A 144,179-nucleotide genomic window follows, 5' to 3' on the forward strand; every position below is an offset into this window, starting at 1 on the left:
CTGTCAGTGGTGTTGGAGCAGTGTTCGAACAACGAGTCTGTGGGTAATTGGAACCACTGGCGTTTATTTTTCCAGCCAAGCGGTCACCGGCTTAGGCAAAGTATTGTACATTTGGGCAAGAACTCTTAGATATTCCTCTTGCAGTGAAACATTTCAGCTTTAAAAAAATTATTTATACTTTTGTACACAGAACAATATAATAATTGAATCGTATCCAAATGATACTTACAATTGTCAAAATAGAATAAAAAATAAATGGTTGTACTGTACATAAAAGTGAGAAGAGATAAAAAGTATAAAAGAAAAAAAATACAGATCTAGGTGCAAAGCTCCTGTGATAACTATTCCCTCCCAAAACAAAAGGCAGAATATTAATAAAATATTTGAATTAAACCAACGTGATAAGGTTCAACCATTAAGATTAAAGAAAAGTGGTGGTGGGGTGGAGAATTGAATACATTAGATATCCAAACCCATATCTAAATATTGAATTATGTATTATACCCAGTTCTAATATTATAAGTCACCTTTGCTAAGGGAATACAATTTTGCATTTCCCCACAATCAATTTTAAGATGGGATTCAGATTTCCATGGAATTGCTATACATCTCCTGGTAACTGCCAATACGACTTTTAAAAATAATTAATTGTTTTTTGGAGAACTTGAATTAGTCTTCCAAATCATATACATTTCCCAAAAGTAAAAGCTCAGGTGTTAATGGTAAACATTCTTATAATTTGTTCCAAAAACTTGTCCACATCTTTCCAAAATGATGTCACCTTGAGACATGACCAGAGATAATCTTTCAAGGTACCAATTTCTGTGCCACTCCAAAAACATACATTTGAAAAATTTGGAATAAATTAATTGATGTAGCATTAAATATAATTGATGAATAAATTTGTAATTAAATAATCTATCGAAAACATTAATTACTGTCCAACAAATGTCAAAACAGCAAAAAGGGTCAATTTCAGTTCCCAAATCCAATTCCCATGTTTCTTTTGATATATTCAAGTCTGAGTTTGGTGATTCCTCTTGAAATAGAAGATTCAATTTTGAAAAAAGTTTCTTTGTAATTCCCTCATGAATCCCAATCTCCAATCCAATATTTCAGATTTTTATTGGAAGTTCATCCTTTGACCATTTATACAGATTATGCATACTGCAAGTCCAAGCACACATCTCTACTTGCCCAGAGAAATTCAGCACTTGGACTTCATCCTTCAAGTTTCATCGGATACACATCACATCTGAGAGAAAGCGAATGCTGTGGTTGGTGCCCTATCCAGGCACGACATTACATACAACTACTGCCATCGATTTCAGTGCCATGGCTCCTGCACAGCACACTGATCCTGATTTCATCCGGTGTAACCAGATCAACTCTGGTCTCCATCTTCAAGATGTGACCCTGGATGAATCGGGTGAAAAGTTGGCCTGTGATTTTTTTTCCCCAACAGGAAGGACTAGGCCGTTTGTGTGGGCAGCTATGAGGCAGGAGATTTTCTCTTCACAATCTATCTCTTCCTGGTAGAAGAGCATCAATCAAACTGGTTAAGGAACATTTTACCTGGCTTTGTGTTAAACAGAATGTTGGATTATGGGCAAGGACTCTCTTGCTGGTTCAATGCCCTAAAGTCTCCAAGCAAATGTCATTAGATTTGGGGATAGTGCCGGAGGATTGGCGCATTGCGCATGTGGTTCCGTTATTTAAAAAGGGTTCAAGGAGGAAGCCTGGCAACTATCGGCCTGTAAGTTTGACGTCTGTGGGAGGTAAATTAATGGAGAAAATTCTTAGAGATAGTACTTATAAACATCTGGATAAACAGGGTCTGATCAGGAGCACTCAACATGGATTTGTGGGAGGAAGGTCATGTTTGACCAATCTGATTGAATTTTTTGAAGAGGTGACTAGGGTAGCGCAGTGGATGTTGTCTATATGGACTTCAGTAAGGCCTTCGATAAGGTACCACATGGAAGGTTAGTTAAGAAGGTGCAGTCTTTAGGTATAAATTTTGAGATAGTCAAATGGATTGAACATTGGCTGAAAGGGAGAGGCCAGAGAGTGGTAGTGGATAATTGTCTGTCAGGTTGGAGGCCGGTGACCAGTGGTGTGCCTCAAGGATCTGTATTGGGCCCATTGTTGTTTGTTATATACATTAATGATCTAGATGATGGGGTGGTAAATTGGATTAGTAAATATGCAGACGATACTATGATAGGTGGAATAGTGGATAATGAAGAAGGTTTTCAAGGATTGTAGAGGGATTTGGGATGCTTAGAAAAGTGGGCTGAAAAATGGCAGATGGAATTTAATGCTGATAAGTGTGAGGTGCTTCATTTTGGTAAGAAGAATCAGAACAGGACATACGTGGTAAATGGGAGAGCATTGATGAATACAGAAGAGCAGAAAGATTTAGGAGTAACGGTACATCATTCCCTGAAGGTAGAAACTCACGTGAATAGAGTGGTGAAGAAGGCTTTTAGTATGCTGGCCTTTATCAATCATTGCATGGAATATAGGAGTTGGGAGGTGATGTTGAGATTGTATAAGACGTTGGTGCGGCCTAATTTGGAGTTCTGTGTGCAGTTCTGGTCGCCTAATTATAGGAAGGATATAAACAGAGTGGAGAGAGTGCAGAGAAGATTTACCAGAATGTTACCTGGGTTTAAACATCTAGAGTATAGGGAGAGATTGGACAAATTAGGTCTTTATTCTTTGGAGCGTAGAAGGTTGAGAGGGGATTTGATAGAAGTATTTAAGATTATGAAAGGGATAGACAGAGTGGATGTGGATAGACTATTTCCGTTAAGAGGAGGAAAGATTAAAACAAGAGGACATGAGTTAAGAATTAAGGAAAAAAAGGGATTAAAAGAATAGAAAATTGTTTTTCAGGAAGTAGATTCTTATCCTTTGAACAAATGAGAGATAAGTACAATATAACTGGAGATACAGCGCTGGCATATTACCAACTGAGATCCTACTTGAAAGATAAACTAGGAAGCAATTTGAGTTTACCAGAGGGAAGTAACCTTGAATATGTGATTACAGATACAATGTTAATCAAAAGATTTATAACAAATATGTATATTAAACTGCAAGAAAAGGAGAATGAGGAAACAAATGGTAAAACTAAACAAAAATGGGAACAAGATTTAAATATAAAGTTAAAAAAGGAAACATGGGAGAAATTATGTTCTGGAACGATGAGAAATACAATAAATACGAGGCTACGTATGATACAATATAATTGGTTACACAGACTATACATTACACCGCAAAAGTTAAATAAATGGGACCCAACAGTATCTGATAGATGTTTTCGATGTAAAAAAGAAATGGGAACAACAATTCATGCAATCTGGACATGTGAGAGAGTAGAAAAGTTTTGGGATGATCTCAATCAGATATTAAATAAAATAACAGAAAACAATATACCAAAGAATCCAGAGATCTTTCTCCTAAGTAACATAAAAAACAAAGAATTTGGAATTGATTTGGAGGATGCACAAAAAAGATTTGTTAAGATAGCTCTAGCCGTAGCAAAAAAATGTATTATGTCAACCTGGAAATTGGAAGATAATCTGAAAATACAACAATGGTATATAGAAATGAATAAATGTATTCCATTAGAAAAAATAACATATAGTTTAAGAAATAATATTGAAATATTCGAACAAGTACATTAAATACAATAGTGAAAACCTACCGGGGACAAACATTACCTAAGTTGATGGAAGGAGAAGGAAAGAAAAGAATGGACTCAGTAGAATTTCTGGTGTATTTTTGTTGAATGACAACATTGTCTGACGGGTTTAATGCAACCTAGATTGTATACCTAAAATGGATGAGAGGGGGGGGTGGGGGGGTGGCTTGGGAGGAGGGAGTGGGGGGGGGGAGAAAAAGTCACTGTATATGTGTGAAAAAGAAAAAGTGTACATCATGGCTAATGTGATTTATGGTGTGAAAAAAAAAAAAAAAGAATTAAGGGGCAGATGTTTAGAGGTAACATGAGGGGGAACTTCTTTACTCAGAGAGTGGTAGACGTGTGGAATGAGCTTCCGGGAGAAATAGTGCCGGCGGAGTCAATTGTATTATTTAAGAAAAGGTTGGACAGGTATATGGATGAGAAGAAGATGGAGGGTTATGGGCATTGTGCAGGGAGATGGGACTAGAGAGAGGTGTTTGGTTCGGTGCGGACTAGAAGGGCCTAATGGCCTGTTTCCGTGCTGTAAATTGTTATGTTATGTTATGAATTTTAAGATGGGGGATTTTGTTGTTTTGGATTCCCATTTCCAGCACTTGCATCTTGTGGCTTGGAAGGTCCTCTTCTGCCATCTGGACAATGTACTTATCTGCTCATGTGTGAGGACTGGATGACCAGATGTGCAGAGGATGTGGACGTTTCTTCCAGCTGCTCCCGACTTCCATGTTGAGGCTTCAGATCCATCTCTAACTGTTCCCGAGGTTCCTTGTGGAAGGTCGTCCTTGCTTCTTCTGCACTTTTCACAGGTTGAAAACCTAGGTTTTTTAAAAGTTGTTGGTAATAAAATGGTATTCTTTGTACTGACCAGTACAGGCATGGGCTGGCCCATCCTCCTGATGACATCCTCTCCTAGACTCCTCCCTGGACTCCTCCCCTGTGATCCAGGCCATAAAGGTCGAGCCAACTCTTCCTTCATTTATCTTCCCTAGCTTGCACCCGGGCCTGCCGTCTTGTGTGTAATAAAGCCTATTGTTCCCCTCAGTCTTTGTCTCTGTGATTATTGGGCCAACTGGTCGTGCCCAACACTGCTTTTATTCCTTTCTTCATTTCCAGATTCCTACAGTAGTAAATTACTGTTCAAAACATTGATAAAATCAAAAATGTCACTACAGTTTGAGTATTGAATAGTTCAGTCAGGGAGAGGTGTCTTCTCACATCTTTTTCCAACACCATCTTGCCACGACCTCCCCCCCCCCACCCTCACATGACTCTTTGAACACCATTCAATCCACAGACTCGAGGCAGTCCTGCAGCTGTCTTCACTCCCATGACCACCTTCTGGTTGTCCTGATCTCGTAAGTCTTGTGAGCAATGTTAGGCCCCATTTCTAAGAGAGGATGTGATGGCCCAGAGGTGGTTTACAAGAAGGATCCTGTGGATTAGAGGAATAATGTTTGAGGAGCATTTGAAGGCTCTGGGCCTGTACTCACTTGAGTTTAGAAAGATGAGGCAGGACCTCATTGAAATCTGATGAATAGTGGAAGGGCTGGATAGAGAGGATTTTGCCAGAACCTCAGAATAAAAGGATGTCTGTTTAAAACGGAGAAGGAGAAACATTTTCATCAAGAACAGTGATTTTCAAACTCTTCCTCCACCCCACCCCCTGGCTCATATTCCACATAATCCTTGTGCAAGAAGTGCTCTGTTAGTAAGTGATTATTTAATGTGGTATATGATTGGAAAGAAAAAGTTTAATCGTTCGTCATTGACTTGTTCTGTGCGTGGTTTCATAACTCCAGAGGAAATGGGCCAATGACTATTTTTTTCAAGTAAAATTTTTCCTTCACAATTGGGTCTACAGCAGACTTTCTCAGCCTTTTTTCCCATTCATATTCCACTTTAAGCAATCTCTTACTCATTTATCGACACGCCAAGGAATAACGTCCCAACCTGTTCAACCTTTCCCTGCAGCTCAACTCCTGAAGACCTGGCAGCGTCTTAGTAAATCTTCTCTGCACTCTTTCAATCTTACTAATACCCTTCCTGTAGCTAGGTGACCAGAAGTGCACACACTACTCCAAATGTGGCCTCACCAACATCTTATACAACCTCACCATAACTTCCCAACTCTTATTTTCAATATGTTAATTAATGAAGACCAAGATGACAAAAGCTGTCTTTAGAACCCTGTCTTCCTGTGACACCACTTTCATGGAATTATGTAAGATCTCTTGCTGCCGATTTCTATAACTTGGCTGTTCAATTTCATAATGTTGGCTTCTGGACTATTTTATTGTGCCCCTTGATCTAGAGAGTTCTGGCAGATCAAAGCAATTTTGTTTTCTTTTCTCAGGTCAAATTTTGTCACATTGATCCAAAAACAAGTATTTTTACCATTCCTTCATTTCAGATTCTCTGCAGCTGTCGTATTGAACCTCACAGTGACGGCATCATGTTCGTCTTGTTTATCCTTTCCCCCTCCATCCAGACAGATGTGTTGATCAGCGAGTCGACTCCACTCATCCAGCACCACTGCCATTTCTGCTGCTCGGGCTTTTCATCCCACGTATTCAATTTGTTATTTCCCCTCTTCTTTTTCTCAGCAAAGAGAATCAGGTTTGTTTGATCATCTTTCTGAATCCCAGTGAAAGGTTTTCAACCTGAAGGATATAACTCCGATTATTTTTCCAGTAAATGACCTGCTGAGTACTTCCAGCATTGAGTTTTTATTTTATTGCCTTGGTGTATTACTGAGTGCTTTGAATGGGAGAAGAAATATGGGTTGGGTTAAGTGGAGATGTCTAGATTATGGAGTGGGATAAGCAAAATAGACGTAAAAGGGAAGGGTGCATGGAAATAGTTAATTCATCTTTTCAAATTGTTTTTTGAGCTATGAGTGTTTTCTGATGTACGCGCAGTGTTCAGAATAAAAAAAATTATTGTGATGAACATGTCACAAAATTTGACATTTTGTGGCAGCAATACAGGTGCAAATATTGTTCTAAATTACATTTTAAAAAAGAAATCTATTTGTTCAAATTGAAGAGTAAGTGAGGAGTGACTGTGGTTCCTTGTCCATTCAGAAATCGGATGGCAGAGGGGGAGAAGCTAAGTTTGTATCATTGGGTGTTCGTCTTCACACTCCTGGACATGTTTCCCTGGTGATAGCAGTGTGAAGAAGGCCTGGCCTGGGTGGGAAGCGGGAGGATAGAGGTTGTTTTCTTGAAACTCCGCCTCTTGCAGAAGTCCTTAATACATGGGCTAAGGATGAAAGTGGAAAAGTTTAGGGGAAACATGAGGGGGAACTTCTCCACACAAGGTGGTGGGAGAGTGGAACAAGCTGCCAGCTGCATGAGGAAATGTGAGCTCAATGTTAGTATTGAAGAACTTGGACAAGTTCAGGGATACAAGGGGGATGGAGGGCTATGGACTGGATGCTGGTCAGTGAGGTGAGGCAGAATAATACTTATTCAGTGAGTGCGTGAAACCATAAGACACAGCTGGGTACTCACCCATTTAATGGACCGTGCGTGGTGCAGCGTGCCGAGGAACAGCACGTTAATTTGTGGAGTCTCCTGCCGGAAATCACAGGATATTCACGGGTCTTAATTTAATCCTGCCGGCAGGATACTCTTAATGATGTCCCACCTTGTCCTGTGGAGCCCGCCACATATAACAGATTACAGCATGGAAATAGGCCATTTTGGGCCTTAGAGTCCGTGCTAGTTCACATGAACCACTCCACTAGTTTCCCCCTCCCACACTCTGCCTATATCCCTCCAACCCCCTCATATCAATGTACACATCCAACCTTCTCTTAAATGATAGAATCAATTCTGCCATCACTCTCTGAGTGAAGAAGCATCCTCTAACATTTCTCCTTAAGCTTTGCCCCCTTACCCTTAACTAATGCCCTCTTGTTCCAACCTCCCCTGCCCTCAGGGAAAGAGTCTACTCATGACTAGGCTATCTATTCCATTCATAATTTTAAATACCTCTATCATAACCCCCTTCAACTGTCTATGTTCTAATGAATAAAGACACAGTCTCCATAATCTTTCTCTGTACTCTAGATTTTGTAAGTCAGGGAACATTTTTGTAAATCTCTGCACCTTCTCCACCTTATCTATATCCTTCCTATAAGTGGAGATCAGATCTGAACACAATTCTCCAAACCTGGCCACACCAATGTGTTAAACAGCTCTACTCGTCGATGCTATGATTTATGAAGGGCAGCATGCCATATGCCTTCTTAACTACCCTGACTACATGGGAATCCACCTTCAGTGAAATCTGTACCATAACTCCAAGATCCCTCTGTTCCTCTCCATTCCTTGACGCCCTCCCCTTAACTGTATAGGTCCTATTTTGAATATTTTTTTCTGGAATGCAGCTCCTCACACTTGTCAACATTAAATTCCATCTGTCAACTTTCAATCCACTTTTCCAAAGAAACCAAATCCTGTAATGCAAGAAAATCTTCATCACCATCCACCACTCCCCCTATTTTCATATCGTCTGCATATTTGTTTACCCAGTTAACCACCCCCTCAACCAAATCATGAATATAAATGATAAACAACAGGGGACCCAGCACCGATCCCTGATGCACACCACTTGTCAAAAGCTTCCATCATGACAGACACTAGTGCAACATGACTCTCTGCTGTCTGTTTTACAGCCAACTCTGAACCCAACTCACTATCTATTTATCCCTAGTGACTGAACCTTCCCAAATAACCTTATCAAAAGCCTTACTAAAATTCAAATAGATCTCGTCAACCACCCAACCTTCATCCACTTTTCATGTCACCTCTTCAAAAAACTCAACAAGATTTGTCAAGCATGATTTTCCCTTCACAAACCCATGCTGGGTGTCACTGATCAATCCCTACCTATCCAGATATTTGTACATGCTATCTCGAAGAATGCCCTCCATAACCTTCCCCACCACTGAAATCAAACTTACTGGCCAATAATTACTTGGCCTATACCTACTGCCTTATTTGAACAACAGAACTACATTGCAACCCTCCAATCCGGTGGCACCATATCCTCCTCCAGTGATCTTTGAAAAATTACTGTCAATGCCCCCACTATATGTTCCCTGACCTCCCTTAAAGTCCTGGGAAAAATCGCATCATGACCAGGAGACTTATCCACCTTAATTGACCCTAGATGCTCCAAAACTCTCAATTTACTTATCCTGATCCTTTCCATAACTAAGCCCTTTGCCTCTCTTATCTTGTATTGCCCAATGTCCCTTTCCCTCGTGAATACAGACGAGAAAAAATTGTTCAATATTTCTCCATCTCATACAGTTCCTGACATAGTTCACTGGTCCCATCATCCAGTGGACCTATTCTATGTTTAAATTTCCTTTGACTGTTAACATATCTGTAAAAACCCTTTGGATTCACCTTCGCCTTATTAGCTATGGACACCTCATACCTTCTTTTTGCCTTTCCAATTTCCTTCTTAAGGTTCTTCCTGCAAACTAAGTAATGACCATACATCTCCTCAATCCCTTGTTTTTTATATTTGTTATAGGCCTCCCTCTTGTCCCAAACCAACTTCTTAATTTCACCAGAAAAGCACGGCTCCCTCGAAACTTTAGTCTTCCCCTTTGTCTTGATTGGAACATAAAGATCCTGTTCTCTCAAAATCTCACCCCTAAATGACCCCACAAATTTTCTCCACATCCTTTCCGGGAAAAAGTTCAGCCCACACAACTCTCTGCAAATCTCTTCTCATTTCTCCAAATCTGCCCTTCCCTCACTCGAAGACCTTCAACCTCGGACCCGATCTATCCCTTTCCATCATAAGCTAAAGCTAATGGACCCATGATCACAGAATCTGAAGTTCTCCCTAATGCTCACCTCTGTCACCTGCCCCATTGCATTCCCAAACAACAGATCGAACACTGCTCCCCCTCAAGTTGGTGTCTCAACATATTGCTGCAAAAAGCAATCCTGAACACAATGCATAAATTCTAAGCCATCCTGCCCTTTCACTGACTGTGTTTCCCAATCGATGTTTGGAAAATTGAAATCCCCAACCAAAACCACCCTATTTCACCTGCACAGCTCACCTTTTTCGTTGCACATTTGCTCTCCTCGTTCCCTTTCCCCATTTGGAGGCCTATAATATACCCCCATAATAGTAACCTCACCCTTCTTATTTTTCAGCTCTACCCACACTGCCTCTCTTGATCAGCCCTCCAGTCTACCTTGTCTCAGCACTGCTGTAATATCCTCCCTGACATGTAATGCCACACCTCCCCCTCTTAATCCACCAACTCTGTCACATCTAAAGCAGCGAAATCCTGGAACATTCAACTACCAGTCACAACATTCTTTCAAGCACGTCTCGCTAAAGGCCACAACATCATAATGCCACATATCAATCCACACCTTTAGCTCATCCCGCTTCCTTACTACAGTCCTCACATTAAATAAGTACATCTCAGGGATCTCCTACATCCTACCTTCTGCATATCCTCCTCTCTACCATTCTCACAATTTTCACTGCAACATCTGTTTACTTCTTCTTGCTTTTCCTCCCTCAAATTATTTAAACTTGTCTCTTTCCCTCTCTGACTAACCCTCACCTTGCCAAACTTGAAACCCTGTCCCCAACCATATTAGTTTAAATCCCCCCTGACAGCCCTAGCAAATGCCCCCGCCAGGTGACTGGTCTCTCTGGGATTAAGATGTACCCCATCATTATGGTATAGATCCCAGCTTCCCCAAAAAAGGTCCCAGTTGTCCAAGAACTTGAAACCCAGTCTCTTACTCTACCCCTTGAGCCACATGTTTAACCTCCACCTCATGCTATTTCTGCCCACACTGTCACGTAGCACAGGAAGCAATCCAGAGATTACAACCTCAGTGGTCCTCCTTTCAAGCTCCCTACCCAACTCCCTATACTCATTCATTCCAACATTATTGGTACCAATATGTTCCATAACCTCACGCTCCTTACCCTCCCCTTTTAGGATGTTCCAAACATACATAGTCACATCCCGGACTCTGGCACCAGGGAGGCAACCACCATCTGGTTTTCCTTATCGCATCTGTCCTCCTAACCATTGAATCCCTTATGACTATCGCCGTTTTCCTTTTATCCCTACAGAGTTTGGCACCACACCTCTGCCCATCATAGTCTGACTATCCCCCTCCTCAGTATTCAAGGTGGAGTACTGATTTCTGAAGATTACAGACGGGTGCTTGCACATGAACCTGACCCCTCCCTTTCCTCCTCCTAACAGTAACTCACTGCCTCTCCTCCTGTGGGCCCCTGTGCGACCACCTGCCTGTAGCTCTTCTCTATGATAGCCTCATTCTCCCTAACCAGAGTAAGGTCATCGAGTTGCAGCTCAAGTTCCTTGACCCGGTCCTTCAGGCCACACTCCTTGTCCATGATGGCCTCACTCTCCCTAACCAGAGAGAGGTTATCGAGCTCCAGCTCAAGTTTCCTGACTCGATCCCTTAGATGCTGTGGCTCAGCACACTTTGTGCACACGTGGATATCCGGGAGACATGAAGACGCCATTACTTCCCACATATAATACTGAGAGCAGAAAACTGCCCTGATACTCATCCTGCCTCCTTCTCCTCACACCTTACAAAGTAAAAAAAATAACAGATATGTATTAAATTAACTGTGAATGTCTTACCTTTAGTGCAGCATGCTCGTCCTCAGCCTCTTGAGCCAAAGCCTCAAGAACCCACTCCTTCACTGTGCCACTCACTCACTGGGCTGCTCCACATTGGCCGCTCCCCTATACTTATCCTCCTTTTATTGGCCCCTTGACCAATTAACCCCCTCACTCTCTCCAAGCTCCTCCTCCTCCAGATCGTTGCCCAAACTCCAGTCCCCGTCTCCTCTGACTCACAGCCTGAAACAAGTAGGTCCAAGCCCTGGTAAGCCCTGAAATTAACAGCTTACCTGCCCGTCACTCTCTCCAAGCTCCTCCTTCTCCAGATCGTCGCCCGAGCTCCAGTCGCCACCTCCCCTAACTCACAGCCCGAACCAAGTAGCATGTTAGAAAAACATTGACTTCTGGTTGAGGAATCAGATCAGGAATGGTACATGGATATGGCGAATAAAAGTCCATTGACATCTTCCACATCACCCACTCCTCTTAGTTCATGGTTAATAATTATTAGCTAGAAAATCAAATAACTCTGGGAATAATACCAACTGTATAGATTGAGGTGTTTTTTCTCTTTCTCTTTCTTTGGGGAGAAGGAGGGAGGCGGTGTGCAGAAAATAGACCAAATATTTGGGATCATTTTGGATTCTGTTGTTGTAAGATATTCTCTTTATTGACTTAATGCTTGTATTGATGTAAATGATAAACAAAAAAAGATGTGGGACTGAGATAGGAACTTTTTGACGTGTCACATGGTCGTGGCTGAAGGTGAGGCCATTTTGGCAAGACATCACCGAAAAATTAACCGGGGATAACAGGAGTGGCTTTCACGGGCAGCCCAAAGTGCTATCTACTAGGTAATGTTATGGACGTCAGCAACAAATTGAACAAATATACAATCTCATTGATAAAAATAGCATTGACTGGAGCAAAAAAAGTGGCGCAATCACTTGGACGTCAGACTGATAGCAGAATAGACGGCAGAAATGCACAGCTGAAAACCCATGGAAAAAGTCACATCTAACTTAAAGAATAAATATGACACTTTTGTAAATATCTGGCAGCCGGTCCTGGACCACATTGGGGCCCAAATATAGTCATGAAAAAAGAAAAGGGACTATAAATGCAACTATTATATTTATTTAAGCATGGTTTCCCCAGTTGGATACTATATATTTAAAAGACATATAAACTCTAATGGTGAGTCGATTCATTTGTTAGGGAGGGACGGAGGGAGGGATTTGCTTTTGTTCATGGTAAGAAAAAGTTTCATCTTATGATATTGAAAAATTTATCAAGTATATTTTTGAAGAAAAAGTAAATAAAATATTCAAAAACCATTTCCATCCAAGCAAACCTTCCTTAAGATCTCCTAGTGAGGGTCACGTGATGTAGTGAAGTGAGACGGATGCTGACAACTAATTCACAGAGATGGCGTTTGAACCCCACCTATCTTCAAAAACCAGATTTTGGAAAGGATATTAGCAACCAGATAAAGTTATTCTGCGAGTCAAACTGTGCCTCTTCGCCCAATAGTTTTATATTATGGGGATAATATCACATACAAAAGGGATGAAGAAGAAATACATGGCAAAAATAGAAGAGCTGGAAACAAATTTGGAAATTGGAAAAGGAGTTCCAACAGTTTGGTTCCAAGGAATTTAAAAAAATTGCTTTTAAACAAAAAGCTCCAATACGTCACATCCTTCGAGAGCTGAAAATGACATGAAGGGAGAAAGCCAAATGGTCTTGAAAGTTGAAGGACAACTGATGCAATTCAAACTGGAGCAAGTTAACTCTCATATAATCCAATAGAAATTAATGACACAGATTTATACAAATTCATATCAATCAGAGGCACTCAAAAAGAAATTGAAAAGGACCAAGGCTAATTACAGTCGAATATGTCATCAAGGGAAGATGGTTGATCTCCTGAATTTTACAGAGAATTTAAGGATTTACTTAAATAATACAACCCTCTCATCATGGATATTATTAACTTCGCATCTAAATTTCAAACTCTGCATCGCGGTGGCTGAGTGGAATACCCTGAGTTTGCTAATGTCCAGATGAGCTGGCTTTTTTTTTTTATTTTTTATTTTTCACACCATAAATCACATTAACCATGGTACGCACTTTTTACTTTTCACACATATACAGTGCCATTTTCTCCCCCCCACCCCTCCCTCCTCCCAAGCCACCTCCCCCACCCCCCCCCCTCCTGTCCATTTAAGGTATACATTCTAGGATATATTAAACCAGTCAGATAATGTTGTCATTCAATAAAAATACACCAGAGATTCTACTGAGTCCATTCTTTTCATTTCCTTTTCCTTCCGTTAACTTAGGTAATGACTGTCCCCGGTAGGTTTTCGCTATTGTATTTAATGTAAGGCTCCCAAATTTGTTCGAATATTTCAATATTATTTCTTAAACTATATGTTATTTTTTCCAATGGAATAAATTTATTCATTTCTATATACCATTGTTGTATTTTCAAATTATCTTCCAATTTCCAGGTTGACATAATACATTTTTTGCTACAGCTAGAGCTATCTTAACAAATCTTTTTTGTGCATCCTCCAAATCAATTCCAAATTCTTTGTTTTTTATGTTACTTAGGAGGAAGATCTCTGGATTCTTTGGTATATTGTTTTCTGTTATTTTATTTAATATCTGATTTAGATCTTCCCAAAATTTTTTCATTTCTCACATGTCCAGATTGCATGAATTGTTGTTCCCATTTCTTTTTTACATCGAAAACATCCATCAAATTATATAAGAAATTGAAGGAATATGGAGAAGTGTCGGGTTACAAGATAAACGTAAATAAAAGTGAAGCAATGCCTATGAATAATGCGGATTTCTCAAAATTTAAGAAGGAATCTCCATTCAGATGGCAAATGCAGGCAATAAGATACCTAGGTGTACAAATAAACAAAAATCTAGGCCAATTATATAAACTCAATTATAATCCACTAATGAAAAAATTACAGGACGATTTAGAGCATTGGAAAGATCTACCACTAACACTGATAGGAAGAATAAACTGTATTAAAATGAACATTTTTCCAAGGATATTATACTTATTTCAGGCATTGCCAATACAACTGACAGAAAAATTCTTCAAAGAGTTAAAGAAAATAATAAGGAAATTTTTATGGAGAGGGGGGAAACCGAGGATAGCACTAAATAAATTAACAGAATGGTATAAACAAGGAGGCTTACAATTGCCAAACTTTAAAAATTATTATAGAGCCGCACAATTAAGATACCTATCAGATTTTTATCAAACAAGGGAAAAACCAGACTGGACGAGATTAGAATTAGATAAAATAGGGGAAAAGATACCTGAACACATATTATATAAATGGGATGAAAAATTGGTACAACATAGAACTTCTCCAGTATTACTTCATCTCCTCAATATTTGGAAGAAGATTCATGTAGAAAGAAATAAAACAAATTATCAATTACCAAAAATAATATTGACGCAAAATAAGCTACTCCCTTTTACAATAGATAACCTTTCCTTTAGAGAATGGGAAAAAAAGGGATTAAAAGAATAGAAAATTGTTTTTCAGGAAGTAGATTCTTATCCTTTGAACAAATGAGAGATAAGTACAATATAACTGGAGATACAGCGCTGGCATATTACCAACTGAGATCCTACTTGAAGGATAAATTAGGAAGCAATTTGAGTTTACCAGAGGGAAGTAACCTTGAATATGTGATTACAGATACAATGTTAATCAAAAGATTTATAACAAATATGTATATTAAACTGCAAGAAAAGGAGAATGAGGAAACAAATGGTAAAACTAAACAAAAATGGGAACAAGATTTAAATATAAAGATAAGAAAGGAAACTTGAGAGAAATTATGTTCTGGAACGATGAGAAATACAATAAATACGAGGCTACGTATGATACAATATAATTGGTTACACAGACTATACATTACACCGCAAAAGTTAAATAAATGGGACCCAACAGTATCTGATAGATGTTTTCGATGTAAAAAAGAAATGGGAACAACAATTCATGCAATCTGGACATGTGAGAGAGTAGAAAAGTTTTGGGATGATCTCAATCAGATATTAAATAAAATAACAGAAAACAATATACCAAAGAATCCAGAGATCTTTCTCCTAAGTAACATAAAAAACAAAGAATTTGGAATTGATTTGGAGGATGCACAAAAAAGATTTGATAAGATAGCCCTAGCCGTAGCAAAAAAATGTATTATGTCAACCTGGAAATTGGAAGATAATTTGAAAATACAACAATGGTATATAGAAATGAATAAATGTATTCCATTAGAAAAAATTACATATTGGTTAAGAAATAATATTGAAATATTCGAACAAATATGGGAGCCTTACATTAAATACAATAGCGAAAACCTACCGGGGACAAACATTACCTAAGTTGATGGAAGGAGAAGGAAAGAAAAGAATGGACTCAGTAGAATTTCTGGTATATTTTTGTTGAATGACAACATTGTCTGACTGGTTTAATTCAACCTAGATTGTATACCTAAAATGGATGAGGGGGGTGGTGGGGGGTGGCTTGGGAGGAGGGAGGGGGGGGAGAAAAAGTCACTGTATATGTGTGAAAAAGAAAAAGTGCATATCATGGCTAATGTGATTTATGGTGTGAAAAATAAAAATTAAAAAAAAAGAAAACATCCATCAGATTCTGTTGGGTCCCATTTATTTAACTTTTGAGGTGTAATGTATAGCCTGTGTATCCAGATGAGCTGGCTTGAGGTGGTCAATGGTGAAGATATCTTCCTTCGCTCCGATATACAGCACACATGTCGACGCGTTGTGTTCAACTACTTTCTATAGCCACACTCCGATCAAAAATGTACACACAGGTCCCTGAAATTTTGGATCCAAGGATTTGGCCTGGCTGTACAGAGGAGGCTTCAGAGGGGCTTGAGTTCCCATCTTTCCTTTTGTTTTGTCATTGAGGCCATCAGGTCCTGTGGATTCTTGGCAGTAGCCAAAACATTCCTGGTATCACCATTCCGGCTGCTGAGGTGTTGAATTCTTCTTTGAGGTTTACAAGAATGATCCTGTGGATTTGAGCATGATGGGGCGGGGTTTGCCACTGGAGATGTCGCAGAGCAGCGTCTACTTACCAGGGTCGATGGCGACATCCTCCAGACTGAGCCAGGAAACTGCTGTCCCATTTGCCGGGATCTCAGTATCTTGCGGCTGTGCCCTGCCTAGGACTGCAGAGTCTATTCCTTGGGACAGACTCGATCGTTGGGTGGGACAGTGCGTCAGCCACCATGTTGGTTTTATCTACGATGTTTTGAATGTCTGTAATGAACTCAGACTCATATGAGAGGTGTTGCTGCTGCCTGGCTGACCGTGGGTCCAACACTTTATGGAAGGCAAAGGTTAATGGCTTCTGGTTCATGGACCCTGAATTGTCTATCTTCCAAGAAAATATACGAAGTGTCTGACTTCCAGGTACAGCACCAATTGCTGTCGGTCAAAGGCACTGTAGTTGAGTTTGGGTGGCCAGAGGTGCGTGCTAAAGAAAGTCATGGACAGCCATTGCCCTTCGATGAATTGCTCCAGTGCGCCCCCTACTGCTGAACTGGAAGCTTCTACTGAGAGAGTGGTTGGCGCATCTGGCCTGGTGTGTACCAGAAGGGTGGTGTGGGCCAGTGCATCCTTGGGCCTCTGGAATACCTCCAAAGCCTCGTTGTCCCAGCTAATGTCTTTTCATTTCTCCGCCATAAGTGCAAAAAGTGGGTGCATGATGCGGGCCGCTGTCAGTGTGAATCAGTGATAAAAGTTAATCACCAGTGAATTCTTACAGACCCTTCACTGTGGTGGTGGTGGGGTGGTTTGGGGAAGCACCAAACTGCCTCTACCTTTTAAAGCAGGGGTTTAGCTCCGTGCCTATTGATTCAACCCTCCAGGAAATCGAACGTTTCCAGCTTAAACTGGCACTTAGCAAGGTTAATCCTAAATCCAATTTCTGCAGACTGGCGCACACTCGCTCTTAGATGGGCCGCATGCTCTGTGTGAATGCGACTGGTGACGAGAATATCATCCAAATAGATGAACGTGAAGCTGAACTACCAGCCCACTGCATCCAAGAGACTCTGAAAAGTCTGTGCTGCATTTTTAAGTCCAAAGGACATTTACATGAATACAAAAATTCTAAGAGGGGTAACGATGGCAGTTTAAAGGATGCAATTGTGCTGGACCAGGATCAGGAGATAGCCCCTGACGGGGTCAACTTTGGAAAATAACCCCGCCCCTTGTAAGTTTGTGCAAAGTCTTGGATATGAGGCACGAGATCACATTCCAGTGTGGTGGTCCCGTTGGGGCAGGGATAGTCACCACATGGCCTCCACCCTCCTGCCTGCTTCGGTACCATGTGCAGGGGGGAGGCGCAGGGGCAGCTGTTCCAGGAAAATCTGCTCAAAGAGCAGCAAGGCCTGTGTCCCTCAGCAAGGGCAAGCATTTGGCTCAGTAGGGTAGATGGGACTCTGTCCACGGGAACCCAAAGATAGGGGTTCATCGCTCCTTGAGGGTATCGTATTTGCCTTGCTCAGGAGGCTGCTACAGGGGGGGTCAAAGACCCTTGCTTCCGTGTCCTAGTCGAGCGAGCTCACCACATAGTAGTCACGCATGTCATTGGCGGTGATCTGGTAGAATTGGGCCTCGGTCTGTTTAAACCACATGTATGGTTGTGATGCCCAGAATGTTGACAGCTTAAACTAAAGTGCGTGAAGAACCACCTGATCTGTCATCTTCAGGCCCAACTGGCGGTTGGACCTGTCGGGGTCACCAATGAAGCATGCACGATACACCAAAGTGTGGAAAGAACGACACACACCCAAGAAGTCGAAGACCGGTTTGTTAAACTGGCAGCTCTGCTTGTATACTCTCTCACTGCTGACGACAGAACTTACGAGACAGTAGCACCGGCCTTGGATTGGTGGGTGTTCCCACCATTGCTCATTCCTTCCCGCCATGTGGGTTGTCACCTGGGACGAAGTTTGTCTGTCCCTGCGGAATCTGCGCAGTCACCACGTTCGTCAGCCATCTTGTGTACTGGGTTGCGTCCCTGTTAGCGGGCAGCAACAACCATATATTTTGTAAGAATATGGAGCCCATATTTACAAAGGGTGGGTATGAATATTTCAATGAAGCTTAGACATTCCCTTTCTCCTGAAGGCCTCAGTTTATGAAAAGGAACGTTAAAGTTTTCATCACTCCTGCTGGGGGTCCCTTGTCCTCATTTTTCTTTTTCTTTTATCAAGGGAATGGAGGGGGGATGGGGTGGTTTATGGTGGGGGGGGGAATTTCTTTATTCTTTCTTTTAACTCTGACTCGTGTATTTGTGTTATTATCAATTGTGTGAATTCTTTGTAGTGTTTAATTTATCAATAAAATATATTTGTAAATGATCGGAGTTCAATCCAAGGGACCATGAGTAGCCGAGAGAAACACTGGTGACTCCCTCTGCCCACCCTGATCACAAATATCAATGTGATCTACTAGGATCATTTACAAAATTATCAAAATGTGTGTTTCCATGTTTTCCCCAAGAACCTGTTTCATCAGGTTGTACTTGTGTTATCCAATGGTACTAAATTTAACCTTGTACTTTGGAGCAGGTGCAGAGGAGATTTCCTGGATCGGACAATGTCTGCCTGAAACCCAGATGTGAGTAGCAAACACATCTGTATAAAGCAAAGGGAGGAAGGTTGAGGGGAGACCTCAGGGGTATTTTCTTTTACCCAGAGTTGTGGGTGTCAGGAATGCCTCACCAGGGGTGGTGGTGAAGGCTGAAACCTTAGGGGCCTTTAAGAGGCTCTGAGTCACGTGGATGAATGGAGGGTTGTGAGGGAGGAAGGGGTTAGTTAGTTTTATTTTGGTAGGAATACATTGGTCGGCACAACATCGAGGGCCAAAGTGCTTGTACTGTGCATCTTATAGTCAATGTTAAACCTGTCAGTCTTTTAGCATGCAGACATGTCGGGGACATTCCAATTGGCACATTCCAGGCTGCAGGAGTACCCGCTGAGGGATGCACGGAGGCTTGGCGCAGCCAACACGAGATAGATCATAATCCTCCCATAATCGGGCACTGAGGAGCTAAGACCAAGGGGAACCCCTCCAACAGGAGAGGGGGGCAGTAACTACATGGTATCTCAGTGGTGGCAATGAAGCTAAACAGAGGTGTATCCAGCAATGTGCAGTGAAGGGAATATGTAGATGCAACACGAGGAGGTGAAAAGACGTGGAACGGTCTTCCTCTTTGGAAATAATTTGTGAATAAAGTCAATGTTGCTGGGTGTGGTGGGGGGGTGGGGTGGAAAGAGAAAAGCCCTAACTCAGTCAACTTTGCTTCATGAGGTACATTCACCGATCTTGGAAAACTCCTCTGCACCCGCTCCAAAGTACAAGGTCATATTTATTACCATTGGATAGCACAAGTACAAACCGATGAAACAGCGTTCTTGGGGTAAACACATGCAAACTCACAACCAAGTCCTCACAACAACAGACAAATGATACATGTGCAGCACGTCCAGAAAAATAACTCAATATTTTTTCATAAATACATGTGGTATAGTTAAAAGAAAGAATAAAGAAATCCCCCCCATAGACCACCCCCATCCACCCTCCATCCCCTTGCTAAAAGAAAAAGAAGAACAATGAGGACAAGGGACCCCCAGCAGGAGCACCGATTACTTTAACGTCCCTTTTCATAAACTGAGGCCTTAAAGAGAAAGGGAATGTCTGAGCTTCATTCAAATATGGGCTCCATATTCTTACAAAATATATGGCTGTAGCGGCCTGCTAACCGAGACGCGAACCAGTACACAAGATGGCTGACGAACGCGGTGACTGCGCAGGTTCTGCGGGAACCAACAAACATTGTCCCAGGCTGGTGCTACCGTCTCATAAGTCCTGTCGTCAACAGCAGGAGAGTAAATAAGCAGAGCTCCAGTTCAACAAACCAGTCTTCGACTTCGACTTCTTGGGTGTGTATCGTTCATTCCACATTTCACGGTAAGTGTGCTGGATATCAGTGTGGAAAAGACTTTCACTATCAACCACCTCAAGCCAGCACATCTGGACATTAGAAAACCAGTCACCACTCAGCCCCCACGATGCAGATACAGGTGATCAAAAGCAGCAACCAGCTCTCCAATCACTGATTCTGAGGAGGTGGGGACTCATGCTAACTGGGATGCCACCCTGTACACAAGATGGCTGACGAATGTGGCAACTGCGCAGAGTGAATGGGGACCAACAACTTTTGTCCCAGGGGTCAAAATGCACGGCACAAATCAAAAAGGACGGGAACACCGACCAATTGGAGGCCAGCACGGCTGTGACATCACTCCAGTTGACAGCAGCGGGGAGAGAATAGAAGCAGAGCTTCCAGTGTAATAAAGGAGTCTTTGACTTGGATTTCTTGAGTGTGTGTCATTCTTTCCACACTTCACAGTAGCGCGAAAACTCCAATTTCACATCGAATGGTCTTGCTCATATTATATCGGGAGTCATGTTTACAGTTTCATTACCTGAAGCGTGAGAAGTGCACAAAGATCATCAGACTTGTTTCTGGGGTGCTTTAAGCCGGAGAAAGGAGGAAAGTTTGAAAATGGATCTCTTTGTTGTTGGAAAAAAGGGAGATGACCTGACAACATTATGAGAGGACACGGCAGCACGGATCGAGAGAGGATAATGTAAAGGAGCCGAACACCAAGTGTCACAATTTCCCAATAATCGATTGGCTGGTTGGACTTTAAGAAATGTCTGCAATAAAAATGTAATATCCTTGGAATTCTCTACCCTGTTGAAGGTTCATTTGAAATTGGGATCCATGGACTTGTGATGAGTTTATTGTCCTACACATAAGTAGAGGGATCGGATGCATCTAACTTAGATGCAGATACTTTAAAAAAAGTAGCACACATTAAATTGGAAACGGTAATAAATATGTAGCAAAGATTGATAATAAATAGTCTCCCTTGCAGTTGGGGTACAATGTATTTCTTGAGATCAGAGGAATCCTGGAGCCAGGACAAAGTGATCCTATGTTTCCCAAGGGTTTGATTGAGTTGTTGGGGTAGTTGAAAGTTGAAGGGCCGAATGGTCTCCTGCTCCTTCCACTGCCTCTGTTTTCTGTATTGCGATGTTGATTGGGTGCGCTGTGTGTTCGCTCGCTCGCTAATTGGTTGATTCGGTGAGGCCGCTATTGGATTGGATGCTGAAGTAGGGGTGGATTGATGAGCGGGTTTGCAGGCTGATTGGTTCTTGCTGTGAGGAGGTGGGACGTTGGTGGTGGCATCCTCTGCTCGGGGTCCGTCGCGTCGCCTAAGACTTCAGGGCTCCTCGCACGGGGGAAAAACTCTGACTTGCAACCAATTTGGGATCTGATTGATCCTTCGGCTCCATTACGGTCACACGTCGGGGAGGACCTGTCAGGGTCATTGGGTCACTTAGGAAGGGATGGAAAACCAATCCATTGTTCATTGCTTCCCAATGCTCATAGAATGTGTCTGATTCCATCCGTTTTTCCTGTTGTAGTATCACATTCTTCATAAAGTTAGATGTTATTTTTTAAAGTTGTGTCACTTGAACAATAATGCTCCAATCCTTCTGATCCTGACGTACCATGTGTTTAAAATGTAATGTTTCTCAGTTACTTGATCGAATGCCTTGAAAAATATAGGGACTTTGGTGTTAACAATACAGAGTAAAGATTTCACCAATTCTTTTGAATTTATGATCTCTGAGATTTCTGGTCATGTTTTCTATTTAGGTTGGTGTATCTTGCAGACCTGTTTGGTTGCAGCAAGTAAGAAGTTATCACTTTGTAGCATCCGCTGCGGCAGCGCTACCAAATAAACAGACATCCACCTAAGGTGAGTGTAAAACAAAGACTGGCTTTTCTGGTTTAAATTCCCCACGTGTTCTCGCTGGTCAGCCAAATTCTGGTGACGTACCCCCCGACTTGCAGCAGTGATGTCATTATGTCATGGCGTCACTCTCCGGCCGGCTGGCTGCTACGCGGAAGCTAGGCACTAGCTCCTTCTCAGCAGTGAAGCGGAGACCATGCCAACTTGGACTGTCTGAGTGTTGCAGCGATTTGGCCTTTTTTGCTCACCCAGTCGCTTGACGCACTACAATCTCAGCATTTATAAGGGGAAAATTCTTTCAATATTTCATTCACTTTTATTACAAAATTCTTCCTAGATTATCTGTGTAACATTGAAGGTTAAGGGTTTTCATGAACAGGGATCATGATTTTATTCATAATTTGGTGAGCCAACGTATGGGGCATTTTTTGCTAATGCTCCGTGGGATTCGAAATAAAAATGAAGTGACAAAAGTAGGAAGGTTTGTTGACTCTTGTTTTTAAGCAGGATGTCAGGATGATTTTCATCTTGCTTGCTGAATTAAAATGAGATTTGTCAGTTCTTAATGGCAGCTGCCATATTGGCATTGCAAGGAGAGATGGGAAATGGGTCAGGTCCTTGGTGGTCCCAGTAATGCAATGCAGAAAGCTGTCACGGGGCTGAATGTGGTTTAGGGAGGGAGAGGGTATTAATTTTTAGGAAAGGTATGTGGCCAGCCACCTATCAATATTTCGCTCAAATAGAAACTGCTGCTGGTAGAAGCCATTTCCTACTTTGAACAGGCTCAATGTAATTATCCAAGCAGATATTGTTATGAGCCCAAAGGATTCCAAAACCCAGCAGCAATAGACATTCACCAAGACAAGTGGTTTTTAAAACCAAAGTTATTTTTAATCAAATTTAAACATGAAAATAGAATGAAACTTTAACTTAACTCTATACTTAACTAACCCAAATTAACCCCTTCTAATTCTAAGCAAACATGTTTGTAATGTGTATAAATTTAAGAAAAGTTATTTGGTTCACAGTTCGATCTCACTTCTTCTTCCAAGTTCTCTGGAGGCAGGCAATTCTTCTGCTGTGCACAGAATTGAACATGTATAAATTTCACAAGGTTTTGGTGCTTGAAAGTTAAATGTTTATTGCTCAGGACGGTTCTTGTAGGTTTTTTTTAGAAAGAGATTTGTTGGTCCAGGATTTCCACAACTGAGGTACCACCATCAGTTACCTCAATGTCTCACTGATGAAACTTGGCCCATCAGGGTTTTTCAGAGGGCAATTTCTTTCTGCAAGCTACTACAGATTTCCATTCCTCTTAATCCAAACAACAGGAGTTCTTGCTTCTGCTCAAGCTGTTGTTAGATAAATAAAACCCAGGAGTGACTTTTCTGTAAGCACCCTGCACAAAAGTACTTGTAGCCATCCTGGCTCCATTTCCAAACAATGGTCATTCATTTTATGACATCAATTCGATTAACACCTACTTGTGAATGTGAATAACATTCTCCAGAGATCTTCAATATTTCTTCAGTCTTTCAAATAAGATCTGTTTTAAAATGTGTGTGTGTTTATGTATGTAACCTACTCTAAATCTTACCAAATACCGAAATATAACCAAATTCTCCAAGTATATTTATCGATTACAATGTCACGTAAAGAGCATTTAAGAGACTCTTAGACAGGCATGCATGGGTGAAAGAAAAACAGGGTTGGAGCGGGCGCACAGTGCGGTATTACGAACCTCCACCGTCAGTTCACAGACTTACCTGACACATCGCGGGATAACAGTGCTGGGCGCCAAAGTACAGCGAGTGGATCAGATGAAGGACCCTGCCGAAAGGCGTAGGGCACTCATGGCTCGTAGCTTTAACCTGCTGGTCCTGTGAACCAGCATCTGTTCACTAACGAGCTCATTAACAGGCAGGGAACAAAAGGTCCGTGTAGTTCTGCAATAAACCAATCTTGAGTTGACTCCCTTTGTGTTTGTTTGCCTTTATTTAGTAGCATCTACTGTAGAAGCTGCTACAAATTGCTGATCCCAAAGTTAAGATTTAACGAATTTGAATCATTATGGAAAAGGAGGAAATTACAACAGCTGCAACAACTACCGCCGCCACGGCATTTAGTGCAGTTGGGGTTCCTTTCCCTGTTTTCTGGACACATCAGCCTCAAATTTGGTTTCTTCAAGCTGAAACCCAGTTTCGTCTTCGGGGTCTAATGGTGGAAGAGACAAAATGTTGGCATGTCGTGAGTAAATTGGGCACGACCACTGCATCGCAAGTAAGCAAATTTATTGCTCATCCTCCGGCAGAAGACCAGTACACCAGGTTCCAGCAGTTTCTTCTTGACACATTGGAACTTACTAGGCATGAGTGTGGCATGCGTCATTTGAACATAGAAGGCCTAACTGACAAGAATCCATCAGACCTGATGAATGAGATTCTGGCATTGTCAGATGGTCATTCCCTTTGTCTGCTTTTTGAAACCTTATTTCTGTCAAAAATTCCAGCACACTCGGCCATACCCACTGGTATCATGGATTTTCACCATCCCTATAACGTGGCTCAAGAGGCTGACAGGCTCTATCGTACTCCTACACAAGAGTCTGCCCCAATACATCCTGTTTTTGCTGCAGAAGCATCTCCCGCATCCTACCAGCCTCCAGTATCTGCAGTCCAATTCAAGAAAGAGGAACGTGCTGATGTGCATCGAGAGTGGTGATTTTACCATCGCTGCAGGGGAAAATATGCCCATAAGTGCGTCCACCCATGTTTCTACTACAAAAAGAAGTCGGGAAACGAGAGTTGACCAGGCCTATTGTATCTTCAGGGCGCTATGGGTAAGCGCAAATTTCTTGTAGACACAGGTGTTGAACTTAGTTTGCTCCCGCTGACCTATTTTGAAAGAACACATCCAAAATAACACTTGACCCTGAGAGCGGTGAATGGAACTGCCATTCCAAGTTTCGGCACTAGACGAGTCGCAATTGGAATAGATGGAACCATGTTCTATTAGAATTGTGTCTTCGCTTGTGTCGCTCGTCCCATTTGGATGTGGATTTTTTACGTTCTCACGACTTATTGATAGACATAAAATGCTGAAAATTAGTTCATGCCACCATCTTTCAGACATATCCACTGGCGAGCATCAAGGGGAGAGTTTCACAGCTCAGAGTACATACGTTACACAAGGACGCATATACTGCTCTACTCACTGAATTTTCCCATCTTCTCACCCCTTACTTCAATGCCTCAAGAATAGTCCATGGTGGGTCTCATTACATCGACACATCAGGCCCACTGGCCCATGCCAGGACTTGACATCTGGCACCTGATAAATTGTGGCAGAAATTAAAGCAATGGAAGAATTGGGTATTATCCGATGCTCAAACAGCCCTTGGGCTTCACCTTTGCATATGGTACCCAAGGAGACAGGCGGATTGAGACCCTGCGGTGACTAGTGTAGGCTTAATGATGTCACAACACCTGACAGTTACTCAATTCCACACATACAGCATTTCGCCGCCCATCTGCATCATTGCCGCATATTTTCAAAGATTGATTTGGTTAACGGATAGCATCAGACACCGATTCATGAGAATGATATTCCCAAGACAGCAATTATTATGTCGTTTGGTCTTTATGAATTCCTCAGAATGCCTTTTGGCTAAAAGAATGCCGCACAAACTTTTCAGCTGCTTATGGACGCTCCAGGAAGAGATTTAGTCTTTGCGTATATTTACTTGGATGGCATCATCCGAAAAACCCAAAATGAGCAAGGTCACCGCCTGCATTTGCGCCGCCTTTTCCAATGGATCCAAGACTTTGGTCTGACAGTTAAACTTGACAAGTGTCAATTTGGCAAGTGAACCATAGAATTCTTAGGGCATATAATTACAGCAGATGGCATATCTCCAATATCAGGCAAGGGAGACGTCATCAATACAATATCCAGACCTGTCACCGTCAAAGGGATACAGAAGTTTTTGGGAATGTTAATTTTTTTTTCGCACAGTTTTATTTCTGGGATTTCTGAAATCCCGCAACCCCTGTTTGACATCATCTCTGCTCCAAACTAAAACATTACCTGGACCGCAGAGACAGAGACCGCATTTATGTCGACCAAAGAGGCATTAGCCAAAGCAGCAATGATTGCGCATCCAAATCCTGAAACTGCTTTGACGCTTCACACAGATGCCTCAGGAATAGCTGTGGGTGCAGTTCTGGAACAATACGTCAATGGCCATGATCAGCCCCTTGCCTTCTTGAGTCGTCATTTAAGACCAGTGGAAATGATGTACAGCATCTTTGATCGTGAACTATTAGCACTTTATCTGGCAATAAGGCACTTTCGTTATATCTTATAACCTGCATCTGTTAACTAACGAGCTCATTAACAGGCAGGGAAGAAAAGGTCTGTGTAGTTCTGCAATAAACCAGTCTTGAGTTGACTCCCTTTGTGTGTATTTGCCTTTATTGAGTAGCATCTACCTTAGGAGCCACTACAGGGTATTATTTTAATTATTATTTTGGTTAGAAATATCTTGATCAGCACAGCGTCGTGGGCCAAAGGGCTTGTACCGTGCTGTAATATTCTGTTATTTCTGTTATTGCTTGACTTTGAATATCTCTTGTAAACACTGTGAGACTTCAGTAATGTAGCAAATGTGCACAGCAACATTGCAGTCAGGAGTTTGTATCTCCTGGTTGACTTGAGCTTTTCTCTTTTTTAAACTATGCTTTATAGTTCTGGTCAGTAAGAAAAGGAATATTGTGCATGTTAAATATGTCATTATGTCTGAAAGTAACACTGGAAAAGAGTCAGTAACACCAAGGTAAATAGCACCCTGTAGCGGCTGGTGCAGTTTCCTGATGGGCACAAGTTATCACTCAGTGGTTACAGTGATGTGAAAATGTGGGTAAATTATTTTGTATATGATTTATACATGGAAAAATTAGCTGTTGTTTGTTCTAATTTCAGGTCAGTGTGGTTGCAAAGTGGGTAAGGATAGAAAATACTTGGGGATCAACAACTGGGGCTTGCATTTGATGGTGTGAAAGTCAAAATGGAAACTCAGAATAAGGCTAATCTGATTAGGCAAGACACTGGCTCTTATACTTCCACCAGAAGTGAATCTAGAATTTCATTTTGAGTCATTTACGGTGGGTAATTTCAAAGTCTGTTGATTGTAAGACTAAATTAAGAGCCCTTTTGCCCCTGGCTGTGCTGAAAGATTGTTTTGTTTATTAACTAAATCTTTCTGAGAGGGAAAATAGACTGAATCTGTTTTCCTACTCGTTGGTGATGAATTTTGCAGTAAGATCTTACAACTAATTACAGACTCCTAATTCCTCCCCACCCTCGGGCATTTTCTCCTGCAATCTACATCAGTCACCACCATCCAGGGATTCTCATGCTGGGTAAAGTTTCACATGCACATGCTCCAATCATGTCCATGCCCTCTATGGCAGGAAACCCAATGCAGAGTAAATGACAGACTGGCTGAACACCTGTACTTTGATCACAATGGCCATCTTGGCTTATGGTCACAAGCCATTTTATGTTCCATTCCATTCCCACACTGACCTTTGTCTTCTGCCTCCTCCATTGTCAGGGTGACGTCAAATCCAGAGGAACCATCTCTTATTGCATTTGTCGCTCGATGGTATGAATATGCAATTTTCCAAGTTCATGTAACCTGCCCACACCCCCCCAAGTTTTTCTCTCTCTCCTATTGATTCACCCAGTTCCCCACGTATTTTCTCTTCCAAACCAGATGACTGATAAATGTGGGCAGAGAAATGGCAGATGGAGTTTAATCTGGACAAGTGTCTTGCACTTTGAGAGGACTTGTAGTAGTGTTGCAATGAGGGATCTTGGGGTCCAATCGTGAGCTCCTTGAAAGTGGCAACACAAATGTAGGGTGTAAAAGAAAGTATTCTTCATTGAGCAGGGCATGAAGTATAAATGTGGTTAGGCCACATTTTGAGTGTTTTCTGCAATTCTAGTTACTGCGTGATAAAAGGAGTTTATCAGGTGTTTGCTTGGGTTAGAGCATTGGCTCTGAGGAGAGTTTGGACAAATTTGAATAGTTTTCTCTGGAGCATTTGAGGCTGAGTGATGACCTGGTTGAAATTTATACAATTATTGTAGTCCTTGAGAGGGTAGATTAGTTCTTCCCCCGCCCCCGTGGGAAATGTAAAAAATATCGAACATGAGAGGGATAAAGGAGAGAAGTGAGTCAGGTATTTCCACAGTGCGGTGGGGGTCTGGCCCACGCTGCCAGGATAGTGGTGAAATCACTACGATTTAAGAGGCCTTTGGTTGGGCACATGAACAAGAGAGAATGGGTGATGTGTATGGACCATGTGCTGACAGATGGGATTAATTTAAATGAGCATCATGGTCACCACAGACATTGTTCACCAAATGGCCTATTCCTGGGCTGCTCTGTTGGGTGATGATTCATCTCTTTTCAAGGATTGTTGCCAATGGTCAGTCAACTTTTCACAGAGGTCTATCTCCAATGAATGTATTTAGAACATTTCCATGAGTTAATTCCCTGTAGAAACAGCAGTTTATCATTCAAGCTGTGTAGCCACAGCAGTAATGTAAAATTTGAAGGCCATCATTACTGAATCCATTTTAATCAGTCTTCATCCTGTACAATGTTCAGTTGAGACAAGAAAATCAAAATGCAACATTTAACCTCGAGGAAAGATGAGTAATCCTCTGTACCACAGAATTATTTCTGAAAAAAATATTTGGAAAATTTTGTGAATTCAACTTGCAAAGAGGTGATGAAGAGGAACCACAACAACATTTTTAAAAATTAAACCCAGAACATTTATTAAAATATGTTTATCACAATAAACATGTTCAGATTCAGTAATGATCGATTCTGGATTGGCATGTGGCCGTAATAAAAGGAATGCAGGATAGATATATTCCAAGGAAAAAAGGAATTAATGATTTGGATTGTGGTTTAAATGGTTTTGTGCCCAAATTTGCGGAGGTCACCAAGATAGGGGACAGAGTAGGAAGTGTAGAAACCGTAAAGTTGCAGAAGGATATAAACAGATTAGGAAACTGGGCAAAATGATGGCAGATGAGATTTAACACCAAGAAATGTACAGTTGTACATTTTGGCAGTGGAAATAAACAGGAAGCATACTATTTGGATGGGATGAAAATTCAGACCTTGGATGTGGAAAGGGACCTGGGTGTCCTTGTGCAAGGAAACCTAAATGTTATTGACCAGGTGAAATCGGTAATGAAGAAAGCGAATGCTATGTTGGCATTCATTTCAAGAGGAATGGTGTACAAAAGTAAGGAGGTGTTGATGATGCTCTATGGGGCACTGGTGAGACCTCATTTTGAGTACTGTGTGCAGTTTTGGGCGCCCTATCTGAGAAAGGATGTGATGTTGTTGGAGAGGGTGCAGAGGAGAATGACTAGGATGATTCCCAGAATGCAAAGGATAATGTACGAGGAGTGTGTGACAGCTCTTGTGTTGTATTCATTGGAGTACAGGAAATTAAAGAAGAAATCTCATGGAGGCATTTTGTATTTTGAAAGGTTTAGAGAGGGTGGATGCGGGTAAGATGTTTCCCTTGGTGGGTGAATCGAGGACAAGAAAATTGGAGGTTATCCATGTAAAACAGGGATTGGGAAGAACTTCTTTAGCCAGAGGGTTGTGGATCTGTGGAACTCTCTGCCTCATACAGCAGTGGAAGACAGATCACTGAGAGTATTTAAACAAGAAATAGACAAGTATCTTGTTAGTGAGGGCATGAAGGGATATGGGGAAATGTCCGGAAATTGGATGGAGTGTAGAGTAGCCTAGTGTCTATTTACGGAGCAGACTCGATGGGCCTGGTGGCCTGGTTCTGTCATTTGTCTTGTGATCTTGTTCTCATTTGAGAGAGATTATTGAAGACAACTGAGAAAAATGGAGGTAAAATTCTAGGCAGTTATTAGAGTAGGTTATTAGTTTGGCATCTCTATGTAAAACACCAAAACTGACTGTCACTTTGGATCGGTGCCAGTCCCTCCAACCCCTGAGGAACATAGACTTTCTAATATGTCATGTGTTCTTTCAGCTACAAATGATTCTCTTATTCAAACATGGCCAGAGATTTACACTTGCTGCATTTCAGATTTGCAATCTTTTTGGGTGGTTTTTCAGTTATATATGCAGCAAATTCCATTTTGGGAGTGGATTTCTTGTCACATTTTTCCGTGATGTATTTGAAAAAATGCTGTTGTGTGGACTGCAGCTCTTGAATGCAAGTGAGCTTCATTTGTTGTCCTTCCAATGCCATCTGCTGCCTGACAAGCCTTCAACCTGATTCCTGACCTTTCCAAGCCTTGCTCAAGTGTTTCCCTCGCCTCGTGACCCCATTGTAACGGTGTACAGACATGCAATAAGCCACCATATAAAGGCAGGGTCTGAGACGCAGGCTCGTAATACCCCTGGATTGGCAAGAGTTGGGCGTAGTCCACAGATCTGACAGCTGCTGGGCTTCACGGTTGCATATGGTTCTGAAAAGAAATTAGGGATTGGCGGCCTTGCAGAGATGATCGTCCCCTGAACAATTCCACCGTGCCTGACTGAAACAATATTCCAAATTTACAAGACTTCTCAGCAAACCTCCATGGCAAATATGCATTTGCTAAAATAGATCTAGAACGTGCTTACTATTAGAATCCATTTGAGTCTCTGGATGTCACGAAGACAGCAGTGATGCTCCCGTTCGGCATGTTTGAGTTTCTGAGAATACCATTCGGTCTATGCAACGCAGCTCAGACATTCCAGTGGTTCATGGACCACGAACTCACTTGTCTTGTGTTTGATTGGTGCTTGTGTTAATCGAGGACATTCTGGTTGTAAGTGTGGATGAAGAGGAGCACAAGAGCCACCTTATCTCATTGTTTCCGAGGCTTGAGGAATGTGGCTTCGTGATCAATCCCAGGAAAGTGTTTCTGGTGCTTTTGATCTTGTATTTATGGGACCTAGAGTTATGCAACATGGTATTTTTCCTGATGAATGGGAAGTGCGTGAATTTTGAGAATTTCCTCCTCCTATTAAGGTTGGCCAGTTGTGATGGTTTTTAGGTATGAGGAATTTTTATTGCTGTTCCCTGGTGAATGCCACAGCATCTCTATTAGGACCGAAATGAGGAGGAATTTCTTTACCCAGAGGGTGGTGAATCTGTGGAATTCATTGCCACAGAGGGCAGTAGAGGCAGGTTCATTAAATATATTTAAGCGGGAATTAGATCTATTTCTTCAGTATAAGGGTATTAAAGGTTACGGAGAGAAGGCGGGGATGGGGTACTGAACTTTAAGATCAGCCATGATCTCGTTGAATGCCGGAGCGGGCTCGAAGGGTCGAATGACCTACTCCTGCTCCTATCTTCTATTATTCTATGCCACTGTTTATTACCACACGTTGTGCCGTCCTGATCTCCGCAGTCGTGGGATTATCTTTACGTAACATTTTCCAATCATTTTGATCTATTTTTCTGCCTAAAACATTTTCCCACTTTCATCTTGATTTATGCAATTGTGTGTGAGAGTCTGTGAGACCATGTGTGAGTGCATGTGCATGTGTACGTGTGTTTGTGCACATGTTCATGAGGATGGAGGCGTAGGTGCATGTGTGTGTGTGTGTGTCTGCACGCCTGTGTGTGTATCTGTTCATTTGTGTGTGTACATGAATGTGTGTGTGCATGTTTGTATGCGGGTATATGTGTGCATGCACTTGTGTGTGTGTGTGTACATAAGTCTGCATGCCTGTGTGTGAGCGTGTGCAGGAGTGGGTTAGTGTGTATGCGTGTATGCATGTGTACATCTGTATGATTGTGTGTGTGTTTGTGTGTGCGCATTTATGCATTCACGTGTGTGTGTTATGGAGAGGCAGCATCCAACACCAGGTGGCGCTGCTGCACTCATGTTCAGAGGACACACTACCTGCCAATCAAGGTCACCCCAAGCCATCAAGGTGACCCTTGCAATTGGCCTACCTAAATCACCAGGAGCTGCATTCCAGCCATCCCAGCCAGACGCAGCCCTGACCTTCACCCAATTGGCCCACCTAAATCACCAGGAGCTGCAGTGCAGGCAGTCCAGCCAGATTTAACCCTGACCTTCACCCAATTGGCCCACCTAAATCACCAGGAGCTTCAGTGCAGGCAGCCCGGCCAGACTCACGCCTCACCTTCACCCAATTGGCCCAACTAAATCACGAGGAGTTGCAGTCCAGGCAGCCCGCCCAGACTCAGACTCAACCCTGACCTTCACCCAAATGGCCCAGGTGAATCACCTCGACTGGCCCCTGTTGAGCCCCTGGACTTGGCTTCGAGCAATTGACCACAGCAGCCAATGGGGCCCAGCCTGCCCTGAGTTACTGGCCCTCCCAGTACTGCCCCCAGAATTAATAAGGACCATGTGCCCCTTTAGTCTGCCTCTTTCGAGTCCTCGTGGCTCATAAGTAGCACCTTCCACACTGGGTTGGGGTGAGACTCGAGGTCAGGTAGCAAGAGCCGTATCTGTACCGGTCAAGGGGTGGGGGCCCGTAGTATAACCTTGATCCTGTCTGTTGAATGTGTACGTTCATGTAATTTCATCCAGTCTCTGTCAGTTTTTCCCTTGTTATTGGAAGTGTATATTTACCCCCTGCGTAATGTGTATGTTGAGGTTTGTCCCGTTTCCATCCCCGAAATAAACGTGTGCTTTGTACCTTTGCTTTGGTCTGGTTCTTAACCTGTGGGACCCACACGAACCTGACAACAATGGAGGAGGGAAGCAAAGTATTTTATCAATAAATGGAGAATCAAATCACAAGAAAAAAAAGACAGATATATCCAATCAGAACATGGCAAGAAATTAATGTAGGGAAAAAAGGTAGGGATCTCAAGAAAAGTACCAGTGTGTCAAAATATGAACAAAGGCAATAAAATATTAAATTTGGGTTATGACAGGGGTATAAGATATTTTGAAGATTGCTACACGGAAGAAATTCTTCAAACAATTAAACACAAATTTGGAGTGGCCAATGGGACCTTCTTCTGTTTTCTCCCGCTTAGATTGTTCTTAATATAAAGATGGGGACCAACATTGACCCCACTTAAAATTAGTGAAATGGAACAAAGAGTCTGGATAGGGAATACACCCAAATTTATCAGTGAAATGTAAGATGCTCTCCTGAGAGAAAATTCAAAACCAGGATTGCAGAGTTCACAGGAAAAAGATGGAAGTCGGACTTGGATTTGACGATTTCAGAAAGAAGCTGGTCAGATTGGTGTAAGGACAGCACAACATCAATTAGAAAAGCAGGATATGGACTGGTTCAGTCTAATATTTTACACCAATTTTATCTTACCCCAGAGAAATGACCTAAATATCAGAAATGTGTTTCAGATGTGGGAAGGATGTTTTCTAGACATCAAATATAATATGGGGAAAAGGATTTATATAAATTGAAACAAAGGTGGAAAGAAGATTGAAATATACAAATTCAAGAATAGGGTCAAGATTGTGTCAAGAGTGTTACAAATATGATTAATGCCAGATATAAAAATAAAAATCTCCACATCAATTCTGCTATACTCCATATAAATTAAATGGACTTATCTCCAATTATTCCGAGAAATGTTTTCAATGTAATCAGGTGATTGGGACTTTTTTTTCCATTCGGTTAGGACCTGTGTAAAAGTGGAAGAATTTTGGAAGGATTTCAGTAAATTATAAGGACAAATTATGAAGATTAAAATACAAAAGAATGCGAGAATATTTGTGCTTGGTCATATATATGAAGCAGATACAAAACTGAAGTTGGATAAATATCAAACAAACTTTCTGAGTCCAGCCATAGCAGCAGTGAAGAAATGTGCAGCACTAACGTGGAGAGCAGAGAGGTTTGTAACGAGGGATGGGACATTGAAATGCAAAACGGTGTCACATTAGAAAAAAAATAACTTCTGGTTGAACGAATCAGATCAGGATCAGTACATGGATATGGAGAATAAAAGTCCATCCACATCCTCCACATCACCCACTCTTCTTAGTTCATGGTTAATAATTATTAGCTAGAAAATCAAATAACTCTGGGAATAATACCTACTGTATAGATTGAGGTGTTTTCTCTTTCTCTTTCTTTGGGGAGGAGGAGGGAGGGGGTGGGGAGAAAATAGACCAAAGGTTTTGGATCATTTTGTATTCTGTTGTTATAAGATATTCTCTTTATTGAGTTAATGCTTGTATTGATGTAAATGATAAACAAAAATAGATGTGGGACTGAGACAGGAACCTTTTGATGGGCCAAAAGGGTGAAGGTGAGGCCATTTTGGCAAGACATCACCGAATAATTAACCATGATAACAGGAGTGGCTTTCACGGGCAGTCCAGAGTGCTATCATCTAGGTAATGTTATGGACGTCAGCAACAAATTGAACAAATATACAATCTCATTGATAAAAATAGCATTGGCTGGAGCAAAAAAAAGTGGCGCGATCTCTTGGACGTCGGACTCCCCTCTACTTATAGCAGAACGGACGGTAGAAATGGATAGCTGGAAACCCATGGAAAAAATCATATCTAACTTAAAGAACAAATATGACACTTTTGTAAAGATCTGACAGCCAGACCTGGACCACATTGTGGCCCAGATATAGACATAAAAAAGAAAAGGGACTGTAAATGCAACTATTATATTTATTTAAGTGTGGTTTCCCCAATTGGATACTATAACTTTGATGGTGAGCGGATTCATTTGTTTGGAAGGAGGGAGGGACGGAGGGACCTTTTGGCTTTTGTTTATTGTTTGTAAGAAAAAGTTTCATATATTATGATATTGAAACATTTATTAAGTATATTTTTGAAAATATTCATAAATAAATGTTCATCCCCCAGGGCTGAAGCGGCTTCTGGAGGTCAAGGAGGTCCTGCGCGCCCCATAGTTGCCTGGAGATGGGGATGTACGCCCAGATGGCGTCGTCCTGGGCTGAAGGATGCAGCGTGCGGCAGTCGATGGCGGACAGAGGCATGGAGAGCATCGGCAGAGCGGCCTGGTAATTACCTGTATTGACTACGTCATTCTCATCATTATCGGGAGTCCTCCGTGTCATCCACTGCCTGACCCAATCTGGCGTCAGCACGTGGGGACCCGCTGTGTGGCTGTCCTCCTTCGCCACTCATGTTCATTGTGCCGGGAGAAGTGACGTCATTGCAGATGGTGACATCGACATCATTACATCAGCCAGAAGTGACGTCACACCATGAGCTGGAAATGACGTCGCTGTAGTTGTCGCCAAGCGGCACTGTCAGGGGCGGGGGCTGGTCCAGGTGCTCAGGGCACACACGGCAATCGTCGCTGGCGGAGCCGGATGCTGCCCCTTTGTAGTCAGGGAAGGCAGAAGTTGTAGCAGGGAGGTCATAGAGGGCCGCTGAGCTGCCGGCTGGTTTTGAGAGACATCTGCTGCAGCGACATTCTCCTCCCCAGCTCAGTCTAGGGCTGCAGCTGCAGTGTGAGAAGGCCATGAGGGAGCCTGGGGGAACCTGGAATCGAAGGCTTCGATGTGCAGGGCTGAGGTTTGCTGGGTTCGGACCACTTCCACTGTTTTAGTTAGGGTGTAAATATTATCTTCCAGCAGCTTCTGCTGGATGGCCCTCGAGTGTAGCCCTCAGATGAAGGGGTCCCGGATCAGCCTTCCCCGGGTTCAGCCAGACACGGTCAGGCCAACTCTCGCATGTGTCCCAGGTAAGACTCAGCCATCTCCCCGGGTTGCTGGGCTTGGGAGCTGAGGAGGTATCTTGCACAGAGCACATTCATGGGGGGCTTGTACAAGTTCTTGAGAGTGTCGATTGTGCTCTTGTACGTGGAGCAGCCTTTCGTGCCTGGAAGTCATGGGGACCCAGCTTTGACCGGAGTAGGTCCAGCCTCTTCTGATCTGAGTCCAGGATGCCGCCTGCGTGTGCCTCAATGATTGCCTCGACCGTGTGCTGCCAGATCTCGAAGCATGTCTGGGCTTCCGGGACGACTTCAAGGCTCCCTGCACTCAGGAGTTTTTCCATGGCAGCCATGGGAAAATTTTGTGGATTAAATTGTGGTGCGCTGTTAGCCAGAATCAGACACACACAAGACTGTACAACAAGCTTTAAGTCACAAAGACTTCCACAGAGCCAGGCTGGCTGTAGCTGTAGTAACTTTGAGTGAGCTTTGGGAGGCTGGCGCAGGCTTATATCCCATAGGGTGATTGACACCCGATTGGGTGGGGCTTGATCCATTCAGGCCGACTGATTGACAGCCGGCCAGGTGTTGTCCAGTCCCCTTACCCTCCTGCAGGTACAGAGGTTTCCCCCTGCAGTAGGCCGGTGGTGTACCTCCACAAATTTCCATCCAAGCAAACCTTCATCAAAATCTCCTCGTCAGGGTCACATGATGTAGTGAAGTGAGACGGACGCTGGCCCAGGGGCTCTCCAAACACATACATTTTACATCTTTTAAACACCCTCAACCCCACTTTTGGTCAGACAGCTGCAGTATGGACCAGAGACCAAAGTCGAAGCAACTAGATTCAGCTATTGAGCAAATTCCAACATCTGTGGAGAAAACTATTCCCGGGGCTGGCTGCCAAGAAAAAGGAGTCCAAATACTTACAAATAATGAGGGAAAGAACTTCGATCAGCAGAATGACATAAAAAGTAAATCTGCAAGCAAACACTGTAAGGAATTGAAATGGAAACCTCCAGAACAGATCGAGGTGTCTCATGGTGATGAAAATGGCAGGGTCACTTCGAGGCCTGCTGGTGAAGTCAGTGGCCAGTCCACCCGATAGGAAAAAAAACCTGCAAATTGATATTGCCTTTCTATAAGAAATCCATCTTCCCACACAGGAGCATAAGAAACTGAGGAAAGAATCGGTAGGACAGGCATCATCGTCATTCTTTCACTCCAAGGCCAGGGCGATCAATAACTACACTTGGAGAGACGATGATTGATCCACAAGGCTGAGATGTATTAGTTGATGGTCAGATTTACTCAGAATCCTGGATACTTTTAAATTTCCCTCCACCTAACAGTGATGATTCTTTATTCAGGATATTTTTCTCAGGGTATCGGGGGAACGACAAAATATACTTGGAGGGGTGGCTTTAGTTTTTGCTGGATCCTGTTCTGGCAAGTCAACCTCGACAATATCCCGAATAAAAGTAGCCAAAACTACCTTGGCTTTTCTGAAAGATTGAAATTTGATAGATGTGTGGAGGCCAATCCCCCCATTATTCCTCGACTCGGATTGGCCTTTCTTTGTTATCAACACAGTAAATTCAGAGAACATTCGTCCGAATAGTAGTCAAGAGAACTTGGAATGGACCTTCCCACTGTGGCTGGAGTCTTTCGGTTTTCCAGGTCTTGATGAGGATCCAGTCTCCTGGTTCCACCTTGTGTAGAGAGAAGTCTAAGTGCGGTGTTTGTGTCAATAGTCCCCTCTTCCGTAAATCTGTAAGAGAGCGTGACAGTGCCTGTAAATAGTTCCTAACAAAAATATCCCCTTCCCCCAAGGTGGGACACCCCTCAACTTTACTCCAGAAGGGAAGCCCAAAAATCATTTCATAAGGGGACACCCCCACATCCCTGCGTGGGGCAGTACAAATTCTCAATAAGGCCAGGGGCAGACACTTTATCCAAGGCATTTTGGTCTCCACCATTAATTTTCAAATTGCTTTTTACAGGCTCGGTCCCAGTTGGCATAGTTATTACACTACTTCGTTCCGCTCTCGTGTCCACCATAAACACCACCTCTTCTCCCTGGGGACCAATTTTCAGTTTTACCAAGGGTTCCCTCTTATACTTGGTCCCCAACACCCGGAACCCCTGATTCATCACCTTCCCCCTCCAGATTCATCACCTTCCCCCCCTCCAGCAGCAAGTTTCCCTCGGGCGCCGTGGGCTCCTGGGGAACATAAGGAGGGGGGAGGTTGTCCAAAGTTTCCCACTTCTTTTCTCCCGCTACCCCCAATTTAAAACATTTTGTTAAGGATCCTGGCCAGGGAACCCAACAAAATGCATACGCTGACTCTTCTTGATTCACCTTTGGTCTCGAGTTTACATATATGTTTAATGCTTGTCTAACCCAATCCTCGTCGGATCCGAATTTCGGCCACCAGACCGAGGAACCTTTGATAGGCTGTTTCGACCAAAGGAGACAATATTGAACCATCTTTCTCTTGTCTTTGTCTCGATATCGTCTACTATCCCAATTTTCAAACATTCTCCCCAAAGGGCTGTCAGGAGAAACCCCCGGGAAAAGTCCCGATCCCTCAGACGAGCCCTTAGACTTTCTTCCTCCCATTTTTCCCGCCTTGATCTGTTTATCGTGGCTGAGGACCCCCTTCGTTTTCGGGACCCTACTCCCTTTCGTCTCGGTCGCCTCGTCAGAGGTACTATCCCTCCGTCGGTTCCCGCCGAGGTTTCCCTGGGGTCTATCCTAAGGTCCCACGACGGGGTCCTCATGCCACCCTCTTTACACCTTATTTATATTTTTACTCCATCATGACCGTTACCTGGGTGGTCTCGTCCGTCAATCCCCACACCACAATCGTAAGTCGTCACTTACCGGTGTCTTCCTGGGGATTGAACCATCACCCCTCTCCTTTTCGTCTTGTCGTGTCACCTTGTCCGGATACCACTAGCTCAAGCCGCCCGAGGTGACGAGCAAGGGACTAGGAGCCGCTGAACTGAGCGGGGTGCACCACCTCCGACGTCCCCCTTTCTCGCCTCCCCCCACGGCCGAAGTGTAGATCCCGGACGATCCCCCAAATTGTCAGAAACACAAATTCTCACAAATGAGTCTCTTTAAGATCGGTGACACGACAAGCTTTATTCACAAGTCTGCAGAGTTGGACTCAACCGGCTTCTCGCCAAGTCAAGCCCCGATACATACAGTGCATTGTTTTTTATACAATTTGCTTGTCCTTCGGCATCTCCACTACACTGCTTTAATTGGTTAGTTTTTGCAGAATCATCCTGATTACTGTTAGTCACACACACCACGATCATTCATGACCTCTGCTCACACCAAATTCTGTTTTTCACTCTTTATCAATCTTTGGCTCCTGCATGTCTCTCTGTAGTTAAATCTGTTGCAAGTCTGTTGTAACATTTTCCAGCTAAACTCTAGTGGTTAGCCCCCTTTTATGACTAATCATCACATTTTAACTTAAACCCTTTTTAACCCAAATTCTCTATCTATAACAGCTGTGACATCACTCCAGTTGACAGCAGCGGGGAGAGAATAGAAGTAGAGCTGCCAGTGTAATAAAGGAGTCTTTGACTTTGATTTCTTGAGTGTGTGTCCTGCTTTCCACACTTCACAGTAGCGCGCATGCTCCAATTACACATCAAATGGTCTTCCTCATTTACATCGTGAGTCACTTGTATGGTTTCCTTACCTAAAGCGTGAGAAGTGCAGCAAAGATCGTCAGACTTGTTTCTGGTTTGTTTTAAGCAGGTGATAGGAGGAAACTTTGAATATGGATCTCTTTGTCGTTGGGAACGAGGGAGATGACCTGACAACATTATGAGAGGACACGGCAGCACGGATCGAGAGAGGATAATGCAAAGAAGCCGAACACCAAGTGTCACAATTTACCAATAACCGATCAGCTGCTTAGACTTGAAGAAGTGTCTTCAATGAAAATGTAATATCCTTGGAATTCTCTCCCCAGTTGAAGGTTCATTTGAAATTGGGATCCATGGACTTGTGATGAGTTTATTGCCGTACCCATACGTAGCGGGATAAAATGCAACAAACTTAGATGCAGATACTTTGAAAAAAGTAACAGGCATTAAATTGTAAGTGGTAATAAATGTGAAGGAAAGATTGATAATAAATAGTCTCCCTTGCAGTTGGGGTACAATGTATTGGTTGAGATCAGAGGAATCTTGGAGCCAGGACAAAGTGATCCTGTGTTTTCCAAGGATTTGATTGAGTTGTTGGGGTAGTTGTAAGTTGACGGGCCAAATGGTCTGCTGCTCCTTCCACTGGCTCTGCTTTCTGTCTTGCGATGCTGATTGGGTGCGCCTGTGTGTTCGCTCGCTCGCTGATTGGTTGCATCAGTTGCACGAGCCAATGGGTTGATTCGGTGAGGCCGCTATTGGATTGGACGCTGTGTCGGGTTGGATTGATGGGCGGGTTCGCGGGCTGATTGGCTTTTGCTGTGAGGAGGCGGGACGTTGGCGGCGGCCTCGCCTGCTCGGAGTCCGTCGCGTCGCCGCGAGCGCAAATTGGAACAAGTTAGTGGCGGCGCCGGGACCTTCCTCAGCCGCGCGGTCCAGCAGCTCGCCGGGCCCCAGAGCCGAGGCGTCGGTGCAAGGCCTGATGGCGCCGACAGGAAAGAAGGAGATTGGCGCATGCGTGGTAGGTTCGCGACTTGGTGATCGGCTCGCGCATGTGCGGCTGATGCGCATGTGCCAACGGACCGCCAATGAGCGAACCTTTTGCGCAAGGGCCAACCGATGACCCGCGCAAGCGCACTGAAATTAAGATGGCTGCCCCCAGCCTATGGACCCCCCAGACGCTGAGTCACAAAGTCAATCCGCACATTTTGGGTCTGACGTGTCCTGTGTCTCTGTTCTCGTTTGTAAAATCATTTGATTTTAAAAATAGGCACCAAGACTTCAGGACTCCTCACACTTGCGACCATGGTGGGATGTGACTGATCCATCGGCGTCCATTACGGTCGCAAGTCGGGAAGGACGTGTCGGGGTCATTGAGTCGCTTCGGAAGGGATGGAAAACCAATCATTTTTTCTTTGCTTCCCAATGCTCATAGAATGTGTCTGATTCCATCCGTTTTTCCTGTTGTAGCATCACATTATTCATAAAGTCAGATGTTATTTTTTAAAGTTGTGTCTCTTGAACAATAATGCTCCAATCCTTCTGATCCTGACGTACCATGTGTTTAAAATGTAATGTTTCTCAGTTACTTGTCCGAATGCCTTGAAAAATATAGGAACTTTGATGTTAACAATACAGAGTCAAGATTTCACCAATCCTTTTGAATTTATGATCTCTGGGATTTCTGGTCATGTTTTCTATTTAGGTTGGTGTATCTTGCAGGCCTGTTTGGTTGCAGCAAGTAAGAAGTTATCGATTGGTAGCGTCCACTGCGGCAGCGCTACCAAATAAAGAGACGTCCACACAAGGTAAGTGTAAAACAAAGACTGGCTTTACTGTTTTAAATTCCCCACGTCTGCTCGCTGGCCCGGCCACTTCTGGTGACGTGCCCCTGACTTCCAGCAGTGACGTTGTTGCATCACTCGCTGGCCGGCTGGCAGCTACGCAGAAGTGTAGGGCTCCTAAGCCCATACATGGTGCTAGGCATGGGGTCCTTCTCGGTAGTGAAGGGGAGTCCGTGCCAGTCTTGGACTGTCCAAGTGTTGCAGTGATTTGGCTTTTTTTCCTCGCCCGGTCACTTGGTACGCTACAATCTCAATGTTTTTAAGGGGGAAATTCTTTCAATGTTTCATTCACCTTTATTACAGAATTCTTCCTAGATTATTAGTGTAACATTGAATGTTATGGATTTTCATGAACAGGGATCATGATTTTACTCATAATTTGGTGAGCAAATGGATGGGACATCTTTTACTAAAGCCCCATGGGAATCAAAATAAAAATGAAGTGATGTAATTAGGAAGGTTTGTTGACTCTTTTTTTAAGCAAGATGTCAGGATGATTTTCATCTTGCTTGCTTAATTAAAATGTGATTTGTCAGTTCTTAATGGCAGCTGCCATATTGGCATTGCAAGGAGAGATGGGAAATGGATCAGGTCCTTGGTGGTCCCAGTAATGCAATGCAGAAAGATGTCACGGGGCTGAATGTGGTTTAGGGAGGGAGAGGGTATTAATTTTTAGGAAAAGTATGTGGCCAGCCACCTATCAATATTTTCCTCAAATAGAAACTCCTGCTGGTAGAAGCCATTTCCTACTTTGAATTGGCCCAATGTCATTATCCAAGAAGATATTGTTATGGGCCCAAAGGATCCCAAAACCTAGAAGCAATAGACATTCACCAAGACAAGTGGTTTTTAAAACAGAAATTTTTAATCAAATTTAGACATGAAAATAGAATGAAATTTTAATTTAACTCTATACTTAACTAACCCAAATTAACCCCCTTCTAATTCTTAGTGCACATGTTTGTAATGTGTATAAATTTAAGAAAAGTTCTTTGGTTCACTGTTCAACCTCACTTCTCCTTCTTCCAAGTTCTCTGGATGCATGCAATTCTTCTGCTGTGCACAGAATTTAAGATGTACAAACTTCACCAGGTTTTGGTGCTTGAAAGGTAAATGTTTACCACTCAGGATGGTTCTTGTAGGGGTTTTAGAGAGAGATTTGTTGTTCCAGGATTTCCACAACTGAGGTACCACCATTAGTCACCTCAATGTCTCGCTGATGAAACTTGCCCCGTCAGGGTTTTCCAGATGGTAACTTCTTTCTTCTCGCTACCACAGAGTTCATTGCTCACAACAGGACTTCTTTCTTCTGCTCATGCTGTTATATAAACAAAACCCAGGTGTGACTTTCCTCGAAGCACCCCGCAGAAAGGTACTTGAAGTCATCCTGGCTCCATTTCCAAACAATGGTCATTCATTTTATGACATCAGTTCGATAAACACCTACTTGTGAATGTGAATAATATTCTCCAGAGATCTTCAATATTTCTTCAGTCTTTCAAATAAGATCTGTTTTAAAATGTGTGTGTGTATTTTTGTAACCTACACTCAATCTTACCAAAATCCCAAATATTACCAACTTCTCCAAATATATTTATCAATTACAATAACGTAAAGAGCATTTAAGAGACTCTTCGACAGGCATACATGGGTGAAAGAAAAACAGGGTTGAAGCGGGCGCATAGCACGGTATTACAAACTTCCACCGTCAGTGCACAGACTTATCTGACACATCGTGGGCTAACAGTGCTGGGAGGAAAAGAACAGTGAGTGGATCAGATGAAGGCCCCTGCCTAAAAGCGTGGGGCACTCATGGCTCGTAGCCTTAACCTGCTGATCCTGTGGACCGGAAGGTATTCACTAACGAGCTAATTTACAGGCAGGGAACAAAAGGTCTGTGTATGTCTGCAATAAAGCAGTATTGCGTTGACTACCTTTGTATGTGTTTGCCTTTATTTAGTAGCTTCTACCATAGTAGCTGCTACAGTGTATTATTCTTTTGTTAGAAATATCTAGATCAGTACAACATCGTGGGCCAAAGGGCTTGTACCGTGCTGTAATATTCTGTTATTTCTGTTATTGCTTGACTTTGAATATCTGTTGTAAGCTCTGTGAGATTTCAATAATGTAGCAAATTTGCACAGCATCATTGCAGTCAGGAGTTTGTATCTCCTGGTTGACTTGAGTTTTTTACCTTTTTACACAATGCTTTATAGTTCTGGTCAGTAAGAAAAGAAATATTGTGCATGTTAAATATGTCATTATGATTGAAAGTAACACTGGAAAAGAGTCAGTAACACCAAGGTAAATAGCACCCTGTTGTGGCTGGTGCAATTTCCTGATGGGCAGAAGTTATCACTCAGTGGCTACAGTGATGTGAAAATGTGGGTAAATTATTTTGTATATGATTTATACATGGAAAAATTAGCTGTTGTTTGTTCCAATTTCAGGTAGGTGTGGTCGCAAAGTGGGTAAGGATAGAAAATAGTTGGGGATCAACAATTGGGGCTTGCATTTGATGGCGTGAAAGTCGATATGGATATTCAGAATAAGGCTAATCTGATTAGGCAAGCCACTGGCTCTTATACTTCCACCAGTGAATCTCGAATTGAATTTTGAGTCATTTACGGTGGGTAACTTCAAAGTCTGTTGATTGTAAGACTAAATTAAGAGCCCTTTTGCCCCTGGCTGTGCTGAAAGATTGTTTTGTTTATTAACTAAATCTTACTGAGAGGGAGAATAGACAAGCTACTTTCCTACTCATTGTTGATATATTTTGCAGTAAGATCTTTCAACTAATTACAGACTCCTAATTACCACATGCAATCCCCAGTCACTTTATCATTTCTGCCACCTACGACACGATGGAGTCACATCTTCCCCTCCCCCCTTTCTGCTTTTACCAGGGACTGCTTTCATCCTGTCATTCTGGTTTGCTAATCTCTCTCCACACATTCCTCCCTATCCTAGGGCACTTTCTCCTGCAACCTGCATCAGTCACCAAAATCCATGGTCCTAAGCAACCATGCTCATGCAGGGTAAAGTTTCACATTCACCTCCTCCAACCATGTCCGTGCCCTTGATGTATCCTCTGTGGCAGGAAACCCAATGCAGAGTAAATGACAGATTGGCTGAGCACCTCCACTTTGATCACAATGGCCATCTTGGCTCATGGTCACAAGCCATTTTAAGTTCAATTCCATCCCCACACTGTCCTTTGTCTTCTGCCTCCTCCATTTTCAGGGTGAGGTCAAATCCAGAGGAACCATCTTTTATTGCATTTGTGACTCGAAGGTATGAATATGGAATTTTCCAACTTCATGTAACCTGCCCACCACCCCTCCCCTCCCCCTTAGGTTTCACTCTCTCTCCTGTTGATTCACCCAGTTCTCCTTGTATTCTCCCTTCCAAACCAGATGACTTATAAATGTGGGCAGAGAAATGGCAGATGGAGTTTAATCTGGACAAGTGTCTTGCACTTTGAGAGGATTTGTAGTGTTGTTGCAAAGAGGGATCTTGGGGTACAAGCATGAGCTCCTTGAAAGAGGCAATACGTGTAGGGTGTTAAATAAAGTATTCTTCATTGAGCAGGGCATGAAGTATAAATGTGGTTAGGCCACATTTCGAGTGTTTTCTGCAATTCTAGTTGCTGCATGACAAAAGGAGTTTATCAGGGGGTTGCTTGGTTTAGAGCATTGGGTCTGAGGAGAGGTTGGACAAATTTGGAGTATTTGAGGCTGAGAGATGATCTGGTTGGAATTTATCCAATTATTTTAGTCCTGGAGAAGGTAGATTTCTTCTTCCCCCACCCCCATGGGAGATGTAAAAATACTATGATGCCTATATTGAACATGAGAGGGGAAAAGAAGAGAAGTGAGGCAGGGTTTTGCACAGTGCGGTGGAGGTTTGGCACACGCTGCCAGGATAGTGGTGAAATCACCACGATTTAAGAGGCATTTGGTTGGGCACATGAACAAGAGGGAATGGGTGATGTGTATGGACCATGTGCTGACAGATGGGATTAATTTAAATGAGCATCATGGTCACCTCAGACATTGTTCGCCAAATGGCCTATTCCTGGGCTGCTCTGTTGGGTGATGATTCATCTCTTTTCAAGAATTGTTGCCGATGGGCAGTAAACTTTTCACAGAAGTCTATCTCCAATGAATGTATTTAGAACATTTCCATGAGTTAATTCCTGGTAAAAACACCAGTTTATCATTCAAGCTGTGTAGCCACAGCAATAATGCAAAATTTGAAGGCCATCATTACTGAATCCATTTTAATCAGCCTTCACCTTGTACAATGTTCAGTTGAGACAAGAAAATCAAAATGCAACTTTTAACCTCTAGGAAAGATGAGTAATCCTCTGTACCACAGAATTATTTCTGAAAAAATATTTGGAAAATTTTGTGAATTCAGCTTCCAAAGAGGTGATGAAGAGGAACCACAACAAGATTTTAAAAGATTAAACCCAGAACATTTATTAGAAGATGTTCATCACAATAAACATGTTCAGGTTCAGTAATGATCGATTCTGGAATGGCATGTGGCAGTAATAAAAGGAATGCAGGATAGATATATTCCAAGGATAAAGAAATTAATGATTTGGATTGTGGTTTAAATGGTTTTGTGCCCAAATTTGCAGAGGTCACCAAGATAGGGGACAGAGTAGGAAGTGTAGAAACCGTAAAGTTGCAGAAGGATTTAGACAGATTAGGAAACTGGGCAAAATGATGGCAGATGAGATTTAACACCAAGAAATGTTCAGTTGTACATTTTGGCAGTGGAAATAAACAGGAAGCATACTATTTGGATGGGATGAAAATTCAGACCTTGGATGTGCAAAGGGACCTGGGTGTCCTTGTGCAAGGAAACCTAAAAGTTAATGACCAGGTGAAATTGGTCATGAAGAAAGCGAATGTTATGTTGGCATTTATTTCAAGAGGAATGGCGTACAAGAGTAAAGAGGTGTTGATGAGGCTCTATGGGGCACTGGTGAGACCTCATTTTGAATACCGGGTGCAGTTTTGGGCCCCCAATCTGAGAAAGGACATGATATTGTTTGAGAGGGTGCAGAGGAAAGTGATGAGGATGATTCCCAGAATGCAAAGTATAAAGTACGAGGAATATTTGACAGCTCTTGTGTTGTATTGATTGGAGTACAGGAAATTAAAGAAGAAAGCTCATGAAGACATTTTGCATTTTGAAAGGTTTAGATACGGTGGATGCAGGTAAGATGTTTCCCTTGGTGGGTGTATCGAGGACAAGAAAATAAGAGGTTATCCGTATAAAATAGAGATTGGGAGTAACTTCTTAGCCAGAGGGTCATGGATCTGTGGAACTCGCTGCCTGTTAACAGCAGTGGAAGGCAGATCATTGGGAGTATTTAAACAAGAAATATACAAGTATCTCGTAGTGAGAGCATGAAGGGATATGGGGAAAAGGCTGGAAATTGGAAGGAGTGTCGAGTAGCTTAGGTTTACAGAGCAGACTCAATGGGCCTGGTGGCCTGGTTCTGTTCCTTTGTCTTGGGAGCTTGTTCTCATTTGAGAGAGATTATCGAAGGCAACTGAGAAAAATGGAAACATTCGAGGCAGTTGTTGGAGTAGGTTCTTAGTTTGGCATCTCTCTGTAAAATTCCAAACCTGTCTGTCACTTTGGATCAGTGCCGGTCCCACCAACCCCTGAAGAACATAGACTTTCTAATATGTCATGTGTTCTTTCAGCTACAAATGATTCTCTTAATCAAACGTGGCCAGAGGTCACTCACATTTCATATCAGTCTTGCAATCATTTTGGGTGCGTTTTCAGTTGTAAATGTGGCAAATTCCATTTTGGGAGTGGATTTCTTGTCACATCTTTCAGTGATGTATTTGAAAAAACATTGTGTGGACTGCAGCTCTTGAATGCAAGTGAGCTGCATTTGTTGTCCTTCCAATGCCATCTGCTGCCTGACAAGCCTTCAACCTGACTCCTGCCCTTTCCGAGCCTTGCTCAAGTGTTTCGTGACCCCATTGTAACAGTGTACAGACATGCAATAAGCCACCATATAAAGGCAGGGTCGACGAAACAGGCTTGTTATACTCCCAGATTATCTTAAAATTGAAAAATTGGATTGGCAAGAGTTGGGCGTAGTCCACAGATCTGACAGCTGCTGGGCTTCACGGTTGCATATGGTTCTGAAAAACTAGGGATTGGCGGCCTTGCAGAGATGATCGTCCCCTGAACAATTCCACCGTGCCTGACTGATACAATATTCCAAATTTACAAGACTTCTCAGCAAACCTCTATGGCAAATATGCATTTGCCAAAATAGATCTAATACGTGCTTACTATTAGATTCCATTTGAGTCTTCGGATGTCACGAAGACAGCAGTGATGGTCCCGTTCGGCATGTTTGAGTTTCTCAGAATACCATTCGGTCTATGGAATGCAGCTCAGACATTCCAGTGGTTCATGGACCACGAACTCACTGGCCTTGGGTTTGTTTGGTGCTTGTGTTGATCAAGGATATTCTGGTTATAAGTGTGGATGAAGAGAAGCACAAGAGCCACCTTATCTCATTGTTTCCGAGGCTTGAGGAATGTGGCATCGTGATCAATCCCAGGAAAGTGTTTCTGGTGCTTTTGATCTTGTATTTTTGGGACGTAGAGTTATGGAACATGGTATTTTGGCTGATGAATGAGAAGTGCGTGAATTTTGAGAATTTCATCCCCCCATTAAGGTTGGCCAGTTGTGATGGTTTTTAGGTATGAGGAATTTTATTGTTGTTCCCTGGTGAATGCCGCAGCACCTCTATTACCTCTTGCTGAACGACTCAAAGGATCTGATGTCTGCTTCAAAAAGACATTATCTTTGGGAGATGATTTTTTTCCAGCCAAGCGGTCACCGGCTCAGGCAAAGTATAGTACATTTGGGCAAGAACTCGTAGCTATCTATCTCGCAGTGAAACGTTTCTGTTTTAAAAAATATATATTTATAGTTTTATATACAGTTCAATATAATAATAGAATCGTATCCAAATGATACGTTCAATGATCAAAATAGAATAAAAATTAAATGTTGTACTGTACATAAAAGTGAGAAGAGAGAAATAGTATAAAGGAAAAAATACAGATCGAGGTGCAAAGCTCCTGTGATAACTATTCCCTCCCAAAAGGAAAGGCAGGATATTAATAAAATAGTAGAATTAAACCAACTTGATAAGGTTCAACCATTAAGATTAAAGAAAAGTGGTGGTGGGGTGGAGAAGTTAAAACATTAGATATCCGAACATATCTAAATATGGTTTGCATATTTTGATGTATGTATCATAACCATTTCTAAATGACATATTAGAAAATGTCAATTTTGCTAAGGGAATACAATTTTGCATTTCCTCACAATCAATTTTAAGATGGGATTCAGATTTCCATGGAATTGCTTTTCAACTCCTGGCCACTGCCAAAGTGACTTTAAAAAATACTTAATTGATTTTTTGAGAACTTGAATTAGGCTTCTAAATCTTTTACATTTCCTAAAAGTAAAAGCTCAGGTGTTGATGGGATACATGATTATAATTTGTTCCAAAAACTTGCACACATCTTCCCAAAATGATGTCACCTTGAGACATGACCAGAGAGAATCTATAAACGTACCAATTACTGTGCCACATCTAAAACATAAATTTGAAAAATTTGGAATAAATTAATTGATGTGGAATTAAGTATAATTGATGAATAAGTTTATAATTAACTTATCTATCAAAAACATTAATTACTGTCCCAACAAATGTCAGACCAGCAAAATGGGTCAATTTCAGTTGTCAAATCCAATTTCCATCTTTCTTTTGATTTATTCAAGTCTGGATTTGGAGATACCTCTTGAAGTAGAAGATATAATTTGGAAATAATTTTATTTGTAATTCCCTCATGAATCCCAATCTCCAATTCAATATTTCAACTTTTTATTGGAAGGTCATCCTTTGACCATTTGTACAGACCACCAGCCTCTTTTGTATACTGCAAGTACAAGCACACATCTCTACTTGCCCAGATAGATTTGGCACTTGGACTTCATCCTACAATTTTCATTGGACACACAACACATCTGAGGAAAGGCGAATGCTGTGGCTGGTGCCCTATCCAGGTGTGACATTACATACAACTACTGCCATTGATTTCACTGCCATGGTTCATGCATGGCACACTGATCCCGATTTCATCCGGTGAAACCAGATCAACTCTGGTCTCCATCTTCAAGATGTGACCCTGGATGAATTGGGTGAAGAGTTGGTCTGTGATTTTTTTCCCCAACAGGAAGGACTATGCCATTTGTGTGGGTGGCTATGAGGCAGGAGATTTCTCTTCACAATCTATCTCTTCCTGGTAGAAGAGCATCTATCAAACTGGTTAAGGAACATCTTACCTGGCTTTGTGTTAAACAGAATGTTGGATTATGGGCAAGGACTCACTTGCTGGGTCAACGACCGAAAGTCTCCAGGCACATGAAATTCAAGCTGGGCGAATTTGTTGTTTTGGATTCCAATTTCCAGCACGTGCACCTTGTGGCTTGGAAGGTCCACTTCTGCCATCTTTGCAATGTACTTATCTGCTAATGGGTGAGGACAGGACAACCAGGTGGAAGGATGAAATTTCTATCATTGGCATCTCTGCAGAGACAATTGCTTGGGCTTTTGTGGATCATTGGATTCCATCTTTTGGTGTTCAGGGGACAATGACAACAGATTGAGGGTTTCAGTTCGAGTCAGCATTGGTTTGAGTTCTCACAGAGCCTCTGGGCACTACATGAATTACGGCTAAGTATTTCAGGCTAACAGCCTCTTTAAGCACTTCCATCGTGGGGTGGGGGAGGGGGCTCCGGCTTTTTCCCACTGTTCAAAAAGTATGGGGGTGTTGAAGGTAAATTGGGAGGCACAGGTTTGTGGGCCTAAAGGGTCTGTTACTGTGCTGTAACTAATCTTAAAGTATCGCATTGACTCTGATATGTCACTAATGTAAATCTTGGTAGTAATGGTGTGTATGATTCAGCTTTGTCTTGATCTCTGTGGCTATTGGTCTCGTCTCTCATGTGGAACCCTATAACTTGGGTGTTTTGGAATTACCTTGTTGTGAGCAATATATCTGAATGAATAGCTTCACTAATTGCTCACCATGTTAATATTTAAAGTCCATCTATCCTTGTTTGCCAAGTCTGGACTGGAAAATTGTAAATGTTACTCCACTCTTTAAGAAGGAAGAGAGGCAAAAGACTGTAAATTTTAGACAACATAAAAAAAATTATTATGAAAATTATGTTATCTTTTCCAAACAAATACAAGCTTTCTTTATGCCAATGATTCATATTTAAATCCACATCATTTATCCACGTAATCGCAATACATTCCCCAACCAATGCTAATGTGAACCGAATAAATTCAATATGAGATTTATCCATTCTTAAACCCATTGTTAAAGTTGTAATATACACCATTTTAAAAAAGCAGTGGATCTAACATTAAAGTAGTCTCAAATAAATCCACCAGAAACTCATTAATTTTTTTCTCCTAAAAGACTTACTTTATCACACAACCAGACAGAATTGAAAAAGAAAAGTACCAATTTGAGTCCCACAATGAATACATAAATCCAAATGACTAAATCCATATCTTTTTAACTTTTCCGACGTTTAATACAACTGATGTTGAAAATTATAGTTCACCAAATGTAGTCACACTATCTTCACACATAGTAGTCCATTCTTCTTCGGATAATTTTAAGGATAAATCTTTGATTTATCTAAATCCAGTTTAGCCATTTTCTCTTGCAACAAAGAATACATTTCTGAAATAAATCCCTTTCTGCCCCATTTACAATTAATTTTTAAATTTAGTTAACTTAGGCATGTTCGATTCCCGCCCAAAATTCTTCACTACTGGAGCACGTACTTTAAAATATGCAAACAAAGAATTTAATGGTACCTCAAATTTTCCCCAAGCCTATCAAAAGAAAGAAATATCCCATCTTCAAAACAATCTGCAAACACTTGAATACCTTTCAAATGGCACATCTTTAAATACTGAGATTATTCATCAAGAAGGGTATGAATTTATCCTGATATAATGGAATTTATAATGAAACCTTATCTCCAGTTCCTATTTCCTGATTTATTTTATACCAAATATCACATAAATGTCATAATACTGGCACATTATAATAATGCAAAAGACGAGGAGTCCATCAAAATATACATTGATGTATAATAGAATGAGAAATCTGTGCAACTGCCTCTTTCGCCCAGCGAGGAGGTTGATTAACATCAAACATCATATTAATAAATTTTAACTGATAATTAACTAATAGTTTAATGAATAATTCTGAAAATGAGACCATTGTAGTCTCGAAAGCATATTTCCCTGTCAATGTTTGCAATAATACTCTAGTCAATATACTTTTCTATAAAAATATTCTGATTGCTGCATAACTCTTTAAAAAAATATGTTTGGAAGTGAACATGGAATTGATTGAAAAAGACATTGAATACAAAGAAAAATATTCATTTTAGCACAATGCACATGTGTCATTTATGTCAAAGGAAGACCTTTCCATTTAATTAAATCAGCTTTAATTTTTGTCTTTAGTAAAACATAGTTCAATGTACACAAATATTGATAAGCCGCATCAACCAATACCCATAAATATTTAATTTTCTTAGTCCATCTAAGCTGTGTAATCTGTTTACCAGCAGTATAATCTTCCTCTGTAATTGATAATATGTTCCTCTTATCCCAATTAACCTTATAAGCAGACATTTTTCCATATTGTACCAAACAGATTTGTAGATGTCATAATGATTGCTGAGGATTTGTTAAATATATTAGTACATCATTTGCAAACAAATGAATCTTATATCCTCTTCATTTATTTTAATCCCACTAATTTTATAATTTTGTCTTTTAGCCTGGGCTACCGGTTCTATCATCAATGGCGACAAAGGACAATATTGCCTTGTGGAGCGTGTTAAATTAAATGTATCTGAAATTTGTCCATTCGTCACCATACTCGCCAAAGGATTTTTATACAAGGCTTTAACCCAAAAAAGGTAAAAATTGTCCAAACTTATACCTTTCAAGTATTTTAAATAATAAAGTACCTTACAACTCGATCAAAGGCTTTTCCCACATCTAATGCCACTATTGATTCAAACAATGTCTTGACACATTAATCAACGTCAACAGTCAAACAATATTTTCAGAAGAAAATCTATTCTTAATGAAACCTGCTTGATCAACGTATTAAACATGTCAAATACTTTGCAAGTCTATTAGCTCATGCTACCACTTTTCAAACATACCCACTGGTCTGCAGCAAAGGGAGAGTTTGCCATCTCGGGGTACATACCCTGCACAAAGATGCTCTGCTCAATGAATTTCCCGGTATTATCTCTCCGAATTTCAGTATCTCCAAAACAGTACATCGAGGGCCATTGCCAACATTTCACATTCTTTAGCCGTCCTTTATGGCCATTGGAGATGAAATAGCATGCATTGTTTCGAGCCACACGGCACTTCCAATTTGTTTTGGAGGGTCGGCATTTCACTGTGTTCACAGACCACCAGCCACTCATTTTTGCCTTCAGCAAAATAACGGATCCACGGTCAGCAAGACAGCGGGTGTTTTAGTTTCTGGTGACGGTTCTGGAGGGGGGGGGGTTATGTAGCAGTTGTCTTGTGGGCCGAGTGGGCAAGGTTCTTTGGCAGGCGCGTGAAGTCATAAGACAGACAGCTGGGAGCTCATTCATTTAATTGACTGCCCACGTGTGGTGCTGTGTGATGAGGAATGGCACATTGATCTGTGGATTCTCCTGCCGAAAGGCATGGGACACTCTCAGGGCTTAATTTAAACCTGTGGTCCTGTGGATTGGCAGCAAACTCATAATGATGTTCCACCTTGACCCATGGAGCCTGGGACATGCAGTAAATTAAAGAAGCCTGTAAAGTCTGAATAAAGCAGTCTTGTGTCGACTAGCCTGGTGTGTGTGTGTGTGTGTGTGTGTGTGTGTGTGTGTGTGTGTGTGTGTGTGTGTGTGTGTGTGTGTGTGTGTGTGTGTGTGTGTGTGTGTGTGTGTGTGTGTGTGTGTGTGTGTGTGTGTGTGTGTGTGTGTGTGTGTGTGTGTGTTGCTTTAGTAGCCCTATCGAAGTAGCCGCTACATACATGAATATTTGGGGTGATTATCACACTTAGGATACTTTTCATCCATCTCACAGCCTGTGGGAAGAAGCTATTCTCCAGCCTGTAAGTCCTGATTTTGATGATGGACGTGGTTGAAGATGCTGTTCACAAGATCAAAATGGTCTTTTTACAGTTCCTGGTGCCCTATTTGAACAACACTCCCAGTAAATGTCATCTACAGAAGAAAGAGAGACCCCAGTGATCCTCACAACTCTGCATCATTGCTGTCTGATGCTTTACAGCAACTAGACCATCCAATGATGCAGCCAGACTCAACTGCGCTCCTGTAAAATCTCAGGATGAGAGGCATTGGCCTTGACCTCCTCAGCCTCCTTGGGAAGTGTAGACCCTTCCTGACCGATATGGAGGAGTGATTGTTTTGTGATTTAATATGTGTGCGGTATGGATAAGAATTTTACGTGATTGTATTGTCTATTCTTGCTCTTTCACTATCTTTAGTGGATAGAAGTAGTCATTGTACTTTAGGATGTACAATCATGTACAGATGGTCCTTAAATAGCCATTTGGCCCAGATGTCTATTCAGTCCAAGAATACTTTCGACCACAGGCAGATTTTGAACAATAACCCCATTCATTCTGCAACAACTGCCACTTAATTTTCCCAGTTGTTCAATGGTAAACTAGATGGAGAAAACACCACTGTCAACTCTTCTACCTTAAAGGAGTAAATATATTGAAATGGGCAGTAGATCAAGAGATGGAATCAGTGAAATCAGACAGAGGTGAGTGGCTGCTTAAAATTAGAAACATTCGTGTTCATGCTATAGAGTTTAAGGCTGCCCAGGAGGAATATAATGTGTTTTCTATAAGTTTGTTTGCCCTCACCCTGGCGAAGGATGGGGCTAACGGACATGTTGCAGGAAGGGTTCGAGAATTAACATAGTGGGTCACAGGAAGCTCAACTTTAGATCCACAGAGCCCAAGTGTTTAGCACAATGGCCACCCAGTCTGTATTTAGTCTTGCTGATATTGAGGTCAACTGAGTCATCCAAATGTAGGAGATTAGGATGGATGGGGTTCATGTGAAACTCTGCCTCAAATGGAAGGTCTGATTGTGGACTTGGATGGAGGTGAGAGGAGATGTAGGGACAAGTTTGGCAATTTCTGCAGTTCCAATGGGGAGTGCATCAGGTGGTGGTGGGTGGAGAGGGTAGTGCCGTCATGGGAGTCACAGAAAGATGTGCCCCTGTGAAAAGAGGATATGAGTGGAGCGGGTTAGATGTTGCAGGTTAGATGATGGTGCTGAAGTTGGAAGTTTCCAAGGATAACGTGTCAGATGTGGCAGCTGATGGGTGGTAAGTGAGAAACCTGTGGGATTCTGTCCTTGTTGTGCCGGAGAGGAGATGGGGTAAGGGCAGAAAGAGAATTGGAGATATGGGTGCAGGCTTTTTCAATGACAGTATGGGGGAATCTACATTTATTGAAGAAATAAGACATTTTGGGTGTCCTGGAGTAGAAGACCTCATCTTGGGACTGTTACAGGCCCAGAGGACCCCAAAACCTAGCAGCAATAGAAAATCACCAAGACAAATGCATACTTAAGCAAACGTAATTTTTAATTTTCTTTAAACAAAAAATAATCAACCTTTAACTTATCACTATTAATGTAACTCCTAATTCTAAACGCAGGTGTATTTAAAGTGTATAAAGTTCTTTGACACTCCTACAAGTTCACCGGTATCTATCAATTCTTATACTGTGTACAGAATTCAACATTTATGACTTTTCACCAAGATTTGGTGCTTAAAAGTAAATGGTTACCCTCCAGGAAGGCTCTTGTTGGTTTCAGAGATGGATTTCTTGCTCATTGCACACACAAAACTGATTCCCTCTGATCAGCCACTTTGGTGTCTTGCCAAAGAAACTTTCCCCATCAGGGTTTTCCAAATGATAACCTCTTCTGCAGGTCACCATTGAGTTCCTTTTGTTTCCCTTATTTCAAGTGAAACGCCATTTCTAGCCAGCCATTTCCTCTTGTATGGACAACAAGGTTTTTCAACAGGCTGAACTGAGAACTCACAATCCTTCTTCAAAATGGGGTTTCAACAACATGCCAGCTTGCCATCTCACTCTCTCTCTCTTTTAGAAAAAAACCTATTTGGTGTCTCCTCTCTGCTTGCAAAAGCACATGACCTTCTTAGAACAGAAAACTTCTGAGTCCATGTATTTGTTGCTTTAAAAACAATAATCCATTTACACCTGCTTTTTAAATTATTTAGCAAAACACACAGTCTCCTTGTTTTGTTTTTGCAAAGGCTCTCGGCGCCTGCATGACTCACTCTCAACAAAGCTCTTGCATTTTAAGTAAGAGATGTTTTGCGAATTGTTAGTGTTTGTTTGTGACCTACACGACTCCTACAATCTATCCATCAAAAACATATCTATATACAATATAAAATATATAATCTGTCACAGGACAGATGCAGTAGAAGAGTTGTGATAAAATCAATGGTGTCCTTGCAAAAACAAAAGTGGGAAGAGATATAATCCAGGTAGCTCTGGTGAGTGGAGTTTGTAATAGTTTGAAACTTGAACCTCTCTATTTCAGGAGACAATTTACTGTCATGTAATTAAAAAGTGTCATATCACACAAAATTGCTTTTTTTCTGCTGTAAGACAGACAGATTAGCCATTGGCAGAAGTTGCCTGAAATGCCTCTTGCACTCAGAGAAGGAAGCAAAACAGAGTCGTGCTCCCCGGCCCCCCCCACCACCACCCCAAACCCTGGGCCAAGTCACTGAGGGTCTGTGGATTCTATTTCAGTGCTCACAGACCAATCCAAGTCATTGGCAATGTGAGCTCCAGTTTTTAAACTCTGGCATGATTAGGAACCATTTAGCACTCACTCGTATCCCAAGTCTGATACCTGACACCCTTTTAGCCAGTTTTGAACCAGTCTCTAGAAGTCCACGACCTGGTGTTAGTTCCTTGACTGCTTTGTACAGAGGCCCACAGCCTGCATGGGTTCCTCTCCTCAAGACACCAACAGCCTGCCACCTATGTGGGTCCTTCAGCTGCAGAACCCCTCATCGGTCTGCTTCCTTGGTCACTGACCTGTGGATTGAATTCTCTGCTCCTCAGATGTTGGTGGGGTGTGGTCTTTCTGTTTTCTGGTGCCCCGCACTAGTCCTCCGATTTCCCAGCGTTCGCGGTGGCGAAGAAATCTAACAAATCTAAATAACAAATTTTCAATGTAGAGGAGAATCTCACATGTATGGAGGGATGGAAAGGGCATTATTACACTCTTATCCCAGGTCTGATACCTGACACCCTTTTAGCCAATTTCCAACCAGTATTTAGCAATGCACGGTGTAGTGTAAGTTCCTTGATTTCTTTGTCCAGAAGCCCACAGCCTGTGTAGATTCTTTTCCTCAAGTTACCAACAGCCTGTCACCTATGTTGGTCCTTCAGCTGCAGAACCCCTCATTGGTCTGCTTCCATGGTCACTGATCCGTGTATTGAATCCTGTGCTTCTCAGATGTTGATGGGGTGTGGTCTTCATGTTTTCTTGTGCCCTGTGCTGGTCCTTTACTTCCCCAGAGTTCGCGGTGGCGAGGAAATCTAACACACCTAATTAAAATTTTACATCTTAGAGGAGAATCTCACATGTGTGGAGGCATGGAAAGGACATTATTACAAATTGAAGCCTAATATTTGAATATTCATGCGCCAAATTTGCAAAAGCATAGAGTATATATTTCTCAAGCTATATGTAATTTTTTATAAAGAAAGACAATTTTGAAATTTTGCATGACATCTTGGCAACCCTAAAATTTTATCTGATTTCTGAGTACGTGCAATACAATTCCACATCTCTGCTAATGCTAATTTAACAAATTTCAATTGATATATTAATAGTTTTAATTTGGGCCTTATTCCCTCAATATTTACTAATAAAAATAAAGTTGGATTTTGTGGATAAACAACTGTAACTTGTTCCAAAAAATTTGTAATTCTCCCCAAAAAGACCTTGCATTAGGACAAAGCTATGTTGAGTGCAAGAAAGTTGCTACATGTTCACCACACCTCAAACATCGATCTGATAATTCTGATTTTATTCTGTTCAATTTCTCTGGTGTAAGAAGTAACTGAAGAAGAAAAACGAGTTGTGAATTCGTTCCTCACTGCTGCAGTGTGGAACTCTGGTCAATAGTTCAAGTCTGCTGAGTTGAAGTGAATTAATACAACTCCCCTGGATCACGTGATCTCTGTTGCCAAATCAGCTTCCTGTCGAACTTTTCAAATCCAACTGCCTGAGTCACCTGACTCCAGATGCAGCTTTCAGATAAAATCCTTGCTGACATCTGCTACATTACTAATGTAAAAACAATTATGCTGAACTAATTTGTATCATACGTTGAGAAACTTATATGGATCTGCCCATATTTGCCAATCAATTACAATATTCAGATCCATTTCCCACGTTTGTCTAGACTTATGAACTCCGCATTTAAAAGTTCCTACTTGTAATCAAGAGGACATCATGGAAGTAAACTTTTTAACAATTCCTCTTTATAAGGAATTTCTATTTCAGTACAACATGGTTGGTCCTAACTTATCCTTCAAATATGCTCTTAGTTGGAAATACCAAAAAAGATTGCAATGAGTTATACAATATTTATTTCCCAGTTGCTCAAATAACATTAATTGACTCCTTTCATAACAATCTTCAACATTTATAATCCCCTCACGAAACCCACTATCCAGAAATTGATGATCCTTTGAAAAAGAGACGAAGATTTTGAATCAAATACACTCTGGATGATGTACATCCACTTATACCAATTCTATCATTTATTTTATTCCATATATTAATCAAATGTTTAAACAATTGTGTATCTTTATTACCAACCATTAATTTAAATTCCCACTTGTATATAAATTCTTCTGCTTTTCTCTCTCCTATTTTATACATTTTAAAGGCAATTTTTCCCTTTCACAAAAAGAAGCAAGAAATCTCATTTGAGCTGCTCGATAACAATGTTTAAAATGAGGAAGCTGCAATCCTCTGAATGCAGAATTTGTTTTGGGTCACATGTAACATGGGATTCAATCAGAAATGGGTTCACGTGACGTAAACTCATGATGCAGACTGTTTTCTGAAAATGGAATACAAGAGGAGGGTTGTCTAGGTCTTTCGCAGGATATAGATTACAAGATATAGGGGAAAAGTAGGCATATTGAGTCTGCTCCACCATTCTTCCACTCACCCCCACTCCCCAGCTCTCTCCCCATTACCCTTGATTCCTTGACTAATCAACTACCTGTCAATCTCTGCCTTAAATGCACCCAATGACCTCAGTTCCACAGATTCATGACCCACTGACAAAATCAATTTTGCCACATCTGTTTTAAATTGACACCCTTTTATCCTGAAATTATGCTCTCCTGTCCTAGAATCCCCGACCATCGGAAACATCTTTGCCATATGTACACTGTCCAGGCCTTCCAGCATTTGAAATGCCTCTGAGGTCCCCCGTATCCTTCTGTACTCCAACTAGTACAGTCGAAGAGTCGACAATTGTTCCACGTACACTAACCCTTTCATTCCTGATATCATTCCAGTAAATCATCTCTGACCTTCTCCAACACCAGCACATCTTTTCTCAAATACAGCACCCAAAACTCTAATTCTGATTGAATGTTTACATCCGGTACCGCACGGATGGCAGTCTCTTCAATCTGAGGCGCCTGCAAGCTCACACCAAGACACAAGAGAAACTTGTCCGTGAACTACTCTTTGCAGACGATGCCGCTTTAGTTGCCCATTCAGAGCCAGCTCTTCAGCGCTTGACGTCCTGCTTTGCGGAAACTGCCAAAATGTTTGGCCTGGAAGTCAGCCTGAAGAAAACTGAGGTCCTCCATCAGCCAGCTCCCCACCATGACTACCAGCCCCCCCACATCTCCATCGGGCACACAAAACTCAAAACGGTCAACCAGTTTACCTATCTCGGCTGCACCATTTCATCAGATGCAAGGATCGACAATGAGATAGACAACAGACTCGCCAAGGCAAATAGCGCCTTTGGAAGACTACACAAAAGAGTCTGGAAAAACAACCAACTGAAAAACCTCACAAAGATAAGCGTATACAGAGCCGTTGTCATACCCACACTCCTGTTCGGCTCCGAATCATGGGTCCTCTACCGGCACCACCTACGGCTCCTAGAACGCTTCCACCAGCGTTGTCTCCGCTCCATCCTCAACATCCATTGGAGCGTTACATTCCTAACGTCGAAGTACTCGAGATGGCAGAGGTCGACAGCATCGAGTCCACGCTGCTGAAGATCCAGCTGCGCTGGATGGGTCACGTCTCCAGAATGGAGGACCATCGCCTTCCCAAGATCGTGTTATATGGCGAGCTCTCCACTGACCACTGTGACAGAGGTGCACCAAAGAAAAGGTACAAGGACTGCCTAAAGAAATCTCTTGGTGCCTGCCACATTGACCACCGCCAGTGAGCTGATAACGCCTCAAACCGTGCATCTTGGCGCCTCACAGTTTGGCGGGCAGCAACCTCCTTTGAAGAAGACCGCAGAGCCCACCTCACTGACAAAAGGCAAAGGAGGAAAAACCCAACACCCAACCCCAACCAACCAATTTTCCCCTGCAGCCGCTGCAATCGTGTCTGCCTGTCCCGCATCGGACTTGTCAGCCACAAACGAGCCTGCAGCTGACGTGGACTTTTTACCCCCTCCATAAATCTTCGTCCGCGAAGCCAAGCCAAAAAGAAACAATAAATTCTGGCCTATAATTCTAGCCCATTAATGGACTATTATCATAACCTAAAGAATGTGGGTTGTTCTGAAGCTTGGTGCTGTGTTACGAGACCAGAGGATCCCAAAACCCAGCAGCAATAGATATTCACCAAGACAAATGCTTACTTAAACAAAAGCTGATTTTAATTATCTTTAAACATAAAAACAGATAACACTTTAACTTATCACTATTTTACTGCTTTAACTTACTTTACCTAACTTACCCCCCTTCTAATTCTAAGTGCACGTGTGTGTAATGTGTGTGTAAGTTCAAAAAAGTTCTTTGGTTCACAGTCCAATCTCACTTCTCATTCCTCCAAGTCCACTGTTTGCAGGCCATTCTTATACTGTGCACAAAATTTAACATATATCAAGTTCACCAGATTTTGGTGCTCAAAAGGTGAATAATACCACTCGGGAAGGTTTTTGTTGGTTTTCAGAGAGAGGTGTGTTGTTCAGGGAAGCATTAGTGTTTTTGTGACACAACGTACCAGCATCTGAAGTCCGCTATCTCTTCAGAAAAGCTCTGATAGCTTTAGCATGGAGCAGAGCTGAACCAGGACTTTGCAGGTATTTAAGGGAGTGTGTGGGCAGGGTTTGTTCTAGACCAACAATCTCACCAAATGACTCTGCTTGAAATCAAGATTCAAACCATTTTGAGGAATACAACAGGAATTGTTCAACAAGAGCCTGGTGTTCCCTGAGGAGTTTTCTTTCAATAGTGGAAATGATTTTTTTTTTAAAAAAGCCCATTAATCTTCCTGATACAGGTCTTTGTATTTAACTTTCAGGTTGCTATCTGTTGTTAACTTGGAGGCCTTTAATGGGGTGACTGGGTGGAATCTTTGCTTTAACCAAGCAGTTCTCTTGCAATTTTCCAGCTGTAGGATGCGATGCAGTTGCTTGCAAGTTTAGCAAGTGGGATTATGACGTGAAACTGCAAGTCACAGCGTCATTTTTGTGTTTGAAAATGCCAATGTGAACATTTTAACTTATGTCTCTTTGGTTTGTTTAAGTTTATAGAGGAGACGTTGGGTCAAGCTGAGAAGACAGAGGTTGGATGCCCATTAGGCGAATCGGCTGGGCAAAGCAGAAAGCACAAAACGAGGGACTGAAAAAATAATGAAGGAGACTGAAGTGACATTGAACCAAACCCAGGTAAAGAATTTAATTTTGTGCAGCGTACTTAAGAGACCAAACGATTTGGGCTTTTAGTGGTGACCTATTTAAATGAACAAAATCTGACTAGAATAGAAATTTATGGAATGTTTGGAAGTTGCCACAAAAAAATGGAGCATATAAATTAGATGTTGTAATTAAGATAAATGAACAATACAATGAGTCTGGTCTCACAGTATCTGCCTCCCTCTACCGTATATCACCGTTAAACCTTCTCCCCAATATGAACCTGATGTCACAGTATAGGCCAGAATTTATTGTACATCACTGTTAAACCTTCTCACGACAGTGAATCCGGTGTCAGCAGTATCTGTCCCAGTCTACTGTACATCACCATTAAACGTTCTTCGCACTGTGAACTTGTTATCACAGAATCTGCCACAGTTTAATGTACATCTCGTTAAACATTCTCCCCACTGTGAACCTGGTGTCAAAGTATCTGCCACAGTTTATTGTACATCACGTTAAACATTCTCCCCACTGTGAACCTGGTGCCACAGTTTATCGTACATCACTTTTAAACCTTCTCAGTACTGTAAACCTGGGGTCACAGTACCTGCCACAGTTCATTGAACCTGACTGTTAAACCTTCTCACGAATCTGAATCTTGTCTCATAGTTTCTGTCTCTGTCTATCGGACATCAGCGTTAAACTTTCTCCCCCCTGTGAACCTGGTGTAATAGTATTTGCCTCAGTCTACCGTCCATCACCGTTTAACATTCTCCCCACTGTAAACCTGGTGTCACAGCATCTACCTCAGTCTCCCATACATCACCCTTAAATCTCCTCCCTACTGTGAACCTGGTGTAAATGTATCTGCAATAGTGTTATATGCATCACTTTTAAACATTCTTCCCACTGTGAACCTGGTTTCACAATATCTGCCACAGTTTATCGTACATCACTTTTAAACCTTCTCAGTACTGTAAACCGGGTGTTACAGTACCTGCCACAGTTCATTGAACCTGACTGTTAAACCTTCTCATAATGTAAAACGGTGTCACATTATCCTTGTCACACCTCCATACATCACCGTTAAAACTTCAACCCACTGTGAACCCGTTGTCCACAGTATCTACCACAGTTTATCGTACATCACTGACACAACTCCCCACTGTGAACATAGTGTCACAGTATATGCCTCTGTCTACCGAACATCACCATTAAACCTTCTCTCAACTGAGAAACTGGTGTCACCCGATCTGCCACAATTTATCCTCCATCAATGTTAAACATTCTCCCCACTTTGAACGCAGTGTCACAGTATCTGCCTCAGTCTCCCGTACAGGACACTTAAACCTTCTCCCCACTGTGAACCTGGAGTCACAATATCCGCCTCAATAGACCTTACATCACCCATAGACTTTCTCCCCAATGTGAACCTAATGTAACAGTATCTGCCTCAGTCTCCCATATATCACCATTAAACATACTCTCCACTGTGATCCTGTATATGCCAGAGTTTTTTTATACATCACTGTTAAACCTTCTCACTGCTCTGAACCCGGTGTCACAGTTTCTGTCCCAGTCTACTGTACATCAGCATTAAACGTTCTCCACACTGTGAACTCGGTGTCACATTATATGCCACAGTTTATTGTACATCTCGTTAAACATTCTCCTCACTGTTAACCTGGTGTCACAGTATCTGACACAGTTTATTGTACATTAATGTTAAACGTTTTCACTCCCATGAACCCATTGTCTCAGTATCTATCTCAGTCCACCGTACATCACCGATAAACATACTCCCCCCTGTGAAGCTGATGTCAGAGTATCTGCATATGTCTATCGCACATCACCATTAAACATTCTCCCAACAGTGAAACCAGTGTCACTTTCTCTGCCACAGTTTATCATACAGAACTGTTAAACGTTCTCCCCACCGTCAACCCGGTCCATGTCACAGCATCTGCCTCAGTTTCTCGTACATCACCAGTAAACCTGTGAGGCTGGTTTTACTGTACCTACCACAGTTTATTGTACATCACATTAAACCTTCTCCTCACTGTGCACTTAGAGTCATGGTATCTACCTCAATTCACCGTATATCATCATTAAATCTTCTCCCCACTGTGAACACAGTGTCACAGTATCTGTCTCAGTCTACCGTACATCATTGTTAAACCTTATTCCCCATTGTGCACCTGGTGTCACAGTATTTATCTCAATTTACCATACATCACCGTTAAACCTTATCCCCAATGTGAACCACTTGTCAAAGTTTCTGCCAGCGTTTATCGTACATCACAGTTAAACCTTCTCCCCACTGTGAACATGATATCATAGTATCTGCCTCAGTTTACCGTACATCACTTTTAAAACTTATCCCTACTGTGTACCTGGAGTCATGGTATCTACCTCAATTTACCATACATCACCGTTAAACCTTCTCCTCACTGTGAACACGGTGTCACAGTATCTGCCTCAGTCTACCGTATATCTCCTGTATATCTCAATTAACCCTTTTCCCATTGTGAACCTGGTTTCACAGTATCTGACACAATTTATCGTACACTGTTAAACATTCTCAAAACTGCTAACCTGGCATCAAAGAATCTGCCTTACTCTATCGAACATCACTGACAAAACTTCTGCCCACTACAAACCCAGTGTCACCGTATCTGCATCAGTCTACAGTATATCACCATTAAAACTTGTCTCCACTGTTAATCTAGTGCCACAGCATCTGCTATATTGTTCATCAATGTTAAACCTTCTCACGACTGCTGGAAACCAGGTGTCACAGTATCTGCCTCAGTCTGCTGTACCTCACCGTTAAACCATCTCACTACTGTGATCTCGGTATCTGATTACATGCCTCAATCTTCTGTACATCACCATTAAACATTCTCCTCACTGTGAACCTGGTGTCACATTATCCACCACAGTTTATTGTCCATCACTGATAAACTTTCTCATTGCTGTGAACCTGGTGTTACAGTATCTTCCACAGTCTACCGTACATCACTGTTGATCTATCTCTCAACTGTTAATCCAGTGTCACAGTATTTACCACATTATATTGTACATCACTGTTAAACCTTTTCCCCACTGATGACCTGATGCCACAGCATCTGCTGTAATTTATTGTACATCACTGTTAATCCTACTAACTACTGCTATGAAACCGGTCACACAGTATCTTCCTCATTCTTCCGTAGAGCACCGTTTATCGCACATCTGTTTTGAACCTTCTCTCTTCTGTGAACTAATTTTCATGGTATCTGTCAAAGTTTACCATACATCACTGTTAATCCATCTCACTACTGTGAACGCGGTGTCACTTTATCTGACCCAGTTTAATGTACGTCACTTTTAGACCTTCTCCCTACTGTGAACCCAGTGTCACAGTATCTGCCTCAGTCTCCCGTGTATCACCATTAAACCTTCTCACCTCTGGGAACCTGTGTCACAATTTTTGCCAAAGTTCGTTTTACATCACTGATAAACCTCCCCACTGTGAACCGGGTGTTATAACAACTGTCTCCATGCACTGTACATCACCATTAAAGCTTATCCCCACTGTGAACCTAGTGAAACATTTTCTGACACATTTTATCATACAACACTGTTAAACCTCTCATTGCTATATAACCATATAACCATATACAGCACAGAACAGGCCAGTTTGGCCCCATTAGTTCATGCTGGAACAAATCCCCACCCTCCAAGTTCCATGGAGCAGCATCTGGTCCATACCCCTCCAATCCTCTCTCCTCCATGTCATTATCCAGTCTTTCCTTAAATGTAAATAACGTCCCTGCTTCAACCACCTCCGCCGAAAGCTTATTCCACATCCCAACCACCCTTTGCGTGAAGAAGTTTCCCCCTCATATTCCCCATAAAATTTTCCCCATTCAACTCAAACTATGGCCTCTGGTTCGAAAACCCCCACTCTTAATTGAAAAAGCCTAACCACGTTGACTCTGTCCCTTTTAAAATCTTTAACACCTCCATCAAATCCCCCCTCAATCTTCTACGCTCCAGAGAAAAAATCCCCAGGCTGCTCAACCTTTCTCTGGAACTCAAACCCTGACATCCTGTCAACATTCTCGTGAACCTTCTCTGCACTCTCTCTATTTTGTTTATATCTTTCCTATAATTCGGTGACCAAAACTGCACAAAGTACTCCAAATTTGGCCTCACCGATGCCTTGTACAATTTCATCATAACATCCCAACTCTTGAATTCAATACTCCGATTTATGAAGGCCAACATTCCAAATGCCTTCTTCACCACTCTATCTACCCGAGTATCAACTTTGAGGCTACTATTTACCATAACTCCCAAATCCCTTTGTTGCTCTGCTCTCCTCAATTGTCTACCATTCAATGTATATGACCTATTTAGATTTGCCTTTCCAAAATGCAACACTTCACACTTATTCGTATTAAATGGCATCAGCCATTTCTCAGCTCACTCCTCTAGCTTTCCTATATCTCTTTTTAAGCTATGGTAATCTTCCTCACTGTCCACAATACCACCAATATTTGTATCATCTGCAAACTTACTTATCCAATTCACCACCCCTTCTTCCAGATCATTAATATATATAACAAACAACAGTGGACCCAGGACCGATCCCTGAGGAACTCCACTAGTCACCGGCCTCCAATTTGACAAACAATTTTCTACCACTACTCTCTGACACCTCCCATCCAACCATTGCTGAATCCATTTCACTACCTCCTTATTTATATCTAATGCCTCTACCTTTTTACCTAACCTCCTGTGGGCAACTTTGTCAAAAGCTTTACTCATCTAAATAGACAACATCCACAGTCTTCCCTCAATCAATCTTTTTTGTGAGCCCCTAGAAAAACTCCATAATGTTTGTTAAGCATGATCTACCCCTGACAAAACCATGCTGACTACTACCTATCAATCCCTGTTCTTCCAAATATTTGTAAATGCCATCCCTCAGAACACTTACCATTAACTTCCCCACCACAGACGTCAGACTCACAGGTCTATAATTTCCAGGCTTACATTTGGACTCTTTCTTAAACAGCGGAACAACATGAGCCACCCACCCTCCAATCCTCTGGCATTACCCCCATGACCAGTGACATCCTAAATATCTCTGTTAATGGCCCCACTATCTGTACACTAGCCTCCCTGAGTGTCCTTGGGAATACTTTGTCCAGACCCAGAGATTTGTCCACCTTTATCTTTTTTAACACTGCCATCACTGCCTCCTCGGTTATCCTTATATGATTCATGACCTCCCCACTATTTTTCTTTATTTCAACTGGTACAATATTTTTTTCCCTAGTGAATACCGAGGTAAATAAATCATTTAAAATTTCCCTCATCTCCTCTGAATTCTCACTCAGCCTACCCTCCCTATCTACAAGGGGTCCAATTCTATCCCTCACTAATCTTTTACTTTTAATGTACCTATAGAAACCCTTTGAATTTATTCTTACTCTGCCTGCCAAAGCCTCTTTGTGCCTCTTTTTTGCCTTTCTAATTTCTTTCTTAAGATTTTTTCTACACTCCTTGTCGTCCTCTTTCAATTTCTCATCACCCTGCTGTTTATACCTCTTGTACACCTTCCTCTTTCTCCTAACCAAATTTCTAATATTCCTCGAAAACCAAAGCTCCCTATGACTTCCAGCCTTTCCTTTGATCCTCACTGAGACACATCTACTCTGTACTCTCAAAATTTCTTCTTTGAATATTCTCCATTTTTCATTTACATCCTTTCCTGAAAGAATCATGTCCCACTCAATACTCCCCAAATCCATTCTTATTCCTTTGAAATTTGCTTTTCTCCTATCCAGAACCTCAACTTTAGGCCCTTCTTTGCTCTTCCCTAAAACTACCCTAAAACTAATAGAGTTGTGATCACTAGACCCAATTTGTTCTCCAACATTAACCTCAGACACCTGACCTATCTCGTTGCCTAACAGGAGAACCGTCCTGAGTCAGTTCCTCTACGTATTGATAAAGAAATCTATCTTGTACACATTTGACAAACTCAAGCCCATCTAGCCCTCTTACTGTATGGGTATCCCAATCAATGTGAGGGAAGTTAAAAGGTCCCATGATCACTTTCTTTCTTTGGCTTGGCTTCACGGATGAAGATTTATGGAGGGGTATGTCCACGTCTGCTGCAGGCTTGTTGGTGACTGACAAGTCTGATGAGGGACAGGCAGGGACAGTGTATTGGCAATGCCTGAAATAGGTATTGTATCCTTGGGAAAATGTTCATTTTAATACAGTTTATCCTTCCTATTAGTGTTAGTGGTAAGTCTTTCCAATGCTCTAAGTCGTCCTGTAATTTTTTCATTAGTGGATAATAATTGAGTTTATATAGATGGCCGAGGTTTTTATTTATTTGTATACCTAGGTATCATATTGTTTGCATTTGCCATCTGAATGGTGATTCTTTCTTAAATTTTGAGAAATCCGCATTATTCATTGGCATTGCTTCACTTTTATTTGCGTTAATCTTGTAACCTGACACTTCTCCATATTCCTTCAATTTCTTATGTAATTCTTTTATTGATATTTCTGGTTCTGTTAAGTATACTATAACGTCATCTGCAAATAAACTGATTTTATATTCCTTATCTTTTATTTTTATCCCTTTTATTTTATTTTCTGTTCTTATCAATTCTGCTAGTGGTTCTATAGCTAACGCGAACAATAAGGGTGATAATGGGCATCCCTGCCTCATTGATCTGCTTAAGTTAAATTGCTTTGATATATATCCATTTACTGTCACTTTCGCCAATGGCCCCTTATATAGTGCTTTAATCCAATTAATATACTTCTCTGGTAAACTGAATTTTTGTAGTACTTTGAATAAATAATTCCATTCTACTCTGTCAAAGGCCTTCTTTGCGTCTAAAGCAACTGCTACTTTTGGAGCTTTATTCCCTTCTACTGCATGAATTAAGTTAATAAATTTACAAATATTGTCTGTTGTTCGTCTTTTTTTAATAAATCCAGTTTGGTCTAGATTTACTATTTTTGGTACATAGTCGGCTAATCTGTTTGCTAATAGCTTAGCTATTATCTTATAATCTGTGTTAAGTAAAGATATTTGTCTATATGACGCTGGTGCGAGTGGATCTTTCCCTGTCTTTGGTATTACTGTAATTATTGCTGTTTTGCATGAATCTGGTAAGCTTTGTGTTTTATCAATCTGGTTGATTACTTTCAGGAGGGGAGGAATTAATAAATCTTTAAATGTTTTGTAGAATTCTATTGGGAATCCATCCTCTCCTGGTGTTTTATTATTCGGTAGTTTTTTTTATTATCTCTTGTATTTCTCCTATTTCAAATGGTTCTGTTAATTTTTTTTTTTTACTTGATGCCAATACCATTCTCTTAGTTTGTTCTGTCTTAAGCTGCCATGGTAGAATTTTGTGCGTTTTTTTCTCCTAGTTCATAATATTTCTGTTTTGTCTTCATTATGTTCTTCTCCACCTTATATGTTTGAGTGTTTCATATTTTATTTTTTTATATGCCAATTCTCTTCTTTTAGTTGTATCTTCCTTCATTGCTAATTCTTTTTCTATATTTACTATTTCCCTTTCCAACTGCTCTGTTTCCTGATTGTAGTCCTTCTTCAACTTGGTTACATAACTTATTATTTGCCCTCTAATGAACGCTTTCTTTGTGTCCCATAGTATAAACTATCTTTCACTGATTCTGTATTTATTTCAAAGTACATTTTAATTGGTCTTTCAATGAATTCTCTAAAATCCTGCCTTTTAAGTAGCATGGAGTTTAAACTCCATCTATTCATTCTTGGAGGGATGTCCTCTAACTCTATTGTCAATATCAAGGGTGAATGATCCGATAATATTCTAGCTTTATATTCTGTTTTTCTAACTCTGTCTTGCATGTGAACTGATAATAGGAATAGGTCTATTCTTGAGTATGTTTTACGTCTACCCGAATAATATGAATATTCCTTTTCCTTTGGGTGTTGTTTCCTCCATATATCCAAAAGTTGCATTTTTGCATCGATTTAATAATAAATTTGGTTACTTTGTTCTTTCTGGTAATTTTTTTTCCCAGTTTTATCCATGTTTGAATCCAAATTAAGGTTGAAATCCCCTCCTATTAATATGTTCCCTTGCGTGTCTGCTATCTTCAAAAAATATCTTGCATAAATTTTTGATCTTCTTCGTTAGGTGAATATTCATTGAGTAAATTCCAAAACTCCGAATATATCTGACATTTTATCATTACATATCTCCCTGCTGGATCTATTATTTCCTCTTCTATTTTAATTGGTACATTTTTACTGATTAATATAGCTACTCCTCTAGCTTTTGAATTATATGACGCTGCTGTTACATGTCCTACCCAATCTCTCTTTAATTTCTTGTGCTCCATTTCAGTTAAATGTGTTTCTTGCACAAATGCTATATCAATTTTTTCTTTTTTCAGTAAATTTAGCAGTTTCTTCCTTTTGATTTGGTTATGTATTCCGTTAATATTTAAAATCTTATAGTTTAACGTAGCCATTTCATACTTTGTTTATCTTTCCTTTCCATTTCCTCATCATCACCTTTCCTTCTTATCCATTTCTGCTTTCTTGTTTTGAACACTTTATAAGACAACATTTCTAAAACATCAAACATTTCCCTTATTCTCCTATCTAAAATTTCTTTAACCCCACTATCTCCTCTCCTTCCTGAGTTGCCCTTTATCCCTTGTCGGGCAACCACATCTCCCCTCTCCATTTGGATTTGCGAATTTACTCGCAAGCATCAACTGATTTTGCAGTGACCTTAACTCCTCCCCATCCAGCCCCCCCGAAAAGATTTTAATTTTCATATATAACAAAGGTCACTCTCTTAATTCCCTCCTTACTTCCTCTCTTCCCATTCTTTCTACATGTCTTCATCTCTCTGTCTTGTAGTTGTTCTGCAAATTTTTGTGCTTCCTCCGGATCCAAGAATACTCTGTTTTGCTGCCCTGGAATAACTATTTTAAGTACCGCTGGGTACTTTAGCATAAATTTATATCCTTTTTTCCATAGGATCGCTTTTGCTGTATTAAACTCTTTTCTCTACTTCAGGAGTTCAAAACTTATGTCTGGATAGAAAAAAAAAATTTTGACCTTTGTATTCCAGTGGCTTTTTGTCTTCTCTTATTTTCTTCATTGCTTTCTCCAATATATTTTCTCTTGTTGTATATCTTAGGAATTTTACTAAAATGGATCTTGGTTTTTGTTGTGGTTGTGGTTTAGGGGCTAGTGTTCTATGTGCCCTCTCTATTTCCATTTCTTCCTGTAATTCTGGTCTTCCTAGGACCCTGGGGATCCAATCTTTTATAAATTCTTTCATATTCTTGCCTTCTTCATCTTCCTTAAGGCCCACTATCTTTATATTATTTCTTCTATTATAATTTTCCATTATATCTATCTTCTGAGCTAACAGCTCTTGTGTCTCTTTAACTTTTTTATTAGATTCTTCTAATTTATTTTTTAAGTCCTCTACTTCCATTTCCACGGCTGTTTCTCGTTCTTCCACCTTGTCCACACTTTTTCCTATATCTGACATGACCATCTCTATTCTATTCATTTTTTCTTCTGCACTTTTAATTCTTATTTTTATTTCACTAAATTCTTGTAATTGCCATTTTTTTACTGATACCATATATTCTTTAAAAAAATATATATCCATTGTCTTGCCTTTCCCTTCTTCTTCCATTTCTCTGTGTTCTTCTTCTTCTTCTTCTTCCTCTGGGTTGGTCATCTGTTGTTTTCTTGTTTTCTTTTTACTCACTTTTTTCTTGTTCTCGTTGTTTTCTGTGTTCTCTTCCTGTTGCTGTGTTGCAGCTGTCATCCTCAGCTGTGGAGATCGACTCTTCAGCTGGTCCCCCCTCCCTTCAGTGTGTTTTTTTACATGCGCAGTTGCGCACTTTTACTTGGCTCCGCGAGGCATTTTTGTAGTCCCGAGCTCGGGACTTCCACCGACCTGATGGAGCGGGCTTCTCTCTCCGCGGCGGGCCTCCTCGGACAGGTAAGGCCTTCACCTTCTTCTTCTGAAGTCTTTTCTTCTTCTCTTCTTCCCGTTGCTTTCGACTTTTCTTTCTTCGCTGCCATTTTCTTCCCAACTTTGCTTTCACTTTGTTTTAATTTTTATGTTTGTGCCTTTGTGTTTTGTGTGTTTTTTTAAAACTTTTCCGGAGAGGGCTGGAGTTCCCTGACCAGCCACTACTCCATCACATGACTCCTCCCAAGTGATTTCTTTAAGCAGTCCTTATACCTCTTCTTTGGTGCACCTCTGTCTCGGTGGCCAGTGAAGAGCTCACCATAGAACACGATCTTGGGAAGGCGATGGTCTTCCATTCTGGATCACTACCTTATGTTTATTACACAATTATGCTATCTCCTTACAAATTTGTTCCTCCAATTTTCTTGACCCATTTGGTGGTCTATAATATGCTCCTATTAGTGCCCTCATGCCTCCTCCACCCCTCAATTCTACCCAAACAGCCTCACTGGACGATCCCTCCAAACCATCCTGCCTCATCACGGCAGTAATGTCCTCCCTCACAAGCAGAGCAACTCCTCCCCCTTTTTTTTACCCCCTGTTCTTCACATCTAAAACATTTGTATTCTGGAATATTGAGTTGCCAGGCCTGTCCCTCCCGTAACCAGGTCTCACTAATTGCCCCCACATCATAATTCCAAGTGCCAATCCAGGCTCTAAGCTCATCTACCTGTCACTCTGCTTTTTGCATTGAAGAACATGCATTTCAGTATCTGTCTCAGCCCACTGGACAACAACATTAAACCTTCTCCCCACTGTGAAACTGATGTCACAGTATCTGACACATTTATTGGACATCAGTATTAAACATTCTCACTACTGTGAAACAGGTATCACTGGATCTGCAACATTGAATCGTGTATCACTGTTTAACCTCCTTCCCACTGTGAACCTGGAGTCAAATTATCTGTCTCAGTCTACCATACATCACTGTTGATCTATCTCTCAACTCTGAATCCATTGTCACAGTATTTGCCACATTATAACATATATCACCATGAAACCTTTTCCCCATTGTTGACCTGATGCCACACCATCTGCTGTAGTTTATTGTACATCACTGTTAAACCTTATCTCCACTGGAAACCTGTTTTCAGTGTTCCTGCCCCAGTTTAACATACATCACTGATAAACCTTCTCCCCACTGAGAACCCGGTGTAACTGTGTCTGCTTTAGTCTGCCGTACATCACCATTAAACCTTCTCCCAAATGATAACCTGGTGTCACAGTATCAGCCAGAGTTAATCGTACATCAATATTAAACCTTCTCATTTCGGTGAACTCATTTTCATGGTATCTGCCAACATTTACCGGACATCACTGTTAAACCTTCTCACTACTGTGAACCATGTGTCATAGTATCAGTCTCAATCTACCGAAAATCACCGTTAAACCTTCTCCCTAATGTGAACCCACTGTCACAAAATCTGCCTAATTCTACTGTACATTAATGTTAAACCTTCTACCTACTGTGAAACCGGTATCACTGTATCTGCAACATTGAATCGTATATCACCATTAAACCTCTTTTCCACTGTGAACCTGGTGTCACAGTATCTTCCCCAGTTTATTTGACTTCACTGATAAACCTTCTCCCAACTATGAACCCGGTGTCACAATATCTACCTCCGTCTACCATATATCACCGCAAAATCCTCTCCCCACTGTTTACCCAGTTTCACAGTATCTATCTCAGTCAACCGTACATCAGCATTAAACCTTCTCCCCACTGTGAACCCAGTGAAATAGTATCTGTCTCAGTCTCCCGAAAATCACCATTAAAATTTCTCCCCACTGTTAAATCTGTGACTCTGTATCTGCAACAATGTATCACATGTCACCTTTACACCTCCTCCACACTGTGAACCCGGTGTCACAGTACCTGCCACAGTTCATTGAACCTCACTATTAAACTGTCTCACTAATGTGTACCCGGTTTCACAGTATCCATCACAGTCCACCGTACATCTCCGTTAAACCTCCTCACTACTGTGATCTCATTGTCACAATATCTGCCATATCTACCGTACATTACGTTAAACGTTCTCCCCAATGTGAACCATTTGTCACTGCTTCTACCATAGTTTATCGTACATCACTGTTAAACCTTTTCATTGATGTGAACCTATTGTCTCAGTATCTATCTCATTATCATTAAACCTTCTCCCGACTGTGAACCTGGTGTCACATTATCTGACACAGTTTATCGTACATTAGTGTTAAACCTTCTCACTGCTGTTAACCCAGTGTCACAGTGTTTGTGACAGTTTTTCGTACATCTCCGTGAAACATTCTCCCCACTGTGAAGCTGGGGTCAGATTACCTGCCTCAGTCTGCCAGATACAGCACCGATTGCTCTCAGCTAAAGGTGCTGTAGTTGAGTTCGGGTAAGCATAGGTGTCTGCTTAAGGAGGCTAGCGGTTGCCTTTGCCTTTCAATGAATTGCTCCAGTGCGCCCCCTACTGCTGTGCTGGAAGCATCTATTGTGAGAGTGGTGGGTGTCTCTGGCCTGATGTGTGTCAAAAGGGTGGTGTTGGTCAGTGCGTCCTTGGCCCTCTGGAACACCTCCAAATCCTCATTGTCCCAGGTAATGTCTTTACCTTTCTCCGCATGATGTGGGCCACTACCAGTATGAATTGGTTATAAAAATTAATTGTTCTGGTGAATTCTTGCAGCTCCTTCATTATGGGGGGTTTGGGGAAGCGCTGAACAGCCTCTACCTTTTCAAGCAGGGGCTTAGTTCTGTGCCTGTTGATTTGATGCCCAGGAAGTCAAACGTTTCCAGCCTGAACAGGCACTAAGTAAGGTTTATAGTAAGTCCAAATTCTTGCAGCCGGGCACACAGTCGCCTTAGGTGGCCTCTGTTTAGCTTCAATGCCACCACTTTGATATCTTGTGGTTACTGCCACCCTCTGCTGTTGGAGAATATATTCCTTGGTCTCAGCCCCTCAATGTGACTAAGAGCCCCTTAAATGCTCCTAATGTTTTGGCCTTCACCCCTGGCAAGGCATTCCTGACACCCACAACTCTGTGTAGAAACAAGTACCTCTCATATTGCCCAAATCCTTCCTCCCTTTGCTTTTGTCAGATGCCTTCTAGTGTTTGCAACTCCCATCTGGGTTTCAGGCAGACCGAAGGACATCTTTCACTGAGTTTCTGGTCTTCCAGCAGTTCTGGATGTCTGTCTCTGGATGCTCTGCTCCGTGGACCACCCCGCAGTATCCCATCAAGTCCTGGAGTCTCTGTGTCAGCAATTCTCTACTGACCACTGCCTGACAGACTTGTGGTCAAAAGTGTTTGTCTATGAAACCATTCCCAGGAAGGTGATCGGGTAAAGTCCTGCTGACTGGGTCATTGAGCGGCACCAGGGCCAGACCACTCTTTCGCAATACCTGAGCCAGGTAGAACCTCAGCACATAGCGCCATTTGGTGCCCTTGCACTTTGGTTCCACGCACAGCCACACACAATGATGGCCATGCTGGTTACACCCTTGTCCACATTGATTGAACATACATGGTCCTTCTCCAGACTCTATCCATTTTGGACCCCCACATGAATAGGAAATCTGCTTTGGGAATTGCTAGGGTGGAGGTGTGGGGATGGGCCACACCTGCCCCACGTGCAGCAGTACCGAGAGTTCCTTGCACCTTGCAACTGATGATCAGATTTTATCCGATTGACAGAGTTGGGGATCTCTGTGGTTCTCCCTGTCTCCTGGAGCTGGGGGTCTCTGTACTGCTCCCCATCTCCTTGAGTTGGTGCTTTGTTCTCCACCAGCCCCACAAGACAACCAAGATCTTTGGATGGAGGGCAGAGGTGCAGAGAGATCAGTGAGAACACGGGTAGTTTCAACAGTGTGGGGTCCATCCAGGTGCCTGATAACAGGAGGAAACCAAGGGGGAAGGGGAATGCAGGACATTCATTAGCAAGACATTGTGAGAGAGTGGATTCCTCGAACTTTTGAGGGGAGAAGGTGCTGATCGATCCATTGGTTTAGGTGGGGCAGGGTATAGACATGGCAGCTGACTGGAATTGTCAGCGGGATACTGAGACTTGGGAGAGGAGGGGAAGGAGGGTGCAGGAGTGTTCTGACGAGAGAGTGCTGAGGGAGAGGCAACATGGGTGGAACCGCAAGGCAAGGGACCCCTGATTGTTTGCAGGGATGGGGGTTTGTAAATAGATATCTAGCACAGAGCCTCTTTGTCCCCCTGCCATCAGGAAGAAGATATAGAGGAATAAAAGCAGGACAGCCAGGCAGCTTCTTCCCACAGGCCATGAGATTGACAAGGCAACATGAGCTGGTTGGGAGCAAAGAATGAAAAGGGGGAGAGCAGGAGCCTGTTTCAGTATTGTCTATCTGGACCAGCCTTTTGAGTTCAAGCTTAAAAAAACCCAACCATTTTTTAATTTAATCATAACGGTACAGAATGAATCAAGAGACAAGATGTCTGTCCAGCAGCGAGCATCGAAGGCTCTTCCTGAAACGGAGGTTCTGAAACCACAGGGAGGTTCTGGCCGGAATGAGGCCCGACTACTGCTAGAAGGAGGAGAGAAGAAACAGGGATAATGTAGGGGAAGGGGTGGGGAAGGGAGGGGGTAGAGATACCTTCCTCCATTCACCTCCCCTTTCCTCCACCCCTTTCCCTGTCCTGGGTAAACTTGTACCTCTCACTTTGTTCGTTTTAGATTGGTCACAGTGTTCGAGCTACCGAAAGAAAACAGACATCCACACCGAGAGCAGTTCAGTTTAAATAAATGTTTATTACAAATTCAAAAGCTGATTTCAAACTAAATTATGCAAGCCCTTCCCAATTATACTCATCAATGCCTGGACTGGTCCCAACTGCCGAAGCAAGGCAATGACTGCACACTTGTAATAGGTTGTCGGGGCGCTGGTTGCAGCTTCTCCACCTCCCTCGACCGGGACGTTAGCTGGACTCTAGAAGTTCTTCTTGCTGAAAGATGTTGTCACCTCTCGGAGAGTCTCAAACTTCAGCAGCGGGACCATGGCTTATATTACCCAAAAACTGCTTACCCAAGCATCAATTCCCAGCGCAGTAAGAAAGATAAGCAAGCAAGCTTGCAAGTTAGGCTTCTAACAAATAACATAATTTTCAGCTTATCACTTTGAATACAATGGTTTATTTTGCATCAAAGCTAGGCCTCTGACAGTCTGTGACCAAAACAAGCAGGAAGATTAAATGTTCTTGGTACACAGATGTCCTTTTGTCAGATAACTGCATCTCTGGCCCCTTGGTGGAATTTAGCTTAAGTCTGCTGATTCTAAAAAAACAAGCAGGTTCTCAGTCTTGCAGAAGCAATGGTTGCAAAAGTAAAAAAAAACACGGTTTTAATCTTCCATTACATTCCCCTCCCCATTCCCCTGCCCATTATCCTCCCCATTTCCTTCCCCCACTCGCCTCCCGCTTCCCCTCCCCCTTCCCATTCCTCTACTCCTATCTCTAACCCCTAACAAACCCTAATCCTAATCCCAGCACATGTCTCATAACCCTAACCATGATGTTAACTCAATCCCGGCCCTAACCCTTACTCTCACCCAACCCAAGCCTAAACCCTACCCCTATCCCCTACACCTATCTCTTTCCCCAAACCATACCCCTTACCACTATCCCATACCCACACCTCCAAGCCTACCCCTTACTCCTACCGTTACCCCCTTCCATTACCCCCTTTCTCCTACCCCCTTCCCCTACCACTCCTTCCCCTAGGTTAGGGTAGGAAGGGGAAAGGGGGAGGGGAAGGGGAGGTGAAGGGAGGAGGGCTGGGGTTAGGGCATAGGTGTGAGGGAAGGGGAAGATAAGCAGGAGGGGTTTGGGATGGATAAGGGGTAGGGGAGAAAGGGGGCGTGGGTGAAGGGACATGGAAGATGCAGGGAATGGGGTTGGCAGGGCCAGAGGGAGAAGAAGGGGAGAGATTCAGGCCATCATGATGTTGTCCGTCCTCTATTCAGCTGGGATGCGAGGTTCTTCTGGACTCGTGTCTTGTCTCTGAGATCGCTCCTTCTCCTGGGAAGAGAAATACGAGTGATAGAGATGCTGTCTCCGAGGCCTGATCATAATGATTTTGGAGGGTCCCAACTCTTCCCACATCACCCTCTCCCTACCCCTACATACTAGGGCCTTTCCACTTCCCCTGCTTTACCTGAGGAAGTGTGTTTTGGAGAAAACCACGATCTATCTCTGCAGAGCTCAGAGCACCGTGTCCCCATCAGGCAACACCCTGGTTCACACTACATGGCACCAAGATCCTGGACAAATCATGGATGGATCAGTCGAGTCCCTTCAGCTGACCCATCTGAACCTACCCCACAACAATATTACCCTTCCCTCCCTCACACCAGTACCCTCTGTTTTTCTTTTATTCCTGTCCCCATATTAAAATATTTTTTATGCCTTTTTAGACCAGCCTCCTTTAAATCAAATATTATAACAATTAATATCAAATCACAATGTTCCAGTGTTTACAAATATATGTTGATAACATATAAAAAAGAAAAGAAAGGAAAAGAAACTAAAATACAACTGTAGCGGCGGCTACTCTGTTACTGAATGACCTCACAACCAGACGGGTTGAGTTTAGTGAGCAAAAACTCCTTTATTCAGGTCTGCCTGGCTGGTCTTATGCTCCCAGCCCGGACCTGGCTGAGAAGCACACCGGGGGCCGCAGGTTGAGGGCTTCTGAGTCTGGTGCCGAGGTCGGGGAGAAACCCCCGACAGTGCCATTTTGGCTTGATGCTGCACTACGTGCGTAACATGAGGGGCTGGATCGTCTGCCTCAAGGCTTGCTGCCTCACATCCCCCACAGAACCAGCGCCAACAGCCTTTTTTGCCGGGAGGCCTCGCTTCTTGGGTTGAGCCGCGACCACTGGCTCGTTGGGGTCGAGGTGTGCTGTCTTTAATCTGTCCACAGTAAACAGTTCCCTCTTATCACTGATGTCTGGTGTGAAAGTGGATCCCGAATGCTGGATGACTCTGTACGGCCCTTCATATGGTCTTTGAAGGAGTCACTGGGGATGTAAGAGGCCTGTGTGTTATGTCTGGGCAGTGGTGGGGGTGTGAAGGAGTCCAATTGGGCCCATAGGCGGAGAAGTAAACTGTGTGGTAAGTGTTGCAGGTTGTGAGGTTCATTGAAAAAACTCACCAGGCAGGGCTAGTGGTTTACCGTAGACCAGATCAGCAGATGACAACTGCAGGTCTTCTTTGGGTGTCGAGCGTTCTGCCACCATATGAACCTTGGACCTGATGGAAGGATGGAAAAGGTCGTGGATATGGTGAAGACTTGCCTGCACCACTGCTGGGGAACCACTGGTCGCAGGGTGCTCATCACTGAGAGGATTCGGGAGGATCCCTGTACCTCCAAATATCGCAGGCCCATGATGGTAGTCCTGAAGGCCTGCATCTCCTCGTCAGACTTCTGATCCGGGAAAAGCTGGTTGTAGTCTAGTCTGGGTATCAGCGAGCAAATGGCCGGTTGGGAGAGCGCTTCAGTCACCACATTGTCTTTCCCTGCCTTGTGCTGAATGTGGGTGGTGAACTCCAATACAAAGGACAGGTGACGGTGTAAGTGGGCCGACCAGGGATCTCTAGCTATAGCGAGAGCCTGAGTGAGGGGTTTGTGGTCGGTATAAATTGTGAAAGGCCTCCCCTCCAAGAAATAGCGAAAATGAGGCACACCAAGGTACATGCCCAGCAACTCAAGGTTGAAAGCACTATACTTGCGGTCTAGCGGATGAAGAAGTTGGCTAAAGAATTCCAGTGGTTTCCACTGTCCATTAACCTGCTGCTCCAAGACAGCACCAATGGTAGTGGCAGAGGCATCGATGGAGAGCACCATTGGATGGTCGGTACGTGGGTGGAGGAGCAGGGTAGCCTTCATGAAGGCAACCTTCGTGGCTTTGAATGCCCTGGAGTCCAGGCGAGTATCTTGTCCTTGGCGAAGAGTGGCTGCATGATGTGTGCAGCTCCAGGAATGAATCGGTTATAGAAGCTGACCATACCTGCAAACTCTTGTAGCCCCTTGAGGTTGTCCGGGCATGGAAAATCTCTGATTGCAGTGACCTTCATAGCAGCTGGTGTAGCTCCTTCGGCCATGATGATGTGGGCCAGAAACTGCATGGACTCTTTCCGGAACTGGCATTTGGCCAGGTTGATTGTTTGGCCAAATTCAGCCAGTCGGGAGAAGAGGGTTTGCAGGTGAGACTTGATTTGTGCCCAGTCTCTGCTGGCGACAAGAATGTCATCCAGATAAATGAACATGAAATTCAAATCCCTGCGCACCGTATCCATGAAGTGCTGGAAGGTCTGGGTGATGTTTTTGAGCTCCAAAGGCATGCATAGAAATTCGAACAAGCCGAAGGGGGTGATGATAGCCATTTTGGGGATGTCCTCAGGCTACAATGGGATTTGATGATACACGCGCACAAGATCGACCTTGGAGAATAACCTCGCGCCATGCAGATTGGGCGTAAAATCCTGAATGAGAGGGATGGGGTAACGGTCAGGTACTGTCGTGTCATTAAGCCATCGCTAATCTCTGCAGGGGCGCAAGCCACCGGAGGCTCTGGACCAGGTGGAGCGGCGAGGCCCCAGTTCCTGCAGATGCGAGAACGCCTCTTTCGCTATCTGGAGCTTATCTGGCAGGTTTAACAGTAATGTACAATAAACTGTGTTAGTTACTGTTACACGAGGTTCACAATGGGGAGAATATTTAACAGTGATATATGGTAGCGTTTGGCAGATACTGTGACATCAAGTTCACAGTAGTGAGAAGGTTTAACAGTAATGCATGATAAGCTGTGGTAGATACCGTGATACCAGGTACACAGTTGGAACAAGGTTTTATGGTGATGTAATATTAACTGTGGCAGATAAAGTGACACCAAGTTCACATTGGGGAGAGGTTTATGGTGATGTACGGAAGACTGACGCAGATACGGTGACACCACATTCACAATGAGGAGAAGTTATATCAGTGATGTACAATAAACTGTGGAATATACTGTGACTCCAAGTTTACAGTGTGGAGAAGGTTGAACTGTGATGTATGATAAATGGTGGGAAAAACAGTGAAAAATGGGTCAACGTGGGGACAATGTTTAACGGTGATGTACAGTCGACTTTGGCAGAAACTGTGACACCGTCTTCACGGTATTGAGAAGGGTTAACAGAGATGTGCGTTAGAATAAGGCAGATTATATGACTCCTGGTTTACAGTCATGAGAAGATTTTAAAATGATGTACAATAAACTGTGGCAGCTACTGTGAAATTTGGTTCACAATGGGGAGGAGGTTAATGGTGATGTACAGGAGACTATGTAGATATGTTGATACTGGGCTCAGAGAAGGAAAGAAAAGCTTTATTGGTGATGTATGGGAAACTGAGGCAGTTACTGTGACACTGGGTTCATAGTGGGGAAAATGTTTAACAGAGCTGTCCGATAACCTTTGGCGAACACAGTGACACCAGGTTCACATGGAGGAGAATGTTTAACGGTGATGAACAATAAATTGTGGCAGATACAATAACACCAGGCTCACATTGGGGAGAAGGTTTACTGATGATGTACGGTAGACTTTGGCAGACTCTGTAACACCAAGTTCACAGTAGTGAGAAGGTATAATGGTGATTTACGATAAACTATGGCAGATACAGTAAAACCGGTCTCACACTGGGGAGAAGGTTTAATGGTGATGTGTGGTAAACTTAGGCTGATACTTTAACACCAAGTTAACAGGGGGAGAATATTTAATCTTGATTAAAGGTAGACTGAGGCAGAAACTAAGAGACAGGATTCAGAGGAATGTGAAGGTTTAACAGTGATTTACTATAAACTGTGTCAGATACTGTGACAAGATGGCGCAGAGGGTAGACGTGTGGTTCGACCCTTCCCCAGTTAGACTATTAAATGCTCAATTTTAAAAGTTGTAAAAGTGATTAAAAATACTGTTTTTAGACTTTGGAATAGTGGAGGAATGAAATAGCTGCAAATGTGAAAAAAAGTGAAAACTCAGTTACACAAAAAATAACCTTAGAAAAGTATTGAAGAATCGAGGCCTAGTTCAAGTTGAAGCAACGGAGTAGTTGACTGGAGTCCCCAAGCCTCAGAAGACTCCTGCCCGGCTTAGTATTACAGCGCCGCCATCTTGTGCAATCACAAGATGGTGCAGGCTCAGCGATGAGTTCAGTCGGTTTCAACTCACGTGCTCGTTAACTCAGGCACGAGGGCGGGCCAGCTGAGTGAGGACAGGCCTGCGTGCCTGCAGCATTGCCTGGTGGTCTGGGGGTGTACAGTGTAGCGTCGGAATACGCACCTGCGCGGTGGGTGGCCCTACCAGGCATGCGCCACGCATCGAGGGTCCACGAACCTTTGGAGAAGGTGTGGGCTATGGGGAAGCCCGAGCGATGGCCAGCTGACGAGGTAGGCATGCTGTTGTCGGGTGTCCAGACCCGCAGCCGCACTGGAAGAGGACCTACTGCTTTGGAGGAAGAAGAGAGCTCAACTTCATTTGAGTTTGAAGAACTGGGGACTGAGGCAAAAGACGGTCGGTCTCAAAGGGAGGTGATGGATCATGGACTGGATCCTGTGTTTCCAATTCTGGAAGGGATTGCTCAGCTCATGGAAGATATGGCAAATATATCAGTGCAGATGACTCATCAGATGACTCAAGGATTTTTGGAAATGAAAACTCAAATGAACACTGTGTGTGAAGAAATAACTTTTATGAAGCAAGATATTAATGTAGTTAAGAGTGATGTTACGAGATGGACACGATCAGTGGATACTGTGCAAGATCATTTTAAAAAGATTGAGGAGGCTTTCTTGAATGCAAGAGTCAAGTGGAGCATAATAGAGATAAAATGGAAATAGTGGAAGATCCTTTTGTAGATTGGTGGATTCAGAAGAATGAATTATTGAAGAAGTTTGGCTCATTAGAAAACCAAATTCGTAGAAATAATGTTAAGATAGTAGGTCTTCCGGAAGATATGCAAGGTTCGGATTCGCTGAAGGTTTTGAAGAAATGGATCCCAGAAGTGTAGGGCAGGTAATTCATTCCAGATGGACTGGAATTAGATCGAGCGAACAGAGCGTTAAGGAATAAACCGTTTCCAGGCCAACTACCACGAGCAGTTTTGATTCGCTGTTTTAAATATCAAGACAGAGAGGTGATACTCCGATTGGAGGTGCAGAAAACACGGCAAAATCAGGCTCCACTGATGGTTCAAAATAATAGGGTTTTTTTAATTGCAGATCTGAGTCAAGAAATTATCAGAAGAGACTGAGAATTTAATTCAGCCTAAGAAGTATTGTGGCGAAAGGGATATAAATTTGCTTTTCGTTATTCGGCAGTATTGAAAGATTTTTATGGGAATTTTCAATCTCAGTTTTTTGAGAATGACCATGATGCTTTAATATTTGCTAATTCATTGCCAGAAGTACGAGGAAATGGGCAATCGTCACCATTGTCACTGAAGGGAAGGGTCAATGGGAATGGAAATGGGAAGATTGGAAAATATGGAAAGAATGGGAAAAAAGTTGAATTGACGCAAAGTCTTCTCGATATTGAAGATCCGGAACAATCAGTGGGACTGGAATCACTGGGTTGAATGTTTTGTTTCAGGATTTTGTGAAAGTCCGACTGGGGGTGGGTGACACTGAGTCCTTTAGTCACCTGCCACTTGTGGACTTTACCACACCCAGATTTTTAGGGGGCTACTACTTTTGAGTAGTTTATTTTGGGATTGATTTTTCTCTTTTTTTTTGAATTTTTAAAATAGGTGGGGATTAGAATACTGCGAGACTTAGAAGGGGAGTATTATTTTATAGTAGGATTCACATTTGTGATTATGTTTAACAGTGATATACTATGAACTGCGTCAGATACTGTGACACCAGGTTCACAGGGGGATCAGATTTAACGGTGATGAGCGGTATGTTGAGGGAGATAATGTGACACCAGGTGCACAGTGGGGATAAGGTTTAATGGTGATGTACTGTCGACTGAGACAGATACTGTGACACTGGGTTCAAAGCAGTGAAAATGTTGAATAGTAATGTCCGATATATTCTGTCAGATACTGTAACACCAGGTTCGCAGTGGGGAGAAAGTTTAACGGTCATGTACGGTAGACTGAGGTAGATATTGTGACATCATTGGGTTTATTTAAGGCAGAGATTGACAGGTATTTGATTAGTCAAGGAATCAAGGGTAATGGGGAGAGAGCTGGGCAGTGGGGCTGAGTGGAAGAATAATGGAATAGACTCAAAGGGCGTACCTCTACTCCTATATCTTGTGATCTATATCCTGCTGGAGACCTAGACAACCTTCCTCTTGTATTCCATTCTTAGAAAACAGTCTGCGTCATGAGTTTATGCCATGTGAATCCATTTCCGATTGAATCGCATGTTACAAGTGACCCACACTCCTCCGGGACGTTTGCTCTCATGTTATGCCATTTTAGCCAATTCAATAAGATAGCTAAAGACAGATGCGTTTCTCTCAATGCAAATTCTACATTGACAGGACTACAGCTTCCTCATTTTGAAAATTAGTATCGAGCAGCTCAAATGAGATTTCTTGCTTCTTTTTTTTAAAGGGAAAAAATTTCCATGGGTTAAAATTGAATCAAATAAAATAGGAGAGAGGAAAAGCAGAAGAATTTATATCCAAGTGGGAATCAAAATTAATGGTTGGTGATATAGATAAACCATTGTTGAAACATTTGATTAATATATGGAATCAAATAAATGATGAAATTGGTGTAAGTGGATATACAAATCCTCGTCTCTTTTTCGAAGGATCATCAATTTCTGAATAGCTGGTTTCGTAAGGGGATTATAAATGTTGAAAATTGTTATGAAAGGGGTCAATTAATGTCATTTGAGCAACTGAGAAATACATATCGTATAACTCATCGCAATCTTTTTTGCTATTTCCAACTAAGGACATATTTGAAGGACAAGTTAGGACCAACCATGTTGTACTGAAATAGAAATTCCTTATAAAGAGGTATTGTTAAAATGTTTACTTCGATAATGTATTCTTTATTACAAGTAGGAACTTTTAAATGAGGAGTTCATAAGTCTTGACAAACATGGGAAATGGATCTGAATATTGTAATAATGTATGATATAAATTAGTTCAGTATAATTCTTTTTACATCAGTCATGTCAGCAAGGATTTTATCTGAAAGCTACACCTGGAATCAGGTGACTCAGGCAGTTGGATATGAAAAGCACGACAGGAAGCTGATTTGGCAATAGAGATCACGTGATCCAGGGGAGTTGTATGAATTCACTTCAACTCAGCAGTCTGGAACTATTGACCAGAGATCCACACTGCAGCAGTGAGGAAGGAATTCACAACTAGTGTTTCTTCTACAGTCATGAAGCATATAAGGATAACCGAAGAGGTAGTGATGGCTGTGTTGAAACAGATAAAGGTGGATAAATCTCCGGGACCAGACAAAATATTCCCAAGGACACTCAGGGAGGCTTGTGTACAGATAGTGGGGCCATTACCAGAGATAATTAGGATGTCACTGGACACAGGGGTAGTGCCAAAGGATTGGAGGATTGCGCATGGGGTTCCGCTGTTTAAGAAAGGGTCCAAATGTAAACCTGGGAATTATAGGCCTGTGAGTCTGACGTCTGTGGTGGGTAAGTTGACGGAAAGTGTTCTGAGAGATGGTATTTACAAATATTTGGAGGTACAGGGATTGATAGGGAGTAATCAGCATGGTTTTGTCAGGGGTAGATCATGCTTGACAAAACTTATTGAATTTTTCGAGGGGGTTACAAAAAAGGTTGATGAAGGGAAAGCTGTGGATGTTGTCTATTTAGACTTTAGTAAAGCTTTTGACAAAGTTCCCCACAGGAGGTTAGGAAAAAAGGTGGAAGCATTAGGTATAAATAAGGAGGTAGTGAAATGGATTCAGCAATGGTTGGATGGGAGGTGTCAGAGAGTCGTGGTAGAAAATTGTTTGTCCAATTGGAGGCCGGTGACTAGTGGAGTTCCTCAGGGATCAGTCCTGGGTCCACTATTGTTTGTTATATATATTAACGATCTGGAAATAGGGGTGGAGAATTGGATAAGCAAGTTTGCGGATGATTCAAAGATTGGTGGTGTTGTGGACAGTGAGGAAGATTACCGTAGATTAAAAGGTGATTTAGGAAGGCTGGAGGTGTGGGCTGAGAAATGGCTGATGGAATTTAATACAGATTAGTGTGAGGTGTTACATTTTGGAAAGGCAAATCTAAATAGGTCATATGCATTAAATGGTAGGCTATTGAGATGTGAAGAGCAACAAAGGGATTTAGGAGTGATGGTAAATAGTACCCTCAAGGCTGATACTCAGGTAGATGGTGTGGTGAAGAAGGCATTTGGAATGTTGGCCTTCATAAATCGGAGTATTGAATTCAAGAGTAAGAAGGTTATGATGAAATTGTACAAGGCATTGGTGAGGCCAAATTTGGAGTACTGTGTACAGTTTTGGTCACCAAATTATAGGAAAGATATAAACAAAATAGAGAGAGTGCAGAGAAGGTTCACGAGATTGTTGACAGGATTTCAAGGTTTGAGTTACAGGGAAAGGTTGTGCAGTCTGGGGCTTTTTTCTCTGGAGCGTATAAGATTGAGGGGGGACTTGATAGAGGTGTTTAAGATTTTAAAAGGGACAGACAGAGTAAATGTGGATAGGCTTTTTCAATTAAGAGTGGGGGAGATTGAAACTAGAGGGTATGGTTTAAGGGGTATTGAAGGGGTAAAATTATAAAGGGAATATGAGGGGAAATTTCTTTACGCAAAGGGTAGTAGGGATGTGGAATGAGCTTCCGGCAGACGTAGTTGAGGCGGGATCATTGGTTACATTTAAGGAAAGACTGGATAGTTACATGGAGAGGAGAGGACTGGAGGGGTATGGACCAGGGGCTGGTCAGTGGGACTAGGAGGGTGGGGATTTGTTACGGCATGGACTAATAGGGCCGAACTGGCCTGTTCTGTGCTCTAAGTGGTTATATTGTACCTTAGGATGTACAATCATGTACAGATTGTCTTTAAATAGTCATTTGGCCCAGATGTCTATTCAGTCCAAGAATACTTTCGATTACAGGCAGATTTTGAACAATAATGCCATTGATTCTTAAACAAACATCGTTTTTAATTTTCTTTAAACAAAAAAAAACAGGATCAAACTTTAACTTATCACTATTAACAGCCTTCCATTACCCCATTCTAATTCTAAGCACAGGTGTATTTAATGTACATAAAGTTCTTTGACACAACTCCAAGTTCACCGGTGTCTATCAATTCTTATACTGTGCACAGAATTCAAAATTTATGAATTTGCACCAAACTCTGGTGCTTAAAAGTAAATGTGTACCCTCCAGGAAGGCTCTTATTGGTTTCAGAGAGGGATTGTTTGCTCATTGGACACACATAAACTGATTCCCTCTGATCAGCCACTTTGGTATCTTGCCAAAGAAACTTGACCCATCAGGGTTTTCCAAATGATTACCTCATCTGCAGGTCACCATAGAGTTCCTTTTGTTTCCCTTTTTTCAAGTGAAACATCATTTCTATCCAGCTATTTCCTCTTATATGGACAACAAAGTTTTTCAACACGCTGAACTGAGAACTCACACCCCGTCTTCAAAACAAGATGCCAGCTTGCCATCTCTCTCTCTCTCTCTCTCTCTCTCTCTCTCTCTCTCTCTCTCTCTCTCTCTCTCTCTCTCTCTCTCTCTCTCTCTCTCTATCTCTCTCTATCTCTCTCTCTCTCTCTCTCTCTTTTAGAAAAAGCCTATTTGGTCTCTCCTCTCTGCTTGCAAAACCACATGAACTTCTTAGAACAGCAAACTGGAACCAGCCAGATTACTGCACCGGACCCAAACTTCTGAGTCCATTCATCTGTTCCTTTAAAAGCAATAATCAATTTACACCTGCTTTTGAAATTCTTTAGTAAAACAGTCTCCTTGTTTTGTCTTTGCAAAGGCTCTTGGTGCCTGAATGACTCACTCTCAGCCAAGCTCTTGCATTTTAAATAAGAGCTGTATTGTGAAGTGTATGTCTTTGTTTGTGACCTAAACGACTCCTCCAATCCATCTCTTTCAAAAACATCTCTATATACAATATAAAATATATAATCTGTCACAGGACAGACGCAGCAGAGGATTTGTGATAAAATCAACGGTGTCCTTGCAAAAATAAAAAGTGGGAAGAGGTATAATCTGGTGAGTAGAGTTTGTAATAGTTTGAAACTTGAACCTCTCTCTATTTCAGGAGACAATTTATTGTCATGTAATTAAAAAGTGTCATATCACAAAAAATTGCTTTTTTCCTGCTGTAAGACAGACAGACTCACCTCTGGCAGAAATTGCCTGAAATGCCTCTTGCACCCACCATTCCCTGCCACCCTGAACCCTGGGCCAAGTCACTGAGGGTCTGTGGATTCTCTTTCAATGCTCACAGACCATCCAAGTCATTGGCAATGTGAGCTCCAGTTTTGAACCTCTGACATAATTAGGAACTATTTAGCACTCACTCATATCCTAGGTCTGATACCTGACACCCTTTTAGCCAGTTCTGACCCACTCTAGCATCCACAGCCTGGTGTGAGTTCCTTGACTGCTTTGTCCAGAAGCCTGCAGCCTGCGTGGGTTCCTCTCCTCAAGTCACCAACAGCCTGCCACCTATGTGGGTCTTTCAGTTGCAGAACCCCTCACTGGTCTGCTTCCTTGGTCACTAACCCATGGATTGAATCCTCTGCTTCTGATATGTTGGAGGGGTGTGGTCTTCATGTTTTCTGTTGCCCTGCACTAGTCCTCCACTTCCACAGAGTTCGCGGTGGTGAGGAAATCTAACAAATCTAAATAAAAAATTTTGAACTTAGAGGAGAATCTCACATGTCTAGAGGGATGGAAAGGGCATTATTACAAATTGAAGCCTAATATTTAAATATTCAGTTGCCAAATTTGCAAAAGCATAGAGTATATATTTCTCAAGCTATATGTAATTCTTTCCAAAGGAATACAATTTTGAATATTTGCATGTCACCTTGGCATCCCTAAAAAAAAATCTATATATATCTGATTTCCAAGTAAATGCAATACATGTCCTCATCACCGCTAACGTTAATTTAACAAATTTCAATTGATATATTAATAGATTTAATTTGTGCCTTGTTCCTTCAATATTTCCTAATAAAATTAAGGTCAGATTCTGCAGAAAATCACATCCTATAACTTGTTCCATTAATATTGTAATTCTCCCCAAAAAGATCTCACATTAGGACAAAGATAAGTTGAATGCAAGAAAGTTGCAACATCTTCAACACACCTAAAACATTTATCTGATAATTCTGATTTTATTCTATTCAATTTCACTGGTGTAAGAAGTAACTGTAGAAGAAAAACTAGTTGTGAATTCCTTCCTCACTGCTGCAGTGTGGAACTCTGGTCAATAGTTCCAGACTGCTGAGTTGAAGTGAATTAATACATCTCCCCTGGATCACGTGATCTCTATTGCCAAATCATCTTCCTGTAGAGCTTTTCAAATCCAACAGCCTGAGTCACCTGACTCCAGGGGCAGCTTTCAGATAAAATCCTTTCTGACATCTGCTACATGACTGATGTCAAAACAATTATACTGAACTAATTTGTATCTTACATTGAGATCCTTATATGGATCTGCCCATATTTGCCAATCAATGACAATATTCAGATCCATTTCCCACCTTTGTCTCAACTTATGAACTCCTCATTTAAAAGTTCCTACTTGTAATAATGAGGACATCATCAAATAATTTTTTTTAACAATTCCTCTTATAAGGAATTTCTATTTCAGTACAACATAGTTGGTCCTAACTTATCCTTCAAATATGCACTAAGTTGGAAATAGCAAAAAGATTGTAATGAGTTATACGATATTTATTTCTCAGTTGCTCAAATGACATTAATTGACACCTTTCATAACAATCTTCAACATTTATTATCCCCTTACGAAACCCGCTATCCAGGAATTGATGATCCTTTAAAAAAGATACGAGGATTTTGAATCAAAGCCATTCTGGGTGATGTACATCCACTTACACCAATTTCATCATTTATTTTATTCCATATATTAATCAAATGTTTCAACAATTGTGTATCTTTATCACCAACCATTAATTTTGATTCCCACTTGTACATAAATTCTTCTGCTTTTCCCTCTCCTATTTTATTTGATTCTATTTTAACCCTTTCAAAAAAAGAAGCAAGAAATCTCATTTCAGCTGCTCCATAACAATTTTTAAAATGAGGAAGCTGCAGTCCTCTCAATGCAGAATTTGCATTGGATTATTTGTAACATGGGATTCAATCGGAAATGTGTTCACGTGACATAAAACCACGATGCAGAATGTTTTCTAAGAATGGAATACAAGAGGAGGGTTGTCTCGGTCTCCAGCAGGATATAGATCACAAGATATAGGAGCAGAAGTAGGCCCGTCGAGTCTGTTCCACCATTCTTCCACTCACCCCCACTCCTCATCTTTCTCCCCATAACCCTTGATTCCTTGTCAATCTCTGCCTTTAATACACCCAATGACCTCACGTGGGTTTCACGACCCACTGACACAATCAATTTTTCCACATTTGTTTTAAATTCACACACTTTTATCCTGAAATTATGCTCTCCTGTCCTAGAATCCCCTACCATGGGAATCATCTTTGCCATATTTACTCTGCCCAAGCCTTCCAGCATTTGAAATGCCTCTGAGGTCCCCCTTATCCTTCTGTACTCCAACTAGTACAATCGAAGAGTTGACAATTATTCCTCATACACTAACCCTTTCATTCTTGATATCATTCCAGTAAACCATCTCTGACCTTCTCCAACATCAGCACATCTTTTCTCAAATACGGCACCCAAAATTCTAATTCTGATTGAGTGGAAAGGGAATTCTCCAACGACACAAACACAACAGTGAAATGATATTATGTCTTGTTGATATTTACCACTCGAGAAGGTTCTTGTTGTGTTGTTCAGAGAAACATTAATGTTTTTGTGACTCAACGTCCCAGCATCTGAAGTCCATTATCTCTTCAGAAAAGCTTTATAGCTTTAGCATGGAGCAGAGCTGAGCCACAACTTTGCAGGTATTTAAGGGAGTGTGTGGGCAGGGTTTGTTCTGGACCAACAATTTCACCAAATGACTGCTTGAAATCAAGATTCAAACCATTTTGAGGAATACAACAGGAATTGTTCAACAAGAGCCTGGTGTTCCCTGAGGAGTTTTCTTTCAATAGTGGAAATTGTTTTTTTTAAAGCCCGTTAATCTTCCTGATACAGATCTTTGTATTTAACTTTCCGGTTGCTATCTGTTGTTAACTTGGAGGCCTTTAATGGGGTGACTGGGTGGAATCTTTGCTTTAACCAAGCAGTTCTCTTGCAATTTTCCAGCTGTAGGATGCGGTGCAGTTGCTTGCAAGTTTAGCAAGTGGGATTATGATATGAAACTGCAAGTCACAGCGTGATTTTTGTTTTTGAAAATGCCAAGGTGAAAATTTTAACTTTAGTCTTCTTGGTTTGCTTAAGTTTACAGAGGAGATGTTGGGTCAAGCTGAGAAGACAGCGTTGGATGCCCATTTGGCGAATCGGCTGGGCAAAGCAGAAAGCACAAAACGAGGGGCTGAAAAATTAATGAAGCAAACTGAAGTGCCGTTGAACCCAAACCCAGGTAAAGAATTTAATTTGAGCAGCAATACTTAAGAGATCAAACGATTTGGGCTTTTAGTGGTGTCCTATTTAAATGAACAACATCTGATTAGAATAGAAGTTTATCTAATGTTTGGAAGTTGCCACAAAAAAATGGAGCATATAAATTAGATGTTGTAATTAAGATAAATTAACAATACAATGAGCCTGGTGTCACAGTATCTGCTTTAGTCTACAGTACATCACCATTAAACCTGATCCCCACTTTACTCCTGGTGTCAAATTATCTACCTCAACATACCGTAAATCACTGTTAAATCTGATCCCCCTGTGAACATGGTGTCACAGTATCTGACACAGTTCATAGTATATCACTGCTAAACCACACAAATGTGAATCCTACTATAAAATAATGCACCCCTTCTAAGTCTCGCTGTATTCTAATCCCCGACCTATTTTAAAAATTCCAAAAAAGAGAGAAAAATCAATCCCAAAACAAGCTACTCAAAAGTAGCAGCCCCCTAAAAATTTGGGTGTGGTAAAGTCCACAAGTGGCAGGTGACTAAAGGACTCAGTGTCACTCACCCCCAGTCAGACTTTCACAAAGGACTGAAACAAAAACATTCAACCCAGTGATTCCAGTCCCACTGATTGTTCCGGATTTTCAATATCGAGAAGACTGCGTCAATTCAATTTTTCCCATTCTTTCCATATTTTCCAATCTTCCCATTTCCATTCCCATTGACCCTTCCCTTTGGTGACAATGGTGACGATCACCCATTTCCTCGTCCATCTGGCAATGAATTAGCAAATATTAAAGCATCATGGTCATTCTCAAAAAACTGAGATTGAAAATTCCCATAAAAATCTTTCAATACTGCCGCATGACGAAAAGCAAATTTATATCCCTTTCGCCACAATACTTCTTAGGCTGAATTAAATTCTCAGTCTCTTCTGATAATTTCTTGACTCAGATCTGCATTAAAAAAAACCCTATTATTTTGAACCATCAGTGGATCCTGATTTTGCCGTGTTTTCTGCACCACCAATCGGAGGATCATCTCTCTGTCTTGATATTTAAAAGAGTGAATCAAAACTGCTTGTGGTAGTTGGCCTGGAAACCGTTTCTTCCTTAACGCTCTGTTCGCTCAATCTAATTCCAGTCCATCTGGAATGAATTACCTGCCCTACACTTCTGGGATCCATTTCTTCAAAACCTTCACCGGATCCGAACCTTCCATATCTTCCGGAAGACCTACTATCTTAACATTATTTCTATGACTTTGGTTTTCTAATGAGTCAAACTTCATCAATAATTCCTTCTTCTGAATCCCCCAATCTACAAAAGGATCTTCCACTATTTCCATTTTTTCTCTATTACGCTCCACTTGACTCTTGCATTCAAGAAAGCCTCCTCAATCTTTTTAAAATGATCTTGCACAGTATCCACTGATCGTGTCCATCTCGTAACTTCACTCTTAACTACATTAATATCTTGCTTCATAAAAGTTATTTCTTCACACACAGTGTTCATTTTAGATTTCATTTCGAAAATCCTTGAGTCATCTGATGAGTCGTCTGCATTGATATATTTGCCATATCTTCCATGAGTTGAGCAATCCCTTCCAGAATTGGAAACACAGAATCCAGTCCAGGATCCATCACCTCCCTTTGAGGCCGACCTTCTTTTGCTGCAGTCCCCGGTTCTTCAAAGTCTAATGAAGTTGAGCATCCTCTTCCTCCATAGCAATAGGTCCTCTACCGGTGCTGCTGCGGGTCTGGACACCCGACAACAGTGTGCCGACCTCGTCAGTTCATCGTCGCTCAGGCTCCCCCACAGCCCACACCTTCTCCAAAGGTTTGTGAACCCTCGACACACTGCGCATGCCCGGTAGGGCCACCGACTGTGCAGGTGCGTCATCTGATGCTACACTGCGCCTCCCCGGACCACCAGGCAATGCTGCAGGCTACCGTGCCTGTCCTCGCTCAGCTGGCCCACCCTCACGCCTGTGTTCATGAGTGCACGAGTCGAAACCGCTCAACACATCACTGAACTGGCGCCATCTTGCGATAGCGCAAGTGATACCGACGAAATACTTCGCCGGGCAGGAGTCCTCTGAGGCTTGGAGACTCCAGTCGACGACTCCGTTGCTTCAACTTGAACTCGGCCACAATTCTTCAACACTTTTGTAAGGTAATTTCTTCTGGAACTGAGTTTTCGATTTTTTCACATTTGTAGCTATTTTGATCCTCCACAATTCCAAAGTCTATAAACAGTATTTTTAATCACTTTTACAACTTTTAAAATCGAGCATTTAATAGTCTAACTGGGGAAGGGTGGAACCACATGTCTACCCTCTGCACCATCTTGTCACAGTATCTGACACAGTTTATAGTAAACCACTGTTAAACCTTCACATTACTGTGAATGCTGACTCTCAGTTTCTGCCTCAATATACCGTTCATCAACGTTAAACCTTCTCCCCCTGTTAACTTGATGTTAAAGTATCAGCCTAAGTTTACCACACATCACCATTAAACCTTCTCCCCATTGGGAGACCGGTTTTACTGTATCTGCCACAATTTATCGTACATCACTATTATACCTTCTCACTACTGTGAACTCGGTGTTACAGAGCCTGCCACTCTACTGTACATCACCAGTAAACCTTCTCCCAAAGTGAGCCTGGTGTTACTGTATCTGCCACAGTTTAGTGTACATCATCATTAAAAATTCTCTCCAATATGAAGCTGGTGTCACTTTATTTGCCAAAGGTTATCGTATAGCTCTGTTAAACATTTTCCCCACTATGAACCCGGTGTCACAGTAACTGCCTCATTTTCCCATACAACACCAATAAAGCTTTTTTTCCCCACTCTGAGCCCAGTATCAATGTATCTACATAGTCTCCTGTACATCACCATTAACCTCCTCCCCACAGTGAACCAGATTTCATAGTATCTGCCTCAGTTTATTGTACATCATTTTAAAACCTTCTTACTACTGTAAACCTGGAGTCACAGATTCTGCCTTATTCTACCATACTTCTCTGTTAAACCTTCTCAGTACTGTGAGCACAGTGTCACAGTATCTGCCAAAGTCGTCGACTGTACATCACCGTTAAATATTCTCCCAACTGTGAACCTGGGGTCACAGTGTCTGATACAATTTATCATACATTACTGTTAAACCCGCCAGATAAGCTCCAGATAACGAAAGAGGAGTTCTCGCATCTGCAGGAACTGGGGATCATTCGTCGCTCTGACAGCCCTGGGGCTCACCGCTCCAGCTGGTCCCAAAAGCCTCCGATGGCTGGCACCCCTGCGGAGATTATCTACGGCTTAATGACATGACAGTATCTGACTGTTACCCCATCCCTCACATTCAGGACTTTATGGCCAATCTGCATGATATGAGCGTATTCTCCAAGGTCAATCTGGTGTGCGTGTATCATCAGATCCCATTGCACCCCAAGGACATCCCCAAAACGGCCATCATCACCCCCTTCGTCTTGTTCGAATTTTTATGCATGCCTTTCAGGCTCAAGAACACCGCCCAGACCTTCCAGCACCTCATGGATACAGTGCGCAGGGATTTGAATTTCGTGTTCATTTATCTGGATGACATTCTTGTCGCCAGCAGAGACTGGGCACAACACAAGTCTCACCTGCACACCCTCTTCTCCCGACTGGCCGAATTCAGCCTAATGATCAGCCCGGCCAAATACCAGTTTTGTGCAGAAGAAATTTGGATGGGATGAAACTAATCCAGAATCCATTGCACAAGATTGGAAAACTTAGATTGAGCGTCTTCAAATACTTGGAAGTTTTGACGTCAACAGACTTTGGAGTGGCCACATTTGCTCAGTTACACCATTTTTCTGATGTAAGTGAAGGTGGTTTTGATCCTGTCAGTTACTGAGTCCTGTGAAATAACCAAGTGCGAGTAGATGGTGGATTTGTATTGGGAAAAGCCAGAGTGGCTCCATTAAAGTCAGTCACCAGACCTTGAATGGAATTGACTGCTGCTATTATGGCGAGCAAAATGGACGCTATGTTAAGAAGAGAATTACAGATGGAGTTAGCAGATCCTGTGTTTTGGACTGATAGAACATCAGTGCTTAAATATATTAATAATGAAATCATGAGGTTTCATCTCTTTGTGACTGACAGAGAGAATGAAAACCTGGACAACAACAAATGGCAGATTTACCACAGGACAGAGTTTCACCTGATGAATTCCAATTTACATCCGTGGAAGTTGATTATTTTGGTCCTTTGCAAGTAAAGTGAGGACGAAGTGTTGAAAAACGATATGGAGTTATTTTCACTTGTTTGACTATGAGAGCAATTCATATTGAAGCAGCGTCATTGCTTGATACAGACTCTTTTATTAATGTTCTTTGGTGTTTTATTCCTAGACGTGGTCAAGTAAAAGAATTATGTTCTGATAATGGATCTAACTTTAAAGGAGCTGAACGAGAATTATGAAAAGTTATTCAAAATTGGAATCAACATCAAATTCCTGATACATTACTTCAGAAAGAAGTTAATTGGATATTTAATCCACCCATAGTTATGGGTGTGGTACGGGTAAGGGTTAGTTGGTTGTGGAGAACGTTTACAAAGGTCTGTACTGGGCAGGACTGGGCAGCAATGCTTAATGTTGTAATGGATGCGGAAGCTCTGGGAAGGGGTAAGGGAGTTACTGGCCAGGAAGTCTGCAGATGCTGGGGCCGAGGGCAATGCACAAACATGCTGGGGAAACTCATGGATAGTTTTGTGAGGAGCAGGTCCTGCATCACGAGTCAAATTGAGTATTTCGAGGAGGTGTCAAAGGAAATAGATGAAGGTCAAGGTCTGTATGTGCTGCACGTGGATTTTAGTAAGGTGCTTGACAAGGTCCCCACGGTGGCCTCATTCAGAACGTCGGGAGGCATGGGATCCATGGAGCCTTGGCTGTGTGAATTCAGAATTGGCTTGTCTGCAGTAAACAGAGGGTAGTAGTAGATGGAACAATGACTAGTGGCTCTCCAAAGGGATCTGCTCTGGGACACCTTCTCTTTGTGATTTTTATGAATTATGATGGGAGTGGAAGGGTGGGTACGTCAGGGGATTTCACAGAGGTAGAAATGTTGTAGACAGTGTAGAAGGTTGTCATAGGTCATCCAGTTTGCAGAGAAGTGACAGATGGAGTTGAATCCTGTAAATACAGATGTACTTAAACAAGCCACTGGTACAGGTTTATTTCCAGAGTAATTTTCAAGGGCACCAATAACAGTTATTTCAAAGAAGGTTGGAGACCCATTAAAATTAGCTTCATATAGACCAATATCTTTATTGAATGCGGATTACAAGAACGTGAGGGCAGTGCACTTGGTTAATGGCAGGATGATGAACAGTGTGCAGGACAGAGATATATTTAGATCCTGCTCCATAAATCGCTCAAGGTTGCTGGGCAAATTGAGAGGGAATTTAAGATGGTGTATTGTGTGCTGGCCTTCAGGAGTCAGGGATTGAGTTCAAGAACTGAGAGGTAACGTTGCAGATGTATAAAATTCTAGTCAAACCACACTTGGAATATTGTGTGCATTCCTGGGGCGAGAATACCAGTGGACGTCTAAATAAGATGAGATGAGGGAACTTTAGACAAGATGTGAGGGGGATATTTTGTTGACACAGAATGTAGTGGGTGGCTGGAATGCATTGCCAGGGGTAGTAGTGGAGGCTGGTCCAAAAAAGGCATGAAAAAGATTTTAATTTCGGGACAGAAATAAAAGAAAAGCAGAAGGTACTGGTGAGAGGGAGGGAAGAGTAATATTGTTGTGGAGTACGTTCAGATGGGTCAGATGAAGGGACTTGACTGATTCATCCATGATTTGTCCAGCATCTTGCTGCCATGTCGTGGTGAACCAGGGTGTTGCCTGATGGAGACATGGTACTCTGAGCTCTGCAGATATAGATTGTGTTTTTCTCCATAACACATTTCCTCAGGTAAAGCAGAGGAAGGGAAAGGCCCTAGTGTGCAGGGTTAGGGAGGGCGGTGACGGGGGAAGAGTTGGGGCCCTCCAAAGTCATCGTGATCAGGCCTCGAAGACGGCATCTCTATCACTCGTATTTCTCTTCCCAGGAGAAGGAGCGATCTCAGAGACAAGACACGAGTCCAGAAGAACATTGCAGCCCAGCTGAACAGAGGACGGACAACATCATGATGGCCTCAACCCCTCCCCTTCTCCCTCTGGCCCTGCCAACTCCATTCCCCACTTCTTCCATATCCCTTCACCCACTTCCCCCACCCATTTCTCCCCTACCTCTCCTCCATTCCAACCCCCTCCCACTCACCTTCCCCTTCACCTACCCTCACACCTATGCCCTAAACTCAGCCCTCCTCCCTTCACCTCCCCTTCCCCTCTCCTTTGCCCCTCCCCTTCTCCTCCTACCCTTCCCCTCCTTCCATTCCCCTCCCCTTCCTACCCCTAACTTAGGGGAAGGAGGGATAGGGGAAGGGGGTAGGAGAAAGGAGGTAGTGAGAGGGTAGGGGTAGGTAATGGGGTAGTGGTAGGGGGTGCAGGTATGGCGTAGGATTGGGGGAAGGGGGTAGGTGTAGAGGATAGGGGTAGGGTTTAGGTTAGGGTTGGGGAAGGTGGGTAGAATTAAGATAAGGGTCAGGGACGGGTAGAGGTACAGTTAGGTTTAGGGTTAGGAGATGTGGGCTCGGGTTAGGTCGAGGTTTAGGGTTAGGTTTAGAGTTCGGGGAAGTGGGCTTGTGTTAGGTTTAGGGGAAGGGGGTAGGAGGTAGGGGTGGGGTGTGAGTTGGGGTTTGGGGAAGGTGGGTAGGATTAGGGTTGGGTTTAGAGGACACCATAGGGATAGGGTTATGGGACAGAGTAGAAATAAGAGTTAGGGTTGGGGACGTGGTGTAGTATTTAAGGGTATTGGTAGTGTTAACGTTAAGGATAGAGTTTGTTAGGGTTTAGGGTTAGGTTGGGGAGGGGAGCGGGGGATTGGAGCAGGGCACGGGAAATGGGGCGGTGATGGGGGAGGGGAATGGGCATGGGAATGAGGAGGGGTACGGTGTAGAGTAAATGGGAGATGAATGGAGGAAGGCATCGCTACCCCCTCCCCTCCCCACCCCTTCCCCCACATTATCCCTGCCTCCTCTCCTCCTTCCAGAGGAAGCCGGGCCTCATACAGGCCAGAACCTCCCTGTAATTTCAGAGCCTCCGTTTCAGGAAGTGCCTTCGACGCTTGCCGCTGGACAGACATCTTGTCTCTTGATTCATTCTATACCGTTGATGTTAAATTTAAAAATGGTTTGGTCTTTTAAAGCTTGAACTCAAAAGGCTGGTCCAGATAGACAACACAGAAACAGGCCCTTAGGCCCCACTCTCCTGCTGGCTGTGCTGTTGTAATCAGTCCATATTCCTCTCCACCTTTTCATTCTTAGCTCCCATCCAGCTCATGTTGCCTTGTCAATCTCACGGTCTGTGGGAAGAAGCTATTTTCCTCCCTGGCTTCTCTGCTTTTATTCCTCCATATCTCCTTCCTGATGGCAGGGGGACAAAGATGCTCTTTGCTGGATATCTGGGAGTCTATTTACAGAGCCCATGCCTGCAAAAAATTCAGGGGTCCTTTGCCTTGAGGTTCCACCCATGTTGCCTCTCCCTCAGCACTCTCTCGTCAGAACACAACTGCACCTTCCTTCCCCTCCTCTATCAGGTCTCAGTATCCCCCTGACAATTCCAGTCAGCTGCTATGTCTACACCCTGCCCCACCTGCTATCGAATGACCTGCATCCTCCTTCCCCGTTGGTTTCCTCCTGTTATCAGGCATCAGAATGGACCCCACCCTGTTGAAACTACCCGTATTCTCACTGATCTCTCTGCACCACTGCCCTCCATCCAGGGGTCTTGGTTGTCTTGTGGTGATGGTGGAGAACAAAGTACCAACTCAAGGAGATGGGGGGCAGTAAGGAGACCCCCAGTTCCAGGAGACAGGGAGAACCACAGAAATGACCAACTCTGTCAATCTGGTAGAACCTGGTCATCAGGTGCAAGGAGCTCTCGGCTACTGCTGCACGTCAGGCAGGTGTGGCCCATCCCCACACCTCCACCCTGTCAATTCCCAAAACACATTTCCTATTCATGTGGGGGTCCAAAATGGATAGAGTCTGGAGGACCATGTACATCGTCAATCAATGGGGGTATAACCCTAACCAGCATGGTTATTGTGTATGGCTGTGCTTGGAAACAAAGTGCAAGGGCACCAAAAGCCGCTATGTGCTGAAGTTCTACCTGGCTCAGGTGTTGCGAAAGATTGGTCTGGCACTGATGCCACACAATGTCCTAGTCAGCAGGACTTTGCCCCATCACCTTCATGGGAAAGGTTGCATAGACAAACACTGTTGACCACAGGGCCATCAGGCAGTGGTCAGCATGGAATTCCTGCTGACACAGAGACTAGGACTTGATGAGATACTGCGGGGTGGTCCCCTGAGCAGAGGATCCAGAGACAGACATCCAGAACTGCTGGAAGACAAGAATCTCAGTGAAAGATGCCCTTTGGTCTGCCTGAAACCCAGATAAGAGAAGCAAACACAAGAAGCCCAAAGCAAAGGGAGGAAGGTTTAGGGGCAATATCAGGGGTACTTGTTTTAACACAGAGTTGTGGGTGCCAGGAATGTCTTGCCAGGTGTGGTGATGAAGGCTGAAATATTAGCGGCATTTAAGGGCTTCTTGGACACATGAATGAAGGAAACATAGAAGATAGGAGCAGGAGTAGGTCATTCGACCCTTCGAGCCTGCTCCGCCATTCAACGAGATCATGGCTGATCTTAAAGTTCAGTACCCCATCCCCACCTTCTCTCCGTAACCTTTAATATCCTTATACTGAAGAAATAGATCTAATTCCCTCTTAAATAAATTTAATGAACCTGCCTCTACTGCCCTCTGTGGCAATGAATTCCACAGATTCACCACCCTCTGGGTAAAGAAATTCCTCCTCCTCTTGGTCCTAAATGGTTTGCCTATTATCCTTAAACCATGGCTCCGGGTTCTGGACTCCCCCACCATTGGAAACATCCCATCTGCATCCATTCTGTCCAGTCCTGCCAGAATTTTATGTCTCTATGAGATCCCCTCTCAATCTTCTAAACTCCAGCGAGTACAATCCCAATTTGCGCAATCTTTCCTCATAAGTCATTCCTGCCATTCCAGGTATCAGCCTGGTGAATCACCTCTGCACTCCCTCCATTGCAAGAATGGAGGGTTATGAAGGAGGAAGGGTCTAGTTTTTATTTTGCTTGGAATTGATAGGTCAGCACAACATCGAGGTCCGAAGGGCATAACTGTTCGACGTTAACCTGCTGGTCCTTTAGCACACGGAGATGTGCGTGAGGGAACGCTGCCCACCGGCCTATTCCAGGTTGCTGAGAGATGCACTGAGGCTTGGTGCAGCCAAGACGAGGGTGCTGTGGGGAAGGACTCTTATCCTCCGGGTCTTGAGGGGTGGAGACTAAGGGGAACCCCTTCAACCACAGAGTGCAGGGAGTAACCACGAGGTGTCAAAGTGGTGGAATGATGTTAAACAGAGAACGTGTGCAGTGAAGGGAATATAGGCATGCAACACGAGGATGAGAAAAGACATGGAACAGTTGTCCTCTTGGTCAATAATTTTAGAATAAAGTTAATTTTGGGGTGAAAAAGAGAAAAGCCCGAACTCATTTAACTTTGTTTCATGAGATACATTCTCCAATCCAGGAAAGCTCCTCTGTACCCGTTCAAATTGAACCCGAGGAAACTGTGTTCATGGTGGAAACCTCTGCAAACACACAACCGGACCTACGCACAGAGAGACAAATGATACACGTGCAGTCCCTCCCAAAAAAGAAATAAATTCTGTTGAATCAAGAGCAGAGTCATGGAGTCTTTGTCTGAGCCGGTCATCCATCATTCTCCATTCTCACTGCTCGCAGGAAGAATCTGTTTCTGGGCCTGGTGCTACTGGCTCCGATATTCCTCGACCTCTTTCCTGATGAGAAGAGCTGCCAAATGCTGTGGGCAGGTGGAAGGGATCCTCGACGACATTGACAATAAACCTGGTTTATCCCATTGATATTTGGGGTGGGTGGGTTGGGGGTTAGAGTCCCCATGATCCTATCTGCCACTCGTGGTCCTGCCGATAATTTTAAAAAAATATTTATATACTTAAATCCACAAAAAATTCACACAATTAATAATAATGCTCATCTAATGTGTGGCATCTATAAAAGAAAGAATTAAGAAACCACCTCCCACCTTCATCCCCAATATCCTAACCTCTCCCCTTCTCGCCTCAACAGAAGTGTCTGTTACTTTAAAGTTTCATTGAATAAACGGAGGCCTTCAGGTGAAAGGGAGTGTCAGGGTTTCATGTAAATATCCACACCCACCCTTGGTAAATATGGGCTCCATATTCTTCTGACATATCGAGTTGGAGTGGCCTGTTAACCGAGACACGAGTCACTACACTAGAGAGCCGACAAACACGCTGACAGCGCAGACCCCGTTGGGGCCAATGCCCTTCATCCCAGGGGATGACCCACATCTTGGGAATCAATGAGCAACGGGAGGATCGCCTTCCAACCGGAGGCTGGAGCTGCCTGTTCAAGCAACTTATCTTCCACTTCCACTTCTTGGGTGCATGTCATTCTTTCCAGACTTCGCGGGAGCGCGCCTGCTACAGTGGTGACCTCAGCAGGACCCAGCCCTTCAATTGGATGTGAAGATCACGGTCCAGGCGGCGCTTCAGATGGTTTGGTTGAAGCTGTCAACGTTCTGGATGTCGCAGCCACACGTGGGGTTCAAACAGGTCAAGGACCAGTTCCACCTCCAAGAGATCACCGCTGATGACATCCATTACTCCTCCATGATGTTCTTGCTCATCAGGACATGGCAGCAAGGCTCATCGACTTCCGACATCAGCCTCCCGAGCAAGGCAAATAGGATGCCCTCAAGGAGCTCTTTACCCGCACCTTCAGGCCACGCCTTTATCCTCCACCTCATTCTGTTCCTGCTCTCACTGTCGCATGGCCCAGACAGTCATCCCAACATGACTCCCTTCATGCTATTTCTTTTCAGCTCTCACCAAACGCCCTGGACCCACTTTTCAGGAACTCTTCCCTCTTCCTCCCTATGTCATTGGTATCTCCATGTACCACAACCTCTGGCCCACTTTAGGATGTCTTGGACACCAGCAGCAACACCCCAGATACTGGCACCAGGGAGGCACCACCTGGAAAAGGTCCAGGGTCCTAGTCCAACAGTCCTTTTCCTGAGAATCCAGGCAGCATTGAAATATCAATGGTTGCTCAAAGCAAAATCCTCATTGCGGTGCCCACCAACAAGTTGAGGCACAAAGGTTTGTGGGTCTTTTGGGTTACTGGTGCCAAAATATTCCCCATCTCACCCTGCCCCTCCATCTACTGTACAATGTTGCCCAGAAAAAAAAACTCTCCGCTTCATTGATGACCTGAACAACAAATGGCTTCTTTAATGGCAAAACACGCTGTTGAACACCACTGCCACTGACCACAAGTATCCCCAACCCCTCAAAACTGGAAGACTCTTTGAATGACTTGTCTCTGCCATGAAGACAATGGCCAAGTAGAGCGTCAAGCAAAAGAGGCAAGGTCGCCGAGACCCACACAGCTTCTGGTTCAATTCCCTCCTGGAAGCTGCCTCCCGCGACTCCCCATCTGAGTGTCAGATGCTCGCCTGCTCACCACAGAGAACCAGATGGCAGCAGAGACAGTCACACTCCAGCCACACCTCCCCAACATGTGATGGGTTAAATCTGCGGATGCCACTCACAGCGGACCGAAGAAGTGGTACATGGCAGACCGCACAGAGGCCGGGATCGAAGGGCTGAGCCACTTGCAAGAACAAATCATGTCCTGCCCGAAAGTGACAGCCTCCCACCTGAATGACCCCGAGAAGAGCTTGGCACCATGGCCTGGGGCAAACCGTTCAACACCCTCGATGCTGGACAGCAGAGAAAAAGCTTGGTTTACTGACGGCTCCGGCTGGTGGAGGTGCGAAAAACAGTGGTGTAAGGTGGGAGCGCTCCAGCCCACCACAGATAAAGTACTGACACAAGAGGGTGAGGTGGAGGGGAGAGCCAACTGTCCAAGCTGGCAGCTGTGGCACTGATCCGAAAAGGGACAACCAGGCGGGCCCAGGAGCCTCTTTTCCGATCAGTGCAACTGGATTTCTGGGCTGTGCCAAACAGCACGTCAGTGTGGATGGGTCGGCGTCAGGAGACAGGGAGGCAGATCCATGGCTGCCTGCTCTGAGGACAACAGCACTGGCAGATCTTCTGAGAGGTGGAACAACAAAAGAATAGTCAGGGTCCACCACGTGGATGGACACACCTCCAGGAAAACCGCTGAAGCTGACGCAATGCCACTGTGGATTGAGCTGCTCAAATATGCTCTGCCACTTTTTTCCCCAAGCAGAGAGACCCCGGAGCCTTGGCAGCATTGGTGCATCATAAATGTGGGCATATGGGGGCACTATGATGGACAGAGGATCTGGGGGTCTCATGATGTTGCAAGAACTGTGATGGCCAAATGCCCTATTTGTCAGCAATTAAAACCAAGGGCCGCATTCGCTGGGGTTCGGGAGCTGGCCAAGTCTGATAAATTGACCATATCAGGCCTCTCCCCTGCCAAAATAAAAAGTGATATGTTCTCACGATGGTCAGCACATACTCAGATGTCCTGCCAGCGGGCCGACCAAGCACCATTTTAGCGTGCTCCATATGTGGAATACCCTATCGGATAACGTCCGACCAGCAATGGGTGGTGATGCCAAGTATTTGGGGCCACCTGCATATCCCCTACCACCCACAGGCATCCAAGATCAATGAGTGAATGAATGACCTGTTCAAGGTATCATATGTGACAAGTTGATTGTCAAGTCTTCTATCCACGAGTGGTTGCAAGTGTATCGATTAATCCGGCGAGTTTGTGTCTGTGTGTGTCTTTTACTCCTCATGCGACTTCACTACATGTGTCAATAAAAGACAACTGTGTTCAAATTCGCCACCCTTGGGACCCCTCGAATCAGTTTCACACACATAATAATTGGTGCAGTGAGCAGGGTCCTTCGAGTTCCGACTGAACACAGCTGCAGTGGAGATGCTTTGGAATTGGGGCAGGAAATCGAGTGCAGGCAGGGAGAACAAGATCTGCGGGTGGACTGACGAGAGTGCAGGGTTCGGGAGCTTGGCAAGCATGCTGGCGGACCACGGCAAACTGGTAGACTGGTCCAAGCTCCTGTATCCACATCTTGAGAAAATAGGTCACCACGTGTGGTCCCACTTCAAGAAGTCGGGGTTCCCAAAATCTAAGGGGAATCAGAGGGTGCCTTTTGGCTGCCAGTGTTTCTCCTGAGAAACCAATGTGAGATCATAGAAAGGAAAGATTTGCAGAGGGCCCAGGAAAATAAGGAGATAAAGGTGGTCCAGCAGTGCTGCTCTGCACTGCAGGAGCCAGCACAGACTCCCCCAACCTGAGCCACTGATGTCGAGATGAGAGGGACAGAGGAAGCCAACAGACATGCCAATCAAGGTCTGACTCCTCCCCCACACTCCCAGTGAGTGAGTTTGTACTGGCCATGGAGCGATTAGCCGAGGCCATTTGCCAGGATTCAGGCATGAAAGGTTTCAGAACAGGCCAGGAAGAGCATGAAATCAATTTATTTGCAGAAGTTGTTCTGATATATCTGACAGACCCGACACACTCATTGCCCAAGTTGTGCTCCACCCTGGAGGACTATGGGGACATCTCTGGGTATAAGTTCTTTTGGGATATGTGCAAAATCATGTCACTTAGGAAGGGGGATTAGAGCCAATGTCAAGAAAATAGTCAACAAATGTGGCGGCAAAATGGGATCAAATATCTAGGAGTTAGAATAGATAACAACGAGTAATTTAGACCAGCTGAATTATTCTCCCCTTGCTTGGGGAAATTGAGGAGGATTTAAATGGTTGGATGTCCCTGCCCATTACACTAGGGGTGTCACAGAGAGGGGAGGTGTCACAGAGGGGGGAGATGATGACACAGAGGGGGTGATGATGTCACTGCATGGGGCAGCCATAGCTGAGTCGTGCCATGGCACAGCAACACGAGAAAGATGCATCTCCTGGAAGGGGATTCTGGCCCACGTGTCGGAGTAGGACGCTGTCTCATCCCAGGGACCCTCTGATCAACAGGGTTGTGTTTGGAAGCACCCTGCACCCATGGGTGAGATAAAGAGCCTGTTACATGCTCCCCTACTGGGACAGAGACTCCTCTGGCACGATCCTTTACCCAGTGTGGGCGGAGAGAATGGAGGCTACATTTAATCCCCTCTCCCCATCCTGAGTGCAGGGCACTTTATGAGGCAGCTGGAGGGGACTGGGGAGGGGAGAACAATGGCATGTGAGGGGATAAAGGGATGGGGTCTGTAGGACAGGAGGGGAGAACAAAGGAACGGGGTAGCACCACAGGCTAATGTCAAGGGAGATTGGATCAGAGATAGGGGACATAGGGTTGAGCTGGGGGGATGGGGTGCGAGGGGACAGAAAGCACTGGGGAAACCATGGGGGTGGTGTTGGGTGGGGGATGAGAGTGTGGTAGAAGATTCGGGGCAGGGGAGAGTGTGAGGTGTCTGAGGGAGAAGAGAAGTTGCGAGGGGGATGGAAGGCAGACCTTTCAACAGAAATGGGACAGAGCTCCCCCTCCACCTGGAATGGGATCTGTCCACTGAGAGACACGACCGCTCCTCCACCCGCCATGCCCCCCCCCCCCACCGTGGTTACAAGATCCCTTCCACCCTTGCATACACCCCCACACACCCCCAACCGGGATAGGATTCTTTCCCCCAGTGGACCTGGATCAAGGTGCTAGAAAGTGTTTCTGCTGCGGCAGACCCAACAGAGTTGAGCGGTGAAGCGTGGGGCTCTCTCCGCACCACCTGCTCCCTCAGGCGACGAGGTCTCGCTTGCATCAAGGAAGATCACGGTGTTGCTGAGCTTCTGGGAATGTGGAGGGCTTCTGCTAAACCCGTGGTAGGGTTCAGAGTGGTTCATCTCCCCGGGACGTGCTGAAGGTCAAGGATGACCCGATCCTCTCATGGAGGGAGGGTTGTAAATAAAGTGAATGGCTGCGGAACTGGCCTCATTCTGAGGAGAGTGATCAAAGAGGGACCTGGGGTGGCAATATTTCTACTGAGAGGCTGGAACGAACCACCAGAGGATCAATTCTGACATTTTGGAGACCCTTGGAAGGGAGGTAGAGGGAGGGGTAGAGACTAACTCGGACAACAAGGCTGGGCTGGGATAAATGACCTGTTGTGTACCCTCTGGGTGTGTAAATGCTGCTGCTTCTGCCCCAGAGGACATGGCAATAAGGCCACAACAGAGGCGGCCACACCGTGTCATGGACCCAACGTCCCCAAGGTGGTGTCCTGCACAGATGTTAAAATCATCGACAATGGATCTTTCGGTGTGGTGTAACAGGCAAGGCTGGTGGACTCCGGAGAGCTGATTGCCATCAAGAAGATCTTGCAAGACAAGAGATTCAAGGTGAGGGGGAGGAGCAGTTGTGTGGAAATGAAAAACCCTGATATTTAAATTTAGGGCCTACAGCACGTTCACAGGCCCTTGCGACACATGAGCCCGTTTCACACAATTACACCCAATTGACAAACAACACCCCAAACACATTTTTGAAGGGGGGTGGAAAGAGGAGCATCTGACAGAGACCAAAGCAGCCATGGGGTTTGGAAACAGAGAAAGTCACACAAACCCACAACAGCAGCCCCCCTCCCCACACACAACCCCCCACCCCACACACACACACACACACACACACACACACACACACACACACACACACACACACACACACACACACACACACACACACACACACACACACACACACACTCACCTGGCAAATATCAAAGATTTTCTGCAAATTCATTGTTTAGTAGAAGCTGGGAAAACAATCATAAAAACTGAAATGATACTTCATTGAACCCCCTGACGAGTCCCCACTCCAGCGACACGAAAAGCCCCCCCCACTGACTCTCGAAAAGTCCCCCACTTCGGCCTCCCTTGGAGTTCCCCACCTCTGACCTCTTGACAAATCTCCTCCCCGCCTCCCCCCTCAACTTGGACAAGTTGCCCCTCAGGGCCCCGACCCATCGCCCAGCCTTGCTGATGTTCTTCTCTCGCCATAGAACCGCAAACTGCAGATCGTGCGAAAGTTGGATCACACCATCATTGTCCCTCTTCTCAACTTCTCCTCTGTAGTCAAGGTAAGATCCACCTGCACCCACCCCACCCTCACTCTGATGCATATCATTTGCTGCTACCTTCCCCATTCCTTCAATCGATCTGTCTCGCTGCAGCCTCTCTTTTGCCTCCATCCTGCCCCTCTGTCCAGTGCTGACTCTTTGACGTTGGCTGCCCTGCTCCTCACCCATTAACTCATGACCTCTTGCCATTTCAACTCCAGACAGCAGCAGCCAAGACCACAAGACAAGGTCGCCAAATTCGGCCACTCAGCCCCTCCAGTCTGTTTCCCCAATTCATTTCACGAATGTACTTTCCCCCATAACTCACTTTTGGCACCTTTTGGTGCGCTTCCAAATCAACGCCTGCTCTGAATCGTCCCAACAACTCAGCCTCCACATGTTCGACCCCAGCCAACACCCGGCTGCAAACATTTCTCATCTCGAAACGTCAATGGTTTTTCTCCCCCGGTGAATCCTTGCCTCACGAGGGAGGGCGGTCAGAGCTGCACATTTTGTGCAGTCTCACCAGAAGCCGAATGATGGGGCAGCGGACGGGTCCACTACGGCCTGTTGACGCTCTGCTCGCTGAGCCCTTGGATTCATGCCATGTTGTGTTGAGCAGTGGGGGCATCAGGCCTACAGAGAGCAGGAGGGGCTGGCACTCCTGTTGGGAGAGGCACGGGGTTTTGGAGGGTAAATCCAGCTGACATGTTTGTATTGTGTCCAAGAGGAAGAGCAGGTTTATTTGAATCTGGGTCTGGACTATGTTCCCAAGACGGTTCACTGCATGGTCCAGCACTTCAACAAGGCCAAGCAGCCCATTCCCATGATCTACATCAAGGTGGTTGTGGGTCTGGGTGGTCAAGTTGTCCACTGGGGCAAGCTTGGATGGTGGGGTTGGAGGATATGAAGGAGTTTACTGGCTGAGTCTCGCTGGGGACTGGATATCGATGAAGGGTGCATGAGGGTCTCAATGGGTATTGGTGAGGAGAGAAAGGGTAGTGAGGGGAGAGGGGTGGAGAGGATGATGAGGATGGATGTTGATTGGCAGGGAGGGGCCCTTCACCCACCTCCCCTTACCCTCAGGATCCAGACCCGGCCAGTGTGGAGGCAGAGTGGGTCATGTTATATCGTTGTGTTGCCAGATGTTCATGTACCAGCTGTAGCAGAGCATGGCCTACTTCCATCCTCAGGGGGTTTTCCATTGAGACATCAAGCCCCAGAAGATGCTGGTAGATCCCGAGATGGCCTTCTTATTGCTCCTTTATTTCGGCAGGTAGATCCACCCATGTCTGTCCGTTCACCACTTCAACGCGGTCCTGATCCCTCTCCACAACACGGCCTTGTCCCCTCCCCACCAGCTCTCACCCCTCCCCCACCAGCTCTCTCCCCTCCTCCCTCTCCCAACGCCCCTTCCACAGCTTAATAACTTATTCTAAATAAGATTGTGGGGGCCTTAGATGGAATGAACAGCCAGAAACCTTTCCTAAAGTGTCAGGTGCAAATCTCAGAGAGCATCCGCTTCAGGTGAGGGGAGATTTTTTTTATGCAGAGAGTTGTGAGAGCTTTGAATGCGTCACCAGAGAAAGTGGTAGCGGTTGGTAGAATAGGTACATATAAAAGTCTCTGAGACGAGCATGTGGATGTAAGGGAACAGAATTTTTACATGATAGAGGAATTTGGGGATATGGCGAGAAGGCAGGGTAGGTCGAGTTTGGTCATAAATTAGATCAGCCATGATCGTATTGAATGGCGGAGCAGGCTCGATAGGCCATTTTTGTCCTATTCCTGTTCCCACTTCCTATGTTCCTATGGGTGTGGTACAGGTAAAGGTTGTGGAGAACATTTATAAAGGTCAGTACAGCCTTTATGGGCCAAAGGGCCTGTACTGGGCAGCAATGCTTGATGTTCTAATGGATGCGGAAGCTCTGGGAAGGGGTAAGGGAGGGATTCGCCAGGAAGTCTGCAGATGCTGGGGCCGAGGGCAATGCCCAAACATGCTGGGGAAACTCATGGATAGTTTTGTGAGGAGCAGGTCCTGCTTCACGAGTCAAATTGAGTTTTTAGAGGAGGTGTCAAAGGAGATAGATGAAGGTCAAGGTCTGTATGTGCTGCACGAGGATTTTAGTAAGGTGCTTGACAAGGTCCCCACGGTGACCTCATTCAGAATGTCTGGAGGCATGGGATCCATGGAGCCTTGGCTGTGTGGATTCAGAATTGGCTTGTCTGCAGAAAACAGAGGGTCGTAGTAGATGGAACAATGACTAGTGGCGCTGCAAAGGGATCTGCTCTGGGACCCCTGCTCTTTGTGATTTTTATGAATGATGATGGGAGTGGAAGGGTGGGTACGTCAGGGGATCACACAGAGGTAGAGATGTTGTAGACAGTGTAGAAGGTTGTCATAGGTCATCCAGTTTGCAGAGAAGTGACAGATGGAGTTCAATCCTGTAAATCAGATGTACTTAAATAAGCAACTGGTACAGGTTTATTTCCAGAGTCATTTTCAAGGGCACAAATAACAGTTATTCCAAAGAAGGTTGGAGACCCATTAAAAGTAGCTTCATATAGACCAATATCTTCATTGAATGCGGATTACAAGAATGTGTGGGCAGAGCACTTGGTTAATGGCAGGATTATGAACAGTGTGCAGGACAGAGAAATATTTAGATCCTGCTCCATATATCACTCAAGGTTGCTGTGCAAATTGAGAGGGAGTTTAAGATTGTGTATTGTGTGCTGGCCTTCAGGAGTCAGGGGATTGAGTTCAAAAACCGAGAGGTATCGTTGCAGATGTATAAAATTCTCGTCAGACCACACTTGGAATATTGTGTGCATTCCTGGGGCGAGAATACCAGAGGACGTCTAAATAAGGTGAGCTGAGGGAAATTTAGGCAAGACGTGAGGGGTACATTTTATTCACACAGGGGACGTGGAGTGGAATGCATTGTCGGGGTAGTAGCGGAGGCTTGTCCAAAAAAGGCATGAAAAGGATTTTAATATGGACAGGAATTCAAGAAAAATGGAGAGTACTGGTGTGAGGGAGGGGAGGGTTCAGGGGTAGGGGGGATGATGGGGGAAGTGTTGGGACCCTCCAAAGTCATTGTGTTCAGGCCTCAGAGACAGTATCTCTATCACTCGTATTTCTCTTCCCAGGAGAAGGAGCGATCTCAGAGACAAGACACGAGTCCAGAAGAACCTCGCATCCCAGCTGAACAGAGGACGGACAACATCATGATGGCCTGAACCCCTCCCCGTCGTATCCCTCTGGCCCTGCCAACCCCATTCCCTGCCTCTTCCATGTCCCTTCACCCACTTCCCCTCTTCTCCTCTACCCCTCCTCCATCCCAACCCCCTCCCGCTCATCTTCCCCTTCCCCTGCACTCACACCTATGCCCTAACCCCAGCCCTCCACTCTTCACCTCCCTCTTCCCCTCCGCCCTTCCCTTCCCCTTTCCCCCTCCCCTTCCCCTCCCCCATCCCCTCCCCTAACCCTCCCCCTTCCCCTCCCTTTCTCCTCCTCCCCTTCCCCTCCCTCTTCCCTTTCCCCTTCCTACCCCAAACCTAGGGGAAGGAGGGGGAGGGGAAGGGGGTAGGAGAAAGGGGGTAGTGGAAGGGGGTAAGGGTAGGGGTTGTGGTAAGGGGCAGGGTAGGGGGTAGTGGTAGGGGGTGCGGGGATGGGGAAGGGGTAGGAGGTAGGGTTAGGGGAAGTGGGTAGGTTGTAAGGGATAGGGTAGGGATAGTGGTAGGGGGTGCGGGTATGGGGAAGGGGTAGGGTTAGGGGAAGGGGGTAGGTTGTAAGGGATAGGGTAGGGGGTAGTTGTAGGGGGTGTGGGTATGGGGAAGGTGTAGGAGGTATGGTTAGGGGAAGGGGATAGTTGTAGGGGGTGCGGGTATGGGGAAGGGGTAGGAGGGAGGGTTAGGGGAAGGAGGTAGGTTGTAAGGGATAGGGATAGGGTTTAGTTTAGGGTTGGGGAAGTTGGGTAGAGTTAGGGTTAGTGTTAGGAGACATGGGGTATGGCTATATCTTGGTTTATGGTTAGGTCTATAGTTCGGGGAAGTGGGCTTGTGTTAGGTATAGGGGAAGGGGGTAGGAGCAGGGGGGTAGAGGAGGAGTGAAGTTTGGGGTTAGGGGATGGTGGGTAGCATTAGGGTTGGGGTTAGGGGGTGGCATAGGCGTAGGAATAAAGTTAGGGTTAGTGGATGGGGTGGGGGTAGAGTTAGGGGACGTGGAGTGGTGGTAGGGGGTATCGGTAGTGTTAAGGTTAGGTTTAGGATTTTGTTAGGGGTTAGGGTTAGGAGTAGGAGGAAGGGAAGGGGGAGGGGAATGGGGGAGGCGAGCGGGGGACGGGAACTGGGGACTGGAAGGGGGAGGGGATGTGGGAGGGGAACGGGCAGTGGAAAGGGGAGGGGAACGGGGTAGAGGAAAGGGGAGGTGAACGGTGGACGGCATCCCTAGCCCCTCCCCTCCCCTTCCCTTCCCCTGCATTTCCCCTGCCTCTCCTCTCCTCCTTCCAGAAGAAGCTGGGCCTCTTTCCGTCCAGAACCTCCCTGTGGTTTCAGAGCCTCCGTTTCAGGAAGTGCCTTCGACGCTTGCTGCTGGACAGACATCTTGTCTCTTGATTCATTCTGTACCATTGATATTAAATTTAAAAATGATTGGGTTTTTTAAAGCTTGAACTCAAAAGCTGGTCCAGATAGAGAAAACATAAACAGGCCCTTCAGCCCCTCTCTCCTGCTAGCTGAGCTGTTGTAATCAGTCCATATTCCACTCACCCTTTTCATTCTTAGCTCCCATCCAGCTCATGTTGCCTTGTTAATCTCATGGCCTGTGGGAAGAAGCTATTTCCCTCCCTGGCTGCTCTGATTTTATTCCTCCATATCTCCTTCCTGATGGCAGGGGGACAAAGATGCTCCGTGCTGGATATCTATGAGTCTATTTACAGAGCCCATACCAGCAAACAATGAGGGGACCGTTGCCTTGAGGTGGCACCCATGTTGCCTCTCCCTCAGCACTCTCAGAACACTCCTGCACCCTCCTTCCCCTCCTTTCCCAGGTCTCAGTAACCCGCTGACAATTCCAGTCAGCTGCCATGTCTATACCCTGCCCCACCTAAACCGATGGATCGACCAGCGCCTTCTCCCCTGAAGAGTTCGAGGAATCCACTCTCTTGCAATGTCCTGCTATCGAATGCCCTGCATCCTCCTTCCCACTTGGTTCCTCCTGTTATCAGGCGCCTGGATGGACCCCACCCTGTTGAAACTACCCATGTTCTCACTGATCTCTCTGCGCCTCTGCCCTCCATCCAGGGGTCTTGGATTTCTTGTGGGGGTGGTGGAGAACAAAGCACCAACTTAAGGAGATGGGGAGCAGTACAAAGACCCCCAGGTCCAGGAGACAGGGAGAACCACACAGATACCCATCTCTGTCATTCGGGTAAAACCTGATTATCAGGTGCAATGTGCAAGGAACTTTCGGTCCTGCTGCACGTGGGCCAGGTTTGGCCCATCCCCACACCACCACCCTGTCAATTCCCAAAACAAATTTCAATTCATGTGGGGGTCCAAAATGGATAGAGTCTGGAGAAGGACCGTGTACATCATCAATCAATGGGGACAAGGGTGTAACCAGCATGACCATAATTGTGTGTGGCTGTGCTTGTAACCAAAGTGCAAGGGCACCAAATGCTGCTCTGTGCTGAGGTTCTACCTGGCTCAGGTGTTGCAAAAGATTGGCCTGGCCCTGGTGCTGCACAATGTTCCAGTCAGCAGGACTTTGCCCCTTTACCTTCCTGGGAACGGTTTCATAGACAAACACATTTGACCACAAAGCCATCAGGCAGTGGTCAGCAGAGCATTGCTGACACAGAGACTCTAGGACTAGATGGGATACTGCGGGGTGGTCCACGGAGCAGAGCATCCAGAGATAGACATCCAGAACTGCTGGAAAACCAGAAACTCGGTGAAAGATGCCCTTCAGTTTGCCTGAAACCCAGATGGGAGTAGCAAACACTAGAAGACATCTGTCTAAAGCAAAGGGAGGAAGATTTAGGGGAGATATCAGGGGTATTTTCTTTTACCCAGATTGTGGGTGTCAAGAATGCCTTGCCAGGAGTAGTGATGAAGGCCAAAACATTAGGGACATTTTAGGGGTTCTTAGTTACATTGAGGGGCTGAGATCAAGGAGGATATTCTCCAACAGCAGAGGGTGGCAGTAACCGCAAGATGTCAAAGTGGTGGCAATGAAGCTAAACAGAGACCGTCTAATGTGACTGTGCGCCTGGCTGCGGGAATTTGGACTTACGATATAAACCTTGCTAAGTGCTAGTTCAGGTTGGAAACGTTCGACTTCCTTGGGGGTCAAATCAACAGGCACGGAACTAAACCCTGCTTGAAAAGATAGAGTTTGTTAAGTTCTTCCTCAAACCCCACATAATGAAGGGGCTGCAAGAATTCACTGGTACGATTAATTTTTATCACCGATTCATACCGGTTGTGGCCGACATCATTTTTTTGTTTTTAAACTTTATTTAAGATTTTATAACATGAATAACATATAGAATTACATTTAAAAATTAAGAACAAAATAATAAAATTACAATACAGTATCAGTAATCTAAATAAACTATACCCTCCCCAATAATTATTACACATTAATAACCCAACTCAAATTAGTCCAACCCCCCCTTCCCCCCCAAAATAAAGAGTGAAGAATTAATAAAGTTAATAATATATGTGAGAAAAAAACCCACTTACAAAAAAAACAAAAACATAACCAATTAAAATACTAACAAAAAGAAAAGTAATTAATACTAAGATATCAGACTTAAAAAACATATTTAAATCAAACTTAAATGCATATATTTAACAGTTAAGATGAAACATATAATTAACAAACTTAATATAAAAAATTAGTAAAATCAGTAACATTGTCTATCAAAAATTCTGAAACAATAATCAATTCTTTAAAAAAAATTGTAGCATGAGAAAAAAAAAGATGAAAAATAAAACTTTCTCAATAGAGATAAACCTTCACCAAATATCAACTAACTTCACATCTATCATCATATTAGTCACATAAACCGCCATCTTAAAACAAAATTCCAACCTCATTAAACATTGTACAATTCAAATTTGGTACTCTTCCACCATTTTTCCCTTTTAACCTTGAATAATTACCCAATAAAAGCTCCAAAACCACATTTAAATATCCCCAATCATTACGTTAAAATTCAGATATCCAAATATAAAAATACATCTGCAACAAAATCTATATCTTCAACAAATGGAGCATAAGCCAAAAACAAAATTCAAGCCTCATTAAGAATTGTACAATTCAATTTATAACTTTCACCATTATTCCCTTCGTTCTATAACTAAAATAGCAAAATAATATACACCAGAATTACCACTCCTTTCACCTTAAAGTTAAAGAAAAAATATTAAAAAAAAACTTATCCATCCCATTCACATTTAAATTTCAAATATTCCTTATCTACTGAATAAACTTTACAAAAAAAACCACATGAATTTTTAGTTTTTTAAACAATCAAATACTTTCTTATGCTTTTTTTTATAAACACAAAAGAAAACCCTTAACTCTTTAATCTAATAATACAAAAAAAGGAAAAAAAAACAGGTAGGAGGTTAAAAATACCCCCTCCCGTCTAATCCGCGCAATGCGGTAACTCCCAAAAAAATGGGTGTGAGATAACTCACACGTAGCAGATGACTTTCAGGAAATAGTGCCCATCCAGTTCTCTCCCCCAACTCTCACTTCATCTTAAACTAACATCATCATTATTTAATATTTAAAAAAAAATTTAAAAAAAAGAACAACTCTTCTTTTAATCAGCTCCAACTGCCGAGTCACCATTACAACCATTCCTTCTTGTAGCACGGCTCTTTTCTTCCATCTCTTGTCTCCTTAGAGATCGCGGCGGACTACGTCTCTGTTGAAACCGAGTAATTGGCAGCTCTTGAGCAAATGCTATAGCTTCCTTTGGAGAATCAAAGAACTTTGGTTGGCAACCATCTTGAAAAACCTTCAAAACAGCTGGATATCTAAAGGTTGCTTTATAACCTTTCTTCCACAACAACTCTTTAGCAGAATTGAATTCCCGTCATTGGAACATAACTTCTTGACTCAAATCCGCATAGAAGAAAACTCGATTATTTTGAATCATCAAGGGTGATTTTCTCTGTTGTGCATTTGTAATAGCCACTCGTAAAATTATTTCTTGTCGTAATAATTCAAGCAACGAACCAAAACAGGTCTTGGACTTTGACCTGAAATAGGTCTTCTACACGCAAGGCTCTGTGAGCACGTTCCAGTATTATACCTTCCGGGAAATGTTCTTTACCCAGCACCTGCGGAATCCATTCAGTAAAAAATTTTCTTGGGTCTGGTCCCTCCATTCCTTCCGGCAAACCAATAATCTTTATATTGTTCCGTCTGGATTGGTTTTCCAAATAATCAATCTTTTTCACCAAATTTTTATTTTGAGTTTGTAAGTCTTTGACCATTTTGGTCACATCTGAAACATGATCTCGTATTTCGTCTATATCTTCTTCACACAAATTAAATTTATCTCTCACTTCAAGCTTAAAAGCTCCAAACTCAGCCATCTGTTGAGAATGTATTTTCACCACAGAGTATTAAACCTAGTACCAAGTTCAATCATAATCTTGGATAATCCCTGCATTGTATAAGATCATTTAGATTCAAGATTCACAAGAATCTTTTCAATTGGAAGAGATTCTGGCTCAACAGATTCCTGCTTCTTCTGCATAACCAAAGGGTCTTCTGTTGCTTCCTTCATTCTGGTTGCCTTCCTTGTAGTATAGCTGCGTGTGGAAACCCCAGCCACAGCCTCTCCAGCAATGACTCGAGGACGCTGGCCGGGGTTTTCCCCAGTCCATCAAGTTGTATAGGTTCTTTTATCTCAAAAGGTGCAGTTTGCAGTGCCACCGCTACAGTTGACAAATGCCGGTACTTCAACTGATGTTACTACAAGTGGTTCATTCATAACATTGTCATCAGATGGTACTGCACATGTGCGAACCTGAGTAACTCTTTCTTCTAAAGGCTGTTTGGTGCCCACTTTAGAGGGCTCTACCGATGTAATATTGAACTCTACATCCGAAAGCTGTACCTTTCTCCTGGGATCCATTTCAGGCTGAGTCTCGATGTCTTTCCTGTAGGTAGGCTCCAAAACTTGAACTTTTGGAAAATGTAGTTTTTTGATAATCTGTTGTCGTTTTTTTTTGCTCTTTTCCACCAATTTTACCATCATAAGTTAAATTAACAGCACTGAAGTTATCTAAACTTTTAAAGAATTTTAACAGGCATTTCTAGACAAAACATTAAGATAGAGTCAGGAGAGGACTGGAAGGCACGTCTGATCCTTACACCATCTTGCCACGTTCCCCCGTGGCCCACATCATGTGGAGAAAGATAAAGACATTACCTGGGACAAAAGTATTTGGAGGCGTTCCAGAAGGCCAAGGACGCACTGGCCAACACAACCCTTGTGGTACACGCCAGGCCAGAGACACCCACCACTCTCACAGTAGATGCTTCCTGCACAGCAGTAGGGGGTGCACTGGAGCAATTCATCAAAGGGGAATGGCAGCCCCTGTCCTTCTTTAGCAGACATCTCTGGCCACCTGAACTCAAATACAGCGTCTTTGACTGAGAGCAATTGGTGCTGTACCTGGCAGTCAGGCACTTAAGGTATTTTTGGAAGGTAGACAATTCAGTGTCTTCATGGACCAGAAGCCATTAACTTTTGCCTTCCATAAAGTGTTGGACCTGTGGTCGGCCAAGCAGCAGCGACTCCTCTCATATGAGTCTGAGTTCACTACCGACATTCAACACATCATGGGTGACGCACTGCCCCATCCCCGCAATCAAGTCTATCCAGGCCCTGTCCCAGTGAATAGACTACTTAGCCCTCGGCAGGGGACAGCAGGATGACCCTGAGATCCTTGCAAGCAAGACAGCAATGTCCAGGCTCAGGCTGGAGGATGTTAACATCGATCCTGGTAAGTAGACGCTCCTCTGCGACATTCCAACGGCAAACCCCACCTCATCGTGCCGACAGCATTGAGATGGCAGTTTTATGATGAGGTGCACAATCTGACGCACCCAGCCATCAGTACTGTCAAAATGGTGGTCAATCGGTTGGTCTTGCTGAGCCTTCAAAAACAGGTTGTCAGTGGGCCAAGGCCTGCACACTCTGCCAGATGACCAAAATACAGACATACGTGAAGGCACCATGCCAGACATTCGAGCCAGCACCACATAGGTTCAGCCACATCTACAATGACATTGTAGGGTCATTACCGGCCTCCCGCGGGATGAGTTACCTTCTCACCAAGATTGCCTGCTCCATGAGGTTCCCCGAGGCGGTCCAGCTGGCTAACACAACCACTTGTGTCCTCCATTAAATTGGAAGCGGTAATAAATATAAAGGAAAGTTTGATAATAAATAGTCTCCCTTGCAGTTGGGGTACAATGTATTTCTTGAGATCAGAGGAATCCTGGAGCCAAGACAAAGTGATCCTGTGTTTCCCAAGGATTAGATTGAGTTGTTGGGGTAGTTGTAAGTGGAAGGGCCGAAAGGTCTCCTGCTCCTTCCACTGCCTTTGATTTCTGTCTTGCGATGCTGATTGAGTTCACCTGTGTGTTCGCTCGCTTGCTGATTGGTTGCTTCAGTTGCGCGAGCCAATGGGTTGATTGGGTGAGGCCGCTATGGGATTGGACGCTAAAGTCGGGTTGGATTGATGGGCGGTTTCGCGGGCTGATTGGCTCTCGGGGTCCGTCGCGTCGCCGCGGGCGCGAATGGGATGAAGTTGGCGGCAGCGCCGGGACCTTCCTCAGCCGCGCAAGCGGGCGACCCGCAGCCCGCTGGGCCCCACCCAGGAGTGGCCGGTACCAGCGGGGTGTTTGGGTGGAGTCGAGGGGTCGGTGCAGGGGGCGGGGAGGGGATGGGGATAAGGGAGAGGGAGGAGGATGGGAGGGGCGGGATCCCGGAGGGGGCAGGGCAGGTGAATGAGGGGAGGGGGCGGGGCGGTGAATGAGGGGAGGGGGCGGGGCCAGGCAGGGGTAAGTGGGAGGGTGAAGGGGGAGTTGTAGGGCGAGGGGGAGGCTGGGCATCCAGAGAACTTGGAAGAAGGAGAAGTGAGATTGAACCTTGAACCAAAGAACTTTTCTTAAATTTATACACATTACAAACATGTGCGCTTAGAATTAGAAGGGGGTTCATTTGGATTAGTTAAGTATAGAGTTAATTTAAAGTTTCATTCTAATTTCATGTTTAAATTTGATTAAAAATAACTTCTGTTTTAAAAACCACTTGTCTTGGTGAATGTCTCTTGCTGCTGGGTTTTGGGATCCTATGGGCTCTTAACAATATGTGCTTGGATATTGACATTGGGCCTGTTCAAAGTAGGAAATGGCTTCTACCAGCAGCAGTTTCTGTTTGACAAAAAATATTGATAGGTGGCTGACCACATACGTTTCCTAAAAATTAATACCCTCACCCTCCCTAAACCACATTCAGCCCCGTGACATCTTTCTACGTTGCATTACTGGGACCACCAAGGACCTGACCCATTTCCCATCTCTCCTTGCAATGCCAATATGTCAGCTGCCATTAAGAACTGACAAATCACATTTTAATTCAGCAAGCAAGATGAAAATCATCCTGACATCCTGCTTAAAAACAAGGGTCAACAAACCTTCCAAATTTTGTCACTTCATTTTTATTTCGATTCCCATGGGGCATTAGTAAAAATGTCCCATCCATTTGCTCACCAAATTATGAGTAAAATCATGATCCCTGTTCATGAAAACCCATAACATTCAATGTTACACAGATAATCTAGGAAGAATTCTGTAATAAAAGTGAATGAAACATTGAAAGTATTTCCCCCTTATAAATGCTGAGATTATGGTGCGTCAAGAGACCAGGTGAGCAAAAAGAGGCCAAATCGCTGCAACACTTGGATAATCCAAGATGGCACAGACTCCCCTTCACTGCCGAGAAGGAGCCCACTCCTTGCACCATGTATGGGCTGAGGAGCCCTACACTTCCACATAGCGGCAGCCAGCTGGAGAGTGACTCCACGACACAATGACGTAAAGATGGAAGTCAGGGAGTACGTCACCAGAAGTGGGTTGGCCAGCGAGCACACGTGGGGAATTTAAAACAGTATGTGGTAGCGCTGCCACAGCGGATGCTACAAGGCGATAACTTCTTACTTGCTGCAACCAAACAGGTCTGCAAGATACATCAACCTAAATAGAAAACTTGACGAGAAATCCCAGAGATCATAAATTCAAAAGGATTAGTGAAATATTGACTCTGTATTGTTAACACCAAAGTCCCTATATTTTTAAGGCATTTGGACAAGTAACTGAGAAACATTGCATTTTAAACACTTGGTACATCAGGATCAGAAGGATTGGAGCAATTATTGTTCAAGTGACACTACTTTAAAAAATAACATCTAACTTTATGAAGAATGTGATACAACAACAGGAAAAACGGATGGAATCAGACACATTCTATAAGCATTGGGAAGCAAAGAAAAATGGATTTGTGAGAAGTGGCATCACGTTCACAAAATCTGCTCGAGACAAAAGTTGAGAACAAAGAACATTTATTTACATTTACAACATTGCAAGGTTGGATACTCTCCCCCTACCTCGGGAAAGTACACCGAGGGCGGAAAGCTTCTTTGTTTTTATACATTTTTCAATTCACCTCCCCTTACATTGTTCCTACATTTATCCTTCTTGGATTGGTTTGGCACTTTTCCCTATTCGCCTGACTCTTGACTGAGTCCGACTTTCTCCTATCCCGTACTCACACCTCCTTTCCCCACCCCCTATTAAACAAGCTCTTTGTGTGTGTACGTGCATATTTCTTAAATTCCTCTGTTATCTTGTTTACTCTGTTCTGCTGTTTTTCATGCGCCATTTTACACAAAGAAAATTTTAGCTTTTTTCTTGCTTTTTCTTTCTACCTTCTATAACTGTTTCAGAACTCCTAACATTAAAATAATAACTGTTTCTAAACTCCTGCAATTAAAATAATAACTATTTCTAAACTCCTTCAGATTTGTTTTCCATCCTTTCCTAAGCGACCCAATGACCCCCGACAGGTCCTCCCCGACTTGCGACCGTAATGAAACCCGAAAGGTCCCACAATGGACGCAAGTCGGAGATTTGCCCCTGTGTGAGGAGCCCTGAAGTCTTAGAGACTATTTTTAAAATCAAACGAGAACAGAGACACAGGGCACGTACGACCCAAAATGTGCAGATTGATTTTGTGACTCAGTTTCTCAGGGTCCATCGGCTGGGGGCAGCCACCTTAATTTCAGTGCGCATGCGCGACTTGTTAGTTGGCGCTTCCACAAAGACTTTGCTGAGTGGCCCTCAGTCGGCACGTGCGTATCAGCCGCACAGGCGCGACCCCAACTCCAAGTCGCAAATCCACAGTGCATGCGCCAACCAGACTTCCAAAACTTCACCATTATGGAGGAACATAATCAGGTTGCCAGGCAGGGAAATAACTTATTCCCACAGGCCCACTGATATTATATATTCCCCTGATTCTGACTGCAAGGGACTGTGAGAGATGAGAAAAACTGACATTGCAATATTAACATGAAGAAATGAAGAAAATAAAATTGATACATAAGTAAATGAATGAAGCCAGTACAAACAACATGAGACATGGATATTAGAAGGCAGGAAGCTGACACTGTCTGAGTAAGATAAGAATCTCCTACACCAGCAAGTTCACTGAATGAAGGAGAGAAGGACAGACAATTGAGAATAGAAGTAGAGTTAGTCTGAACGAGATAAGGGTCGCCATGCCCCAGATAGAATTAGCAAGGCTTGCATAAATAATTAGAAGACCTTAGACAGTATTAGCAAGTTATACATATATAATTAGTAAGCCATACAACAGATTTTACAAGTATGCATATTTAACTAGTAAACCCTAGACAAGATTAACGAACCCTGCAGATGAAGGGACTGTAGCCCTGAGAGTCGGGAAGGTGTGAATGGGGACAAGGGCTAGGATGTGAATAAGGACAATGGGAATAATGGCATAAGAAGACACCGACAGGATACCCCCTGGTCCTCCAAGTATACTGAAACTGCACGTAGGCAGGAAGGATTGCCTCTGCCAAACCCATCCAGGGGGCAGAAGAATGTAAGGGGGAGGGTATTCTGATACTGAAATTTACTGTATAAAAGTTGGGTGAGCCCCAGTGTATGTGTGTATTCCCAGGGTAAGGGGAAGCACCCAACTTTGCATTGTTGTTGTAATAAATGTTCTTTGTTCTCAATATTTGTCTCGAGCAATTTCTTTAAAGTTACTTCTATTTCTAACAAATGGGGTCTTATCCGGGATCACACTCCCTCCACTGACAGAGTGCCCGACGACGAGAGTAGGTGCATCCCAGCTGATTCAGCTGGACTCACGGACGACGGGTGGCTGGTCAGTGGAAGAAGCGAGTGATATCCGAGAAGAGGCATTGAGAACAAACAACGGAAGAACGTTAAGGAAGCGCGCTAGAGCCTTGCTACTGGAACCCGGTAAGAGGAATTTTACTTGCCTATCAGTATGGGAAATATGGGTAGCAAGGAAGAGAGTCCTGGTAAAGGATGTGAGGATCAGATAACTACACACAGCCCGCTTGGGTTGATGTTATCTTACTGGGGCACGGGAAGGACCCGTGGAAAGGACAAACTGACCATGGTCAGGTATTGTTGTAGGGACTGGGTTAAATACCCGATAAAAGGGAGCTCCGTGTACTGGCCAAAACTCGGATCCGAGGATGACTGGATGTGTCAAGCTTTGAACATCTGGCTCTATCAAAACCAGGGAGAGAACCTAGAGAGCAAGGAATATGCAGCCTGCTGGCTTAGGGGATCGTGTGATCAATTGGTTTTGAAAGAAAAAGAGTACAGGGTCAAGAGAGATGAGGAACCTTTTGTCCCTGAACCACAAGGGTGGGATGTGCTACATTCCCTCCCTCCACCTTATGTTCCTCCTATGCCGGCTCCTATCTTTCCTCCCCCTCCTATAACCTACCCTTCTGCACCTTTCCCACCTCCCCCACCACTAGAGAAGAGAGAAGAGAGCAGGAGTGGTATGATGACTCGCTCACAAAACACTCGATTACCACCCCTGTTGACAGGAGAGAGAGGAAACTTTAATTCAGAACAGTGTGAGACTCTTCAGGAAGAAAGGGCAGAGCCCCCCAATCCATCTCCCAGGGGGCAGGAACCCAGACCTAATAAGCCAGAAACCAACTGGATGCGACCCCTGCGGGAAGTTCCCGTAGGATAGGGTCTCGGTTTCGTAAATGTGCCCCTGACCAGTAATGAAGTCCGTAACTTTAAGAAAGAACTCACCTCCCTGATAGAAGATCCCCAGGGATGTGCCGAACAGTTAGACCAATTTTTGGGACCAAATCTATATACTTGGGAGGAGTTAACATCTATCTTTAGGACCCTGTTTACTTTGGATGAGCGTGGAATGATCCGCCAGGCATGGATTAAAGTCTGGGATAGGGATCACCAAGGGGGACTAGATGCGGTACCAGGAGAAACTAAATTCCCCTTGGCAAGACCTAATTGGGATAAAAATACCAATGACGGTCGGGTATTGATGGAAGAGTACAGGGTTAATTTGATAAGAGGAATCAAGGAATCTGTCCCAAAGGGACAGAATTTCAAGAAAGCCTTTGAGGTTCCCCAAGGTCCCGACGAGACCCCCTCCGCATTTCTGAATAGATTGCGCACGGCAATACAGCAATATGGGGGTCTCGACATAGAATCCCCAGCAGGGCAACAATTGGTACAAACTGGTTTTGTTACCAACTCAGCCCCAGACATTAGAAGAAAATTACAAAAAACAGAAAATTGGCATGAGCAAGGAATTACCCAGCTACTACAGATTGCACAGAAAGCATTTGTCCAGAGGTCTGAAGATAAGCAAATAGGGAAGGCAAAAACATTAATCCAAGCAGTCAGAGAGGTAGTAGATGAGCGACATAAAAAGGAGAGGGACTGTGTGCCAGCTCCTGTATGCGGTGAGGGAAGCCACGGGTGGGGAAGTGCGGACCCCAGTGGAGGGAGGAGTAGAGGAGGATTCCGGGGACGAAGACCCTTCCCGGGGCACCTTAGAAACCCAGGTAAAGATTGGGGAAACGGGAACATTTGTCTGTTTCCATTGTAAAAAGGAAGGACACTTTAAAAAGGATTGCCCACTGCGAGCCAGGGACACACGATCCTATGCCCTGATAGAAGCAGATTATGAATAGGGGGGTCACGGTTCTCAGTCAATACACACTGTGGGGCTGCACGGAAAACCATTAGTTAATTTATGCATAGGACCCCACAGTGACAACATGATATTTTTAGTTGATTCTGGAGCAGCCTGATCTAGTATTTTACACACAACCAAAGGGGGTTAAAATAGAAGGGACAATGATAGTTTCGGGGGTGGGAGGAAGAGACTTCACAGTCCCTGTATTAAGAGAGGTCAGAATCCAAATGGGAAATAAGGTAATAGTAGAGGATCTTCTACTACTTCCCCAGGCTGGAGTATGCTTATTAGGACGAGACTTACAGGACCAATTGGCTATCGGTACCAGACCACTAGAATCAGGCATCGGGTTCAATTTTATATTTTAAGCGAGGAAGATCAAGAACTTATCAATCCAAGAGTATGGGCAGAAAAAGGCAATAGAGGAGTTTTAGACATTCCTCCCCTCCAAGTTACTTTAAAAGACTCGCAACAAACAATTAGAAGAAAACAGTACCCAATTCCTATGGCTGGCCGCAAAGGTCTGCAGCCCGTAATTGACCAGCTGCTTAAGGATGGTATACTCGAACCTCGTATGTCACCCTTTAATACCCCGATTTAACCTGTCCAGAAACCAGACGGTACCTATCGATTAGTACAGGACTTAAGGGAGTTGAACAAAATCATTCTCACCCGTCACCCTGTTGTACCTAATCCCTATACGATCATGAGTAAAATCGATCCCCATAGTAAATGGTTTAGTGTGATTGACCTCAAAGATGCTTTCTGGACCTGTCCGTTAGCAACAGAAAGCAGAGACATGTTTGCCTTTGAATGGGAAAACCCTTTTACTGGACGTAAAAATCAATACCAGTGGACTGTCCTTCCTCAGGGCTTTGCAGAATCTCCAAATTTATTCGGTCAGGTCCTGGAACAGATACTAGATGAGGCTCCTCGGAGAGACAATTGTCAGCTAATACAATACGTAGACGACTTGTTAATTATTGGAAGAACATACGAATTGGCTAAAGAATTTACTGTTGCACTTTTAAATTTTTTAGATAAAAAAGGTCTCAGGGTGAGCGAATCCAAATTACAATTTGTTCAATCAGAAGTTAAATACTTAGGTCATCTGGTAAGTCAGGGAACTAGGAAAATAAGTCCAGAGAGGATACGTGGTATTCTGCAGATTCCCCCTCCCAAAAATGCCAAGGAACTTAGGAAATTTCTTGGCTTAGTGGGATTCTGTAGAATCTGGATGGAAAATTATTCTAGCCTTGTCAAATTTCTTTACGATAAACTCACGATTATAGAAACCGAAGCTCTATTCTGGACAGACGATGAGATTAAAGATTTTGACTTCGTTAAACATAGCCTTACGCGTGCCCCAGTCTTGGCACTACCCGACTTAAATAAGCCTTTTGATTTATATACTAATGCCAAAGGAGGTGTAGCCACCGGAGTACTAACCCAGGACAGGGCAGGCTATAGACAACCAGTGGCTTTTCTATCAAAGATTTTAGACCCCATTTGTCATGGCTGGCAAGAATGTGTACAAGCCATCGCAGCCACTGCTGTTTTAGTTGAGGAAGGACGGAAAATTACTTTCGGCGCCCCTATGATAGTTCACACCCCTCACACAGTCCGCAATATTCTCTTATAGCGTGCTGGGAGATGGCTCACGGACCCTAGAATTTTAAAATATGAAACGATCCAAATGGATAGGGATGATTTGACCTTGCTCACGACTAAAACCCTTAACCCAGCAGCCTTCCTCATTGCTCCAAATTTGGACAATTCCACAAATGAATTAGAACATGAGTGCTTAGAAGTCATAGATCTACAAACCAAAATTAGGGAAGATCTAACTGATGTCCCTTTAAAAGAAGGTGAAAGGTGGTTTATTGACGGCTCTTCACGATGCATTGCAGGAACTCGCTATAGTGGGTACAGTGTAGTGGATGGGAAGCAAGGACTAGTGATTGAAGCCGGTCGCCTCCCTGGTCATTGGTCAGTGCAATCCTGTGAATTATACGCCCTATGTAGAGCACTCCACGGCTTAGAGAACAAAATAGACGCTATCTACACTGACTCTAAGTACGTTTTTGGTGTAGTGCACACCTTTGGGAAGATCTGGAAAGAACGGGGAATGATAACTGGTAAAGGACAGAAGTTAGCCCATGAACACTTAATTGTCCAATCCCTAGATGCTCTGACGCTCCCGACTGAAATAGCCGTAGTGCATGTCCGAGGATATCAAAGTGGTGACAGTCCTGAAGCTAACGGCAACAGACAGGCTGATGCAGCTGCCAAACAGGCTGCACTTGTGGAAAATATTCACATCCACCTATTACTGCCCACACCACTAGAGATTAAAAAAACCTCCATATTTTCACGGGAAGAGGAGGTCTCAATGAAAGATCAGGGATTTCGCCAAACTGCCGACGGGTTGTGGTGGACAGCAGACGGACGTCAAGTCCTTAACAAAGCATTAGCCCGACAAGTGGTAGATCAGCTACACCAACAGTCACATTGGGGAACTCAGGCGCTTGTTGATGCCTTTCAACGATCTTTATACTGCTCCGGTATATATACAATTGCTAAACTCACTATTCGCGGTTGTCCGATCTGTCAGAGAATCAATAAGAAATCTATGCGCCCTGTACTGCCTGGCGGTCGCGACATCGCAGTCCGCCCGTTTCAACGCATACAAGTTGATTTTACAGAACTTCCTAAAATTGGTATTTACAAATACCTTCTAGTCATGGTAGATCATTTTACACGATGGGTTGAAGCTTTCCCCACCCCGAATGATCGAGCTACCAATGTAATCGGAATACTTATTGAATCTGTGATTCCAAGATATGGTCTGATTCAAACCATTGATTCAGACCGAGGAACACATTTTACCTCTCAGGTTCTCCAGGGTGTCTGCAAGAAACTGGGAATAGACTGGCAACTACATACCCCATGGCACCCCCAAAGTTCAGGTCGAGTTGAAAGAATGAATCAAACTTTGAAAAATCAACTCACTCGACTTCATGAAGAGACTGGCCTCTCCTGGATTAAATCTTTACCATTAACCCTGCTTCGAATTCGCACAGCCCCTCGTAAAGACCTTGCAGTCTCACCATACGAAATGATGTTTGGACTTCCATTTATGGGATTCCATACTGATACCCCTATCCCTGAGGCTAATGATCAATACATTTCAAAATTTCTACAGGGTCTTTCTACTTCTATACACGACCTGAAACAGAAGGGATTATTAGCCCAAACTCCACCCCTGGAATTTCCTATCCATTCTATTAAACCTGGTGATTGGGTTTATGTCAAAGCATGGCAAGATAACCAACTGAAACCTGCCTGGGATGGTCCCTACTGTGTCCTTTTGATTTCAGACGCTGCCGTGCAAACAAGAGAAAACATTACAAACTCCACTCACCAGAGCCAAGTGGATTATACCTCTTCCCACTTTTTTCTTTTGCAAGGACACCATTGATTTGATCACAACTCCTCTGCTGCATCTGTCCTGTGACAGATTATATATTTTACATTGTATATAGATAGGTTTTTGAAAGAGATGGATTATAGGAGTTGTGTAGGTTACAAACAAACATAAACACGTCACAAAACAGCTTTTATTTAAAATGCAGGAGCTTTGTTGAGAGTGAGTCATGCAGGCGCCAAGAGCCTTTGCAAAGACAAAACAAGGAGACTGTTTTGCTAAATAATTTCAAAGGCAGGTGTAAATGGATTATTGTTTTTAAAGCAAGAGATGGTTGGATTCAAAAGTTTGGGTCCAGTGCAGTCATCTGGTTTGTACCTGTTTGCTGTTCGAAGAAGGTCATGTGGTTTTGCAAGCAGAGAGATCAAATAGGCTTTTTCTAAAAGAGAGAGAGAGAGAGAGATAGAGAGAGAGAGAGCGAGAGAGAGAAATGGCAAGCTGGCATCTTGTTGAAACCCCATTTTGAAGATTGGTTGTGAGTTCTCAGTTCAGCCTGTTGAAAAACTTTGTTGTCCATACAAGAGGAAATGGCTGGCTAGAAATGGTATTTCACCTGAAATAAAGGAAACAAAAGGAACTCAATGGTGACCTGCAGAAGAGGTTATCATTTGGAAAACCCTGATGGGTCAAATTTCTTTGGCAAGACACCAAAGTGGCTGATCAGAGGGAATCAGTTTTTGTGTGTCCAATGAGCAAGAAATCCCTCTCTGAAACCAACAAGCGCCTTCCTGGAGGGTAAACATTTACTTTTAAGTACCAGAGCTTGGTGAAAATTCATAAATGTTGAATTCTGTGCACAGTATAAGAATTGATAGACACCGGTGAACTTGGAGTTGTTATTTATTGTGGTTTTTATTTCAAAATAGGTTGGCAGGAGCAAACCGACCTCAGCACTTGTGTCTACAAGAAACTTGTGCCTACAAGAAACTTGTGCTTACCAGCATCATCTTGTAGATACAATAGGCCCATACTTGTCCCAGCTGCCGAGGCCATTAATGGTAGCCGGCTTTTTTGTTTCCTGCCTTTTTGCTGTAATAGGTAAATGGTGGGCCACATTTATGGGCATTTTTAACCCAACGGCCATGGTAAAAACACCATGCTCACCGCCTGTCAGTGAGAGTACAGGATCTTTATGTTCCAGATCGGACGAAAGGCAAGACTAAAAGTTCAAGGGAGCCGTGGTTTTCTAGAAAAATTAGGAACGATTCAGGATAAAAGGGAGGCCCATGCTAAATATAAGAAACAAAAGATTGATGAGATATATGATCCTTACTTAGATTGCAGAAAGAACCTCAAGAGGGAAATTAGAAAGGCAAAAAGAGGTATGTGGTGTCCATAGCAAATAAGGTGAAAGTGAATCCTTGGGGTTTTTACATATATGTGAACAGTAAAAGGAGGGTTAAAGATAGGGTAGGTTCACTGGAAAATGGGAACGGTGGACAATGTGTATGTGAGGAGCTGCATGAGATGGGGGAGATATTGAACAATTTTTTGCTCTTCTGTATTCACAAGGGAAAGGGACACTGGACTATGTGAGATAAATGAGGTGAATAGCTTAGTTATGGAAATAATAGGGACTAGTAAAGAGAGGGTTTTGGAGCTTCCAGGGTCAATAGCGGAGGATAAGTCTCCTGGTCCTGATTGGATTTTTCCCAGGACGTTAAGGGAGGTCAGGGAGCAAATAGCGGGGTCTCAGACAGTAATTTTTCAAAGATCACTGGAGGAGGGTGTGGTGTCGCAGGATTGAAGGGTTGCAAAAGTAGTTCCGCTGTTTAAAAAAGCACAAGGGGCAGGCCAAGTAATTATTGGCCAGTAAGTTTGACTTTGGTGGTGGCGAAAGATATGGAGGGTATTCTTAGAGATAGTATGTACAAATATCTGGATAGACAGGGATTGATCAGTGGCACTCAGCATGGGTTTGTGAAGGGAAAATCATTTTAACGAATCTTGTTGAATTTTTTTGAAGAGGTGACAAGAAAAGTGGATGAAGGTAGGGCAGTTGACGAGATCCATTTGAATTTTAGTAAGGCTTTTGATAAGGTTCTGCATGTAATGTTAGTTAGCAAGGTTCAGTCACTAGGGATTAATAGATAGTGAGATGGGTTCAGAGGTGGCTGGGACATAGACAGCAGAGAGTCATGGTGGACAACTGTCTGTCAGCATGGAAGCCTGTGACGAGCGGTGTGTCTCAGGGATCGGTGCTGGGTCCCCTGTTGTTTATTATTTATATTCATGATTTGGATGAGGGTTGGTTAACTGGGTAAACAAATATTCAGACGATATGAAAATAGGAGGACTGGTGGATAGTGAGGAAGGTTTTCTTGGATTACAGGATTTGGTTTGTTTGTAAAAGTGGACTGAAAGATGGCAGATGGAATTTAATGTAGACAAGTGTGAGGTGCTGCATTCCGGAAAAAATAATATAAATAGAACCTATGCAGTTAAGGGGAGGGGGTCGAGGAATGAAGAGGAACAGAGGGATCTTGGAGTTATGGTACAGAGTTCACTGAAGGTGGATTCCCAGGTAGTCAGGGTTGTTAAGAAGGCATATGGCATGCTGGCCTTCATAAATCATAGCATAGACTAGCGTTTAAGGCATTGGTGAGGCCAGGTTTGGAGAATTGTGTTCAGCTCTGGTTTCCAAATTATAGGAATGATATAGATAAGGTGGAGAGGGTGCAGAGAAGATTTACAAAAATGTTGCCTGACTTACAACATCTAGAGTACAAAGAAAGATTAAGGAGACTGCGACTTTATTCATTGGAACGTCGATGGTTGAAGGGAGTTATGATCGAAGTATTTAAAATTATAAAGGGAATAGATAGACTCGACATGAGTAGACTCTTTCCCCTGAGGGTGGGGGGGGGGGGTGGGGTTTGAACAAGAGGGCATGAGTTAAGGGTAAGGGGGCAAAACTTTAGGAGAAATGTTATAAGATGCTTATGTGGTGGTGGCAGAATGGAATGATCTTCCAGAAGAGATAGTTGCGGCAGGGTCCTTTCTGTCATTGAAGAGAATGTTGGATGTGTACATGGATATGAGGGGGTTGGAGGATATGGGCAGAGTGTGGGAAGGGGCTGGGGAATGGTTAGGGAGTGGAGTGGTTCATGTGAAATGGCATGCACTCGAAAGGCTGATATGGCTTGTTTCCGTGCTGTAAATTGTCATATGGTTATATGTGCAGGGCTCCACAAGACAAGGTGGGACATAATGAAGTGTTTGCTGCCGGCAGGTTTAAACTAAGTCCCGTGAGTATCCCACACTTTCTAGCAGGAGTCTCCACAGATCAACGTGCCATTCCTTGGCCCGCTGCACCGTGCACAGTCCATTAAATGGGTGAGAACACAGCTGTCTGTCTTATGTTTTCGTGCACCCACTGAACAACTCTTATTCTGCCTTGTCTCACTGACGAGCATCCAGTCCAGAGACCTCCATCCCCCTCGTATCCCTGAACTTTTCAATGCTAACATTGAGCTCATATTTCCTCATGCAGCTGGCAGCTTGTTCCACTCTCCCACCACCTTGTGTGGAGAACTTCCCCCTCATGTTTCCACTAAACTTTTCCCCTTTCATCCTTAGCCCATGTATTAAGGACTTGTCCAAGTGGCAGAGTCTCAAGAAAACAACCTCTATCCTCCCCCTTACCACCCAGGCCAGGCCTTCTTCACCCTGCTATCACCAGGGAAACAGGTCCAGGAGCCTGAAGACGAACACCCAATGGTACAAACACAGCTTCTCCCCCTCTGCCATCAGATTTCTGAATGGACAAGGAACCACAGTCACTCTCTTACTTACTCTTCATTTTGCACAAATAGATTTCTTTTTTAAAAATGTAATTTAGAGCAATATTTGCACCTGTATTTTTGCCACAAAATGACAAATATTGTGACATGTTCATCACAATAAATTTTTAATTCTGAACACTGCGCGTACATCAAAAAACAATCATAGCTCAAAAAACAATTTCAAAAGATGAATTAACTATTTCCATGCACCCTTCCCTTTTATGTCTATTTTTCTAAATCCACTCCATAATCAAGACATCTCCACTTAACCCAACCCACATTTCTTCTACTATTTAAAGCACTCAGTAATACACCAAGGCAGTAAAATAAAAATTCAATGCTGGAAATACTCGGCAAGCCATCTACTGGAAAAATAATCGGCTTTAAAACCTTCAGGTTGTTAACCTTTCACTGGGATTCAAGAAGATGATCAGACAAACCTGATTCTCTTTTTGAGAAAAAGAAGAGGAGAGATAACAAACTGAATAAGTGGGATGAAAAGCCCAAGCAGCAGAAATGGCAGTGGTGCTGGATGAGTGAAATCGACTCGTTGATCAACACATCTGTCTGGATGGAGGGGTAAAGGATAAACAAGACAAACATGATGCCATCACTGTGAGGTACAATACGACAGCTGCAGAGAATCTGAAATGAAGGAATGGTGAAAATACTTGTTTTTGGATCAATGTGACAAAATTTGACCTGACAAAAGAAAACAAAATTCCTTTGCTCTGCCAGAACTCTCCAGATCAAGGGACACAATAAAATAATCCAAAAGCCAACGATATGAAATTGAACAGCAAGTTATAGAAATTGGTAGCAAGAGATAAAACACAGTTACATAATTCCATGAAAGTGGTGTCACAGGAAGACAGGGTTCTAAAGACAGCTTTTGTCATCTTAGCCTTCATTAATTAAAATGTTAAAAATAGGAGTTGGGAAGTTATGGTGAGGTTGTATAAGATGTTGGTGAGGCCAAATTTGGAGTATTGTGTGCAGTTCTGGTCACCTAGCTACAGGAAGGGTATTAGTAAGATTGATAGAGTGCAGAGAAGATTTACTTGGACGCTGCCAGGTCTTCCTGAGTTAAGCTCCAGGGAAAGGTTGAACAGGATTGGACTTTATTCCTTGGAGTCTCGAAAAATGAGTAAGAGATTGCTTAAAGTGGCATATGAATGGGAAAATAGGGTGAGAAAGACTGCCAAAGACCCAATTGTGAAGGAAATATTTGCTTGAGATAAATTGGCATTGGCCCATTTCCTCTGGAGTTATGAAACCACGCACAGAACAAGTAAATGTCATACGATTAAAACAGTGGTTTTCAAAATTTTTTCCCCAATCACATAGCTCATTAAGTAATTCCTTACTAACAGAGCACTTCTGGCAAAGGGATTAAGTGGAATATGATACAGGGGGTGGGGGTGTGGAGGAGGAGTTTGAAAATCACTGCTCTAGATGAAAAGATTTCTCCATCTCCGTTTTAAGCAGACATCCTTTTATTCTGAGGTTGTGCCCACTGATCCTAAACTCTCGCAGGACTGGCAAAATCCTCTCTCTCCATCTCTTTCACTATTCATCAGATTTCAATGAGGTCCTTCCTCATCCTAATAAACTCGGGCGAGTCCAGGCCCAGAACCATCAAATGCTCCTCAAACATTGTTCCTCTCATCCCCAGGATCATTCTTGTAAACCACCTCTGGGCCATCACATCCTCTCTTAGAAATGGGGCCTAAAATTGCTCACAACCCTTACGAGATCAGGACAACCAGAAGGTGGTCACGGGAGGGAAGACAGCTGCAGGTCTGCCTAGAGTCCATGGATTGGATGGTGTTCAAGGAGTCAGCTGAGGGGGGTGGGGGGGAGGGTGGTGTGGCAAGATGGCGTAGGAAAAAGAAGTTCGAAGACACCTCTCGCTGACTGAACTGTTCAATACTCAAACTGTAATGTCTTGTTTTTCTTTATCAATGTTTTGAATAATAATTTTCTACTGTAGAATTCTGGAAATGAAGAAAGGAAAAAAAACAGTGTTGGGCATGATCAGTTGCCCCAATTATCACAGAGACAAAGGCTGAGGGGAACGATAGGCTTTATTACACACAAGACTGCAGGCCCGGGTCCAAGTGAGGGAAGTGAAGGCCTGGATCACAGGGGAGGAGTCCAGGGAGGAGTCCAGGAGAGGATGTCATCAGGAGGCGGGGGGGGGGGGGGGTGCCAGCCCGTGCCTGTACTGGTCAGTACATACAATACCATTTCATTACAAGCAACTTAGAACAAACCTAGGTTGTCAACCTGTGAAAAGTGCAGAAGAAGCAAGGACGACCTTCCAGAAGGAACCTCAGGACAAGTTAGACATGGATCTGAATCCTCAACGTGCAAGTCGGGAGCAGCTGGAAGAAATGTCTGCAACCTCTGCACATCTGGAGATGAAAGATGGTGCCAAGATCTTTGGCCGGGCCAGGAGGAGCGCAAGTAAGGAATTCGACACGAGCCGGGCTTGACTAAGGAGAGTGGGGGTGGGTGAATGCCCGAATGCGAGCTCTAGATACCGGGAAGGGGACTGCCTGTATGCAGCGGAGCATCTGGAGATGTTCTCACTTTCAGGAAATTCTGGATCCGATCTACAGTCCGGCTGCCAGGTATGATGTGGAAGAGAAGAGGTGGAGGAGGACAACTCAGAGGTTCAAGAAGAAGAAGAACAAGAATTACTACTTGCTGCAGTTGGACTCAATGAAGGGAGGCCTAAGGCTTGAAGAACATCTCCTTCTCCAATGAAAGCTGTTGTTTCACCAGATACCTTCCCCAGAATTCAAGGCCCCTCTACAGAACTGATCCATCAAAATGAAAATATGATGTCTTCTGTGAACTAAGGTTTTGAAACTTTAAATGATCAATTTGCTGGTATGAAGGAAATAAATGGCTGGTATGTGTGAAGAAATTACATCTATTGAAGTTGATATTAATAAGAGTTTAACAGCAGTGGACACTGGACAAGATCAATTTAAGAGGATAGAAGAAGTTTTTATTGATTGTAAGGACCGTGTGGACCATTATGCAGAGAGAATGGATCATATTGAGGATTTATTTACAGGCTGGGATGTCCAGAAGAGAGATTTGTTACAAAACATTGATTCGTTGGAAAATCAAAGTTGTCATAATAATATTAAGATAGTTGGTCTGCTGGAAGATATTGAAGATTCAGATCCTGTAAAATTATTTTTGGAAATGGATTCCAGAGATGTTGGGAGTTGAGTTTTTTTAGATCGGGCTCAGAGGGCGTTAAGGACAAAATCTTTTCCGGGTCAAATGCCAAGTGCGGTTCTTTTAAGATGTTTGCGATATCAGAATAGAGAAATGATTTTGCGGCTTGCGGTTCAGAAAGCTCGCCTTGATCAAAGCCCTATGATGGTTCAAGGCAATATGGTTTTATTTTATGCTGATTTAAGTCAGGAGATTATTAAGTGACGGAAAGAGATTAATCTGGCCAAAGCAGTTCTGTGGATGAAAGGGTATAAGTTTACTTTACTTTATGGGCCAGATCAGTCTCAATGTTTTGAGAGTCCTTATGGTGCATTAACTTTTGTGAATTCCTTCCCAGATTTGAAGGAATCAATGGGGAAAATGTCCGAGGATAAGATTGGGATGGGTATGGGGAAAAGAAGTTGGAATCAGAATTGGTGAGTGATGTTGAAGATGAAGCTCAAGCTCAATGTGGGTGTTTTCACTGGGATGACTGATGGGTTTTAATGTTCAGTTGGGGGGTGGTGGTTGACTCGACTACTTCTAAAGTCATCTGCCACTTGTGGTATTAGCTGCACCTGGTCCACAGAGGGGGATCCGACTCTTATACTCGTAGGTTTTTTTTTTACAGGATTTTCTTCTTTGAAAAGAGGGGTTTGGGTTTTTTTATAGATATATAATTGTAATTGCTGTGTTAAGTGTCAATCTCAGGAGGAAATTAAGTTTTGGCTCATTTCAATTTTGTGATCTTTAATGTTAAAGGACAATAATCCGATTGAAAGAAAGTGAATATTGGCATATATAAAGAAAATGAAGGTTGATCTTGCTTTTTTGCAAGGAACTCATTTGTCTGAGAAAGAACATATGAAATTGAAAAGAGATTGGGTCGGACATGTTTTTCATCTCCATTTAATTCGAAAGCTCGAGGTGTTGCTACTTTGGTTCATAAGAAGGTACCGTTTCAGTTGGAATCATTCTCTGCCACATCATTTTCTCGAAGACAATCAAGATAACTGACCTGTTCATGGAGCACTGTGTCTGGACTCAGATTCACAAACTCACCTGGCAAGGTCAGCATACAGCCATTGACTAGCTCTACCACTAAACATCCATGATCTGCCCTAACAGCAGTAGGCATGCAAAGGAGAACCATGGGCAAATGTTTGCTCCATGTCGATGCATCGCCACCTGTTTTCGATTGTCAATGGAAACGCTCAAAGAAGCTGTTGGCCTGAAATGCTTAGCCATAATTCAGGTCATGCCCAGAGGATCAGTGAGAGCTCGGACCAATGCTGACTCGAACTGAGACCCTTGATCAGTTGTAATAGTGCCCAAAACACCAAAAGATGGAATCCAATGATCCACAAAAGCCCAAGCAATTGTCTCTGCAGAGATGCCGCTGATAGGAATTTCATCCTGCCACCTGGTCGTCCAGTCCTCACATGTGAGCAGATAAGTACATTGCTGAGATGGCGGAAGTGGACCTTCCAAGCCACAAGGTGCACGTGCTGGAAATGGGAATCCAAAACAACAAAATCCCCCAGCTTGAATTTCATGTGCCTGGAGACTTAGGGCATTGAACCAGCAAGCGATTCCTTGCCCATAATCCAACATTCTGTTCAACATGAAACCAGATAAAAATCTTCCTTAACCAGTTTGATTGATGCTCTTCTACCAGGAAGAGATAGATTGTGAAGAGAAAATCTCCTGCCTCATAGCCACCACACAAACGGCAGAGTCCTTCCTGTTGGGGGAAAAAAAAATCACAAACCAACTTTTCACCTGATTCATCCAGGGGCACATCTTGAAGATGGAGACCAGAGTTGATCTGGTTTCACCTGATGAAATCAGCATCAGTGTGCCGTGCATGAGCCATGGCAGTGAAATCGATGGCAATTGTTGGATGTAATGTCGCGCCTGGATAGGGCACCAGCCACAGCATTCGCTTTTGCTCAGATATGCTGTGTGTCCGATGAAAATTGTAGGATGAACTCCAAGTGCCAAATCTCTCTGCGCAAATAGAGATGTGTGCTTCTACTTTCAGTATGCAGAAGAGGCTGGTGGTCTGTACAAATTGTGTAAGAATGACCTTCCAATAAAAAGCTGAAATATTGAATTGGAAATTTAGATTCATGAGAGAATTACAAATAAATTTATTTCAAAATTGTATCTACTATTTCAAGAGGAATCTCCAAACCCAGACTTGAATAAATCAAAAGAAAGATGGGAATTGCATTTGGGAACTGAAATTGACCCTTTTTGCTTGTCTGACATTTGTTGAGACAGTAATTAATGATTTTAATAGATTAGTTAATTACAAATTTATTCATCAATTATATTTAATGCTATATCAATTAATTTATTGCAATTTTTTCAAATTTATGTCTTAGATGTGGCACAGAAATTGGTACGTTTATACATTCTCTCTGGTCATGTCTCAAGGTGACATCATTTTGGAAAGATGTGGGCAAGTTTTTGGAACAAATTATAATAATGTTTACCATCAACACCTGAGCATTTACTTTTGGGAAATGTATATGATTTGGAAGCCTAATTCAATTTCTCAAAGAACAATTAATTATTTTTATAAGTTGCATTGACAGTGGCCAGGAGATGTATAGCAATTCCATGGAAATCTGAATCCCATCTTAAAATTGATTGTGGGGAAATGCAAAATTGTATTCCCTTAGCAAAGGTGACGTATAATATTAACTGGGTATGATACATTATTCAAAATATGGAAACCATATTTAGATATGGGTTTGGATATCTAATGTATTTACTTCTCCACCCCACCACCACTTTTCATTAATCTTAATGGTTGAACCTTATCATGTTGGTTTAATTCTAATATTTTTTTAATGTCCTGCCTTTCCTTTTGGGAGGAAATAGTTATCACAGGAGCTTTGAACCAAGATCTGTTTTTTTTTCATTATACTTTTCTTCTCTTCTCACTTTTATGGACAGTACAACCATTTATTTGTTATTCTATTTTAATCAATGTATAATTTGGATACGATTCTGGTATTATATTGTACTGTATACAAAACTATAAATTAAAAAAAAAACTTAAATGTTTCACTGCGCGATAGATAGCTAAGAGTTCTTGCCCAAATGTACTATACTTTGCCTGAGCCGGTGACCGCTTGGCTGAAAAAAAACACCGGAGGTTCCAATTGCCCACAGACTCATTGTTCGAACACTGCTCCCACAGCACTGACAGATGCATCTGTGGTAAGAGAGCAAGATCTTGAGCATTTGATGTACAACCTTAGTGACATTTGTCAGAACAGTGTTCACATCATGGAAAGCATAAACAGGATGGTCTCCCAAAGATAATGTCTTTTTGAAGCAGAGATCAGATCCTTTGAGTCGTACAGCAAGAGGTGTAGTGGCATTCACCAGGAAACAGCAATAAAAATCCCTCATACCTCAAAACCATCACAACTGGCCAAACGTAACAGAGGGAGGAAATTCTCAAATTTCACGCACTTTCCATTCATCAGGCAAAATACCATGTGGCATAACTCTAGCTCCCAAAAATACAAGATCAGAAACACCAGAAACACTTTCCTGGGATTGATCACGGTACCACATTCCTCAAGCGTTAGAAACAATGAGATAGGGTGGCTCTTGTGCTCCGCTTCATCCACACTTACAACCAGATCTCCTCAATCAACACAATCACCAAACAAACCCATGGACAGTGAGTTCGTGTTCCATGAACCACTGGAATTTCTGAGCTGCATTCCATAGACCGAATGGTTTTCTCAGAAACACAAACATGCCGAACGGGAGCATCACTGCTGTCTTTGTGACATCCAAAGACTCAAATGGAATATAATAGTAAGCACGTTCTAGATCTATTTTGGCAAATGCAGATTTGCCATGGAGGTTTGCTGAGAAGTCTTGTCAATTTGGAATATTGTATCAGTCAGGCATGGTGGAATTGTTCAGGGGACGATCATCTCTGCAAGGCTGCCAATCTCTAGTTTGTTCAGAACCACATACAATCGTGAAGCCCAGCAGCTGTCAGATCTGTGGGCTAGGCACAATTCTTGCCATTCCAATTTTGAGATTTTAAGATAATCCGGGGTATTACAAGCCTGCATCTCATAGACCCTGCCTTTATATGGTGGCTTATTTTGCTCATTATGATGGGGACACGAGGCGAGGAAAAGACTTGAGGAAGGCTTGGAAAGGGCAGGAACCAGGTTAAAGGCTTGTCAGGCAGCAGATGGCATTGGAAAGACAATAAATGTAGCTCACTTGCATTCAAGAGCTGCAGTCCACACAACGGCATTTTGACAAATACATCACTGAAAAATGTGACAAGAAATTCTCTCCCAAAGTGGAACTGGCCACATTTACAACTGAAAACCCACCCAAAACGATGTGAAGCTGAAATGAAATGCAAGTGACCTCTGGGCATATTTGAATAAGAGAATCATTTGTAGCTGAATGAACACATGACATATTAGCAAATCTATGTTCCTCAGGAGTTGGAGGGACAGGCACCGCTCCAAAGTGACAGATAGTTTTGGAGTTTTACATAGAGATGCCAAACTAATAACCTATTCTAACAACTGCCTAGAATTGTTCCATTTTTCTCAGTTGCCTTCGATAATCTCTCCCAAATGAGGACAAAGGAACATCGAATCTGCTCCGTAAACTGAAACAAAACTATTTCTTGATTTAATACTCAGTGATCTGGCTTCCACTACTGTATGTGACAGCGGTTCCACAGATCCACGACCCTCTGGCGAAACAAGTTCTTCCTAATCTCTGTTTTATAGGATAACCTCTAATTTTCTTGTCCTCGATTCACCCACCAAGGGAACCATCTTACCCGCATCCACCCTATCTAAACCTTTCAATACACAAAATCCCTCCATGAGATTTCTTCTTTAATTTCCTGTACTCCAATGAATACAACCCAAAAGCTGTCAAACACTCCTTGTACGTTATCCTTTGCATTTTTGGAATCATCCTAGTCATTCTCCTCTGCACCCTCTCCAACAACATCACATCCTTTCTCACATAGGGGGCCCAAAACTGCACACACTACTCGAAATGAGGTCTCACCAGTGCCCCATAGAGCCTCATCAACACCTCTTTACTCTTGTACACCATTCCTCTTGAAATGAATGCCAACATAGCATTCGCTTTCTTCATTACCAATTTCACCTGGTTATTAACTTTTAGGTTTCCTTGCACAAGGACACCCAGGTCCCTTTCCACATCCAAGGTCTGAATTTTCATCCCATCCAAATAGTATGCTTCCTGTTTATTTCCACTGCCAAAATGTACAACAGTAAATTTCTTGGTGTTAAATCTCATCTGCCATCATTTTGCCCAGTTTCCTAATCTGTTTATATCCTTCTGCAACTTTACGGTTTCTCCACTTCCTACTCTGTCCCCTATCTTGGTGACCTCCGCAAATTTGGCCACAAAACCATTTAAATCACAATCCAAATCATTAATTTCTTTTTCCTTGGAATATATCTATCCTGCATTCCTTTTATTACTGCCACATGCCATTCCAGAATCGATCATTACTGAACCTGAACATGTTTATTGTGATGAACTTCTTCTAATAAATGTTCTGGGTTTAATTTTTTTAAATCTCGTTGTGGCTCCTCTTCATCAACTCTTTGGAAGCTGAATTCACAAAATTTTCCAAATATTCTTTCAGCAATAATTCTGTGGTACAGAGGATTACTCATCTTTCCTTGAGGTTAAAAGTTGCATTTTGATTTTCTTCTCTCAACTGAACATTGTACTCAACTAGAATCGCAGAAAACACTCGAAATGTGGCCAAAATAACACCAAAGTCCCTATATTTTTCAAGGAATTTGGACAAGTAACTGAGAAAAATTACATTTTAGACACATGGTACGTCAAGATCAGAAGGATTGGAGCATTATTGTTCAAGTGACACAACTTTAAAAAATAACATCTAACTTGATGAAGAATGTGATGCTACAACGGGAACAACGGATGGAATCAGACACATTCTATGAGCATTGGGAAGCAAAGAAAAACGAATTGGTTTTCCATCTCTTCCAAGGCGACCCAATGACACCGACAGGTCCTCACCGACCTGCGACCGTAGTACCACAATGGTCGCGTCCTGGGAGGGTGCCCACGATGGTCGCAAGTCGGGGTTTTGACCGCGTGTGAGGACCCCTGAAGTCTTAGAGCCTATTTTTAAAATCAAATGATTTGACAAACGAGAACAGAGACACAGGGCACAAAAGACCCAAAATGTACGGATTGACTTTGTGACTCAGGGTCCATTGGCTGGGGCAGCCATCTTAATTTCTGTACGCATGCGCCAGACGTCAGTTGGCGCTTGCGCAAACAGTTCACTTCGTGGCCCTCAATCGGCACATGCGTATCTGCAAGATATGTGCAAACTCATCAAGCATGCGCCAACTAGACTTGCCAATCACGTTCCGCGCCCCCTCCCGCTGCAAGTAACACCGCAGCCTCCAGCCTCGCCCTATCGACACCATCAGGCCTCGCACCGACGCCTCGGTTTCACCCAAACACCCCGCCGGTACCGGCCGCTCCCGGGTATGGCCCAGCGGGCTGCTCGTCACCCGTTTTCCCTGGACCACGCGGCTGTGGATCCCGGCGCCGCCGCCAACTTCTTCCCGTTGGGCCAGCGGGGACACGACGGACCCTGAGCAGACGATGCCGCCGCAAACGTCCCGCCTCCCCACAGCACAAGCCAATCAGCCTGCGAATCCGCCCATCAATCCAACCCGACTTCAGCGTCCAATCAAATAGCAGCCTCACCGAATCAACCCATTGGCTCGCGCAACTGAAGCAACCAATCAGCGAGCGATTGAGCGAACACACAGGTGAACCCAATCAGCATCGCAAGACAGAACACATAGGCAGTGGAAGGAGCAGGAGACCTTTCGGACCTTTCACTTTCAACTACCCCAACAACTCAATCAAATCCTTGGGAAACACAGGATCACTTTGTCTTGGCTCCAGGATTCCTCTGATCTTAAGAAATACATTGTACCCCAACTGCAAGGGAGACTATTTATTATCAAACTTTCGTTCATATTTATTACCGCTTCCAATTTAATGGAGGACACAAGTGATTGTGTCAGCCAGCTGGACCGCCTCGGGGAACCTCATGGAGCAGTCAATCATGGTGAGAAGGTAACTCATCCCGCGGGAGGCCAGAAGTGACCCCACAATGTCATTGTAGATGTGGCTGAACCTATGTGATGCTGGCTCGAATGTCTGGGGTGGTGCCTTCACGTATGTCTGCATTTTGGTCATCTGGCAGAGTGTACAGGCCTTGGCCCACTGACAACCTGTTTCTGAAGGCTCAGCAAGACAAACCTATTGACCACCATTTTGACAGTACTGATGGCCGGGTGCGTCAGGTTGTGCACCTCATCATAAAACTGCCATCTCCATGCTGTCGGCACGATGAGGTGGGATTTGCCATTGGAATGCCGCAGAGGAGTGTCTACTTACCAGGGTCGATGTTAACATCCTCCAGCCTGAGCCTGGACACTGCTGTCTTGCTTGCAAGAATATCAGGGTCATCCTGCTGTCCCCTGCCGAGGGCTAAATAGTCTATTCACTGGGACAGGGCCTGGTCAGACTTGATTGCGGGGGTGGGGCAGTGCATCACCCACGATGTGTTGAATGTCTGTAGTGAACTCAGACTCATATGAGAGGAGTCGCTGCTGCTTGGCCGACCACAGGTCCAACACTTTATGGAAGGCAAAAGTTAATGGCTTCTAGTCCATGAAGACACTGAATTGTCTACCTTCCAAAAATACTTTAAGTGCCTGACTGCCAGGTACAGCACCAATTGTTCTCAGTCAAAGACACTGTATTTGAGTTCAGGTGGCCAGAGGTGTCTGCTAAAGAAGGACAGAGGCTGCCATTCCCCTTCGATGAATTGCTCCAGTGCACCCCCTACTGCTGTGCTGGAAGCATCTACTGTGAGAGTGGTGGGTGTCTCTGGCCTGGCGTGTACCACAAGGGTTGTGTTGGCCAGTGCATCCTTGGCCTTCTGGAACGCCTCCAAATCATCATTGTCCCAGGTAATGTTTTTACCTTTCTCCGCATGATGTGGGCCACTACCGGTATGAATCGGTGATAAAAATTAATGGTACCAGTGAATTCTTGCAGCCCCTTCATTATGTGGGGTTTGGGGAAGCACTGAACAACCTCTACCTTTTCAAGCAGGGTTTAGTTCCATGCCTGTTGATTTGACCCCCAAGGAAGTCAAACGTTTCCAACCTGCACTGGTACTTAGCAAGGTTTATATAGTATGTCCAAATACCTCCAGCCAGGTGCACAGTCACATTCAATAGGGTAGAGAATTCCAAGGATATTTCATTTTCATTGAAGACATTTCTTAAAGTCTAAGCAGCCGATCGGTTATTGGGAAATTGTGACACTTGGTGAGCCTTTTAAATGCCCCTAAGATTTCAGCCTTCACCACCACTCCAGTTCTTGGGCTCGTCCCATGTCCCTGACCTGGTACGCATACATTGCATCCCCTCCCCTTGTCACCCTCCTGTTGCTCCACCCCGAGCCAGTGGTGAAAGTGGTTTCTGTCCCAACAGGTGTTGGGGACCTCAACCAGGGAGCAGACCCGGGAGATGAACCTCAACTGCATCTAATTCACATTCCCGCAGATCAACGCACGACCGTGGGCCAAGGTGAGTGACCCATTGGTGAACCGGAGCTCCGGGGGTGGTCTCCATCCTCTGGGTTCATCCCCAATACTGTCCCCTGTCACCTACCAGGCCCATCTCCAAACCCCCATCTCCCACCAGGCCCATCTCACACACCTCTGCCCTGGCAGTTACCAGAGCAGTTTCCCTCTTCATGTGGGGGTCCAAAATGGATGGAGTGGGAAGGAAGTCCATGTACGTCGTCAGACTATGGTGTTATGAGCCCAAAGGACCCCAAAACCCAGCAGCAATGGACATTCACCAGGACAAGTAGTTGCGCGAGTCAAGGGTTGATTCGGTGAGGCCGCTATTGGATGAGACGCTGGGGTCGGGTTGGATTGATGGGTGGGTTCGCGGGCTGATTGGCTCTTGCTGTGAGAAGGCGGGACGTTGGCGGCGACGTCGTCTGCTCGGGGTCCGTCGCGTCGCCGCGGGCGCGAATGGGAGGAAGTTGGCGGAGGCGCCGGGACCTTCCTCAGCCGCGCGGTCCAGGGAAAACGGGCGACCCGCAGCCCGCCGGGCCCCACCCGGGAGTGTGAGAGATGACCTGGTTGAAATTTATCCAATTGTAGTCCTGGAGAAGACAGATTTCTTCTTTCCCGGCCCCCGTGGGAGATGTAAAAATACTACGATCCCTATATTGAACATGAGAGGGGAAAAGGAGACAAGTGAGGCAGGGTTTTGCACAATGCGGTGGGGGTCTGGCCCACATGGCCAGGATAGTGGTAAAATCACCACGATTTAAGAGGCATGTGGTTGGGCACATGAACAAGAGGGAATGGGTGATGTGTATGGACCATGTGCTGACAGATGGGATTAATTTAAATGAGC

At 43.5% G+C, this 144,179-nt stretch overlaps 1 protein-coding gene and 2 long non-coding RNA genes across 5 annotated transcripts; 2 read left to right on the forward strand and 1 right to left on the reverse strand.

Annotated features, from left to right (window-relative positions):
• Positions 1–35,131: 35,131 nt before the first annotated feature.
• Positions 35,132–40,717, reverse strand: LOC138745744 (uncharacterized). 2 transcript variants are annotated; one of them, XR_011346474.1, is made up of 2 exons: positions 38,903–40,717; positions 35,132–37,786 (listed from the first exon to the last, which is right to left on the reverse strand). It is a non-coding gene; the product is annotated as an uncharacterized lncRNA (long non-coding RNA). The 2 variants fall into 2 exon arrangements; XR_011346475.1 differs by having other exon boundaries at positions 38,850–40,717.
• Positions 40,456–97,985, forward strand: LOC138745743 (endophilin-B1-like). 2 transcript variants are annotated; one of them, XM_069903014.1, is made up of 6 exons: positions 40,456–40,581; positions 41,390–41,492; positions 52,469–52,610; positions 61,536–61,677; positions 91,320–91,461; positions 97,570–97,985. In XM_069903014.1, exons 4-6 carry the CDS (start codon positions 61,642–61,644, stop codon positions 97,626–97,628), a joined length of 237 nt encoding a protein of 78 aa, XP_069759115.1. In that variant the 5' UTR covers positions 40,456–40,581; positions 41,390–41,492; positions 52,469–52,610; positions 61,536–61,641; the 3' UTR covers positions 97,629–97,985. The 2 variants fall into 2 exon arrangements, 1 of the variants encoding a protein (XP_069759115.1); XR_011346473.1 differs by lacking the exon at positions 40,456–40,581 and adding an exon at positions 40,843–40,896.
• A 7,649-nt stretch (positions 97,986–105,634) lies between these two features.
• Positions 105,635–111,410, forward strand: LOC138745327 (uncharacterized). The gene is made up of 4 exons (XR_011346176.1): positions 105,635–105,723; positions 106,856–107,045; positions 107,705–107,782; positions 110,915–111,410. It is a non-coding gene; the product is annotated as an uncharacterized lncRNA (long non-coding RNA).
• Positions 111,411–144,179: the final 32,769 nt, after the last annotated feature.

This window comes from Narcine bancroftii, chromosome 11 (assembly GCF_036971445.1).
Source record: "Narcine bancroftii isolate sNarBan1 chromosome 11, sNarBan1.hap1, whole genome shotgun sequence".
NCBI classification, from domain to species: domain Eukaryota; kingdom Metazoa; phylum Chordata; class Chondrichthyes; order Torpediniformes; family Narcinidae; genus Narcine; species Narcine bancroftii.

What these genes read in the sequence shown, in the direction of transcription:
- LOC138745743 (XM_069903014.1), top strand. Translation starts at nt 61,642, where the DNA reads ATGAAGGAGACTGAAGTGACATTGAACCAAACCCAG. An exon ending in TGACATTGAACCAAACCCAG is followed by an intron (nt 61,678 to 91,319) that starts GTAAAGAATTTA and finishes GGTTTGCTTAAG; the next exon opens with TTTACAGAGGAGATGTTGGG. An exon ending in GCCGTTGAACCCAAACCCAG is followed by an intron (nt 91,462 to 97,569) that starts GTAAAGAATTTA and finishes TTCTCTTCCCAG; the next exon opens with GAGAAGGAGCGATCTCAGAG.